The following is a 144,179-nucleotide window of genomic DNA, read 5'->3' as shown; positions in this document are numbered from 1 at the left end:
CCTCCTCTCCATATCCTCCTATGACACGAGCACAGGATTCTCCTCCTATAACGCTACATGCCTGTTCCTAGCACAGCTGAGAAGTGACATCGTTACAGACATTTGGCAACACTGTGACAGTGCAATCACTTCCGCGTATGGTACTGAACTGACTCGCTAAATTCACTTGATATTCCCTTTCTATTTGAATGACTCGTGGTATATAATCCTCACGTAAACTAAGACACTGAGACAGAAAATTAAATTTTTTGGCTAAGGAAATGCTATTCTTTACATAAGTGACAACTTTTAATATCTTTCACGATGCGTTATGAGGCTGAGCGACCAATACCATGACGAGAGTGGCGTGCTGGCAGCAGTGTGTCCGTAGCACCGTGGTACCCCCCGTGTCTCGTGTTCCAACGGTTAAGAGAATAGTCGGTTCTAACCGTGGTAGGGGCAGCGCGTGCGAGCTTTTTTTGTGTATTATTTCATGGAGCTGCGAATTCCCATAAAAAATTCTGTAATAAAATCAGAAGAAAACCTTTACACATCAAATGCTCTTGGCAGCTCGACTCAGTAAGTTGTGTTAACGGTCGTAGATCTCGGATTTCTGACTGCCAAGCCGCTGTACAATACAAGCGTCTCTGAAGAAATTCGAATCGACCGTCAACGATACGAAATTCAATAATGTTCTTCACTTAAGACTCCCATGCCAGGGTGATAAGTATAAAGGAAATAAATTGACTAGAAAATCGCAAGAAAATACTTTCAGCTCAAAGTGCAATGGTGAAAAACTTACAATGCTGCACAACAGGTAACGCCTCTTTCCGCTGCTGACAAATTTTGGGTTTCTAGGAACACGTAACTTTATTTATGAAATGCCACATTTGCATACCTGTTGAGTATGACACAGCTTACCATTTAAACACAGACCCAATCGAAATCTAAGTGAGAAGTATTTTACTAATTCGTGCAGATAGAGGCACGCTTGTCTACAGATACTCAGTTTTGTTAAAACAGACTTTCGTCATAAGGTTATCGTGGGTAGTTTTATTTCATTTCTTACAATACAGTGCACAGTTTTCGTAAGGTTTCTTTTAGTGTTGTTAAAACAATACTAAACATGAGAGGGAAATTAAACATCAACGATATATGCGAATTCACTGATGTTATCTATAACAGTCTGACAATGCACATGCAGTGTATTGATTACATGCATGTAGAAAACTTGTTCTGAGTTAAAGCTGTCAAACAAGGTTTGAAGAAGAGTAAAATGCCACTACCAGACGACAGCTAATGCAGAAAATACTTTTCTGACTATTTTGGCACGATGCGCTCTCCCCATACATAATACAAAACCTTCGAGACGCATCTGCTGCCTGGCAGTCTATTAAACCTGAAAAGAACAAAATGACGCAGAAATTAGCCTTTTTTCCACATGCCACTATTTTGGGTTGACAAGTGAAGAGAATTATGTTTAAAGTTACATTAAATTGATAACTTTAGCAGACAGCAGAATTGCGTTTTAAAAAAATGTAGTAGCAAATGTAATAGAGCACGCAACATCTTATCAACAGTGCGTGACGCTTACCGTTACGCTACTAGCTGTGACGTAGCTACAGCACCTCTGGAAGTGAACAACAGTTCCTCCAGAACTTCCGCATTCCACAGTGCTTTGAGATAATGCATACGGTCGGATCTAGACTTCTGAGAGACAGACAATTACAGCATTTCTTTTGCACTGCACGATGGTTTAAACAAACAGATAGCGCAATAGAGTAGATCAAATGGAAAGGAACACTTCCTATTTAAATTTCTGCAACCTACACTGCTGGCAGTTCTGTCTAGGTGGCAGTTACGTTTATTTCGGTGATTACAAAATAGAGTCGAATGCATGCACTGGGTAGCCAAGGCAGCTAGTTCATGGCGTTTCGGTCAACCAAGTAAATGAATGTACTAAACATCCTGCAAACCACTACAGGGAGCCTGTGTGTCAGAATTCTCATCTTGTGTGCCACCACGGTGTTTTGACAGAGAAATCAATCGTAGAGAAGTGGGCTTGGTGGTCTGTTGGAATGATGATAGTTTCATATGATGATGGTCTGGGTTCGATTCCAACTTCTGCTGATGTTTTTTGATAGGGAGAGGCAGATTCTATTCTCTTCTAGATACATCAAGTGAAGAAGGTATAATGGCATTGTGGTCTGAAAATCACATTAAACATGATACTCCTTCTGTACCAAGTAGACGTTAGGTGGCCCACAAATAAGTAAGGAGTGGCGACATGTAGAAACTCTATCACCAGTAACCTTTCTTATACTAGTTATTTATTTCTAGTGACGAAACAAACCCTGTGTATGGTCACAGGACACTTATTCCATCTTTTATTTGAGCTTCTCTATGTTGATAAAATTGCTTCTTAACTGGGAATGCAACTCAGACCGCCCTTAACGCGGAATTTGATCCCTTCGTGACAATACAGCTCGACTACAACTTGTTGTTTGTTCAAAACTCCAGATTCCTCAACATCTCCACATATTGCGCATGAATGGGTTGGAATCCTGGCCCAGCACTAATGTTTTCACTATGTATTATCAAGTTCTAGCATGAGAACACCTATCTGCTGGTGGATAATAATTTTTATTTTTAATACATTTTCATTTGTTGTCAACACTAAGGATATCTGACGTTTTTGACTCCCAGTGAGACACAGAACTATTTGCGAGATCACTGTAAGTTCAAGTATGTTATTCCGAGCTGCTGGTGGAGAAAATTCGGTAAGTGTTGTCTCTTTGTGTGTAGTCAACAACGATATATTTGGGGTTCGATTCTCAGTCAGCACTAAACACTTGGTAATATTATTTCTAGTTCAAACATGCTCACATGTCGCTGCTGGTGTAACAAACCCATACTTAACGCTCCTTTTCTCTATAATATAACAGCGATACGTACCGGGTTGGAGTCCTGGGAAGGAAAAATTAATGTTTCGTCTCGTCATTTCATTTAATACATCTAGCTACTGCCGAGAAAATCCGATATGTCAAAGTTTATTGTGCTTCGATAACAATCCGTTTAGGTTCTGGGTTGGAATCCCTGTCCAACACAAAGCTTTACCTCACTGCATTTCAAGTAAGTTACTTGTGAAGTAAGTATTTAACATCTGTCGTAGTTCCTTAACAGGGACAATAGATGCTGGGTAGGAATTCGCGTCCGTTAAACATGTTTACGTTATGTAATTTAAAGTTGATATTTGTTAACTGATACTGTCTAAAATCGAGGTAATTCACTCTCTTTATGCCTAGTCAGGATTGACTGTTAATTTCCGTCAGCCACGAAATCTTAGCCTGCATGATTGGTTCAAATGGCTTTGAGCACTATGGGACTCAACATCTGAGGTCATCAGTCCCCTAGAACCTAGAACTACTTAAACCTAACTAACCTAAGGACATCACACACATCCATGCCCGAGGCAGGATTCGAACCTGCGACCGGAGCAGTCATGTGGTTCCGGACTTACGTGCCTAGAATCGCACGACCTTCGCGGCCTAGCCTGCATGACCTGGGTTTGAATCCATATGCAGAACAAGGAGGTTCGGCGTGTCATTTGAAGTTCATACATATTCTCAACTAAGCTGCTCGTGAATAACGTTCATGTTAATGACATTTTGTGTTAATTAACAAGTATGGTATGTTACTTTGAAGAGGAAATCCTGAATACGACGACCTTACTACGTGCATTACCTATCTGACGTAATAATGAGGGTGCTAACATTTCAGGTATGTCATTTTTTGCAATAAATGTGAGCTTACAAGCCTTAAGGACAGTCTTATCTGTGATGAGCTGTTCCCTGATATTTGTAGTATCGTGGTATTACTTTACATCTTGAGTTATTGCGATACAGAGCAATGTTTTCTAGTGGTGACTTGTTGGAACCATTTTCAATAGTCAATCGTCTGTACCAAGGAGCGATTAGAGGACCTGCTATACAGCTGCGTTATGCAGGTTGTATGGGAATCAGGTGAAATTCAATTCAGGTCGTTCGGATACTTTTGAGCACGACTGTACATAAAATCGGGAGTTAAATATCAAATATTTTCACCAATGGCGAAATGCTGGAACCTTAATTGACGATAGAATTGTTTTTGCCTGACTGGGATTCGAACCCAGCATCTAGCACCGTCGTTTTCTAGCTAGGAACAGACGATAAATAGCTATTGTTGGTTCACCAGTAGCGATATGGGCGCATGTTTAGCAAGACATCAGGCGACGAAAAGTTCTGTGCTGAATGGAATTCAAACCCCGCACACGTGGTCATGAAGAAACTTTAACAATCAAATTCCTTTCCAAAAATAGCTAGGAATTGCATGTTTGTACTTTCAATGATGTGATGGAAAATACTCTGCTGGCTAGAAGTTGAGTCCACAACATGTCGTCGTTGGTGATCACGACGAACACAACGATCAACCCAAATCCGTTTTCACCAGTAGGATGGATAGGAATGTTTGAACTTGAAAATATGTAAGGAAACGTTTGATCTTGTAATGTTGTGATAAAAAGCTCATCATGTGGCTGTGAGTTGAAACGAACACGTTACAGTTGACAACGCACGAAGAGACGTTGAAAATGCAACTATTTTTCACCAGTAGTTCGGAGCGCACATGCTAGGGCTTGAAATGAAATAATGAATATTTTGTGCTGATCAGGATTCGAAACCAGATAGGTGCCTTTCGAGGACGCCTAGAAGAGTTTGCAATCTTCGGGAACACAGTGAAATCGAATTCTAATCCCAGTCCAGCATCACAATTTTCAACGTCTCAGTTTCAAATAAAGTAAGAGCCTTGTGAACTTACATGGCCATTGGTTCATTAAATCAAATACGTTTTCTAGTTTACGACGGCTTGCTGGTGACAGAGTCTCTGCCTTACGGGGTTTCTCCATCTGTCACAGCTCAAACGAATGCCACTCTGCCCCAGTCGGCAGCGAAATGATGTTATCTTTACTGCGGATATTGAACTACGGAGCTTACTGGCGTTCTGCACTTGGCATTACTAGGGGTGAAGGAGAGCTACTTGCGTGTTTTAAAAATCTATGCCTGACGTGAGATGTGAACCTATACGTATTACACATCAATACAAGATTAATCCACCAGACCACAGAACCCCCTGCCAAGTACATAATGATGAATTGCAGAGTATTCATTTATATGTACATGCAGATGTCAAGAGAAGCGTAACAGGAAGGCGGGCGGGATCTGGGAATGGATAGAAGTGCAGAAGTGCAAAATATAAGCGTGAAATGCTTGCGAAGTACAGGGTTATTACAAATGATTGAAGCGATTTCACAGCTCTACAATAACTTTATTATTTGAGATATTTTCACAATGCTTTGCACACACATACAAAAACTCAAAAAGTTTTTTTAGGCATTCACAAATGTTCGATATGTGCCCCTTTAGTGATTCGGCAGACATCAAGCCGATAATCAAGTTCCTCCCACACTCGGCGCAGCATGTCCCCATCAATGAGTTCGAAAGCATCGTTGATGCGAGCTCGCAGTTCTGGCACGTTTCTTGGTAGAGGAGGTTTAAACACTGAATCTTTCACATAACCCCACAGAAAGAAATCGCATGGGGTTAAGTCGGGAGAGCGTGGAGGCCATGACATGAATTGCTGATCATGATCTCCACCACGACCGATCCATCGGTTTTCCAATCTCCTGTTTAAGAAATGCCGAACATCATGATGGAAGTGCGGTGGAGCACCATCCTGTTGAAAGATGAAGTCGGCGCTGTCGGTCTCCAGTTGTGGCATGAGCCAATTTTCCAGCATGTCCAGATACACATGGCTCTGAGCACTATGGGACTCAACTGCTGTGGTCATAAGTCCCCTAGAACTTAGAACTACTTAAACCTAACTAACCTAAGGACAGCACACAACACCCAGCCATCACGAGGCAGAGAAAATCCCTGACCCCGCCGGGAATCGAACCCGGGAACCCGGGCGTGGGAAGCGAGAACGCTACCGCACGACCACGAGATGCTGGCTAGATACACATGTCCTGTAACGTTTTTTTCGCAGATGAAAAAGGGGCCGCCGTAAACTTTGAACCGTGAGTTTGCACAAAACACGTTATCTTTTGGTGAATTGCGAATGCGTGAGGATTCTCTACCGCCCAGATTCGCACATTGTGTCTGTTCACTTCACCAGTAAGAAAAAATGTTGCTTCATCACTGAAAACAAGTTTCGCACTGAACGCATCCTCTTCCATGAGCTGTTGCAACCGCGCCGAAAATTCAAAGCGTTTGACTTTGTCATCGGGTGTCAGGGCTTGTAGCAATTGTAAACGGTAAGGCTTCTGCTTTAGCCTTTTCCGTAAGATTTTCCAAACCGTCGGCTGTGGTACGTTTAGCTCCCTGCTTGCTTTATTCGTCGACTTCCGCGGGCTACGCGTGAAACTTTCCCGCACGCGTTCAACCGTTTCTTCGCTCACTGCAGGCCGACCCGTTGATTTCCCCTTACAGAGGCATCCAGAAGCTTTAAACTGCGCATCCCATCGTCGAATGGAGTTAGCAGTTGGTGGATCTTTGTTGAACTTCGTCCTGAAGTGTCGTTGCACTGTTATGACTGACTGATGTGAGTGCATTTCCAGCACAACATACGCTTTCTCGGCTCCTGTCGCCATTTTGTCTCACTGCGCTCTCGAGCGCTCTGGCGGCAGAAACCTGAAGTGCGGCTTCAGCCGAACAAAACTTTATGACTTTTTCTACGTATCTGTAGTGTGTCGTGACCATATGTCAATGAATGGAGCTACAGTGAATTTATGAAATCGCTTCAATCATTTGTAATAGCCCTGTATTGCTTACTTAGATGTGTGCCACAGTTCGTTTTATCTTAGGACCGAGAGATAAGGAAGGACTGTTTTCAGAACGAAGAATGGGTTATAGCGAAGGGGAGATCAAAGAATACGGTTTCATTGGTGGTGAGAGGAATGATAGAGAGTAAAGGCAGCAGCAATTAAAAGAGAAAATGTAGCGTCGTTGGAAACCTCTAGATTTGTTTACAAAGATTTGAGGGAGTGTAATAGAAGGGCACTTCCGTCGATAGTGTCAGAGAGAGAGTGTGTGAGAGAGAATAGAACAGATATTAACAACGAGTAAACATAAATGTTCAAATGTGTGTGAAATCTTAAGGGACTTAACTGCTACGGTCATCAGTCCCTAATCTTACACACTACTTAACCTAAATCATCCTAAGGACAAACATACACACCCATGCCCGAGGGAGGTCTCGAACCTCCGCCGGGACCAGCCTCACAGTCCATGACTGCTGCGCCCCAGACCGCTCGGCTAATCCCGCGCGGCGAGTAAACATAATATGAAATCGTTTGCGTATTGTGTGGAGGACGGAGGGTGTATTCATGGATAGAGGGGAAGAGAGAGACGTATTTGAAATAACAAAAACTACTGTGACAGAGTCCATCTACGCTGATTAGTTTGTAAGTATGTAGACAGGGTATAAATGAAATCAAAAGAGAATATTTAACAAACTGCATATTCAAAAGAAACCCACTTGAATTAAAAGGGCAACTCAAAGGAAAGCTAATCCATATTGTATCTTTTCTGTTGCCACGCGATCTTCCACTAGCTCCCCATAAGGAAAAATTACGAAAATGAAGACATAACAAAACATTTTAAGAACTATAATATTTTATCCAGAATCCTTCATTATTATGTACTTCTATCACGCGCCTTGGCATAGAATGTACAAGCCGTCGGACGTAACAGCCTGAAGAAGGAACTTCCTCCCAGGCTTCCAGGACGCAGTCCCAAAGAGCGTCCGTAGTAGTTGGTTGGTTTCGTTGCCAGTTCTCTGTTAACGTTCTGGCGACCTCAGCCCACATGTTTTCCATGGGGTTCATATCAGCCGCCCGTGGCGGCCAGTCCATGACGTTGACGCCAATCGTGGAGAGCCGGTGCTGAACAAATCCAGACTTGTGAATGGGAGAATGGTCCTCTTCTAATGTGACATCCCCTTCTGCGTACAGCATTTGCACTGACGGAAGCATCACATTTTCCAATATGTGGGCATACTGCGCGCTGTCCAGAGTTCCTTCTATCCTGTGAAGAATTCCCGCCCCTCTCGCAGAAATCCAACCCCAGCAGGTAACATATAGCCGGCCACTTCTTCTCGTCGTGGTTACATATTCGCATCGATGGTGAGTCCCTTGCGGCCTGTAAACGATTCGTGGACCGTCGTTATTGGTGGAAAACACCTTCGCATCAGTGAAAATGACGTTATCCCACGACGCCCTCAGATGGAGCTCCGCAAATGCTTGCCGGTATAAAACGTTGTCTTCGCTGAGCTCTTGTTCGACGGCGGATCGTCCTGCATGCAGTCCAGCGTCCCTCAGCCGTCGGCGAATCGTGTCACTGGAGCCGGGAAAGTTGGTCTCCCGCCGCAACTGCTTTGCGTTCAGAAAGGGATTTTCTCTGTTCCTAGACACTAGGTCCCTGTCTTCCTGCTGTGTTTGGTCATTCTCTTCCTGCCTGAGCCAGGAGCCCTGTTGGTGGTGCCTCTTTCAAGGCAGATCCTCCACCATGTCGTTGCAGTGGTATGTGGTACGCCATACCGTCTGCCAGCTTCTCTGATGGAACATCCTCCTTCCTCAATGAGAGCGACGACTCTACCTCGGCCGGCCGCAGTGGACGAGCGGGTCTAGGCGCTTCAGTCTGGAACCGCGCGACCGCTACGGTCGCAGGTTCGAATCCTGCCTCGGGCATGGATGTGTGTGATGTCCTTAGGTTAGTTAGGTTTAAGTAGTTCTAAGTTCTAGGGGACTGATGACCTCAGGTGTTAAGTCCCATAGTGCTCAGAGCCCTTTGAACCATTTTTTGACTCTACCTCGAATAGACCTCTCCCAGTCAGCCATTACGGCAGACAGCCTGATGTGTATTTCTGCTTGCCGCTCTTATACTGATTCCAGGAGAGGAGGTAAACATATTTACGTCAAACGGAGCGGCAGAGGCAGAGGCATGCGGCGCAGCCGTGCTGGCTCGTCCCGGGCTGTTGGCCCACCAACGCCACCGCCAGCTCGCTCACTTGCGTCTCGCCTCGGCCAGCCTGGCTGGCCCGTACCTCGCGAGCCGTGGGTAGTACAGACCCGGGCCGCATGCCCACTATCACCCCTTGAAGAATCAAAAGTTACACCTAACCTACCCAAGTCTGTAGTACAACCTAACGCAGCTACAGCTATTATGTTATAACATGTGCAGGCACACCTACAGTTGACGATTTATTCAAATATTTGACGAACAATACTTTCAAAAATACATTCATTTTAAACATAGCTACCACAAAATATTTCACGTAGCTAGCAATAGCATGACGCAGGAAACTATATTTTCTTGTAAGCGCTGTGCATTAGATGTAGCCTTAAGAAAACCTGTATTCAATTTGGCGGCAGCTTCTCCAAATAATAGTATATACTTAGTATATAATACACGTTTTGTGCACTTATAACATGTAGTCAGTGTCTCTGAAATAATACGTGCTGCACGACGGAAATTACTTTATGCTGAGGCACTTCATTTACATCTCAATGATACACGACTACTAGAGAACAATGCTCTTTATGGCAGTCAATCCACTTGTAAATTAACATCATGATATCGCAGATATTAGGCAACACGTTACTAGGGATGAGAAAGGCCTTAACGTTTGCAACTAAACATGCAACTCCTAGCTACTACTCAATATGAAGTTGATTATTAACGTGTCTTCATAACCATGTGTGCGGCGTTCGACTCTCAATCAGCATAGACGTTTTCGTCACCTTATTTCTAGTTAAACGTGTGCACATCTCGCTGATGGTGGACCAACATTGGACATTTCTCGTCTGTTCCTGGTTAGACAACGACGGCAATAGGCGCCGGGTTCGAATCCCGGTCAGGTAATACAACTTCAGTCGTCATTTAAGGTTCCAACCCCACTACTGGTGACAAACTGTGATATCTAAATTCTGATTTTACGTACTTATTCAACAATCCGATTATGTGCTGGGTTCGCATCCTAGTCCCCAGCATTACATGATGGCATTTCAATTTTAAACATGTGCATCCTTTATTCCTTGACAATGCAACACTATACAACGTCTTTCGATGTTAATTACCAAGAAGGTAATTGTCATGTTAGGGTTCCTGCTTTCGTACAAACATTATCGTCATTTACGTTCAAGTTGAAAATTGATAACTGATACTGGTGCAAACGCCAATATTTGACGTCACTTTCTGCCTAGTGATCGAGTCTCGATAAGGCACAAAGCTTTGCTTGGTTAACAATGGCTTTACGTTCTGGGTTTGCATCCGGATCCAGAACAAAGACGTTGGTCATGTCATTTAAAGTACAGCTTCGTGTGCAAGTAACTGTTGATGAGTAATGTGAACAATGATATTACTTGTAATTCGCTGTTAATTTTGGGATTTCCGTAGAGTGGTTGCCGCCATTAATCACGTTTTCTTTTAACTGCTTAGTATTACATAAAGTTGATGCGAAACCACTCCCCGTTGAACGTTGAACGACGTTCAGCATGTGTTGGATATACCTTTTAGATAGCAAAGAACTTGTTTCCAATTGCCATACAACTTTATAAATCCATATACTGTCTCAAATATTTAATTGTGCCTAAGGATTAGTGAACGATTTATGTGACAAAACTAGTTGTCCCATAATGTTTGAAATGTCACTTATTGTAATTAAGTTTAGTCTACAAACGTTAAGGACTGTCTGATCTCTTCTGTACTATTGTGGTGTTACTTTACATCTGGACAGACTGTCATAAAGACCGGTGTTCTCTAGTAGTCTCTAGCGGTACCCATTGTGTATCTTACAACGACTGTACTATGGAGGATTGCGACGATGTGCAACACAGATATGCTATGCTGGTTGCATACATTGAGGTGCAGCCTACACGTTGGAATTCAGGTGTGACCCACTTTCTTTGCTGTCGAGTGTACATCTGGAGTACAGCATTGTATGGTAGTGAAACATGGACTGTGGAAAAACCAGAACAGAAGAGACTCGAAGCATTTGCTACAGACGAATATTGAAAATTAGGTGGACTGATAAGGTAAGGAATGAGGAGGTTCTGTGCAGAATCAGAGAGGAAAGGAACATGTGGAAAACACTGATAAGGAGAAGGGACAGGATGATAGGACATCTGTTAAGACATGAGGGAATGAGTTCCATGACACTAGAGGGAGCTGTAGAGGGCAAAAATTGTAGAGGAAGACAGCATTTGCAATACATCCAGCAAATAGTTGGGGACATAGGTTGCAAGTGCTACTCTGAGATGAAGAGGTTAGCACAGGAAAGGAATTCGTGGCGGGCCACATCAAACCAGACAGAAGACTGATGACCAAAAAGAAAAACTACTGCTAAACCACACACTCAATTATTTCTTGTAAGAGGGTTCTGATGTGTCGGCATGTATAGAACTTCCATTATTTTGCGAGAGTCATATACATGTGGAAACATCGTGAAACCTGTTACACAGCCTGCATCACGTGACACAAATAGCCATCAGCAGAGAGGAGGTGCAAAAACTATGTTCCTTAGCTGGAACACTTCATAAATTCAGTAAGATTTTATTACGATCTGCCATTTCCCCCAATGTGGATAGAGTCACAAAGTATTCTCGCAATCGCGGGATAAAGTCGGAGACTCTAGTACTCAGCCCTCTGTTTCGAAATGAACTACTCCTTCGTTGAACCTATAGGCTAAGGACCCTAAGCAAAACTCGATATGGCCTCTCTCTAAGCATCTCGTAACTCTTCCTCTGTCTTTAACCAACCCACCCTGCAAAACTGTCTCCAATTTAATTTGAAATTGACCAAAGGCAGGAGGGTAATGTACCCACTACATTCCATGTCTTGTGAAGTAACACAATGAGCTGAGTTCCACATAATCAATACACTTCGATATTTTGCCTTCACAAACAGTGTATAACACCTGTTCCAAACTTGTACTGAACTGCGCTAGTGATATAGACCGGTTTTCTTATTCCAATACTGTAACAGCTGTTCTACGAAGATCATTCCATACCAATCTTACTCACGTCTTCCGTCCAATTACACACGATCTCTCTAGATGCTTGCTTGCTGAGTTGTTTAGTACTCCATATTGGTTTATAGTAGATACGAGCCTGATACATTTGAGAGTGTCAACAGACGGTTAAGAACAGAAAGAAGAAGAAGAAACATTTGAGTTATGCATGATGAAGCTCGAGATGGAAGGAGCTTAAGACATTTTACATAAATCACTTGTGCTGTCAGTTCTGCAGAATTGTTGCAGTGTCTAGCTTCCATACCAAGAAGGTGCTGGGAAGAGAGAAATGATCGTAGAAAATAAACACATATGCATAGCAGCAGTATTTCATATGTGAAATCACACACCATGCTGCACTAACTCTGTGAACAAAACACACTCTATTCCACAGACACAACATCTGTCAAGCAAATGTATACACAGGGATTCAAAAATGGCTCTGAGCACTATGGGACTTAACTTCTGAGGTCATCAATCCCCTAGAACTTAGAACTACTTAAACCTAACTGACCTAAGGACATCACAAACATCCATGCCCGAGGCAGGATTCGAACCTGCGACCGTAGCGGTCGCGCGATTCCAGCGTGTAGCGCCTAGAACCGCTCGGCTATTCCAGCCGGCATACACAGGGATTGCAATACCTCACGAACTTATTTAGAATCAATGTAGTAATGAAACTGAAGACTCAATTTATGTCCAAGATGTGGAAGAGAAATGGATTGCTTTGTATACATCTGCGTTCATCTAGAGGAGGCTGTCGAAATAGGTTTTCCACCGATGAACATGATTCATCACGCATGCATTGGAAGTCCTCTGCTGATTGTGCTGTGGAACGGTTTGCTGCTAACTATTGCAGGTAGATAGCGCTCTAGGTCACTTACAAAAGAGGCAGTTGTATATGAGTCGAAGTTATACCACACCACTGATGCACCCTGAGAGAAGGATAGACAAAATTGCTAAATCAGTGATAAATGAGCTGCCTCAACATCTCCCTATCTCTATAATGCGTCTTCAATCTACCATTAAATCATACTTCATTACAAACCCTCTCAACCAATTACTCCATCTACTTTCTGTAATTATTTAACACACACCCATGTCATTGTAGAGGCACATGGTTCTCTTTCCTGCAAAGCATCAAAGACAGCAGTCAGATTGCATGTATCCCTATTAGATTAAAAGACATACATCAGGAAGTTATTAAAAAACATAGAGAAACTGTTCTGTAAGGTATTTGTTGGTTGGCACTGCGTGGTTGTGATTGGGAATGAGTACAGAGAAGCACATAGTAAATGCTGTTTGTTAGGGTTTAAAACACCGAAATAGCCTTGCACAGGTCAAACACATTATCCAGCTTGTAGTTGTATATTGCAGTGCCCAAGCTGTAACACAACACTCTTCAGCTAGATAAAAATCTATAAGATGATTACTGATAACTCTTGGGTTACACCTGGGCTTGTGATCCAATATGAACAACTTTATTACTCTATATTTGGTGGTCATCCACATTAAACAATCTGTTCCACCCATCTTATCGCTGTCCATGAAAAACGATTGTTTTCGCGCTTCCCAGTGCTTCCATATCCACTTTTTCTCAAATTCCTCTTGCTGTCACATACTCCTTCCGATGTACAAGAAATTTCCTGCACCGACAAGAAGCCATGCAAGTATTCCCTCATTGCCCCTCAATTTTCCCCGCAGATTGGTGTATTTATACGTATTTTCCGTCAATTTTCGCAATTTTATCGATTTTATATCTCTTCTGCCCATGCAGTCATGAAATCAATTCCCGCCATGTATTCTAAAATTGCTTGTAAATGTAGTAGACTTGTCAACACCTAGTGCAAATGCACTATTTTTCTGTATGTGTGTGTGTCTGTAACAGTTTTACGTGGGGACCCCCAGACTATACTGCAAACCTACCGGCAGTGAATCAACCTTCAGACACCGTCCTGGAAGACGTGAGTAAGATTGGTATGGAATGGTCTTTGTAGAACGGCTGTTACAGTATTGGAATGAGAAAACCGGCCTATATCAATACCGCAGGTCAGTACAAGTTTGGAACAGGTGATATACTGTTTGTGAAAGCGAAATATAGAAGTGTATTGAATATGTGGAACATAGCTCGTTCTGTTACTGCAAAAGATGTCGGATGTATTGGTTATGTTACCCTCCTACCTTTGGTCAGTGTCAAATTAAATTGGAAGCAGTGTTGCAGGGAGAGTTGGTTAAAGACAAAGCTAGAGTTACGAGATGCATAGAGAGAGGCCATATCGAGTTTTGCTTGGGGTCCTTAGCCTATAGGTTCAACAAAGGGGCAGCTCGTTTCTAAATAGAGGGCTGTGCTAGAGCTTTGCATCTCTGACTTCATCCCACGATTGCGAAAATACTTTGTGACTCCATCCACATGGGGGGATGGCAAATCGTAATAAAACCTCACTATATTTATAGTTTCGGCTGAGGAAGAGAGTTACTGCACCTCCTCTCTGCTGATGGCTATTTCCTACACTGAGAAACAGTATTTGTGCCATGTGATGTACGCTGTGTAACAGGGTTCGTGGTGTGTCCACATACATGCGAACTTCGCAAAACAATGGAGGGGGTGGTTTAGCAATGATGCAGAAACTGAGAATCATACTGCAATGTTACTGACTTGTAACATAATGAGATCGATGCATGAGACAGCTCGTCGAGAGTGATGGTTTGGACCTCAGAGAAATGAGTAAAATGCGTTGAAATTACGGAAAAACCTGGTAAAATTACGGAAATTGACGGAGAGTACGTAAAACTATGGAAATATGAGAAAAAATGTGGAGGTATGAGGGTACATACATGTTCGCCTGGGTGTACGTAAATCATTCGATTTCCCACTGGTGGGATTGACAACTGATGCTGCGTAGTATCTGTGCTCTATGGGTTTAAGCCCCGAAACACACAGGATGGTTGAAATAAAAGACCGAAATGTGGCAGAATCCAACAATAGGAAGCAAGAGGAAAAAAATCCAGAAGGGTTTGGAAACCGGGAAACTGCCGGATCGATCTCGTTAAACATACCAGTTCTGGTATCCACCAATAAGATGCAGGGAAAAACTGCCAGCACACTGAGCCATGTCGGCTTTAATTTTGGTGGCATGGCACTCTGCTGGCGCCACTAACTACTTGGTTTGCTGATATCGATCTGGTCGCACGTCGCGAGCTAGGGTCTTTGGTCGAGGTGTGTGCTATTGATTTGGTGGGTCCTGGTGTAGGCAGTTGGCTGGACGGCACGTGGCTGGCAAATTGTTGCTTTTAGTGGACTCCAGCAGTCCGGTATGGCCCTCAAGAAGTCACAAGGGGTTAAATTGGCGAGAGGCAAGCCTTTGCGGCTTGCATAAGGACTGGTAGTGGCGAGTTGCTGGAATAGCAGCGGATATCACATGCAACGCCAGCTGGCGAGTTTCTGGCCTACTCTGCTAGCTTAAATTTTACGGCGCCTTAAAGACTGCCTGGACGGATTGGAGGCAGTAACACACCATCTTGGAATCCTTAAAGTCACAGCTCATTCACATCCGAGTGGATGTTAAGTATTTTTTTCTTATTTTTCGGCTGCTTGATATTGCAAGGCCATGTCTGTATTAATATGGAGTTGGACCTTTTACATTAATGCGCCTCCAAGTGATTGTATGGTCACTGGTCAATGTAACTGACCGCAATTTGTTATTCCTAGTCATATTCAAAGCAAATGTACAAGTATTCCCTGTTCAAACTGAATCGACGAAACTAAATTTATAACATAATCTGTGCCAGAGTCAGAGAACCCATTGTAGATGAGTATGTCTTCATTATTGCATCAGCTGGCGCTGATATTTCGCCCTTTAACTTACAAGTAATTTTAAGGAGCGTTAAGCTTGTAACTTGCATCTGTAGTCGCTTTCGCAATAGATCGAGATTTCCAACATCTTAGGCATTCTGGAGCCTTATTTGCGCCGATTACTCTTCCCTTCTGACGAGTATTTTCAGGGTAGCTTTGGCAGCGGACAAAGCGTTCCTGCTCCTGGGCCCGGAGCAGAGACGCGTTCGCTTTTTGCTGCAGCGACACTTCATTCGTCGCACTGTCTTTGTTGGCCAGCAATCTGGTGCCTCTACCAGCCGAGTCGTGGTGGCTCAAGTTAAATAAAATTGATCGTTTGATGCATGTCACGGCGGAGTGTCGCCGATTAACTGGGAACTATTAGCTGTCCTATTTGGTGAATTCAGTAAGTTCATGAGGTTTAAACCATGTTCTGCAAGCCCGAAGTTACTCCTTGCTATACCTACTCTTCAACTGCTCGTTTAATCCTTGCACCCTTATTGTTACTTATGGGCAGCGTTAAGTTTTAAGACCTATTACTTATCAATAATAAGCGTTGAACCTTTCCTTTGATCCACAGTCATTAGCTAACTCCACTCATTCAAACTTGCCTGCTTGTTCCTTGTTGGTTGTGATAAACGTCTGCTATAGTTCTCAGTTTACCTTGTATTTTGAGCAATTAAATATTTATTAAGGGTCATTGTCAACGTTTCTGAAGGTGTGTGTCAATTGGAAGTTACATTTAAATTGTATGCCTTCGCAGTTTTATCTCTATTTGGGGGATTGCGTATTTTATTACTTCAGGGATTTTTGTTATGGCTTATACATCGTTAAGGGCTTTCCAAGAGGCACAGTCAGTGACATGACTTGTTACCTTTTCTGTACTTTGTATGAGAGTTGTTCAGTTGTGTAGCATGTTAGCCATACTTGGAAATCGTTAGTACATTTAGTGTCTGTCACTGTAATTCATTTTACTGAAAAAATTATTTGTTCAACCTGCTTGCAGTGACGACTAGCTAGTGTGATTTCTTTCTTGTACTTGGGAACTGTATAGCCCTGGCTTCAGGCTCTGATCTTAATGGTATAAATTGTTAAATTTTGTTATTAATGAATTGAGCCTGTTCAAGTTTTTAAAATGATTGTGAGCATTGTTATTTTTTTAACAAGGTTTCTCAAATTGTAATTATTATATTGTTGTTGTGCAGTAAAGAATATTCCATGAAACAACAAATGAAGAAACATGTGGGTGCATCTTCCATGTATTTTCCCTTAAAGTTATCCCAGTCCTAGGTGCGAGGTATCACACAGAATGGGTATCGATTTAATTAACTGATAGAGTAAGGGAATATTTGCAAGACATCCACAGCTGGCGATTTGCAAAGTATCCACTGCTTCGTTCAGGACAAAGGATGGGTTAGAGTGGCACACAATAGACGCTCAATGGTCAGGAAGTAGCCACCTGAGAGAGAAAGAAAGAGAAAGACCATGTGTTTCGACAGGAATTTCCCATGTGTTAGTATCAAAGAGTTGCCAGCACCTGTATCAAAGAACTGCCGCCACCTGATGCTTTGTCCCACTGGAAGTAACCAGACGGGTGAGGAGGAGAAGAGGAGGGATTAGGAGGGAGGAGGGGTATCTGCCAGCGGTATTGTGAACTAACTCAGTCAGTATCTGCACAGCAGGATGAGTTCATAGAGCAGCTGCTTCCACTGACCTGGTGTTTCGAATCAGATTGTACATGTCCTACAATTGCAAGTAGCCACTTGAGGTGGCAAAGGACACCACCATGAACAAAGCGGACTGCAGGATGACCTGACTGTTGGACGATCACAAACAAAAAAGAAGGAGTGCAGTATTCTGAGACACTATAGTCTGCTGGTTTGGACAGATCGGCTGGAATTCTCCCAAGCTGTGGCACGCGACAGGAAGCAGACACTTGGGGGCACACTAATACTTCGAGATGGTTGGCGGTGTGGCAGCCGACAGCGGTCGTGAGCCCAAGCTGGCATAGTGCGGCCTCTTGGACAAAGGCGGGTGTCACAGGTCTGTGAAGCAGCCTGCACGTGGGTGCCCAATGTCCCAGCCGGCGTGTCAGCGCTGCTCTCATCGCAAAGACAGGATTGGAAAACTATTTAACAGTGCAGTTACGTGCGGTGAGTTATGTTGACATTGATTTCATTGTGATATTCCTCCACGATCGGAAAAAAACGATCTATTTAATTACTTCTTTTAATATATTTTGGAAGACCTGCATTTTCCGAAACAGCAGAGAATGAGGGGCTTTCCCCACCAAATAAAAGAGAAATCCAATCCCAGCGAACTGAATTTTATGAATAAACTCTATATCTTTTGCTATGTAATAGACAGTGATTTTAATTTCCTATCATGAGATCCTTCCTCTCCAGCACATACTGAGTCCTTTTCCCACCAATTTACATATGGGGGAGGGAAGGAGACAGTGATTTACCAGAGGGGAAGGGTTTAATTAATTTATTGATTTAATTAATTGGTTAATAAAAATGATAAAATGGAAAGGGCTAGTCAAATAACTCAGGCCTGAAAGTGTGCTTGCATCGGTGGGAGAGAGGGAAGGGTTGGAGGTTTCCAGAGGGGTGGCGCAGGTGGAGGGGGACGGGGAGCGATGGGGAGCATTCCCAGAAGGATGGATTATCCCCAGGGTTCATAAATCAATAAACAGTAGGTTAAGGAGAGAGGAGGGGAAGGGGTTACATGGAAAACCACACTAGGTTAAGGTCATAAATTAATCAGCTGTCACAATTTAATTTGCATACCAGTTAATATCAAAAATGGCGCATAACATAGGTTAGCCTACTACTTGAGTCTATACACGAGATATCTAAGATGGATATAGAAACTTCTCGGAATCGCATTTGAATCAAGCCATGTAAATTGACGAACTGGTTAATGAAGTCCATCTGATCGAGATACTAATTATTCACTTAGTCAAGATGTCATTAGAGATTTGGATACGCAAGATTCTCTAGAACAGTTGATAAAGATGAAAACAAGGGGAAAACTTATCAACCTAATCAATTAAAATTTTGTAACATGGAATGTGTGTGTGTGTGTGTGTGTGTGTGTGTGTGTGTGTGTGTACGCTAAGAACAACACACACACCCATGCCCGAGGGAGGACTCGAACCTCCAGCAGGAGGGGTAGCACAATCCATGGCATGGCGCCTCAAACCACGCAGCCACTCAGGCGGCTAACATGGAATGATAGAGCCGGCAGAATAGAAATTAGGTGTACCAGTGCATATATAAAGTAAGTTGCTTATACAGGTGATCGATAAATGTATCCTCAAATAAAACGTCGGATGTGCTTATCAAAACCACAGGCACGAAATAGTAAAGGACGTGCCATTGAATTTGTTCAGTACAAGGTTTGCAAACAAATTTTGAGGGTTCGAAAGGTGACAGGCAATACCAGAATAGGCCGGTTATTATATTTAAGTAATCACAGTGGTACTGAGAAACGACTTGATGTCTGGAGGAGGCAGTGGGTGGGTTGTTCGTCTTCCGTTTCAGTATCTAATTAAAAAGATACATCGAAAAGTGTAGATAAGGATCCGAATGAATATTAGTAAGTGAGGTTAATGCAGCTAGAAACAATGATCAAAAATATATTCGAACTGTCAGATTTCGGGAAGGAGCAACACTCAATATTAAAACCTACGTTGTATAAGGAAAATAGGGTACCAGGACGATTGCGCAATGGCAAACGACGATGAAAGAGTGTGGTCCAGGTAAATGAGAGTAGGAATAAGCTTCAAGAGGCCAGTCATGAGCTGATGAAACTTGCTGTCTTTTCGTCTAGTGCCGGCAGTACTCCCGACAGTCAGAACGCTGTCCACGAATTCAAATACTAAGTTAAAATTTAAGTTTGTGCAGCTGATTTAAAAGAGGGGGAGAAGTCCTCGTGCATGAATAGTGGGTGCTGGCTATACGAAATAAATAAATATCAAGGGGAAAGATAACCTAACTACAGATTTGATGACAGAAAAGATCCGATTAATTCTCTGTTTTGTTTGTCATAATACATACACACATATAAACTACACATAATGAAAATTTACATTTAAATAGCATAATTAGATAAAGAAAATCACTTAAGTAACATGAAAGAGACTTTAAAACACTTACGACTGGGATGCAGGGAAGAGTGAACGAACGAAAATGTTGCCTAAATGTTTCACTCTCGTATCTACTCGTACTTTCGCCAGTAACGCACAAATAAATGCAACGATCATGCTGTCAATATTGAACTGGCATCCAAAAAGGGGTTAATAGCAAATTACTGGTATTGTAATGAGCAATCACTCCGTCCGACAAACATGGAGTAATACCACCGTAACAACAGAGCAAAAACGCACTGTACATTAAATCGTTTCCATATTCATGTGAGTAATCTCCATAGACACGACACGAATTTTCAAAATGATTGCATCAGAAAGATCTGAACGCCACATGCTATCGTGTGCGAGAATATAGCTTGTTCTCGTACTCCGATCTTACAAAGGAACCTAAGAAAATTTATAAAATAGATTGGGGTGGAACCCCAAGAAATTAGTTAGCGAAAGGTTAATTCACTTTAAATGAAAGAAATTACTAGTAGAACTTACAGAGCGACATGAGCAACTGTGAAACACTTTTCCCCAATGTCTGCGCGGATCACAAAGGAACCTTGGATTTACCTGAAGAAAAATCACTGGAGGGACTTTCGCTCACCGGCAGAATATGTTTGACTGATAGAGAGTTGAATGGAGGCGGTTAAACTAACACGAAACTCTGAATGTCACATCTTCCACACATGCACCCTCATCACAAAGAAAAATCAAATAGCCTAACTGGTAAAATATAACGTGCGGATCTCTCTAAAGTAAAATAAAAATGTTTTTATGAAAAATTCTGACTGTGAACCACCCCATCAACCGTATGGTAACTGAAATCTGGTTTCACAGGACAGAGTGGATCAGTTTATGGTTGTGAAGACGGCCATAATCAGTTACCGTTAGTTTCACAAAATACTCAAACTTTTATTTTTCTAAGAACCACTTAATTACACATTGCCTTAAAAGGATCAAATTAAAACAATACAGCTGAAGGCCTAAATAAGAAAACTTGCGATACCTCCTGGGGTGAAGGCCCGAAACCACATCAAAAACAAGAACAGCTGAAGGCCTGAACACAAGCTATAAAAATCGCTATAAAGAATACACACAGCTCAAGGCCTTACTTTAAAAAAAAATTTCATGTAAATACTCGGCTGAAGGCCACACACAAGACATTGAACAACTCAGGACTTACGGCCTGCATAACAAGAATTTCAGATAGAACAAACTTTCAAAATTTTTGTTATTAAGCAAATCAATCTTCGGCCCCTGTGACCGAACGGTTCTAGACCCTTCAATCTGGAACCGCGATGCTGCTACAGTTGCAGGTTCGAATCCTGCCTTGGGCGTGAATGTTTATGGTGTCCTTAGGTTAGTTATGTTTAAGTAGTTCTAAGACTAGGGGACTGATAACCACAGATGTCAAGTGTTCAGAGCCATCTGAAGGCTGAAGGCCTTACCTTAAAATTAAAACAAACTAAATTAATAGACAGCTGAAGGCCTCGCACAGTACATCAGACTAAAATGAAAATCACAATCTGAAACCAACAGAACAGAGGTCCTCAAAGATGTTCCAAGGGTCGGCCTGAGGAGGTAGCTCTGACATAAGGTGAGGTGAGACAGGCATCCAAGAGTAAGGTTAAATAATCGGATGGCAACCCAACCCAGGGATGGCTGAAGGACTGACCAACAACCTAATCAATTCCCTTCCGCCCAACCAATGGTAAGACAAAGGAAAATATCAGCTCAGGAAGAAGACACCAGCCACACTACATCTTCAAAATTGGCATCTAAAAACAGCCAAGGCAGAAAATACCACTGCTGCACTTCACTGATAAGCAACAACCAATTTAATAGTTAAAGACCACACAGGAAGATGGCTGCAAAATTTCGCCGACTCCAACACACCATACGTTATCAGTAAACTCTTCCGGGCTAAGTTGCCGTGGTCGATATGTAGAAATTCTTCTCCCTGACGTTTCGTTCTCAACTACGGAGAACATCTTCCGAGGTGAGTCGACTCACCTCGGAAGATGTTCTCCGTAGTTGAGAACGAAACGTCAGGGAGAAGAATTTCTACATATCGACCACGGCAACTTAGCCCGGAAGAGTTTACTGATAAAGACGCCGGCCGTGAAAGCCTACATGGAATGACACCATACGTTGCTGCTAGCTGGAACGGCCCAAGAAGCAACAACCGGAATGAACGAAGAAACGTCACAGCAGTTGAGGTTTCATAACAGGATAACTGATCACTCAGCTTCAGTGTCCAGGTTCAGTGGGCAACGAACTTAGTAGCTCTCGCAGCTAGCACCTCACAACCTGACCGCATGTGCACGCTGCCAGCGGTCCCGGCCTGACCCCGCGCCACGGAGACTTCCTCGCTGTTCTGTCCCAGCCGACCGACTGCTACACACGCCACCACATGGAAATATAGCGGTCACACCAACGATGGTATGGCAGTACTAATATGGATGAGCGCTGCTGCTGCGACTGGCGGATCAGTAACTCGTTGTGGTAGTAACTGAGGGAGAAATAAGACGCCACTCGATTGTGACAAAATGCCAAAGAATAAACGGCATGAACGCGAGACGGCCATGGCTCAGTAACGAAAATACTCTACAAGTCCACCCAACAACGTGGAGAAAAGTTCAACAGAGACGCATCTAGAAACAGAGGTAAAATTCACTTAAGAGTCGGCGAAAATTGATAATACGCTAGTAACCAAACGAAATCCCGTGGTAAAGACTGTAAAAACAACTGATGTCTGACAGAAACATTATCTTATCAAGTTCGATTCAAGTCAACCGTCGGAGTGAAGCAGCGCTTATCCTGGAAATGTGTGAAAGCTATGTAGCCATCAAAGTGAAGTACTCTACATCTCTGTACTCGCAGTACCCCCGCGCAGAAAAGCGCCTGATGCCAACTTACGCTCATCAGAGGAGAACGCTCTCGCGTTTACCTCTGCCCAGAGACACTCGAAATGACAGACCAATGACGAACACGAGGTCCTGTCCTCGCTGCAAGACAAGACTTTAAAAATTGCTGAAACATTAGAAGCATCTAATTACTCAAAAGTGGACGGTACATCGGTGAGCTAACTACTTGTCACTACAATTATTTGTGTTATTTTATCAAATTCTTGCATTCATAGAGAACGAAAGCGGCAGAAATTACTGTAAAAGGAAACAAGTCAGTCGTTATACTGGTGGGTGTGATATAAGTTTTTTATTTTCGTCACGGCGTAAGAGATGGTATACAGCATTTCCGGTCATGCAGAGAACCTGACGAAATGTACCGGGTGGGGCAAATAAAAGTGGCCTGGACGAGCGGATACGATTGAACGAGAATGTATGCATACAGTCGCACCCCGTGATGTGCGCACAACGTGTATGCCCGCCACGTGATCCACACCAATTCGGAACGCAGTGCGGGTTGTGTCAATGTGAGTGGAGCAGCGCAAAGAAGACGATGGTACTCACATGGAAGCGGCGGTTTACATGACAACAAAGTCGTGGAAACGGTGTGGTCAGTTGTTTGCTGAGAAGTTTATTGGTGTCAAAGTGCCAGCAAAGGAGTACCAAGCAACACTTAGTCCGAAAATGGCGTCAGACAAGTCAAAAAACATTCCGAAACGTGCCCGCACACCAGATAATGCAGTTCACCAAAAAATACTTCAGAGTCCTAGCAAATCAACCCGGCATCTGCTGCAAGAGACCAAGCATATGCGGGTGAGTAATCCATCTGGACCTGCACAAGCATCCTACCGAGTATCTGTTTTTCATCCACCAAATCCAGCAGATGTTCCTCGGCGCATGTAGTTTTGTGAGTAGCTGTTCACTGAGATAACAATGAATGGCTTGGACATGGATCTGGCTGGCTCTGAGCACTATGGGACTTAACATGTGAGGTCATCAGTCCCCTAGAACTTAGAACTACTTACACCTAACTAACCTAAGAACAACACATACATCCATGCCCGAGGCAGGATTCGAACCTGCGACCGTAGCGGTCTCGCGGTTCCAGACTGAAGCGCCTAGAACCGCTCGGCCACACTGGTTTTGGCATGTCATGTGATCTATTTTTGAGAGAATGAATGACCAGATGCTGAGATTCGTCAGCCACTTTTTTTGACATGGATCTGTTCTTTATGTCTGATAAAGCCTGGTTCCATCTGAGTGATTATGTCAACTCACGGAATCACTGGTTCTCGGCAGCGGAGAATCCGCATAGCTTCCACGGAACACCATTGCATGATTAGAAGGTTGGGGTTTGGAGTGCAGTGTCTGCAGGCCGCGTTATCGATCTCATCATATTTCATCAGATACAGACTTTGGAGCGTTACATTGCCAACATTTTGAAACCATTTGTGGTTACATTAGCGGAGGAGGGAAAGACGTACGGCTACTTCTAACAAAGCGAAGCAACTGTCCATACGGCCGGCTGAACCTTGAAGCACATTTGCACAATCTTCAAGCCTGAAAGAGATTTCAGCAGAGGTCAATCTGGTCGCAGCCATAGCTGGCAAGCCAGGTTACCTGATCTGACAGTGTGCGATTACGTTGCGTGGGAAGCCCTCGAGTCTAAGGTGCATCGCAACAACCGTCATAGTCTTCAAGAACTGCAGCAGAACATTTCGGATGAGATTGCAGCAATACCAGTAATCCAGCTTCGATCCGCCTTCAGAAACGTGCTGATCAGGCTCCAAAAGTGCCAAGAGATGAATGGTGGTCACTTTCAGCGTCTGCTAAAGTGAGGTTAGTACTGTATTTCCTTTTATCTGCTTTGTTTCTTTGTAACCTTGAACTCTGTTCACGGGCCAATTTTTCCCCTCCCTGTATTTTGTGCTGTCTGGCCGAATTGTGTGTTATGTTACATGAAAACAAACTTTTATTACGTTAAAAAAAGATTCACGGCACTTAACCTAATAATGGACTTTGTGGCCGAAACCAGTCTTGCATAAAATAAAAATGCAACTAGTTGCAGAAATTCCGTTCAAGGAGCCCATCGCCTGAAGTGATCAGATACTTATAGATCTACAACAAAAACTCGGTATTAAGGGTGAAGAAAACCACCGCATTAGGAGGTCGGCTTGCGATTCTTCATCCCGATTCAAGACAAGTGTCTATCTGTCAAAATCAGATCGGACGCATTTTGAAAACATATATGAAAACGCGAAGCTGTCAACACCGTCAAGTCATACAGCGTATCGAAATGTAGAGAAGAACATGTATCACCCCGCACGACCGCACAAGCTGTCGAAGGTCACAGAGTAGACTGCTAGGACGTCAAACCCACATTCTCCATGGAGCTATGGTTCTAATCCTTACAAGGTTCCTCTTTTCTAATTTTTATGCGCCCGTCCCTAGTTCTCGTCACTTATAAGCCGGACATCATTTTGTCGCATGACACTATCCTGACAGTGGGATCCATTAAACTGCACGCATGTGTCTACTAAATGTGCATTGCACAATCACAACCATAACTGGTCCAGTCAAGTTCATGTAGGAAGGCTTCCCGATGGAGTACACAAACTGTAAATACGTCGATATGCTGTTGGTGTTGGGTTCATCCTATAAACAAGCGACTGCTGTTCTTCGTGCGTATGCTGCACGGTGCCCTCAAAGGCGCCATACCGATAGGATGTTTTTCGTCCCCTGGAGCAGAGGACAGAGGTCATCCAAGGACTAGACCTACTCCACAAATAGAGGACACGATTCTTGAAACCGTTCACCAATAAACTCGGCGAAGTACCCTCGCTATTGCAAGGCGATTCAAAATATCTCAAAGACTGGGTCGTTGAAGTGTTGCACGATGAAGAACTACATCCATATCTTTACACGTTAACGCAACACCAGTGGACGGAAGACCTATTCGACGAGTACAGTTTTGTGAATGGCTTCTGCACCAAGTGGAAGATAAAGTACATTTTATAAATAACGTAATATGAGCTGACGAATCTAGCTTCATTCGTGAAGGTATTTTCGACCTCCACAATAGCCGTTATTGGTCGGAACGCAACCCACATGTCACCCGTGAACGTGGCTTTGAGGCACGCTTTGGAATAAACCTGTGGGCAGGAATCATGGGAGGAGTGCTGTTGGAGCCTTACCTATTGCCGGAATAGCCCCTGTATCGTAGATTTTTTTGCAGCACTTTGCCTGATGTATTATAAAACGTTCCACTTGGTATAAACATTATGTTACACCGCCACACTATGGAATGAATGTATAACTGTTTAAATGAAGCGTTTCCAAGAAAATGGATTGTTCGTGGAGAACTCAATCCGCTGGATCTTTATTTGTGGGGACACTGAAAGGTACAAGTTTATAGCAATCCACCCGTGTATGTACACGATCTAGTAGCTCGCGTGCGCGCCATTTCGGCAATGATAGATGCAGGTGTGTTGCGCAGGGTCCAGTAAAGTACCATCCAGTGTTTGAAAACGCAAGGTGGTCGCTTTGAACATCTCCTCTAAAGTGAACGTTGCTCGAACGTGTACCTCACGGCTCTGTGAAGATAAGTCTGGATGGCAAGCGTACGGAATGCAGTTATTGTGCGCAGCATAACGTGCAATCTAGTGTAGCCAACCTCTTGTGGTTTTTGTACCTCATTGGTTACAGACAACGTTAATGTATCCACTGTTATTTCTTGTTGGCTTTATTTGTGTCATGGACGAAAGAAAGTGGTCATTTACTTCTCTAAAAAGTTCATATTATGTGTTATTGTTTAAATAAAGGTAACAGTAATCGAAATAAATACACAAGATACTGCGTTGTGCAGGTGTAAAATGGATAAAATTTGATGCTTTAGCTGAAAAAAAGTTTGGAGCGAACGCGGTTTTTTTTTTTTTTTTTTTTTTTTTTTTTTTTTTTTTTTTTTTTTTTTTTTTTGTCCAATCAGACAGCTGGAATTACATTCCGTACGCTCGTAGTTTGTTCATTAGGCGGCAATGAGGAACTTCATCGAGGGCTATCTGCAAGTCAACGAGCTTGGCATCAGTCTGACCACCGGTATTTACTGCTTTCTGGGTCTCGTGGACCTACGTAAATGGGAGAATTGTTAGTAAGCAAATTGGAAATGCCGTTTAATTCGCTTTCTCGATACTGTGCAATGTTACACTTGCTGGTAACACATTTAGAACCAAGGTATCGGTGCGGAATTCTCGTACTTATACAGTTTTAAATAATTATATTATTTGGGATAAGTGTAGTCGTTGGGATAAGGGTAGTTGTGGGAATGAAGAGAAAACGCGTTTAAAAATGACCCGAACGACGTGAAATAATAATCATGAATTTATGATACATCCTTTTGTATACATTTCCATGCATTATTGCTTGTAATTTCTAACTTCCGACCCTAATATTTACTTTTACCTGTTGTTGAAGAGAGGTTCAATGAGAAATACGAATATAAAACACAGAGAAGTAAATAAATGCGAAATGTATACAAGTTTTTATCGTGATACATGATGAGGCCACGCTGAACCACTTTATAGTACATGCGGAACTGTTCTGGGGGCATTCACAGCGCGATGCGTTTTCCTTAGATACCACTGTAGTTGTTTACGGGAACGTCCCCGCGTGTTTCCGCTAACGGCCACGAGAGGTAAAGTGCAATAAAGTAATATCGAGACTGCGCAGTAGTGTTCGCTCCTTACCTGGTTTATCACTAAGGTCGCAAGAACCTCGAACTGGATTTTGAGGTTTTAATTGCACTTTTTATTTTATGTCGGTATGTAAGGCCGTAGTAGCAAATAGGTACATCACAATTCAAGGCGACAATGACAATTATGTTGTCGTTTCGGAAAGTATATCTATTTAGAAAATTCAGCCTGCACGACAGGCAGAGATAATGGCTTACCACAATGGTCACGGCTATTATCTATGACAATGCTGTAAACAAATAAAATGGTGCGTAGTAAGAGAATATGAAAGGGAGTCTCTTATTCGTGTTTAATGAGTAAATATAGGAATGAAGCTGGGCATCCGTGATGCCCTTTTGCCTATTATAGTTAAAAGTCTCTTTTATGTTAAAATTTTCCACAAATAGTAAGTTTTATGGCAAAATCGGTGATATCTGCTATTTGCGTCCCATAATAACACAGGAAGCAGCAGGGCCATATGGCTCTGAGCACTATGCGACTTAACTTCTGAGGTCATCAGTCGCCTAGAACTTAGAACAAATTAAACCTAACTAACCTAAGGACATCACACACATCCATGCCCGAGGCAGGATTCGAACCTGCGACCGTAGCGGTCGGTCGGATCCAGACTGTAGCGCCCAGAACCGCACGGCCACTCCGGCCGGCAGCAGGACCATAATTACCAAAAATACATAGCTTCTGTTAAACAATGTTTATTACCTTGCACAATTTTTATACAATAAAAGAGATAAACTACCAACCTCATAGGAGCTCAATAAAATTTTTCTTAAACCCCTGTTACAATCTGCATAACAAATGCATAAAGCATTAAGAAAATTTCTGTCGGTGTAAATACTTAATAAAATCAAAACTTGCCCAACTCTGAACCCGCAAGACTATCCTGTACAATGACTTCTCTTTTGCAATATAAATTCATACCAAGGTATAGCATTAAGGCTTACCATAAGGCACACAAGTAATAATGAAAGCAACTTCTAAAACTTCAACGCTCTGCAATGAAGACATCGGGCACACGAACTTCTGACTAAGGAATAATCCAGTTGATGCCACTACAGGTAGGCACTAATTAAAATAACAAACAATTAATAAAAAAACAGCGTTTCAACATCTAAACATTCCCTGAGAACATACGCACATTAAAACTTCCTTTATAAAAATTAAATTTCACAACCAGCACATAAGTTACAAATATAAGAAACAAATTGCTGATGAGGGAATACAGAATTAATAAGGCGGAGTTTTCAGAAATCTGACCGGGCACTAATTACAGAGTGAAACCCAGTTTTACGGGTTTAAATTCATTCGATCGAAAACTGCATTCGCCAAAGATGCGGAAGAATGAGCTACAAAGCTTAACGAACTGACACAGTCAGGAACAAAGGGAACCTCAATACTCAAGGACGAGAGCGAGACTGAAGGCAAGCAACATGAATCCCAATCTAACGATTCACAGTTCCACTGGCAACGGCCAAATCGTCGAGCCCGGTGCCGCGTCCCACCGTACCGGACGAAATACACTGCGCTCCGCACAACTGAAACATAAATCATCTACAACAACACACTTGCAATTGCACATCCATATTACATAAAAGAATAAAGCTTAACATTAAAACAGGAAGCTCGCTAAAAAAATTTTACACTCCACACCTGAGAATTCATTTAAAAACTGCAATACACGCGTAGGTTCCATGCGGCTTTTCGCGGATGATGCTGTAGTATACAGAGAAGTTGCAGCATTAGAAAATTGTAGCGAAATGCAGGAAGATCTGCAGCGGATAGGCACTTGGTGCAGGGAGTGGCAACTGACCCTTAACATAGACAAATGTAATGTATTGCGAATACATAGAAAGAAGGATCCTTTATTATATGATTATATGATAGCGGAACAAACACTGGTAGCAGTTACTTCTGTAAAATATCTGGGAGTATGCGTGCGTAACGATTTGAAGTGGAATGATCATATAAAATTAATTGTTGGTAAGGCGGGTACCAGGTTGAGATTCATTGGGAGAGTCCTTAGAAAATGTAGTCCATCAACAAAGGAGGTGGCTTACAAAACACTCGTTCGACCTATACTTGAGTATTGCTCATCAGTGTGGGATCCGTACCAGATCGGGTTGATGAGGAGATGGGGAAGATCCAAAGAAGAGCGGCGCGTTTCGTCACAGGGTTATTTGGTAACCGTGATAGCGTTACGGAGATGTTTAGCAAACTCAAGTGGCAGACTCTGCAAGAAAGGCGCTCTGCATCGCGGTGTAGCTTTCTCGCCAGGTTTCGAGAGGGTGCGTTTCTGGATGAGGTATCGAATATACGGCTTCCCCCTACATATACCTCCCGAGGAGATCACGAATGTAAAATTAGAGAGATTCGAGTGCGCACGGAGGCTTTCAGACAGTCGTTCTTCCCGCGAACCATACGCGACTGGAACAGAAAAGGGAGGTAATGACAGTGGCACGTAAAGTGCCCTCCGCCACACACCGTTGGGTGGCTTGCGGAGTATAAATGTAGATGTAGATGTAGGTAAGATTGTTCCTTGAAACGTGATGGTAACAACTGCGTATAATTTTAAGCGGGCAAGAGCCCACCAGAACTACACTTTATGGAATCTGATGTGCCGGCCGTTGTGGCCGAGCGGTTCTAGGCGCTTCAGTCCGGAACCGCGCTGCTGCTACGGTCGCAGGTTCGAATCCTGCCTCGGACATGGATGTGTGTGATGTCCTTAGGTTAGTTAGGTTTAGGTAGTTCTAAGTTAGGGGACTGATGACCTCAGAGGTTAAGTCCCATAGTGATTAGAGCCATTTGAACCATTTAAATCCGATGTAGTTTTACGAGGCAGTATAGTATTTCGTTACTCGTAAACTAAGGTGCAAATTTTGGTACTTAATCACCAAAGTTACAACGACTTTATACATATAATCACTCAATAATGAACAGGTTACCGGGCTACCTTACATATAGCTGCAGATCGTGCATCAGGTGGTAGGAAAATAAGGTGGAATGCCTAAGTCCCGTTTTCATGTCACATGTGACATAACTTTGACATATCAGACTGGTCACCAAATTCACACTGAAGACAACATTAGTTAGCCATTAACAAATATAGGTCAGTACACAACTGCACCTGTTTAAATGAACCACACACCATATGTCCAGGCGTACGCTTAATGCTAGGCGACGCTCCGGGAAGCTCTTATTCTCAACATGCACTGCGTGACAAGAAAAACCAAATACCATGGCTCGTGCCGGAATCCAAACTCGGTGGCGCCTAGCTACAGTCTGGAACCGCTATGGTCGCAGGTGCGAATCCTGCCTCGGGCATAGATGTGTGTGATGTCCTTAGGTTGGTTAGGTTTAAGTAGTTCTAAGTTCTAGGGGACTGATGACCTCAGACGTTAAGTCCCGTAGTGCTCAGAGCCATTTGAACCAGCCAATCCAAACGTTTTCACCGTCTGCGGCAGCAACACTCCATTAATACCATGCGCAATGAGCATGCGCACCAAGTAAGGGCCAACCTTCCGACCTCGTTGTAACTTACCGCAACCGACAGACCACTCGGTGAGCACTGCTGCCTCGATGCTGCAGGCTTAAATAGCCTAAACCGTGATGAACTGACTCGCGACTGACAAAAGCGAAATCGGTGGCAAGGATGACCCTACAAGTAAGACGTATTGGTGCCAGCCACGCGACGTGTCAGTCGGGATTCAGTGTCAGAAGCCCGTTAAGAAACGCTTCTGTCGATACCTCATTCATGCCTGTACTGTTAGTATGTGTTGAGAAAAAAGGATCCTGACTTGAGAAATAATATACATTACAGCTGCTAGTTTATGGCACTTATCCAGTGTGTTACCATCTTCTTAACAGACAGTGATAGAAACTGGATGCGTGTGCCAAGATTGCTGACAAATGCTTCGCAGGCGATGTGACTGGCAGAAAGGAAAATATGCCTCGAAAAACACCATGCATCTAATTTGAACTGCGATTTGAGAACGAAAGATCAGATGTATTATACTTGGCGCTAGCATACGTAAGCTGACAGGCAGGAACGGCGGAAAAAATAGAACACACGAGGCACTGGGTATTCAGGAATTTTGAACAAAACTGTAGCCGCGGCGATCAGATTACGAAAATAAATGGGGCGAAAGTCGTGTGGCTAGGCGTGGCACGGCTGCGACGTGTGAGGTGCGGCAGCGGCGAGCGCGGGGGGCGGCGTGTGTTTTGTAAACAGGCGGCGCTAAGTGTGCGGACAGCGGCTGCCGCCTCTCAGCCCCCCGGGGGCCGCCGGAAGCCGCCAGTCTGCGCCCTCCGCTGCGCTCACACCAGCCGCCCCGCTGCTTACGTGTGAGGCCCGAGTAACGTTTTACCTGCTTCACTTTCGTAATCTAGTGCCGACCGCTCTGGTCCCTGGAGGCTCAGTCGTACAGCTACTTATACAGGGTGATCCATTGATAGTGACTGGGCCAAATGTCTCACGAAATAAGCGTCAAACGAAAAAACTACAGAGAACGAAACTCCTCTAGCTTGAAGGGGGAAACCAGATGGCGCTATGGTTGGCCCGCTAGATGGCGCTGCCATACCTCAAACGGATATCAACTGCGTTTTTTTTAAAGAAGAACCCCCATTTTTATTACATATTCATGTAGTACGTAAAGAAACATGAATGATTTAGTTGGACCACTTTTTTCGCTTTGTGATAGATGGCGCTGTCATTGCCACAAACGTATAAGTACGTGGTATAACGTAACATTCCACCAGTGCGGACGGTATTTGCTTCGTGATACACTACTGGCCATTATCATTGCCACACCACGAAGATGACGTGCCACAGACGCGAAATTTAACCGACTAGAAGAAGATGCTGTGATATGTAAATGATTAGCTTCTCAGAGGATTCACACAAAGTTGGCGCCGGTGGCGACACCTACAACGTGCTGACACGGCGAAAGTTTCCAACCGGTTTCTCATACACAAACAGCAGTTGACCGGCGTTGCCTGGTGAAACGTTGTTGTGATGCCTCGTGTAAGGAGGGGAAATGCGTACCATCACGTTTCCGACTTTGATAAAGGTCGGATTGTAGCCTATCGCGATTGCAGTTTATCGTATCGCGACATTGCTGCTCGCGTTGGTCGAGATCCAATGACTGTTAGCAGTATATGTAATCGGTGGGTTCAGGAGGGTAATACGGAACGCCGTGCTGGATCCCAACGGCCTCGTATCACTAGCAGTCGAGATGACTGGCATCTTATCCGCATGGCTGTAACGGATCGTGCAGCCACGTCTCGATCCCTGAGTCAACAGATGGGAACGTTTGCAAGACACCAACCATCTGCACGAACAGTTCGACGACGTTTGCAGCAGCATGGACTATCAGCTCGGAGACCATGGCTGCGCTTACCCTTGACGCTGCATCACAGACAGGGGCGCATGCGATGCTGCACTCAACGACGAACCTGGATCCACGAATGGCAAAACGTCATTTTTTCGGATGAATGCAGGTTCTGTTTACAGCATCATGATAGTCGCATTCGTGTTTGGCAACATCGCGGTGTAAGCACATTGGAAGCGTGTATTCGTCATCGCCATGCTGGAGTATCACCCGGCGTGATGGTAAGGGCGGCCATTGGTTACACGTCTCGATCACCTCTTGTTCGCATTGACGGCACTTTGAACAGTGGACGTTACATTTCAGATGTGTTACAACCCATGGCTCTACCCCTCATTCGATCGCTGCGAAACCCTACATTTCAGCAGGATAATGCACGACCGCATGTTGCAGGTCCTGTACGGGCCTTTCTGGATACAGAAAATATTCGACTGCTGCCCTGGCCAGCACATTCTCCAGATCTATCACCAGCTGAAAACGTCTGGTCAATGGTGGCCGAGCAGCTCGGTCGTCACAGTAGGTCAGTCATTACTCTTGATGAACTGTGGTATCGTGTTGAAGCTGCATGGGCAGCTGTACCTGTACACGCCATCCAAGCTCTGTCTGACTCAATGACCAGGCATATCATGGCCGTTATTACAGCCAGAGGTGGTTTTTCTGGGTACTGATTTCTCAGGATCTATGCACCCAAATTGCGTGAAAATGTAATCACATGTCAGTTCTAGTATAATATATTTTTCCAATGAATAACCGTTTATCATCTGCATTTCTTCTTAGTATAGCAATTTTAATGGCCAGTAGTGTACATTTCCCGTGTTAAAATGGACCGTTTACCAACTGCGGAATAGGTCGATATTGTGTTGGTGTATCGCTATTGTGATCAAAATGCCCAACGGGCGTGTTCTATGTACGCTGCTCGGTATCCTGGACGACATCATCCAAGTGTCCGGACCGTTCGCCGGATAGCTACGTTATTTAAGGAAACAGGAAGTGTTCAGCCACATGAGAAACGTCAACCACGACCTGCAACAAATGATGATGCCCAAGTAGGTGTTTTAGCTGCTGTCGCGGCTAATCCGCACATCACTAGCAGACAAATTGCGCGAGAAACGGGAATTTCAAAAACGTCATAGAATGTTACATCAACATCGGTTCCACCCGTACCACATTTCTATGCACCAGGAATTGCATGGCGACGACTCTGAACGTCGTGTACAGTTCTGCCACTGGGTACAAGAGAAATTACAGGACGATGACAGATTTTTTACACGCGTTCTAGTTAACGACGAAGCGTCATTCGCTAATAGCGGTAACGAAAACGGGCGTAATATGCACTATTGGGCAACGGAAAATCCACGATGGCTGCGACAAGTGGAACATCAGCGACCTTGGCGGGTTAATATATGGTGCGGCATTATGGGAGGAGGGATAATTGGCCCCCATTTTATCGATGTCAATCTAAATGGTGCAATGTACGCTGATTTCCTACGTAATGCTCTACCGATGTTACTACAAGATGTTTCACTGCATGACAGAATGGCGATATACTTCCAACATGATGGATGTCCGGCACATAGCTCGCGTGCGGTTGAAGCGGTATTGAATAGCATATTTCATGACAGGTGGATTGGTCGTCGAAGCACCGTACCATGGCCCGCACGTTCACCGGTTCTGACGTCCCCGGATTTCCTTCTGTGGGGAAAGTTGAAGGATATTTGCTATCGTGATCCACCGACAACGCCTGACAACATGCGTCAGCGCATTGTCAGTGCACGTGCGACCATTACGGAAGGCGAACTACTCACTGTTGAGAGGAATGTCGTTACACGTATTGCCAAATGCATCGAGGTTGACGGACTTCATTTTGAGCATTTATTGCATTAATGTGGTATTTACAGGTAATCACTCTGTGACAGCATGCGTTCTCAGAAATGGTACTTTCACAGAGGTACATGTATCACATTGGAACAACCGAAATAAAATGTTTAAACGTACCTACGTTCTGTATTTTAATTTAAAAAACCTACCTGTTACCAACTGTTCGTCTAAAATTGTAAGCCATATGTTTGTGACTAGTAGAGTGCCATCTATCACAAAGCGAAAAAAGTGGTCCAACTAAAACATTCATATTTCTTTACGTACTACACGAATATGTAATAAAAATGGGGGTTCCTATTTTTTAAAAAACGCAGTTGATATCCGTTTGACCTATGGCAGCGCCATCTAGCGGGCCAACCATAGCTCCATCTGGTTTCCCCCTTCAAGCTACACAAGTTTCGTTCTTTGTAGTTTTTTCGTTTGACGCTTATTTCGTGAGATATTTGGCCCGGTCACGATCAGTGGACAACCTGTATACAGGGAGTTCCATGATGATGTTACGAACTTCCAGGGATGATGGAGAAGGATAAATGTTTCAATTTGAGGTAAAGGACGCTGGTCCGGAAACGACTGGATAAAATGATATAAGCGAAATTCTACTCAACTTCCGCCTAGCCTCGTACAGCGCTCAAACATCCGAACCCTGATCTTGACGCACAGAATTCCCGCTGAATAAATGGCGTTTATGCCACATGCCTGCTCACGTTTGTTACATTTTTTTGTTGCTGTATGTCGGAAATCTACCAACAACTTGTCTAATCCATGCCACATAGAGTATTGCATTCCAGAGCTGGACCTACACGCTTTTAAGGATGCGGTCATCATGTTTTGTTAGCCAGTGTACACTGCTCACAGCTCTGCTGATCTAGTCTTCAAATTCACATAGGAGTTCACCAAAAATCACTAGATCGAATGTATCGGTATAGTTGACAAATAACATTCGGCACTATTCATTATATACAGATAAAATAGTTCTTCTGTATACATATTATTGGAAGATCACAAGGCAGACTCATCAAACGACGTGCCAGATGGCAATACAGCGTGAGAACAGCCTGGCGAGCAAGAGCCGTATCATACTGGAGCAGAGGCATTCACCTACCACCCTCGGCCCAAGAAGCGAATCTTCCGTTATTTATATTTACTGTTAAATATTAATACACAGCTGCAACCGTGCAGATGACGTTACTTGCACTGAGAACATGTTGGTAACAATTTCAATGTCACTGAGTTCATGTGGAAATGATAATTACAAATTTTAGTTACTGTCAACGCTTATTGATGAAAAGATGGAGCAGTCACAAGTGCGCCCTGTTAGGGAAGGCGCCAAACTGCTAAGATAGCTACTATCGGTTACTACGAGGTAAAACATGACTGCCTGTATAAAATCTGATCTCATTTAAAGATGAAACAGTTTGTTGAAAAACTGGCTCAGATGACGTACTCGCCCAATGTTGTCTTCATCCAAGGCAGCCTACGATAGGGTCTCCAGGTGGTAACATGCGAACTAGTGTACGAAGTGGAACTCGGCGTGAAGACGGAAGTAATTGTTAAAGTTGCCTCGTGAAACACATTCGTGCGCTCTCATGTGGATTCTAAGATCGTGTGAAGCATTTTGTGACTTTTGCGGTGCTCGGGAACTAATGGTTAATGACCGGGAATCTTGCCATGAATATTAACGATAGACCGTGTCTAGAAGTCTTTCCATTAATTTTGCAATTGGACAAATAAAAAATGGTTGAGATGGCTCTATGCACTATGGGACTTAACATATGTGGTCATCAGCCCCCTAGACTTAGACGTACTTAAACCTAACTAACCTAAGGACATCACGCACATTCATGCCCGAGGCAGAATTCGAACCTTCGCGCGGCTCCGAACTGAAGCGCCTAGAAGCGGTCGGCCACAGCGGCCGGCGACAAATAAAACAAAATTAGTTGGTTTCCTCACATTTTACGATTCCCATCATGCTTTCCATTTGAAGCTACCCACTTTCCACCTTATTATGCAATCCTTACTGCACAAGAGCTCACGACATATGGAGAAGAAAGCAAATGGGGCATCTACGAGATGCGAGGTAAGCTAGTTGGCTGCAATTCATTTACGAGAAGTTGGGTAGGGTGTGACGCACTGGACTTTCGAATGTAAATCACATGTAGCACCACTGTGCGTCTCTGTGTATATATTGTGGCAGACGATATTTCGAACATTCATTCCCCTATGTGGTGTGATTGTGTTGCGAATATTCCCCAATAACTTCAGATAATTTCCCTGTTGATGAACTAGTAATGTCGCACGCAACTGTCAGAGACACCGAAAATCCTAAGTCTACGGTACAGTAATAATGACTTCCATTTACCTGCACATGTTTTACACGGTGCTACATGCCCACGGCATCAGTACAGGAATGGCATCGTCGTACTAAGTTCTGTCGTACCCGTTCTAACATCCCCGATGTCGTTTGAACACTGTCGCAGGCGACGAGAATTCCTGCCAGAAGATGCTCTTCAGTCTCGACAAACGTCTCGTACACAAGACTTTTCACATGGTCACACAAGAAAAAAATCAAGTGTAGTGAAACCAGGTGAACGTGCTGACCAACAAACAGTAAATCCTCAGTCTACCACTTTTTAGGAATGTCTGATCAAGGTGTTCACGAACCCTCGGTGTAAAGTGAGGCGTGGCTCCACCGTGTTAGAACCACATCCGTTCACGAACAACAAGTGAGATCACGAAATTAGGTAGTATGTGTCTGATACACATTGTGAACACTGGTGCATATAAACAGGGAAGAAGAAGAAATGGGCCTAATACTAATCATTGACTATGTCTGCCCAAACGTTGAGTGATAATCTGTGTTGATGGCTCTTCGCAACTGTAACGTGGGGATTCCCATCGGCCCACACATGACTATTGCGACTATTTAGCATCCTGTCTCGGGTGAAACTGAGCACATCCGTGAAATGTACATCCGCAGGAAAGTGAGGATCGACTGTAAGGCGCTGCAGGAACGATTGGCTGAACACGACACGAGGTCTAACGTCAGTAGGAATCAAAGCATGCCCTTTCTGCTGATGGCAGGGGTGTAGCTTCATTTCCCGTAATACTCGTCACACAGTACTCCGTGAAACATTCATTTCAGGTGCAAGTGATCGAGTGCTGATTACACTACCTCATCCACTCGAGCAGCCACTGCTTCTTCAAAGTCGGGGATCCGTGTAGTTCGTCGTCCTCCTCGGTCGTTGAGCTATGGTACCAGTTGCCCTCTTTCACTTAATCGTTGGAACGTTCCTGGAAACATGGTGTAAGCAGCATGTCCAGCCTTTCCGTTTCTCTGCTGCTTCCATTTGCTTACCCATACACGAAAATCATGGTTCAAATGGCTCTGAGCACTATGGGACTTAACTTCTGAGGTCATCAGTCCCCTAGAACTTAGAACTACTTAAACCTAACTAACCTAAGGACATTACACACAGCTATGCCCGAGGCAGGATTCGAACCTGCGACCGTAGCGGTCGCTCGGCTCCAGACTGCAGCGCCTAGAACCGCACGGTCGCTCCGGCCGGCTTTTTCTCTGGTAGTAATTGAAAATCTTTCTATGTAAAAGTTAATCATAGAGGGAAAAGTCAACTGTAACTGAAATTTGCAACCAGCTCAGCTAAAGGTAAAACGTGTAGGGTACTGAGGGAACAGCTGTACTTAACACATGGAAGTTAAAGTCAGGAGGGTCCCTGGCGTTAACAACTGATGAAATACAGCACTGTTTTTGCTAAGTGCCATAATAACAGGGCTGATGAACAGGGAACACATTGTTATTACTTGCTGTTCTAATCGCAAAGCTATTGCCAGTTCTTATTGTGACAGTCATAGAAAGAAATTAGAAGTGGTTTAAAGGGAACGGTTAATGAATTATAGGTCCTGTTCAGTAAATGAATTGTTGAACTTTTCCACAAACGAACCAAGTTGGTTTGCTTTCTCACTATATTGTTATATGCCTACGATGTCCAAGGACCTATAAATTAGAAAGACTGAAACTAATATCCCTTAGCGTAACTTTGCTGTTGAATAGCGGTAAATGTTACATATTACCGATTTTATTACGAACAAAAGTGGATAATTGCGTTTTTGCATTGGACACTGACTTGTGAAAGGAACAGTTTTAGGACACTGTTTAATGATGAATCCTAATGTTTGGTTAATATTTTCTGTTGTTCTTGAAGTTAAATGGTTGAATGTAATACTCATACCAATCACAATTCTGCTGCTTTATAACATAAGGTCACCATTATTTGTAGTCTTCAAAAATGGTTCAAATGGCTCTGAGCACTATGGGACTCAACTGCCGTGATCATAAGTTCCCTAGAACTTAGAACTACTTAAACCTAACGAACCTAAGAACAGCACACAACACCCAGCCAGCACGAGGCAGAGAAAATCCCTGACCCCCCCGGGAACCCGGGCGTGGGAAGCGAGAACGCTACCGCACGACCACGAGATGCGGGCCTTTGTAGTCTTAATACCATTTGCAATCTATAAATGCCTGTGCTATGAAATTTCTCAGATTTGCTTTGAATAAGATAGAAATAGAACTATATCAATCTCAGTCTTTTTTGGAATTGTTTTACTATGAAGACTGGATGGGGCGCTACAAGCTGTTTCCGCAACGATGGAAACCACATCACAGTACCTTTGCATCTGTTCGTAGACACATACGAGAAACCGGGTAAGTCCGCGTTAAAAACTGACCCTACCAGGAGTACCAAACTATTAAGTCAGGAAGATAATGTGTTATATGCGATTGGTCAGTATAATGCCACAGCAGTCAGTGTGTGGCAAGAGGTCTGAACATTAGACAAACAATTGTTTTGAATCTCTTACGTGAACAACAGTTGCACTGCATCACCCGTAAACGTTACAGCCACGCAGTCATCGAACTTCCTGCATCAAGTGGATTTTGCACACCGCTTCCTATAGTACTGAGCAGAAAATCACCGGTTTCCTGTTTTAGTATTATCAAAAGAGGACAGGTTTACAAGAGAAGGCACCTGAAGCAGTTGGAATATCTATGTATGAAATGACGAAAAGGCACATTCAGTGATGTGTCTACCCAACAATACAAGTTCAATGTGAATACATGAAGTCGTATTGTCGTCAGTTACACTGGTCAACATTTTTTTCGAACTCTCACACCAGATGCATGAGATTTCTTTTATTGATTCTTAATGTTTTTAATCTGCTGATTTGTAATCTAATTTATCACAGAGATAAAAATCAAGGAAAGGGCTGCATGGGTGCCATTCGTGGCGTTAATCGATAATTTTCTTTGAAGTAGTCCACAAACGGAAGAGCTTGAAACGAAAATTTAAGTCTCAAGAGAAAGTACTAGTTGGTCATTTGTCAGCTGTCACTTGTCACTAGTCACTTGTATCGAACTGTAACCTTCTTGATGGTGGTAAGTGTTTCAGTTCGTACAATTTAATAGATTTAGACTGAGCTTCAATTAATTTCAGTTTAATTTAACTTATTTTGTATTACCAGCTACGTTTAAGAGCTTGAATCAAATATTCATCCACATACACTACAGGCCATTAAAATTGCTAAACCACGAAGATGACGTGCCACAGAAGCGAAATTTAACCGACAGGAAGGAGTAGCAGTGATATGGAAATGATTAGCTTTTCAGAGCATTCACACAAGGTTGGCGCCGGTGGCGACACCTACAACGTGCTGACATGAGGAAAGTTTCCAACCGACTTCTCATACACAAACACCAGTTGACTGGCGTTGCCTGGTGAAACGTTGTTCTGATGCCTCGTGTAAGGAGGAGAAATGCGTACCATCAAGTTTCCGACTTTGATAAAGGTCGGATTGTAGCCTATCGCGATTGCGGTTTATCGTATCGCGACATAGCTGTTCGCGTTGGTAGAGATCCAATGACTGTAAGCAGAATATGGAATCGGTGGGGTCAGGAGGGTAATACGGAACGCCGTGCTGGATCCCAATGGCCTCGTATCACTAGCAGTCGAGATGACAGACATCTTATCCGCATGGCTGTAACGGATCGTGCAACCACGTCTCGATCCCTGAGTCAACAGATGGGAACGTTTGCAAGACACCAACCATCTGCACGAAGAGTTCGACGACGTTGGCAGCAGCATGGACTATCAGCTCGGAGACCATGGCTGCGGTTACCCTTGACGCTGCATCACAGACAGGAGCGCATGCGATGGTGTACTCAACGACGAACCTGGGTGCACGATTGGCACAACGTCATTTTTTCGGATGAATCCAGGTTCTGTTTACAGCATCATAATGGTCGCATCCGTGTTTGGCGACATCGCGGTGTACGCACATTGGAAGCGTGTATTCGTCATCGCCAAACTGGAGTATCACCCGGCGTGATGGTATGGGGTGCCATTGGTTAAACATCTCGGTCACCTCTTGTTCGCATCGACGGCACTTTGAACAGTGGACGTTACATTTCAGATGTGTTACGACCCGTGGCTCTACCCTTCATTCGATCCCTGCGAAACCCTACCTTTCAGCAGGATAATGCACAACCGCATGTTGCAGGTCCTGTACGGGCCTTTCTGGATACAGAAAATATTCGACTGCTGCCCTGGCCAGCACATTCTCCAGATCTATCACCAGCTGAAAACGTCTGGTCAATGGTGGCCGAGCAGCTCGATCGTCACTTGATGAACTGTGGTATCGTGTTGAAGCTGCATGGGCAGCTGTACCTGTAGACGCCATCCAAGCTCTGTTTGACTCAATGACCAGGCGTATCAAGGCCGTTATTACGGCCAGAGGTGGTTTTTCTGGGTACTGATTTCTCAGGATCTATGCACCCAAATTGCGTGAAAATGTAATCACATGTCAGTTATAGTATAATATATTTGTCCAATGAAACCCGTATATCATCTGCATTTCTTCTTGGTGTAGCAGTTTTAATGGCCAGCAGTGTAGATTATGATTTAATGATGAAAACATGAAGGAGATTTGAATTTTGCGATTGCAAATAAAAACTAGAGCTGTCAGAAGAAACCGATCTCAGATCTGAAATCACCACCCTTAAGTTAGGTAAAAACAGCTGCTCTTAACAATCCAACAAAAATGTTGTTGACCAGTGTCATGTGATGAGTTGAAACGGAATATATCGTTACCCTCTCTGCCACCTACAACTATAACTGGTATCACAACTCTATCTTGTGCTAAGTCGTGCTAGATAATTGCTAATCTTTGCTACTGTTACTAAAAGTTTTTACTACCTTCGCTTTGAATAAACTGCTGGGTTCGAAACATTGCTTCTTCAGTCAGCTCCCTTTAAACTGTGCAGACTAAGCACATTCATACGCTCATAAATATCATTAATACATGTAAATACTGTACAAAAATCCTGGACTAACTCACAGTAACCTTTACTCATATAAGGATATCGCCAGTAAAAATATGCATAAACGAAGAAACAAATAAAGCTATTGACTTAGGTTTATTTTACATAAAGAATTCTGATAGTAACCGAACTTATTTTATATATCTGGTCCGCTGGAATGTACCACACATAGAAAATAAAGTAACTGAACCTTTAATGTTTATAGTTAAGCAGTAGAACTTATAATGGTACAGCCTCCCCCAGGACTCATATGAAATGTCCACCTTTTTTTATATGCAACCGGATAGTTAACGGACAATTAGGTGCTTCCTATGGCCTTGTATGTGTGTCTGTATCATTCTGTCCTATTTGATAAAAAACTTGATATTCATTGCAAAGGCATTTGGGATATTCTGGAAGGACGTGTGTTGTCGTAATTATCGGTGGATTGTTGTCATTGATAAAATTATGTACATATACTAAATTAAGTAACTAATCAAGAAATTGAAGTGATAATTCCTTAGCAATAAATAACTAGAGACTGCAGAGATGTTAGCATGAAAAATCAGTGCTTCTAATTAACAAAATGGTAATCTAAAAATCCAGTAACAGAAGACCTCACTATCTTGAGAAACAGCTTAAAAGTTATTACCAAGCGATGTATTTTCATTTGTTATTTATTTTATGTCTTCCTCTGTAATTTATATTCTTTGTAATTACATTTCTAATGAACTATCCAATTCCAGATTTTGAGGCCTTATTGTGGATTTTATGTATGTAATCGGATAAAGCACGAGCTCTGTATTACCATTGAACCAAATCCAAATTGTAATTAGTTACGTAACTAAAATAATACGAGAGACATTTTTGTCATTAAAGTTCAGAATGATTTTCTTATGGAAAACTAAAGATATTTCTATAAAAGGTTGTCATTCAATATTGTATCTTATTCGGCTGTAACATCAGTTACTTTACGTTTTGTAAATTTTAATTGTAACATCAAAATTGTACAAAATTAATAATGCTTTATTTTGGAAGCGATTGTTGAAATTATATATAAAGCGCTGCAGCGATGCTGCGACAAGTCAGTTTTGAAGTTACTTTTGAGAGTCAAAGAGATCAGTGAAGTCTACCCGTGTTTTGTTTACGTGACAAGTGTACAGTTCTGGTGTCAATTAATGTGAATAAATTTTGTGAAGCATGAAAATTTCGCATTCATTCATCAATGGACGAGGCAGAAGAAACTTAAGTAACATTCAACATGAATCGTTACAAACTCCAACGCACACTTTAAAAATTCTGATGAGTAATGTTGAAAGGTGGATACACTGAGTCACAACGCCAGAGATTGCGCCAAAGAGTATTATTCAGCCGCCTCCACTGGCAGTGCTTGTTGAGATGTGGTGGTGGAGAGTGCTTGTTGAGATGTGGTAGTGGAGAGTGCTTGTCGACAAGTCGTGGTGGAGAGTGCTTATTGAGAAGTGGGCAGTAGGAGTTCTGATGTAGCCGTGACTAGTTGTGAGCATGTTGTATGCAGTTGTTCTGATGGGCTAGACAGCCGATGCTGTTCGATTGCGGATGTTGTAATGATCAGAGTGTATGTTTCGTCAATATATATGAAGGTAATAATTTTTTTTTTATTTTTATTTCAAATGTCTTAAACAATAATGCCTCTTGGTCACGGGTTGTCAACAAAGCATCTGGCTTGTGTTCATGTATTAGAGTGTAATTCTGGTTTCTATGTGCAAGTATAGTATTTCAGTTTTATTTAATTAATTCAGTGTAAATGGTATTCAAAATATCTTGTCTTTTTGAGGAAGAACCGTACCAGATGTGTACGTTGAATCACACTTCCACAAACACAACAGTTACACTTGTGCTTTGTTGTTCTTAGTTTTTGTTTCGTAGCTTTTATAGTTGCTGGGGACTTAATTAATTAATTGTGTTAACGGAAGTTTTCTTTCATTCTTTGTTGTTATTCTATGCAGTCAGATTGCGGAGTAATACTAGTCAGGGCCAACCGGTTACGAGACAGCGTAACCGGACAGACAGCTACGAAAATCAAAATTATTTGCATTTTATTTAATTAAGCCCCCATGCACGTGGCGACCGCTGCTTTGGATCGTCCCTTGGAATTCTTCTGATTGTAAAAATAGTAGACAGTAGTATTGTTGTAGTAATTTGTAGTTTAGTAATTGTAGTCTATATTGCATGTGTAGATTTGGTAATTAACATTTGTAGTTGTCTTGTCTTTCTTCTAATGGTATTTTTGCAGAATTTAATTTTTGATGTCTTGTATACGCGTTTGACAATTTTGTGCAATTATGAAGATTTCAATTGTTCGTTAATCGTGTTTGAGGGAAGCATTTCGTGTGAATGGTATTGTTGGTGATAAAGTGTTATATTCTAATTTTCGTATTGTGACGAGTTTTGTATGTTTTGTAAATGATTCCGCGGTCGATGAAAAAGGCAAAAATGAGGAATAGTGAGAATGACGAAATTGTTAACATGGCGAACTCGCCAACACGGGAGAACAGTATGATGAATAATGAAGTTGAAAACAATTTAATAAGTCGGGAAAATAGTCCGGAACCAATTCAAAATTTTTCACAATCAAACAATTTTCAGAATACGAGATTAACGACAGAAGACTCTGGAATAGTATCGAACACAGATAGCTTTATGGCTATGCCGAAGGAAGTTAGTTTTACGGGAAATGTTAGGAGCGAAAAGAATTTTGAACCAGTTAATATGTAGCTGTTGATGGGTGCAATATTAAATTTGGGGTCACAAATAGGAACAATTAAAACAGATATGGGAACATTGGCAACACGGTTAGAAACTAAGATGGAAGCTATGGCAACACGGTTAGGCTCACAAATAGGAACAATTAAAACCAAGATGGAAACAATGGAAACACAGTTAGGTTCACGAATAGGGACATGTTTCAAAAACATGAAAGATGAATTAAAGAAAGAAATTAGAGAAGAAGTACAACCGATTTTGAATGCTCACAATAATAGTTTAATTTCAATAGGAATTAGACAAAAGGAACAGGATAGAGAACAGGAAGAAAGAGATCGCGTGATAGTACAAACATTTTCAGAGTCAAATTTACAACGTGCACACGATAAGGAAGAAATATTTGAGAGAATCAAGGAATCCGTACCAAATGACAGAATAAATAACCTAACACAACAATATGAACAGTTAACTACTAAATGTGTCAATAATGAAACCCGAGTCGCGACACTTACGGAAGACGTAAATAAACAGAAAGAACAAATAGGTGACTTATCGGAAAGAGTTGAGGAGATTGCAAATAAATTGACAAGCCTTAGTTTACATGGGGACAGAGATTCAGATGATACAGCTCCATTGCCATGTGTAGAAACAGAAGAGTACCAGAGCATAAATAAACATGTTGAAAATCAGGGAAAATTTAATGAAGGCGTTAAAAGAGAATTTGAGGCATTACGAAAGCAAGTCAAACAAATTGAAGGCGAAATCATAGGAAAAGACAGCAGAAGAAATTTAGAATCACAGATAGCAAAGGGGTTTGAAGAAAATAATTTATTTCATTTACGAGAAGCAACAAGACAGCGCCAGGCGCCCGAACTTGACACTAATCGACATTGGGACTGGGACAGACGCGGTAGGTCTTTGTCGCCACGAGGCGAAAACTTTGATTATAAACACTTTTTAACTGTTCAGAAATTTAAGATCTTTCGCAATTGTAAGAATGACATGCATCCATGTTCATGGTTAGATCAATTTATGTACGCACTTCCACCAAATTGGCCATTAAGTCACAAACTGGAATTTATGTGCGGCTATTAAAGTCCTCAGGGGATTCACTATACTAAGTGAATATGTGCCGTAGCGTGCACAGGGCCCCGAGCTGTAGTGGTGCTATTTCCCTTTTAGTTTTCTGCACCGCTGCCTACTCTTCTACTATTCTTTGTATCTATCAAAATAACTCTTCAACTATCAATCTATCTAGAGAGTCGGTAAATAATAACCGGATATGACTAATTTACCCAAAAGAGATTTCAGAAATTACCGTTTGGACTTACTGTATCTTCAGCAGCATTCATTCGTAGTTTAAACGAAATTTTACCTGTTTATCTTCGTGACAATATTACTTCATATGTTGACGATATTCTTATTGCTAAACGTTCTTGGAGTGAGCATAACAAAATTTTGGATCCATTATTACGTATTTTTGCAAGAGTTGGCATTACAGTGAACTTGGAAAAATCTGAATTTGGTCGTTCTCAGGTGAAATTTCTTGGTCATATTATTTCTACAGAAGGTATTCTCCCTGATCCAGAGAAGCTAGACGCAATTCGTAATTATGCTGTTCCTACTACAAAACGTGATGTTCGTAGTTTCCTTGGTGTTTGTAATTTTCTTAGACGCTTTGTTAGATTGGACAATGTGGCCACACCTCGTTTATGTGAACTATCTGGAAAGAATTCTAATTGGTGTTGGGATGAGGAAGCTCAATCAGAATTTGAACAACTTCGTGATGCTTTAGTTGCTGCTCCACTTCCTTCACACCCGGATTTATCTAAAGATTTTTGATTGGCGACGGACTCATCATACAAAGGCCTAGGTGCACACTTATTTCAAGAGATAGAATATAATGGCGTTGTAGTGCAGAAAACTATTGCCGATCTGTTCTTGCCAAATGAAAATTATGTCAAAAGGCTAAGCCGCCAACTATTTTTCACAGAGCACCGTTGTTTCCTATCATTCCAGCGAAATTAAAGGAGATGGCTGCAGTCGATTTGTTCGGTCCAGTGGTTCGTTCTACTAATGGTTTTGCGTACATTTTGGTAGCAGTGGAATTGACATCAAAATATGTGTGTTTTACACCTTTACGCAAAGCAACAGCTCGTTCAGTATCTAATGCTTTCATCAAACATTTTCTTAAAGAAGTAGGTCATGTTGATAAAGTTATATCAGATAATGGATCACAGTTTCGCTCTAAAATTTGGCTTCGTACTCTACGGCGTCGTAAGATTAAACCAATTTTCATTTCACTTTTTCACCCTCAATCTAACGGTTCAGAGAGATGGATGAAGGAAATCAATAAATTGTGTCGACTTTATTGTCATCAGAATCACAGAACGTGGGATCAGTATCTTCATATTTTTCAAAACATTCGAAATGAACTCCCTAATGATTCAACTTCTTTACCGCCTATATTGATATTAAAAAATAAAGCACCGTCAAATCGCATTTCTGAAATCGTTCCTTTTCCGCCTTCACGGAAACTGCGGCATTCGGAAGTTGTCAACCTGGCTCTACAAAATATTGCATCTGCGGCTGCTAGAAGAGAGAAATCAGCTAAACGTCCTGGTCGTTTAAAAATCTTGTCAGTTGGTCAAAAGGTGTTAACTAAGTCTCACCGTTTGTCTCACAAAGGAAAAGGCTTGTGTCGCAAATTTTTTCTGCTTTATAACGGTCCATATACGGTTCGCAAAATCATTCATGATAACACTGTCGAAGTAGAAACTCTTAAATATCGGCGCTCTAAGGGAATACATCATATATCGAACGTTAAAATTTTTGTGGAATGACATACTTTCGAGAAACCAATAGTTATACGTAAACATGCAGAGAATACAAGGATACCGCGCCGTGTTCCGGCGGCGGCACATACTCAAAGCAACAGTCAAGTCTGCGCGGCGCACAAGGCAGTCGTTGACCGCAAACAATTACTTCCTACGTCACGCGTACCTACAGCTGATCGAGCGCTCAGTGCGAATGCACTGACAGCCGTAAACAAATACACAATGTAATTCCTCCGCATAAATTCAGTATAAAGCTATAGTGACTTGATAAATTATGTTATTAACGTTCAGTATTTTTCAGGATGCGGTTGTATAAAATATTTAAGAACTTCAGGTAAATTCTGTGTGCGTCCGATGTTAAGAGGACTTGCTATCGAGAAATTTTCAGGAAGAATGTCATTTCGAAGAAGAAAGTAATAAACTAAAAAGGTAACTATTAATTGAGTTTAATTTTTCAGGTAACATATTTCCACTTGGTACGTACTTTAGACGTAATTTGCTGCTCGCGATTACGTGATTCATACTTCGTGTTAGCTGATATTGACAATGATTGATTAATGAACAGGGTTGTTAATTATGTATATTATGCATCGCTTGGCTGCACTGCTTTTTCGCTGATGTCACATTTTTTTATTATGTGCCTGCTGTGCTTATTTATTTAAATTATACTTGTCACATGATTAATTGTGCTGATATGGTTATGTATGTAAGTTATACTTTGTGATTTATCTGCTTGCGCCTTCATGTTTACTTATTAAGATTACATATGAACATTTATTTGCTTATGCTGATATGATGCTAGTGACCTGTTTATTATGTAAGATATGTATTTGCTGCTTTGGGTATGGATTGCATATTTACACATTTCTGTTTGTTGTCATAACTACTCTTTAATATGGTATATAGAAATGCTGATACACAGTGTACGAACATGGAGTTTAGGTCACACTATGGTATTAATTATAGATTGTTCGCTTGGCAGAGCCTCGTTGTAGGAATTGTGCTGCATCCACTTGTTGACATTCTGTTCTCTACTGGTATATTTACTCGCTATTGCATGTTTTGCTTACGCTCAGCGCTTTATATTTTAAGATAAGAAAATGAACTGCCATGAGCTGGAGGTTTTATGGAAGCTGTATAAATTTATGCTAATAGAAAGGAAGCTAACGACATGAAATACCAACACTAGGTTTAGACCATTGACAGTTATTACACTGCATTCTTCGTGAGCAATTGAAATAACAAGTGACACTTGACACAAGAAATACTCCACATGTTTGCTTCTGTTTTGCCATGATTCTTGAAGTGATGTACACACTGTGAAATATTACTATCATTCACACTCCGAACTCGTACTTACTTACTGAAAGTTGACAAACTGCCTATTGGCTTCTGTCTCGGGTTCTTCGGCTGACGTTCATCTAATGATTTTTCTGACGTTTCGCCAGCACGAGTGGCTGGCATTGTCAAAGCTTCACCCTCCATTGCCGGTGGTGAAGCTTTGACAATGCCAGCCACTCGTGCTGGCGAAACGTCAGAAAAATCATTAGATGAACGTCGGCCGAAGAACCCGAGACAGAAGCCAATAGGCAGTTTGTCAACAAGTGGTGACGAAAGCCTCAACAATTTTGTATTACTGAAAGTTATTCAAACTAAAGGCTATTAGAGGTCATGTATGCATTTCCTTTATTTAATGATGGGCAAGGTAACCAAAATGTATTTTATGATTCATAATGAGTAGAAGATTTGGGTCAGATGGATTACACAGAGGTTGTGTGTGGACGTTGTGTCTTCGGATTGTATGGGATGATGAATTGAGGTTTGTACTAGGATTTTATCTGTACTTGTTCGAGGAGACTGACTAGAGGAAGGACTTGTTATGGAAGTGAAATGATATTGGCGATAAGGTTTATATGTGTCGACGTATTGAAGAGGTATTATTGAGGTATTGAGATTGTGTGAAGTTGATGATTATTGGAGTTTTGGTGGATAAGAGGTAAGGTAACTGATATTGATGATAAGGTTTAATGTATCGACGTAAGAGGTATTATTGAAGTATTAAGATTATGTGATGATAATGATTATTGGAGTTTTGGTGGATAAGAGGTGAAGTAAGTGAGGAGCATTTTTTTTGTTTGTTGGTCTATATGGAACAAGGAGGATGAAGATGGCAGACTAGAACACCCAAGTAGAAGGAAGATTGTCTACACACACACTTTGTTAAATCACTAAGCAGTATATACTTTTTTTGGAGAGAGGAAGTATTTGCATATCTTGGCACACTGACAGTTGTTCAGCAACCGTACATTTGATTTGGCTTTGCAAACATTGGTCTTGACATGATGACTACGACGTTGACTAACTATTATTGACTGTTATACATTGCTGCCATTACTACTTGATACACAAGTTGAACATAAAATTTTGGACAGAATTGCATTTACACAGTTAACACTATTCAATTACACAATAGTACTTAATGTGGATGAAAGATGAGTGATTGTGTTTTGTGTGTTTCCCCTTCCTAATCCCAAATAATTGGTACCGACCTATCTCCTAAATATTATTTTACTTGTTTGTTGTGGCCTGCACTGACACCCATAAATATTATAGGTTTACTGATATTTGTGTATTTGTAATATTTAATACGACAATTATCTGATATCATTTGTGTGTTTATTATAATTTGTATGTTTAGTGTAAGAGCATTAATAATAATTTTGTAAAAGCAATTGTGTGTGCCTTCAAACTGTTGTTCGTGCTTGCACCTGTTCAACATTGCTGGGTGCCACTTGGAAATGTTTAATTTCTGCTAATGAACTCTGATGAACTGTCTAATTAGTGATAGTGAATATTATGGACTGTTACCTGCACTTGTTCAACTAGATGGGTACCACTTGGAAATGTTTAATTTGTGCTAATGAACTCTGATGAACTGTTTAATTAGTGATAGTGAATATTATGGACTGTTTACCTGCACCTGTTCAACATTACTGGGTGCCACTGATGGACTGCTTCTACTGAAATGATGTCACTTGATGGTGTGTGCACCTGTTCAACATTGCTGGGTGCCACTGATGGAACTGCGTGTACTGACATAATGTCACTTGTTGGTGTCTGCACCTGCTCAACATTACTGGGTGCCACTGATGGACTGCTTCTACTGAAATAATGTCACTTGTTGGTGTCTGCACATGTTCAACATTGCTGGGTGCCACTGATGGAACTGCTTCTACTGAGATGATGTCACTTGTTGGTGTCTGCACCTGCTCAACATTGCTGGGTGCCACTGATGGAACTGCTTCTATTGACATAATGTCACTTGTTGGTGTCTGCACCTGTTCAACATTGCTGGGTGCCACTGATGGAACTGCTTCTACTGAAATAATGTCACTTGTTGGTGTCTGCACCTGCTCAACATTGCTGGGTGCCACTGGTGGAACTGCTTCTACTGAAATGATGTCACTTGTTGGTGTCTGCACATGTTCAACATTACTGGGTGCCACTGATGGAACTGTTTCTATTGACATAATGTCACTTGTTGGTGTCTGCATCTGTTCAACATTGCTGGGTGCCACTGATGGAACTGCTTCTACTGATATAATGTGGCTTGTTGCTGTCTGCACCTGTTTAACATTGCTGGGTGCCACTGATGGAACTGCTTCTACTGAAATAATGTCACTTGATGGTGTCTGCACCTGTTCAACATTACTGGGTACCACTGATGGAACTGCTTCTACTGAATGATGTCACTTGTTGGTGTCTGCACCTGCTCAACATTGCTGGGTGCCACTGATGGACTGCTTCTACTGAAATGATGTCACTTGTTGGTGTCTGCACCTGTTCAACATTACTGGGTGCCACTAATGGACTGCTGCTACTGAGATAATGTCACTTGTTGGTGTCTGCGCCTGCTCGCCATTTTTGGGTGCCACTGTTGAAGCTGTTTAAATACTGTTGATGAAATGTTATGAGACTGCTATTTGCACCTGTTGATCATTGCTGGGTGCTACTGTTGGAGCTGTCAACTACTCTGAGGAGTTCTACTTGTTTATTGAACTATTGAAAGAATTTTATGTGAATATTTGTATAAACTGATTTTCTGTGTGTTTACTGTTTATGAGATGTTATGAGACTCTTACCTGCACCTATTCGTCATGGCTGACGCTATGGATTGAATTGTTTAATCACATGATACTTGTGTAAACTATTATGTAAAATCACATGTATGCAAGCATTTGTATTCCTTACTGTATTTTATATATTAGGTTATTGAAGGGTCAGTGCAAAGCCAAAATTTATTTAGTTATGTGATATTTACATATTAATATTACTTTTTAATTTTTGTCTGTGTTTTTTGGACGAATTTGGTGGTATTTTCACCACCAATGCTGGCAAAAATACCATCAAATTCTAGCCCGTGGAGGAGGGGCATATCAAAGGTGGCTACACCGAATCACAGCGCCAGAGATTGCGCCAAAGAGTATTATTCAGCCGCCTCCACTGGCAGTGCTTGTTGAGATGTGGTGGTGGAGAGTGCTTGTTGAGATGTGGTAGTGGAGAGTGCTTGCTGAGAAGTCGTAGTGGAGAGTGCTTGTTGAGATGTGGTAGTGGAGAGTGCTTGTCGAGAAGTCTTGGTGGAGAGTTCTTATTGAGAAGTGGGCAGTAGGAGTTCTGATGTAGCCGTGACTAGTTGTGAACAAGTTGTATGCAGTTGTTGTGATGGGCTAGACAGCCGATGCTGTTCGATTGCGGATGTTGTAATGATTAGAGTGTATGTTTCGTCAATATATATGAAGGTAATAAATTTTTTTTTATTTTTATTTCAAATGTCTTAGATAATAATGCCTCTTGGTCACAGGTTCAGTCAACAAAGCATCTGGCTTGTGCTCATGTATTAGAGTATAATTCTGGTTTCTATGTGCAAGTATAGTATTTCAGTTTTATTTAATTAATTCAGTGTAAATGGTATTTAAAATATCTTGTCTTTTTGAGGAAGAACCGTGCCAGATGTGTACGTTGAATCACACTTCCACACACAGAACAGTTACACTTGTGCTTTGTTGTTCGTAGTTTTTGTTTCGTAGCTTTTATAGTTGCTGCGGACTTAATTAATTAATTGTGTTAACGGAAGTTTTCTTTCATTCTTTGTTGTTATTCTATGCAGTCAGATTGCGGAGTAATACTAGTCAGGGCCAACCGGTTACGAGACAGCGTAACCGGACAGACAGCTACGCAAATTAAAATTATTTGCATGATAAATAATTAAGCCCCCATGAAATGTTCATGTAATGTCTCCAAATCTAACTTCAGATTCTCCTATCATATAGATATGAATTTAACTAAACTTATATTCTGGTTTGGTTCTGAGTTCTGAAAAATTAACAGAAATTTTCGCTATGTATGTTAACGGGAATGTAATAAAAATAGCTACGGCAACGGGCGGATCTTCACACGTGGTGAAACAGTTTTTTTTTTTTTCTTCCTTCACCAGCGAAGCATTTTTCTTACTAAGTTAATGTTACCAGAGACTATGGCGGAAAGTAGCGTGATCTCTGCTGCTCTCGTGCAGTGGTAGTTGAGGATCGTTGTCACTGTAAACGGCGGTTTTTGTCTGCCATTTTGGAATGAATTAACTGAAAATATTACAGTGAAAAATCAGTCCCTAGATCGGCGTCTGACGCAAAATAAAAAGTTTATTAAATCGATAGAAATCCACTGGGCGAGATTAGATTATATGTTTCACCAGAAACACCAAATTGCTACAACAATATGTACACGCCTGCTTGAATATATTTTTGCCTATGTGCACGTTTACTGAAAAGTTACTTCAATGATAATTCATGCTATACCATCACAAATTGCCTGATAGCCTGATTTATGTTACATTTTCCAATGTCTACATAACATTTTATCCCTTTTAACACATAGTTCATTCACAGTCTACTGAGTGTATCATAATTAATGGCTGAAAGTACACAATGCTAGAAGCAAAAAAGTCTCAGTAAACATAAGGTCGAAAATGCATACCATAAGAGATACGAGCAATTTTTCATCTTCTATACTGTGAAGCAAATCTCTTATACTGCAAGCTCTTTGCTTTCCATATTTTGGGAAGTGATAATATAGACCAAAGCAAGAAAAAAATGTCCAATAAACATGTGCTCTAAAATGCATAACTTAAGAGTTATGAGCACGTGTTCATCTGCGATAGTTTGGAACACAACTCTTCTAATGAACAAAGTGCTCAAAACTTTTAAGTTATGCATTTTAGAGCACATGTTTATTGGACATTTTTTTCTTGCTTTGGTCCATATTATCACTTCCCAAAATATGGAAAGCAAAGAGCTTGCTGTATAAGAGATTTGCTTCACTGTATCGAAGATGAAAAATTGCTCGTATCTCTTATGGTATGCATTTTCGACCTTATGTTTACTGAGACTTTTTTGCTTCTAGTATCGTGTACTTTCAACTGTATGTGTTTACGCCATTAATTATGATACACCCTGTGTCCGCCTTGCTGCAGTGTCCATCTGTTACAAAATTTCACGATTTTACGTAATGCTATCCGCCATTAAAGTCCTTCTGAATGGCATCTATTCTTCTTTAGCAGGAGAACACCTCATTCCCCTCTTCAGTTCTCGTTCCTCTAGTCATTCTTCTTTCAACATCGTTCTTGTATACAACAAATTAGAAAAGGCTCCATGAAGCGCTCACCAAACAGTTCTACCGCACAACAGTTGTGCGCTGACACGACGACAGTTCGAAGTCCGCGACAGTTTCTCCAAAATCAATTTTACACAGCGCGAAATAGACATATTCCTCGTTTAGCGTTCCTCTCACAGAAGTTGTCCAAATTACGTCTTTCGACCTTTTCGTTTTAGTGACTTCCATGAAACTGTGAACACTCGCGTACTCCCATCATAGCTTACTATGCAAACCACTCTGCACTGTCAACCGTCTGCCTTCATTTTTCAATATAGATTACCTCTATACTAACTGGTTCTACCATTTGATACTTGTTTTTCAATAAATTGTTACATCGTGCAATTTTCATAGTAAAACATTTTTGTAGTCAAGGCGTTACATAATGAAATACTTTCATACATACATTATATTGGTATTAACAGAAACAAGTCAATAAAATATGAAAAACAAGTACACTCGGAATAAAAAACAATAAGCTGATTAGTCAAAATTAGCTAATTAGAAGATTTAACGGCAACTAGGCAATAATGTAGTCGTACGATTTTATGTGCTTCGCGATAAACTGAACGTGTCTTCAACACGTCCTCCTACAGTTTCTAAGAGATGCACCCCTGAAAATTATGCGGCGGCTCCGGTATCCTTTGCACTCGATGTTAACAACAAATGGACAACAATGGATTGGTCTTGGTGCTCTTCTTCTATGGCCAGGTCTGTTGTCATATGGACTTCCTCTGTTAGCATGTGAAGAGCTTTTCGTCAATACTCACACGGACCCAGTTGCTGAGTTTGTTGCAGCCACTGTAGTAGTACGTCAAACTTTCAGGTTTTTTGAGCATGTAAGGCAGTCTATGCTGAACGACATTTTGAACAATACTGTAAGGAAAACGTTCTGCAATTACTGCGCACTGTTTATTGACAGAACAGATTTAAAACAGTGTGATAAAAGTGTACATGTTTCGTCTGAGGATTGTAGCATTATTCTGACAGTGGAGCCACCGGAAATCAAGAGTCCTTTACACCAAAATACTCAGAAAATATTCCTAAGCAACCTATGAACTTTTGCCAGTGGAGTTGGGGTTCACCCTCTGTATGCCTCTGTAAACGCCCCAATCCCCCAATCTTACTTTCAGGGTCCGTGCGCGGAAGAATTGTGACAGCAGAATTGTCGCACAGTCTTCTCGTATCGCTTCTCTAGATTAACCAATTAGGGTTTATCGAGAAAACGTCTCGTTTATTCCAAAAACTCTCAAGGAAGATCCCCAAGCATCTTCGTTGCACTTCCCTGTTGTCTACATCGATCTGCTACGGTTCTAGCATCTCGTCTGTGAAGTCGTTCAGTGTGTGCTGTCATGCTCTTTCTTATTCCTGCCCTTTATCCCGCGTCTTCGCAGGGGTGGCATGTTATTCTGGATGTAACGGTCTCGCTGGTAGAGAGTGACCGGATACTCTTCTTGTCACCGCTCCCCTTCCTGGAACAGAATCTGTGTGTCTCATCTGTCTGTTTCTAGCGTTATACCATGTGAAAGTGTGAGAACGTCTGCGAATCGTGCAACTAAGGTGAGACGTGGGTACAAGTCCAGTATCCATGCGTCGGATGGGGAAAACCGCCTAAAAAGCACATCCAGGCTGGCCGACACACCGGCCCTTGTCGCTAATCTGCCGGCTGAATTCGATCAGGTGCCGACGCGCTTCGCCTAATACCGAAAGCGGCGTGCTAACGAGACCGCTGTCCGTGTAGGGTCGCCTACTGTCATGGCCCTGGAGCAGCCTACCGCTCATGTTCTCAGCAACAACCTGCGACTGTCACGCCATTTCGGTATAGCTATGGCTGTTCATGATTTACACAGAGGCCTTAACTTCACATTTGGCCCGTTTTCAGGGATTTGTTTACTTTTAGTTATAACAGTGACGGGTGAAAAAGAGCTGATTTACAGTTACTTTTCATCGGACAGTGCCACAAAGATCTGGTTCAAATGGCTCTGAGCACTATGGGACTTAACTGGCGTGGTCATCAGTCCCCTAGAACTTAGAACTGCTTAAACCTAACTAACCTAAGGACATCACACACATCCATGCCCGAGGCAGGATTCGAACCTGCGACCGTAGCGGTCGCGCGGTTTCAGACTGTAGCGCCTAGATCTGGTTAGCGTTATCATATTGTGGTAGCACTGGCCAATAGGATTAAAGCAGACGATCGATTGACAGAGTTTGAGTTAGCAAAAAAATAATTATACATTTATTCTCTATCATAAGCGACGTATGAAAAGATAGCAAACAGTTTTCAGACACAGTTTTTAATCTTATCTCAAACGGCCAAACCAGTACGCGCCAAGATTTATAGGTCAAAGGCTTCTGATCCCAAATCCTCAACAGTAGCAAAGAACTGAACAAGTATTAAAATACCATATTTACAGTCAGAACCATAGTGGAGAAATGATACACAATATTGAAAACCAAACTTCAGACATTCTTAGTGAATCTTGATCAAATGTTTAACACACGCATTTGTAAAAATTAAGAAGAATAGCTTGCGTTTTAGAAAGAGTGTTGATGTTTGCCGTTCCAGTTGGTTGCCTTAAGATCCACTTTAATACAAGACAGTCTGTCCACTTCTTCACATACAGTGTATATGAAAGTTAACTAAGCAATGATTTACCTGAAATTCGGAACTAGGCACAGAACACAACAATCCTCTATCAACAATACTGCCGGCCTAGTCTCGATTACAAAAGTCTGCCTTCCAGGGTTTTTCCTATACTTTCTCAGCGGCTAGTCACATTAATATAATCCTTTATAAAGTCTGCATCCAAAACCTCAACAAATCATTCAGTCGCATCAACGCAATTGGTTAGGGAAGTCTCATAGAGTTTCCATGACCGTTAGGAAAACATTAGCTCACAGCACTATCTTGGTACATCTAGTCGTAGTGAGCCGCACGTCGCACTAGTGCAAGTGCACACTCTGCCCGCTAGGCCACGGAATAGCTCTGCTGCGATCAACCGTCCTCCACCGTCAACAAAGAGCACTCGATTCACGCAAACTTCGATGCAGCCAGCTGTGCTAAACAGTCAACAAACTCACAACTCGGCTCACAGTGCACTTCCACTTTCCCCTGTCGATGCCACACGAGATCACTCCTTCCGCCAGAGAGGACATACCATTGTTGCCCAGCGAGTTGTAGAACCAGAGAAATGCCAGCCTCGGTACCAAAGGAAAATTTGTGTCACCCTTGTCACAAGAGTATCAAGAGGCGCTTTGTACTGTATCAACATACCGGTCAAAAAATTAATTCCCAGGAGACACCACGTTAATATCTTGCAACGCGGCCTCTAGCGCTGATAATGGCCTCTATTGGTCAAGAGTTTCTTCAGGCTGGAGCCACCCATTGATAATCAGATCCCGTAGGACTACCAAACTGTGGTGATATTGACTGCTACGTTTTACCCGCTATTTCAAATATTCCTAGATATTTTCTGTGGGATTAAGAGCAGACGATTTAGCGGCTCAGTCGATTTACGATAGGTTATCTGAGTGTTTAACAAACCAGGAACGTATGCGTGCAGCCCAGTGAATACGCATGTTGTCATCTTCAAAGATGGAGGTGTCCACTGCATGCTCCTTATGAAGACGTAGAAGCAACGGAGAACATATTGTTACTGAATACGTTGAAATCACCATCCTCATTCAAGTTCACGGTAAACCGAATCAGAGGTTCCAAGTCATAATATGAAAAGCTCCAACATAATATCACACGACCACTTCCAGTCTGTACTAATCTCTCCACACACAGTGTGGTAAATGCCTCAGTGGGCCGTCAAAGCGTTCTGTTCATTGAGTCATTTGAAAAGAGGGAACATCGGACCACAATACAAGCCGCCAGTGAGCCACTCATCAATATCTGCGCTGTTCTGCCACTGAAGTCGCTCTGCTTTATGTTCTACTGTGAGAAACCATCTTCACGAGATCAGTTTTGCCTTCTGGTATTCATTATGAACAACAGCGAAACCTCTTACCAATGCGGTTCGTGGAGAAGGTTGTTAAAGGAACACGTGGAATGGAACGTGGATTAAGACTATCAGGTTCTCCTCACCGACAAATGCAGGATTTGTCCGACGCCTGATGATTGTCGCAGAGAAGAGAGGATGTCGTCATGTGTTATTTAACGTTCCACGTGCGCAGTCCCACAGGTTCGCCAGGGGGGAGTACATCCATTTAAGTTGTCCACTCATATATGAAGGGCTTATTTCAATAGCGGTACAAGTCCATTTTTGTTCATTCTGAGATACAGAGTCCTAAAGGTAAATGAGCGATGAAAAATCTGCGGTTCAGATACCAGAAATATTCAAGTATACTTCATATATATACTTGAATATTTCTGGTATCTCAACTGCAGATTTTTCAGCACTCATTTAACTTTAGGACTCTTTATCTCAGAATGAACAAAAATGGACTTGTACTACTATTGAAATAAGCCCTTCATATCTAATAAACAATTTTCATGCGATATATATTATATTGTACGTACTTCTCGCACATGAGTACACAAACAGTTTATTTTGTGGCCTGGGAAGGTAGATATTTCCTTGTAAAGAGAAATATCTGTTATCTTACAGGTATGTAAAGTCTGTTTAGAACTTATATGTCATATAACTATACTTCTATTGTATCGTATTGTATTGTATGGAACTGGGGACCTAGAAACGACGAAGAGGCTTCGTTCTCGCCGTAGCCCGCATTGGTACAGAGCCCCACAACAGGCTACAGCAGTCCACTCACCCCGCCGCCGCCTCACACCCACACCGAACCCAGGGTTATTGTGCAGTTCGGCCCCCAATGGACCCACCCCCCCCCCCCCCATCCTGCCCCGGGAACGTCTCACACCAGACGAATCCAACCCCAATGTTTGCGTGGTAGAGTACGCGTACGTGGAGAAACTGTTTGCGCAGCAATCGCCGACGTAGTGTAACTGAGGCAGAATAAGGGGAATCAGCCCGCATTCGCCGAGGCAGAAATGGAAAACCGCCTTAAAAACCATCCACAGACTGGATGAAACACCGGACCTCGACACTAATCCGCCGGGTGGATTCGTGCCGGGGACCACCACGCCTTCCCGTCCGGACAGCAGTGCTTTAGACTATATGGCTAACTGGACGGTCGTAACTATATTTAGTCATTTAAAATCGCCCCGGCTTCTATGCAGTAAAAATAGGTTTAAAAAGTATGTCATCGTCTTATAAACTGTAGCATCACTGATCTTACAAATTTCATTAGACACTGTCGAGTCACATTAACCACCTGTCACAAGCCTGAATAATCACCATTTGCGGCTGCGAGACATGCAGGAAGGGAGTCAATGAGGCTCTGAAATATACCACAGCTCAAGATTTATCGGTTGATGATCCATGGCGTGAACAACCCGATCGAAGTGGTCCCACGGATTCTCGTTTGGATTAATATCCGGGGAATATGGTGGCCAGGGGAGTACAGTTAACTCATCCTGGTGCTCTTCGAACCATGCACGTACACGTTTCATTGTCCTGCTGGTAGATACCAACGTGCAGAGGAGAAACAAACTGCATATACCGTTGGACATGGTTCCTAATGATACAGTTATACTTATGTTGATCCATTGTGCCTTCCACAACGAAAAAATCCCCCAGGGAATACCACGAAAACATAGCCCAAACCATACTGCTCCCTCCTCTGGCCTGGACACCTCCGACGTGTTTGCTTTCACACATTTCACGCCGTACACGCCAGCAGCCATCTGTCAAATGTAGTATAAAGCGTGATTCGCCTGAAAAGGCCACCTGTCGCAGGTCAGTGGATGTCCAGTTGTGATATTCGCGTGCAAATTCCAGCCTTCGTCGCTGATGAACGGCAGTCAGCATGGGTGCTTGAATCAGGCGCCTGCTGCGGACAATCATTCGCAGCGACGTTCGCTGAACGGTCGTTGAGGAGACACTGTTAGTAGCCCCTTGGTTCATCTGGGCGGTCAGTGGCTCAAGATTTGGATGCCTATTCGCCCATACTCACCTCCACAGCCTTCGTTCACGTCTGTTATCTATGGCACCACAGTTTACCGGCGCTAGTATTGGATAGCGCCATTTTGCCATGCACAGTGTAATTTAACCACAGCGGCACGTGATCAGTTTATAAACTCAGCCGTTTAGGAAATTCTTCCATACTTGGCGTGAAAGCCAGTGATCATGCCCTTTTGGGCGTCAAATAAACTGCTCCGTAGCCGCATTACGACAAGAACTTTTAATATTTTTTTGTGGGATCTGAAATTTAAAAACCTCTCTCACACCGGCCTGATTTAGCTTCACTGATCAGGATAGTAAAAAACATGCATATATTAAGGGAATTTTCATTCACAAAGCAGGCTTATCACATTCACACAGTTCAATACTGTTCTATCCTGATTAAATTGAGCTTAACTTAAATTCCATAAGGCAGTGAAGCAATTTCGAAGTCTCGGTGCGACGAAAATTGTCAGTCGATCTCCTGAAAACATTTGTAATAATTATTAACTTTCGGTGATCACGTGGGGAAGACCGGAGATCTGCTGGTACGACTGTGTTAGCCCATTTATTGAAAGTAATAAACTGGATATCTTGAGCGTACAAAACGGCAGGTTCGTTCCCCACTGATCCCGTGCAACACCGCATAGTAAGCAGACACTGTCAATAATAATCAGTTAAATAATACGCGAACACACTTACTTTAATTTAGTTCATGTATTAAATTCCTTCTCATGGGCGCTGATGACCACACTGTTTAGCGCCCGAAAACCTCAAACCACACACACACACCTTCTCATACAGAATCTCATCAAGATGGCGACTAGCTCAACAATACATACATATACATCTTCGTTCTTTCACGGCTAATCGGCCAGATCTGAATCCTCCTTTTCATAAGAGAAAACATAGATAGCAGAGAAGCTATTCCATGGAGTAAATGCACGCTCCAAGGAACAATAGGGCTTGAAACTACTTTGCATTGATAATCATCGTATATTAAAGTTTAGGAATCGGTAAAATAAGAATAGATTTTTCGAGATATGTACTGAGTTACATAATTTATAAAATTTCTGAAAATATCGCGGAGAGACCGCTGCAAGAGACATTACAAACTGCATTGTTTACCGTGTCCCCCCGACACGCTTTACACATCCCCCGCACTGCTAATGCTGCCATCTGTTGTCTGTGACCGGTTATTGCACGTTGATGTCGAACATAGCCATGCTCACATTAATGTGACTAGACCGTGTATATGTTTCAATAATAGATTTCATCTAATAATTGTATAATTGCCAATTGCAAAAATATAAATACAGGAGGCCAATTAACGGGTTATGTTCCGAAGTTTGAATTTGACACATTTTACTGTTTCGTATAACTTAACCTTGGAACGAAGCAGATTATTTTAAACGTAAATACAGTTGTCGAATATCGTCTTACTTCATTTCGTGTGCTGCATCATTAGATTGAAACAGGTAGTCATAAGACATGTTAGTTGACAGTCATGTAATTAAAAAAGACTGGAGAGGACATCGTGTTTTTAGTTGAAACGTAAACGTTGTCCCTCACTTACAAGGACGCAATGGTGGATCATATTCTGCCACCCGAATCCCACATGTTTGAATATTCTCGAGTCGACTTGCAGGAGCTGGTCCTTGATTTGGCAGGAACAAGTGGAATTACACACAGATTTAAAAATGTAATAGCGGGTAAACAAAGGTCTTATACCTTCATATCTCTGCATCCTGAAATATCTCTGAGCCAATCAGAACTTACACCGGAAGCTAGTGCATTTGGCTTCAACAAAGAAGCTGTTTTCAAGTTCTTTCTGATGTGGAGAACGAACATGATTTTTAGACTATGCAGATGTTCAATATGGACGAGAATATCCTACCCACAGTACACAAATAACAAAATATCATTTGTAGCGTTCTCGCTTACCACGCCCGGGTTCCCGGGTTCGATTCCCGGCGGGGTCAGGGATTTTCTCTGCCTCGTGATGGCTGGGTGTTGTGTGCTCTCCTTAGGTTAGTTAGGTTTAAGTAGTTCTAAGTTCTAGGGGACTGATGACCATAGATGTTAAGTCCCATAGTGCTCAAAGCCATTTGAACCATTTGAACCAAAATATCATTTTACAAAGGAAGGAGACAAATACCAAACATATTTGTTGCTTCAGTATTTCTGGCGTGTACGTGAAACAAAAGCTAGTACTGAAGGGAAAACGATTTTCTGATGATTTAAAACCAGAGTCTCTGTCTGGCACCAAATAATGAATTATTTGTTCAGTGGATGGAGCACTTATTGACACTATAGGACTTGATTCTACCAGAAAGCTGCTTCTAGTATTAAACGGATACGCAACACATCGAAAAATCTTCAAGCTATAATTGTAGCCGCGATAATGGTTTAATCGAACTCTGCCTACTTCCACACACAATTAACAAGCTAGTCGCTAGACTCTGCATTTTTAAGTCTAGCTTGTTAGAGCCACAGCCAAGCAGCCGACTAATGGCTTCGTACAATCCCTGACAGCAGTATCATCGGACAGGAATTGTTCAGCTGTTGGGAGAGTCATATAGGAAGTTTGCGACTGCACAAAATGCTACCAGTGACTTCTCCAAAACTGGAATCTGGGCACAGGATCCAGACACTTTTCAGAATTCTGGTTTAGTGGTGACTAAACCCTTAATCAAAGAAGGGAGCTAGGAATGTGGTAGAAGAAATTGGTGGACAAACAAGTCAAGAACTTCCAGGAACACCAAGAGAAACTAATAGAAATGATGTACTCCTGAATCCTTCAAGTCTTCTGAAACAAATTTGTAGTAGGAGAACGTATGTAGCCCCACAAAATATCTCCACAAAAAAAGAAGCAGAACAGCTTCACCTGCTGTTGAAGCGGTTGGTAATCCTTACAAGAAACTTCTCTTTGACAAAGGAATGGAAAATCAGGCGAAAAAAAATTTATACTGTCAAAACCGTAAGTAGAAATACTTCTTCAAGCTGGTTTGAGAACTGCAAACTTGAAGGATTAGTGTAGTATCTTATTACTTTTTACACACTATATTTTATACACACTTTCATGTGATTAAATATTTTCCTGTTTGCCTGGAATCGGCTTGGATCCCTTACAATGAATGCAGGTTCAAATCGTAGCTTTTCTTAACTGTAGAAACATATAACATAAATAATACAAAATTGTTTAGTGAAGGACGTTCAATAATAACTACAATAAAAAGACTTTGGCGTCGAACTTTACCTTTGCATTTTTAATTGAAAATTTATTCTCCCTTAATGGACATATCAATGTTCATGTGCAGAAGCTGCTAACCATGGCCGATTTTACAATTCAATACAACAAAAATATTATTTAACATATATAACCAAGGCGACCAATTACGCACGTGTATACTACATCATGGCTGAAAGAGAAGAGAAAGATTACATGAACTCGCCGTACACTGCAATAGGAAAAATTAGATGACTGTTGAAAATAGTTGAAATCAGGCAGCGATGAAAGACAGAGTTTGCATCATTTACTTGTGAAATATTAGATACAGTTTATTTACATGAACGTTCGGGGTGAAGAGGATAATACTAAAATAGCTAGTGTTGATAGTGGTCTGTGTAAGTGCTAAAGTACTCTAAGATTTTACTGAATATGTAGTAAGACTTCAAAATTGTTTGCTAATGTCTTGAAAATTAAAATAAAGATTGTACATACTCAAAAAAATTCTGTACTTCTAGCTCTAGTTGAGCAAATCTTTAGTGGTGCAATTTATAATACCAGTGGTACAATTTAGAAGACGTCTTATTGTACCTCTTTGCACCTTTCCGCCTATTGTGTTATATCTTTTAGATTGTAGAAAGTTTATTTTCGAAACCTGCGGAGAGACAGTTCTACACATTATTAGTATTACATTTGATGTATTTTAGATTTCAGTAAAATCAGAAAAATGCTGAAAGTAGTACAATTTAGAGAGTTTGCCTCTTATTACTTTCAAGGGTAATTTGAGTTCTATGCAGCATCACAATTGAATCCTCCAGCCTATCGCACTCCCCTTAAGTCAACATTACAGCGACTGTTTCTCCCTCAAGGCGGTAATGGACGATCACACCGCACCAATCTCTTGAAAACAGAATGCAATGGCTTGCGGTGTCTGCTGACACGAACAGGACTGTCCACGCTTGGGGCCAGTTGAAGCTTGAGGAGCGTCACTGCAGAAATCCTCCTCGAACTGGATGGCCTCAGCAGGGCCGCCGTTGGAGACTGGGATACGCCTGAACCGAAACGTTTCGGCTACCTTGTGGGCAACATACCAAGGAGCAGCCAAACATGTTACGGTTCTTTGGGTGGAACAGTTTGGTACTGAATGTAATCGGCAGCAGATTTTTATCTCATATACGAGCTAAGATCTGCACTTTGAAACAGATTGCCTTTATATTTGGTATTGTTTTCCATTCCCAAGACACACTGAATTTAAGCGTAACACATTCATAGTTATTATAATTAAACCTGGTCAAGTCACTCACTTTTATTTTTAGTATACAACTCCATAAATTTTATAAAATTAGCAGATGATCCAATAATTTTTTCATACAACACAAAATTTTGATTTTCATTACTATTTGACAGATGAGAAGTATTATTTATACATATTCAAACGTAAAAGTATGTAATGACAACTTCTTTCGGACAAATGACTGTGATACTAAAAACATGTCAAACATATTTTATAGTTTTGAAAAACATCCAGAATGATTATTATTATTCCTACAATTTATTTTATATGATCACTTATAACATTTACAATGTCAGTTGCCAAAAGTATTAATTACACAAAAAACTGTCTTTGCTTAGGTGGATCGAGTTTTAACAACATCACTTTTATAGAAAAATACATCGTTGATCTCTTTTTCGTTTTGGATCACATTAGGCAGTTCTTGTTGAGAAAGGTGTGTTGATAGCCAATGTGGTGTTAAGACAGACGTTTTTATACATAATTTCTTTGTAAGTCTAGATTTTTTGTGATATGCAAACAAAGAACCGAGTGATGGTAATAACCAAGAGAAAAAGCTCCGCAACAATTCATTTTAATGTAGACGCATAACTAAGTTTACGACCCTTGATCTCTCCTCTTAAAACTGGGAACATACTTTTAGATATGCTATATCATTGAAAAAGTCCAGAAAACTACAAAGAAGAGAGAGAGGTAAATAATAGACAATTTAATAAGTTCTGTGAATTATTAAGCCATACAACGGTAATCCCGCCCCTTTTTTATGTTCTATAGGTACTGAGAATTATTTACACATTCAACACACAGTTTTAATCTGCCAGGAAGTTTCATATCAGCGCACACTCCGCTGCAGAGTGAAAATCTCATTCTGGGGACATACAACACAGATGCTCACCACTGAGGTTTGCAGAACATTTTTAAACATTGCTTTTATCCCACTGAAAAGCGTGGGTTAGAACATGTTTGTGATGCAAAACCTCTTTGAGCCGTTTATGCTTAGAGACTGCAGTACGCCTCACTGCGTTGCAGGCCCGTAATAGTTATGGTGCACCGTGCTGGACGAGGCCACTGGTCTAGAGTCGTTCGCGCCGGTCCAGAAACAAACAGCTCGGAGGCTGGGGGCGGTTTCCGAGGACACCGTGTGATGTCGCGTTTTACGGGTTTTCCTGGGAGAGGGCTAAACAGAAAACGATACAAGGGTAGAAGCCACAAACACACTGCCACCACAAGCTGCTGCTAGCCATAATTACATATTCCATGTAGGAATTCCGCCTGTGTATTCAGATCAACTACATTTTCGACAGTAGCTTTTTTCTGATACCTATTCTAGGACTAGTCTTCTGAAAAAGTTAGTATCCAGTAACATCATTTCTCTTTATCATCAAACAGGCTGGTTTCAAAAAAATGTCAACACGCAGCCAGTATCACGTATGATTAACCGCCTTGTAAGATTAGTTACATTACCAGGTGAAAGGAGGAACATGCGCAGAAAAAATAAAGGACACTGGTAAACCGGAATTGAAGAATGCTCGAAGTCAAGTAGACTGATTAGAAATGAGGCCCTTCGCAGAATCGGCTAGGAACGGAAAGATACGTGGAAAATTTAGGACTAGAAAAAGGGACGGAAAGACAGAACATTTGTTAAGATATCAGTGAATAACTGCCGTGTTAGTAGAGTGAGCTGTAGATGCAGAAACTGTAGGGGAAGACGCAGAATGCCTTAGCCTTCGGTTACGATGGCTCGTTGAACAGTAACTATTCCCTGATCGTCCACAGCAAACTGTGTAACAAACAAGCCTCGTGTCTGAAGATGGTAGCAGTCTGCTGGGAATACCAAGCTACACTATATTATAAATAGTATCCGGACACCTGGCTGAAAATGACTTACAAGTTCGTGCGGCCCTCCTTCGGTAATGCTGGAATTCAATATGGTGTTGGCCCACCCTTAGCCTTGATGACAGCTTCCACTTTCGCAGGCATGCGTTCAATCAGGTGCTGGAAGGTTTCTCGGGGAATGGCAGTCCATTCTTCACGGAGTGCTGCACTGAGGAGAGGTATCGATGTCGGTCAGCGAGGCCTAGCACGAAGTCGGCTTTCAAAAACACCCCAAAGGTGTTTTATAGGATTCAAATCAGGACTCTGTGCAGGCCAGTCCATTACAGGGATGTTATTGTCGTGTAACCACTCCGCCACAGGCCATGCATTATGAACAGGTGCTCGATCGTGTTGAAAGATGCAATCGCCATTCCCGAATTGCTCTTCAACATTGGGAAGGAAGAAGGTGCTTAAAACATCAATGTAGCCATGTGCTGTGATAGTGCCACGCAAAACAACAAGGGGTGCAAGCCCTCTCCATGAAAAACACGACCACACCATAACACCACCGCCTCCGAATTTTACTGTTGGCACTACACACGCTGGCAGATGACGTTCACCGGGCATTCGCCATACCCATACCCTGCCATTGGATCGCCAATTTGTCTATCGTGATTAATCTCTCCTCACAACGTCTTTTACTGTTCAATCGTCCAATTTTTACGCTCCTCTACACCAGGCGAGGCGTCGTTTGGCATTTACTGGCGTGATGTGTGGCTTATGAGCAGCCGCTCGACCATGAGATCCAAGTTATCTCACCTCCCGCCTAATTGACATAATACCTACAGTGGATCCTGATGCAGTTTGCAATTCCTGTGTGATAGTCTGGATAGATGTCTGCCTATTACACATTATGACCCTCTTCAACTGTCGGCGTTCTCTGTCAATCAACAGACGAGGTCGACCTACACGCGTTTGTGCTGTACGTGTCCCTTCACGTTTCCACTTCACTATCACATCGGAAACAGTGGACCTAGGGATCTTTAGGAGCTTGGTAATCTCGCGTACAGACGTATAACACAAGTGACACCCAATCACCTGAACACGTTCGAAGTCCGTGAGTTCTGCGGAGCGCCCCACTCTGCTCTCTCACGACGTCTTATGATTACTGAGGTCGCTGATATGGAGTACCAGGCAGTAGGTGGCAGCACAGTGCACCTAATACATATGTTTTGGGGGGTGTTCGGATACTTTTGATCACATAGTGTACATGTCCTTTCCTCTTTCTTCACTAACCTACCTTTACAGCAAATAGAGCTCTCACTTGTTAATTTGAATCTACATGGAATGGCATGTGAATTTTTAAACTCTGTGAAGCTGTTAAAGCAAGTCTTTTTTAAAACCAGTGCAGTTACTTAATCTTAACACAGATATAACGGAAAATTCGTTTTTTATTCCGTTTTTAAAAATGTACTTTACCTTTCAGCGTTGTTCTGTTCTAGTACCATAACCTACACTTCTATACACGTTACACGTCGTTGTCAGCGCTACCACTACTCAATTCCACAGACAGTGCACAAAATAAGGAAACATCATAAACACGACGCATTACCATGTCCAGTACGATACATAAAAACCATTGACATTCGAAACAGCTTCCAGTCTTGCATGGTTTTCAAGGGAATCATATACAGTTTTTTCCTCGAAACACTGGCAAGTGAAGGTGGATAGCAATCTCGAGTCCTTCTCTCGAAAGTAGACCACAACCGCTCAATAATATTGAGATCTGGTGACTGTGGTGGCGAGAGGAGATGTGACCGTTCATCCTAGTGCTGACAAAACCATTCCTGAACGACGTGAGCCCTGTGAACAAGGACCATGTTTTTCGTCACCACTCAGGAACAAACATTGTCCCATGAGATGGACCTGATCAGCCAAAATGGTCACGTAACCGTTGGCAGCAATACGACCTTGCAGACTAACCTTGGAACCCATGGAATACCGCGAAATCGCTGTCAGACAATCCCCACCATGTTTCCCTCTCGGAACGTAACCTCGATCAGAAGCTGGAGGTAGCGTGAAACGAGACACATCCGACCAAATAGCTTTCTTACATTGCTCCTTAGTCCAGGTTTTATGGCTTTGGAACCACGCTTTCCTGTTACAGGCATCTGCGTCACTGATGTGTGGTTTTGGATACCCAGCTCGCCCTGCAGTTTCTTCCCTCTGGAGTTCCCTTCGTGCTGTTCTGGTACTGACAGGGTTCAAAAAAATGGTTCAAATGGCTCTGAGCACTATGGGACTTGACATCTGTGGTCATCAGTCCCCTAGAACTTAGAACTACTTAAACCTAACTAACCTAAGGACATCACACATATCCATTCCCGAGGCAGGATTCGAACCTGCGACCGTAGCTGTCACGCGGTTCCAGACTGAAGTGCCTAGAACCGCACGGCCACACCGGCCGGCACTGACAGGGCTCGCGAGCGCGACGTTCAGTTCTGCGGTGACTTTTGCTGCTGTCCTCCTCTGATTTATCACAATCCTTTTCAATGGCTGTTCGTCACAATCACTCAACATGAAGTTTCGTCCACGTTATAACTTATGGGATGATGCTCTTCCGGTTCCCCTGCGATGTGATGCCCCTTGAAGTACCAAGCACTTCGGCTGCCTTGCCAACAATCTGCCATCGCTGTGTTTCCTTATTTTTGTCCAGCCTCTGTGCCCCTTCTCCCTAAGTAAATGGCTGGCTTCGCTGGCCACCAATGCTTCTCACATCATTCATTATCAGTTCCATACTTCTTATGGGGTATAACATCCTCTGACCCGTACTAGCGGTTTGGAGTCGCCAATCAACGACCTTCCCGTTGTTGTTAGTTCAAAATTAACATATATCGCGAGGCGGCACGTTTCACCAGCGCGAGCGAAATATTTATTCCTTGACTTAGCATTGCTCCATAGAAGGCGAAGAAATGTAAGAAAGTCAGTATGTGACGGTCTTTGTTGCAATACAGGATAACGAGAAGACATGTATGAAGTGTGTGCAACGAAACAGCCTTTGTTAACCGCCATATTGTATAGTTTGTGTTTTCTGAGATTCACAAGCGATATGTAACGTTAATGTGGAGTTTACTAACAGCCGTAATACAGTCTGGTGCATTTCAAAGGTAACTTCGCGTATTTATTTTTGATCAAAAAGATTCTGTTATTAACTGTAATGTACGACAAGCTTGTATAGGACTTCGAACATTTGATGGCCGATGTTTGGTGTAGAACTTGCTTCAGTAACACAGTCAAAAACATAGAGAAAGTTTTCTCGCTCTGGAAACTGATAGTGTCCTTCGTAGACATAGAAGCAGAGATACTACACACATTAGTTCAATTACAACGAGTTTAATATTATCACCTTAAAAACATTAATTTCTTCTTTTGAACCTAATAATATTATAAGGGGTAAACCCAACCTTACGTCTCACACAGCCACCTCATTTAAGTTAATGGTTTCGCACCATTTCCTCTACCAAATTCTAACCCAGTTTGTCTTGGAGCATGTATGTCTCGTCAGAGGCGCATTGGTTCCTGACTTGATTTTTGTGTATGACAGTGGGTGACCGTTTCGAAGAGCGCAAGTGGGAAAGCTCTTGGAACGAGAAGACATTCGGTGAATGGACTGGCCTGCCGGTTCCCCCGACCTAAATCACAGCGTCCACGTGTGGGACACGTTGGGAAGACGTATTGCAGTATGTACACACGTGCCAACGAACGTCCACCAGTTGTCAACCGCGCTGCTGGAGAAATGGAACGACCTACCAGAATGACTCCTTACCAGTTTCGTAGCCAACTTGAGAGCACGCGTTGCCGTGCTTGGTGACCACACTCTGTACCAAGAACCAGGTGACCACCACAAATCGCTCTTATTTCGGCCTAATTATTGTCTTTCAATAAAAGTATAATTGTGCTGCTTATTTCTTTCAGTTATCTTCTATACTGTGCTAGCAGTTCTTTCTATGTATGGTCCAATTTTCGTGGAGCTATGTTAGTTGGCAGTGACACATCGTGCGAAAGTTACATTCGTCGTTAAGTTTTGCGCACCAGTGTAGTTTCTATATATGAAGATAGTAACTGTTCTCGAAAGAAAAGATACCATTGATGACCGTGCAGCTTCTATCGAAATTAATGATAATTAATTGAAACCGTCAGCTGCCGACAGGTGTTGTTGATATACCTCGATGGGGAGAGCTGAAAATGTGTGCCCCGACCGAGACTCGAACCCGGAATCTCCTGCTTACATGGCAGACGCCTTATCCATCTGAGCCACCGAGGACACACAGGAATAGCACGAATGCAGGGACTTATCCCTTGCACGCTTCCCGTGAGACCCACATTCACAGCTGTCCACAATCTACATACGTAATGTTCCTAATAGATATTTGCCCATCCACTCATTACTCGCGTACACTAAGGTGACGATTCCCGTAAGAGTTTGGGCAACCTGTACGTATGTAGATTGTGGACAGTTGGGAATGTGGGTCTCACGGGAAGCGTGCAAGGGATAAGTCCCTGCAATCGCGCTGTTCATCTGTGTCCTCGGTGGCTCAGATGGATAGAGCGTTTGTCATGTAAGCAGGAGATCCCGCGTTCGAGTCCCGGTCGGGACACACATTTCCAGCTGTCCCCATCGAGGTATATCAACAACACATGTCGGCATCTGAGGAATTCAATTAATTATCATTTACTTCTAGTGTACGAGAGTCACTCCAAAAGAAATGCACACTATTTTTGTAAAAATACAGTTTTCATTCTGTATGTGCGAAAGTTTTTCAGTGTGTAGATACATCCTTCCCGCTTGTTTTCAAACTTAGTTCAACCTGTTCCCGTGAGTGGGGCCGTCACAGCATGTCTTCAAGATGGCTGCTACACTTGACGTTCGTCAGAAGCAACGTGCTGTCATAGAATTCCTGTGCTGTGAAAACGAGACAGTGGGAAACATCCACAAGAGGTTGAAAAAGATGTTTGGAGATGCTGCTGTCGATCGCAGTACAGTTAGTCGGTGGGCAAGCAGGTTACGTTATGAAAGCGTGCACGGCAATATTGAGGACTGTTACGGAAAGAAAAAAGGAATAAAAGTGAGATAGTGTTAATACTTTCATCCTTCTTTACCTCCTCTGCATTACTGCAGATGACGTGTCACTGAGCACATTTGTACTGTGCATGCAGTACACGTGAGGTGCCTAGTTGTTTCCACTGCCCTGTGTGGAATACATAAGTTCTTGTACACTTCACTAACCAGCTGTCTTCATGATGATGATGTCCCCAGCGCAGAAAACAGCACGCAGATCGTGGATTATTTTTCTTGAGGCTGAAATTAACTTCGCAGGGAACTGCTGCTACGAATAATCTATAACTCATTTGGGATGCCACTCCCGTTTTTATTGATATAGACGCGAGAAACTATTCTTGATCACAACGTATTGAACATATCTTTCCACAGTCATTATATCTGGCTAAAATAACATGAAATACATCCTGCCACAGACAACATGTCTGTCTACTGGAACCGTCAGAACTGGAGAATAAAATTACATGAATCAAATACTACTATTACCGACAACATGTCTGTAAAATGGCTCTGAGCACTATGGGACTCAACTGCTGAGGTCATTAGTCCCCTAGAACTTAGAACTAGTTAAACCTAACTAACCTAAGGACATCACACACATCCATGCCCGAGGCAGGATTCGAACCTGCGACCGTAGCGGTCTCGCGGTTCCAGACTGCAGCGCCAGAACCGCGCGGCCACTTCGGCCGGCAAACATGTCTGTACCTAGCGACGGTCGGAACTGTAGTAAATAAAATTGCATGAAACAAATACTGCTATAACAGACAACATGTCTGTCTACTGGAACGGTCAGAACTGGAGAGCCGGACTACCCGAGACATTTCGCGCGCCAAGCCAGCAAGGTGTGACCCGAACGCCACCGAAGTGCATCGTCAGTAATATCGTCAGTCTTTTGTTTTAGTAATACTTTGATTTTAATAATTTTGAAATGACTGATTGATAGCTGACTGTTGAGAGATGTTTATTTAAAAGAATGAAGTAATTTGGATGATAGGTTTAATTAATAATAGCAACTAAAGTTTATCGTTTTGGCGCCCTACCGCCGAACACAGCAGCCAATCACAGAGCATCAGCATCATGCAGGTGGTCTTTCTCACGGGAACGGTACCGAATCTAACATCTCTCACCGGTACCTCATCCCACATTGCGTCATCTCTATGCTTCTTGCATCTCCGCTGCCCTGGGAATAGCTTCCTGGAGCCTAATATGATGGCTGAATAAGCCAGAAATATTACACTGTCCACGCAGCGGCAGGCCTCGTACTGCACACACTCCAGACAATGTGTAACCACAATAAATTCTGATACATATGTGACGACACAGAAGAAACTTCAAGGTCGACTGAGTCGTCTTCGACCACATCGGCAAAAGCAGGATGTTTTGCTGTTGCACGACAATGCACGGCGACATGTCAGTCAAAAAACCATGGAAGCGACCACAAAACTCGGATGGACAACACTGAAACACCCGCCTTACAGTCCTGACCTGGCTCCCTGTGACTATCATCTCTTCGGGAAACTGAAAGACTCTCTTCGTGGAACAAGGTTTGAAGATGATGACTCCCTTGGGCACGCTGCCAAACAATTGTTCTAACAGGTTGGTCCAGAATTTTACCTTGCGGGTATACAGGCGCTGGTTCCAAGATGGCGTAAGGCAGTTAAGAGGGATGGAAATTATGTGGAGAAATGATAATATTGTTCCTAATGGATGTATCAACACACTGTACAACTTTCAAACGTGTAGAATAAAAGATGGGTTTTAAAAAAAATAGTGTGCCTTTTTTTTTTGGAGTGACCCTCGTAGTTTCTGGTGCCAGCACCCTCTGTGGTGGCTGGAGCGGAGTTCTTGTGGTAGAAGCATAATTAGTCTTCTGTTGTCTGCGCCATCTATGTGACGGCTGATCGAAACTAAGTCTGGCGCCACTCTTCAAAATGCCGGCTGGTAGCGCCTTCTGTGGTTATAGCTGTGTACCGTGTGTGGTGGTGTACACAGTACTAAAAATATTGTGCGTTCGAATCACCGATAAGAGCATTAATTTGTACGTAAATTGATGGTTGGGGGCGGGGGGGGGGGGAGAAAGGAGAGGGAATGGATAACTTACGTCAGCTGTCTAGGGACATTGCGCCGAATCAACGACGCCGAGTGAAAATGTTTGCTGGACCGGGATTCGAACCTGGGGTCTCCTAGTTAAGAGGCAGGTGCGTTAACCACTGCGTCAGCGAGAACACTGTGTTAGTGCAACTGCACGAACTATCTCGCCACGCTTCACGGGCGATCCACGTTTCCACCGAGCGCCACCTATCGGCAGTCCCTGTCCATTTTTCCATGCTCGCTACTCTGAGATTCCCGCAGTATTTCGGACGTACTTATACATCCGCACTGAAGGAGATGGATTCATTGCCCATCTAGGCGAATCAATTATATGAATGCGTGGCATCTGTTCTTTCGGATATGTCCGATGTTCTTTCGGATATGTCCGAATGAAGAGACACCACGCATTCATACAATTAATTTGTACATCTTTTTATGCGAACTATGTGATGCGCCCTGTCAAGATACGAAGCCGACACTCTCAAATTGCGAGACAAGTTATGTGGACGACGTTTGTTTGCTGTATTGGCACCTCGGTGTCTTGAAGAGTCTCCCCCCTCCTTTCCCCTGCCGTAATGCCTGCCTGTCAGCGGACAGGAGTCGCGTGGGCGCAGCACGTGTTGCGGCTCGTTTAAACAGCGGCGCGCGCGCGGCGCATGCGCACTGGCCGCCCGGCGCGCATCGGCCGGCGAGCACGCGGACCCGCGCGGCGCAGAGGACGGCACGGGCAGAGATGCTGCGGCTGCCGCTGTCGGCGTGCTGCCCCGCCGCCATGGACTGCGCGCGTGACCACGAGCTGCTGCTGCTGCGCGAGCACCACCGCCGCCTGCACCTGCTGGCCGCGCTCTCCGCCTCGCAGCGCCTTGTCGCCCTCTCGCAGGTACTGTTGCTACGGCAACGCCGGCCGCTCTTCGCACGTCTCCCACGTCTCGTCATGCTACGGGTACTTTCATCTGCGCCTTAATATGGGCGGCCCATCATTTAACGTAATAACGCAACGCCTTTCGATCGTCACAGGTGTTATGCATTTTAGGCAAGCAGCGATGGTCGAATTCCCAACGTGTCGTAAATGAATGGAATCTACATTTGCGTACATATTCAGAAAACCACTGCGAAGTGCAACGCAAAAGTTACTTACCTTAGTACCTTAGGTTTTCTTCTCATTCCAATCGAATGTGAGGAGAATGACTATAAATAAATTCCTCTGTGGCTTCTGTAATTTGTCGAATAATATCTCCCTAGAGGAGCAGTACGTAGCCGCCTGAAGCAGCTGTCATATCCTAAAATGAAACTTTTAAGCCTCTTCAGTTTTGCTGTTGTCGTCTTGAGTCCGACGACTAGTTTCAGAGGACTGTCCACCCCAGTCTATCATGTACAAAACTTTGCATAACTTTCAGAAGCTGTAACATCACCCTTCCTAATCAGCCTATCAGATTGTGATATAAAATACGGTGATTGCGTATGCCTGGTGAAATTTTACAATGAGCAAGGCCATCGTTACCGAAGGAAAATAATACCGGTTAGTAGGAGGAAAGTGTACAAAAGATCCTTCTGAAGAAAGAATCTGTTCTAAACATAATCTACATACCGACAATAATTTTGAAGTGGATGGAATTTAGTGAAATCACTCACGAACCACACATGGGGGAAAAGGTACCACGTAATATGTAACACAAAAAATACTGATTAGCAAAAAAGAGACAATTAAAAGGTCACCAGTCCACTAGGCCAATGAATATCCAGAATCGTAAGAAACGTAATGGCAAAGGAAATTAAGCAAATAATCACTGGCATTGGAACAGAAGGTTGTCACGCTTTTCCACAATACAATAGTTCAGGAGAAAATAAATGAATCAGAAAGCACTGAGTTTGCAGTTACTTACTCTGAAATACTAAATTATGAAAGCAAAGTTAAATGAAGTTGCTAGTTAAACCAGTGGCTAACTAATACTGAAACTGTGTTACGTAAAAAATGACTTTCAGTAACCTCAGCTTAACGTAACGCAAAATTTGGAAAAAGGCAAGCAATTTACTTTTCATTATTGAGAGATTGAATTGATTCACTTGAAGCAAGTGAGCAACTGGTTTTCTTTTAACATAAGAACAATGAAATACATACCAAGTCCCTCGCTAAGCTAAATACGGAATGAATCAAATTGCGCACTCTCAATTTGTGCTGTATCTTTAGCTATTAGTCTTGCCAGTGAAATTTTACGTTACTTTAAGTTCAAAAATGGCTCTGAGCACTATGGGACTTAACATCTATGATCATCAGTCCCCTAGAACTTAGAACTACTTCAACCTAACTAACCTAAGTACATCACACAACACCCAGTCATCACGAGGCAGAGAAAATACGTTACTTTAAGTGAGTGATGTTAATACTCAAAATTGCAAATCAGTTAAGCCTCTGTTATGCAATATAAGAATGAAAGTTATTGAGGCAGCAAAATTTAAACAGAAGTTAGTCGCCGGCCAGAGTGGCCGTGCGGTTCTAGGCGCTACAGTCTGGAACCGAGCGACCGCTACGGTCGCAGGTTCGAATCCTGCCTCGGGCATGGATGTGTGTGATGTCCTTAGGTTAGTTAGGTTTCATTAGTGCTAGGCGACTGATGACCTCAGAAGTTAAGTCGCATAGTGCTCAGAGCCATTTGAACCATTTTTGAACAGAAACTAGTCATTAGTAAACAAACAAAAGTGGCAGTAGATAGTTAATCAATTTTCATATTTTTACAACATTCGGTGATTGCCTGGAAAGGAAAAGGACAGTGCTTGGTAATAATGTCTGAGGACAATGATGGCACAGGTGCAATGCAGGTTATTAATTAAGAAAGATAGTTATTAAAGTTTGTGAAAGAAATGCCACTGAGTAATGTCTGTGCAATACTAGTTATACGTTGTCGGTTAACAGTTTTAGGATGTTGTAACTGAGCGGACAACGAAGAATGTAGCCGACAACAATGTTGAGCTGCTGCTGTTGCTGCTGGTTGCGAACCACGAGTCGCTTCTATAGCCACGGATAGTTCTGGGACCGCCAATAGCTATGGCTGCAGTTTCGTCCGCCCGTCCACTGCGACCGTGCTCTCTGCCGGAGCGACCAACAAACACTTCCGCACTCTTTCAAGACTCAAGCTGCTGTGTCTCCTTTCTGCTCGCAACGTGACAGAGACTCTCCATGCGCTAAGATAAACAACGGCACAGCTACTGCCCTTTCGTCGTTGCTGTCGATACATTTAAATAAAGTTCACTTGGCTATTACCCAGCAGTTTACAATATTTGCATTACAATTACAACCAGTTATATACATTGACAAGTAAATACACAATTGTATCCATTACGTTTTATAGTTTCTGTCATAAGGCTTCCAGATTAAGAATTACCAGTGTATTGTCCGCCTGCTTAGCTGGGTGGTAACGTGCTCGCCTCTGATGCAAGCGGGCCCGGGTTCGATTTGCGGCTGGAATGGTGATTTTCTCCGCTCAGGGACTGGGTGTTGTGTTGCCCTCATCATCATTTCATCATCATCAACGGCGCGCAAGTCGCCCAAGGTGGCGTCGAATGAAATCGGCCTTGCACTTGGCGGCCGAACTTCCCCGAATAGGGGCCTCCCGACCATGATGCCATACGATCATTTCCATTTACCAGCATATTACAATTTATCACTAGATATTAAACGGCGAAAAATTTGGAATGGTGTAGAAGGTATTTTATCTGCATTTCGGTGTTACAAAGCCACACCCACTTCAACTAGCTAACTGTAAACAAGTCTTGGTCGCCCTCTACAGATTTCGCCTTCCTCCCCTCTCTCCCCTCCCGCTTTTCAACACACGCAATTCCCTCCATTATAAAATTGGAGATTTCTGATGTCCCGTGGTGTATCCTATCAACCGATGCCTTCTCTTAGGCAAGTTGTGCAATAATTTTTTTCCCATATTATATTTAGTACCTCTTCAACTGCTACCCGATCTACCCATGTAATCTTTTGCCACGAAAACGGAGGTATCCTGCTTCCATTGAGAACCCTGCACTTACTCACAACGAAACACCAAGGCACCTGATAGTAACAGTTGATTGAATATCTTGCGGAGGCCACCTAACGAAAACATCCCAGAAGCTAAGACAAGAAACTGTGGTGCAACCTGAGGAATGTCGACAATCACGCTGCGTTCTTCTTTTCTGTGTCTTCTCAAACGATGAATATTGTGCCCCAGTTTCACAAACAGCTCACATGCACAAAAAATAATATCTAAATAACACTATGCCGATGATTTCTGGTGTTGTCGAAACAAATTCTACGCAGTGGTTACAACCTCAACTAGTAAGCGTATTGATTCTCTCTTACTGGAAATTTGTGGTAAGATCCTATGGAACGAAACTGCTGAGGTCATCGGTCCATAGGCTTGCACAATACTTAATCTAACTTTAAGTAACTTACGCTAATGACAACACACACACTCATACCCGGGGCAGGACTCGAACCTTCGACGGGGGGAAGCCACGCGAACCGTGACAACTCGCCCCTAGACCGCTCGGCTACCCCGCGTGGCTTTCTCTCTTACTTTTTGACGTTACTGACTATAATATGACGGTACTTAACGCGTCTGTGGCTTAATTTGGACTGAAGGGATGAAAGTGTACCAAGTGATTTCTAGCCGTAATACTGCCTGGCCGTCTGAGAAATAAGATTCTTGGTTACCTTGTGAAGATTTTATTCGTTTGCGCCACTGCAATATATGCTTTTATACTTTTTGATTTTTTAAATTTGTTGGCTATTCTTCATTATGACTTATTTGTGTAAACATTTTACCAGCAATTTTAAGCAAGGACTTTTATATGGCTTTATTGTTTATCATGTTTCTTTGCGATAATATTTGGTAACCTAATAGCTATCGCAACCGATGACCTACATACGCCATCTGCTATGGGTTACGTATACTAGCCGTATACTTCTTATAAATTTCTATGCCTAGCCAGGAGCATGCCCGACTGCGCCTCCTACATTTTTACTGTGTAATGCATCTATGTAGGCCTGATCCCGTTTTAGTGGATATGCACGGCGCTGCACATCTGACAAATCTAACCCGCTGCTTATTTATAGCCGGCCGCGGTGGTCTCGCGGTTCTAGGCGCACAGTCCGGAACCGTGCGACTGCTACGGTCGCAGGTTCGAATCCTGCCTCGGGCATGGATGTGTGTGATGTCCTTAGGTTAGTTAGGTTTAAGTAGTTCTAAGTTGTAGGGGACTGATGACCACAGCAGTTGAGTCCCATAGTGCTCAGAGCCATGCTTATTTATACAAATATACGTACCTTTTGTGAAACTAAGCTGGTTATTTGCTTTGGAATACTTTTGGCTGTTCTCGAGATAAGTATTTTATAGGACACCGAACGAGACCTTTTTAAAAAAATTGACGAGGGCAACTGCCTGCTGTGGCTTTCATGAGTTTTAAGCGCAATTTCTCGCTCATTTAAAATGTTTTAAACCAGTAAGTTTATTTTTTCAAATTCTGACCACGGTGGTTTCCAGCTGGAAAATTTGTATGCTCGGCATCCTATGTGCTTAATATCATATTTTGCCAGTGAGTTGTTTTATTTATATGCTGCATCCTATGTGCTTAACACCATATTTTGCCGGTGAGTTGTTTTATTTTTTCGTGCTTGTCCAATTATGCTAAATCGGCGTCGTGTCATTTACGTGAAAGATTGTACTTTTTCTCGTAGGCCAATCTGTAGTTGCCTTGTATAAGGCGAAACGCGTCATTGGAGGCCAAATAAAATAAAAGATTCAGTTTTGTTCTTTCATATTCATAGAAGCGTAAATGTTCTCTCGAACGAGTGCAAAAACATCGTTCGTAACAGATACCTACCAATCCATTAAGATACTAATGATACCAACGATAACAGAGCCTCCCGAGGCGACAACCAACAAAAACAGCAGGTATCGTTATGGAAGACAAGGTCAACCGTACCAACGCGTGGACTCGAGAATGCACTGGACAACAAAATAATCATATGCCGCGCGTCACCGAAAAACCACCAGGTTTTGACGTGCCACGCAAAGCATGATCAGTGCTAAACAGGAACAGAAACCAACATGGCTGTTGTGTATATCCTTTTACACAAATTGAGTGGCTATCCTCTCCACTTCGTGATTGCGGAGAACTACAAATCGTCACGCACCACAAGAGAATGTCCCATAACATAATACGATGGCATACCAGAAGACTTCCTGCTGCATAACATAAATACTGCACATATGTATTTTACTCTGGATTCTTTATAAATAATAATTAGGTACGACTGAACCCTATCGTATCGCAAAAAGCTATTATGTTTCAACCTTCGGAGCTTTTTTCTCCTGGGGTCCTTCTTATTTCTTCAGTTCACTTCGTCCCTGGTCAGGTGGTGACTGCATTATCTGGCAGTACTTCCCATTTGCGAACTTTTCAGTTAAAAATGTCTTATTAACTTATAAGAGCCTTATCTAGATAATTTTTGAGCTACTGTATCCAGAGTACGGTTTTGAGTTGTTCAGTACTTCGACATTTTGTGAGTGAATCTCTTTGTTGGGAGTCTATGGATGTCACCATAAATTTCAGTCTTCTTTTTCTGAAAAGGCGAGACATGGACATCTCAGTCTTCTTTTTCTGAAAAGGCGAGAGATTCGATAGCTTTTTGGTTGTTGTTTGTGGATTGTAGTGTGTGCCCATCTTCTTTTCTTTCAGAGCCGAGTATCTTTCTTAGAATTTTGCGTTCTTCTTTCAGGATATCTGTTGAATCACCTTCAATGTGTAGTGTAAGCGTTTCGCTAGCGTACAAAACTTCGAGCTTGTTAACTGTGTATGGTGCATGATTTTCGTTTGTGTGGACATAATTTTTTTCTTACAGATACTGTAGATTCTACCATAAGATCTCCAAAGCTTCTGCATCCGAATTTTCTTTGTCATTTTTTCTCTCTCTGCAGGTTCAAGGATTTCGCCGAAACACTTGAAGTATGGAAATCCCTCTATTTGTCCATTTTTGCGATCAGTTTTTGAATAGGATGTTTAGATGATTTTCTGGAATGATATTTGGTGACCAACTCTTTCATCGCATTCCTTGACAGTTTCTGTTTAATTGCTGTCATCTCCTCGTTTCATTTGCAAAAACTAGCCAAGAAATCTGGATGCCATTCTTAAGTCTTCCAAGTCGTATTAGTTTCCAATGGCTTTGGTTTTTAAATTCTTCTTCCGACTCTCCTATGACTTAATCCAAAACCAAATTTTGACACATTAATACATATATTAATGCGTCAAAATCCCATACAATAATTAAAATAAATAGACGCTCAGTCTTCTGTTGCACTACATTTCAAAAGCTTATATTCTCTTCTTTCCTCTACCGTTTGTCATCCGCGTTTCACTTCCATAAAACACTACACTCCAGACAAATGCTTTAAGATAAGACTCCCCAACACTTAAATTTATTTTAGAGGTGAAAATAGTTATTCTTATAAAAGAGCTTTATTTGCTGTTACAAGTCTGCAATTTACACCCTCTTTACTTCTGTAGTCGTCAAATAGTTTGCTCCTGGAACAGCAAAAGTCATCAACTGCTTTTAGTGTCTCATTTCGTAATATAATTCCCTCCTCGTCACCTAATTTAATTTAATTTCATCCATTAGCCTTGTTTTACTTTTGTTGATGTCCATCTTATAAACTATTTTCATGACACTGTGCATTCAGCTGGTCTTCCAACTACTTTGCCGCCCGTCTCTCTCTGAATCACCACGCAATCGGTAATCCCTAAAGTTATTATTTTTCTGCCTAAACTGCAATTTCTTTTCCAAATTTCTGTTTCGTTTCCACTACTGTTTGCTCAAAGCACAGATAAGATAAGGTGGGGGCTAGGCTAGAACCCCGTCTCACTCCATTCTCAATGTCTCCCTCCCTTTTATGCTCTTCTGCAGCCTGGTTTCTGTAAAAGTTGTGAATAACCTTTCACTCGCTGTACTTCATCCCTGCTTTAATCAGAATTTCTAAGAACATATTCCAATCAACATCTGAATACTTCTTTCCTCAAGTCGTTCAGCTCTTTTCATTCAACACAAAGAACATGTTCCTGTACATAAAATGCCAGCTAAAACAGCAAACTTACGAGTAATTGCCTTTGAGAAATATGTAAGCAAATCAACTTCAAGCCTAAAAAATTTTTCAGCTCTACAGCTTCTTCGACCTCCACAGTGTTTGTTTCATAAATCTGTCCTTTCTTCTGGCAACTGTCCGCAGTATGATCCTTTCTTCTTTCAGTCTCCGTAGCTCCCTTTCATTTCGTACTTAACCTGCCCACTGCATTGCTGACATCCTTCTCCGGCAGCAAACTACAAATACTTTCGGTTCCTCCTTCTTTGATTGTCCTACATTTCACGTTTAATTTTTACGCAGTACTATGCTAGAGACATACCGTTTCGGCAATGTTTAATAGAAGTTGAGATTTCTTTCCCGTTTGCGTTGATCACTGTTTCAAAATTTAACTAGTTGCAATTGTATTTCTGCTACTCTCAATCACTTTCGTGTCAACTTAGTTTATTCATAATTCAAATTTCGTTCTGTTCTCACTCTGTCTACCTCTTTTACAATTTTTTAAACTATTCCTTACTATCGGTCAACTGCCATCAGTCCCCTTTGCACAGTTCTTTACAATTTCTCTGAAGTTTGTAGATTCAGACTTCTTGATATTGATTTTGTCAACATAAGAGTTTTATAGGTATGGTACAGCGCCGTATTGTAAAATAACTGTCACTGGATAAAATCGACGTTTTCAGTGACCTTCCTCTGGATCGGTATTATCCAGTGACATTTCACAATATGTCACTGGATAACGCCGACATTTTCAGTGATCTTCCTCTGGATTGGTATTATGCAGTGACACTTACTTCACAATATGCCACGTCGTCATGACCAGAAAACTCTTACGTTAAATGACTCCGGCCTTTAAAGCATTGGTTTCACTACTCGTCATTTTATATTTAATATTTCTATATTACCGTGGATGCTCAGGTTGCAGTCGTGGGTGGTTAACTTAAACTTTCCCTATTTCACACGTTATAATCCGGAAACTAATCATCGTACGAGTATCAAACTTGGTAGCATTAATGTACAGTGTATGGGATGCATGATTTCTAAGCCTCACAGCGCCACGGTCCAGTTCCAATTATGGCGACCAGGTGCCCTGATCAGTCATCGTGATTCATAGTCTCACACAAATGGTTCAAATGGCTCTGAGCACTATGGGACTTAACTTTTGAGGTCATCAGTCCCCTAGAACTTAGAACTACGTAAACCTAACTAACCTAAGGACATCACACACATCCATGCCCGAGGCAGGATTCGAACCTGCGACCGTAACGGTCGCGCGGTTCCTGACTGTAGCGCCTAGAACCGCTCGGCCACATCGGCCGGCCAGTCTCACACACCTGACCAGTCGTAGTGCACTTGTTTACGTGATGAAGAAGTTCGAATCAACTGGAGAACTGGGCGTCGCTCCGGAAAGATGCCGACGACCGGTTGCAGCACAGGTGGTTGATGAAATCGCTGTTGTTACGGCAGACAACGCTGCGCCTATTCCCGATCGTCAGGCAGTGTGCGTGCTACATCACGACGGTTGAATATCCCGTGGTCCACTGTACGGAAGGAGCTTCCAACCATTCTCAAATGGTATCCGCACAAACTCCATATCGTACAGAAGCTTGCACCACAGGACGCACAAAGACGTACTCTTTCTCTCTGTGATTGAAGTTGACGAGGGCTGGTCCTGGACCATCCTACGGACAGACGAAGCTCATTTTTCTCTGACAGGTGAGGTGAGCACACAGAATTGCCGAGTGTGAGGATCTTCACCTCCAGTCACTGTGCATAAGGTTCCTCTGTATTGTGAACGTGTCAACGCATGGTGTGGCTTCACGGCTACGTTCGTCATTGGTCCACTCTTTTTTGAACAGGTTGGCGCTCAAGGACCAAATGCGTGCAGTGTGACTGGCCAGTGTTACTGTGATATGCTTCACCAGCATATCACATCTGCCTTACAGGAGAGAGAAAGAGACACACTGAACTCAATAGTGTTCATCCAAGATGGGGCCTCACCACACATCGCTCGTGAAGTTCATCTGCTTCTCCGAAACACATTTGGAAACGATCTAATTATCAGCCGATCGATTCCAAAACGCTTGGTCTGCACAATCAACTGATCTAACTCCCTGTGATTTCTGGTTGTCGTGCTGTCTAAAGGATAAGGTTTACCAGGTAAACGTTCACATATGTGCTTATCTGAAGCGCAGCATATAAAGAGAGGTTAGACAGCATACCTACGGACATGCTTCGTTCTGCTATGCATAATATAATTCTGGGCTTTAAGACTCTTCTGGACTCTTCTGGGCGCCATATTGAGCTTCTATCGTAGCAGTAACGATACCGCTATGTAATTGTATGATGTACCGTAGGAGCACATTAAAAGTGTTTCAGTTGAATTGATTCTGCATTATTTCTCTTCCCCATGTCCTTGACATTAATGCTACCGAGTTTGGTCCTCTTACGGCACTTAGTTTCCATGTTATAACGTGTTATAACGTGTTATAACGTGAAGTTCATCTGCTTCTCCGAAACACATTTGGAAACGATCTAATTATCAGCCGATCGATTCCAAAACGCTTGGTCTGCACAATCAACTGATCTAACTCCCTGTGATTTCTGGTTGTCGTGCTGTCTAAAGGATAAGGTTTACCAGGTAAACGTTCACATATGTGCTTATCTGAAGCGCAGCATATAAAGAGAGGTTAGACAGCATACCTACGGACATGCTTCGTTCTGCTATGCATAATATAATTCTGGGCTTTAAGACTCTTCTGGACTCTTCTGGGCGCCATATTGAGCTTCTATCGTAGCAGTAACGATACCGCTATGTAATTGTATGATGTACCGTAGGAGCACATTAAAAGTGTTTCAGTTGAATTGATTCTGCATTATTTCTCTTCCCCATGTCCTTGACATTAATGCTACCGAGTTTGGTCCTCTTACGGCACTTAGTTTCCATGTTATAACGTGTTAAATAGGAAAAGTTTAATTATAGCCACCCGGTATATTTTGTGACTCATAAAAATATTCACGTACACTTAGAAATATACAAAAAATATTAAGAGTGACGTAGACAGATGGAAGTTGTTGCAGCCTTATTCGCAATACAGTATATGTTGCTTAAATTTTCTTTTCTTACATCTTTCCATCTCCATCTGTTATTATCACAAACCAGAGGCCTACAGAAAATTGATATAATGAGTACTTGGAATCTCTATCTAAATGCGTTGAAAAATTGTTGAAAGATAAGCGCAATCATTTCTATAAGTTCTTGCAGATCGAAATGTGCAAAACATAAAAAGAATTGAAATTATTTCAGAGTTCACAAAAAATCTACATTTTTATTTCCTTTCTGCAACTGTCTTTTGTTTCATCCATTGCTTATTCGCTGCACAAGTTAACCAAGAGTGGCTGTAGCCTAAGACCCTGGTTTGCTTTCTTCTTAACATGAATCTCTCTTTCTTGTAAATCTGCTTTATTATTAGAGCTTTGCTTAATGTCCTCAGAACCTATAAAAGACTTTAGGCATTATGAAATGATGCAACTTCGTTCAGCTTGCTTATACTGTGAACTATTTACATACACGGCTCTTGACCAGGACGTGCAAACTTCTGCTTGAAAAGGTAAGATGAAATCTGAAGCAAGAAATTATGGCTTCACGAGTGCAGGCACACGGATTAAGCAAACGTAAGACGACCCGTTCGGACAAGATATGGAATCGTGGTCCCAGACAACAGCATAAACATTGTAAAAAGTGACTGTCAAAAATCTTAGAAGCTCTGTCCGGCAATCTCTCTGAAGCCTGCAACCCTCTCAGTTTTTCGGTTGGTCGTTATCCACTAACGAGCTGGAAAATCACAACATCCACAAAGAATTTTCTGTAGGATGCGTTGCAAAGTATACCAGGAATAAGTGATTAACATTGCGAAGATACGGCTCACACGTAGACCATTTATCCTTTCTTGATATTTTATTTCCTCGCCTGCCAGAAATGGACTTGTCCGGAAACGATACATTGCCGCTCTTTCGCTGAGATCATTTACAAAATGCATAAATGTGTGTGTGTGTGTGTGTGTGTGTGTGTGTGTTTTAAATTATATTAAAACGCTTGGTAGTGCACAGAAGACTATAAATAAAATATTTCCTTTTAAGATGCTAACAATTTACAATAATGTTTATTACAAACGGAGCAGTTCACTTCTGTACCGTGTTATACATTACTGGCCATTAAAATTGCTCCACCAAGAAGAAATGCAGATGATAAACGGGTATTCATTGGACAAATATATTATACTAGAACTGACATGTGATTATATTTCACGCAATTTGGGTGCATGGATCCTGAGAAATCAGTACCCAGAACAACCACCTCTGGCCGTAATAACGGCCTTGATCCGCCTGGGCATTGAGTCAAACAGAGCTTGGATGGCGTGTACAGGTACAACTGTCCATGCAGCTTCAACACGATACCACAGTTCATCAACAGTAGTGACTGGCTTATTGTGACGAGCCAGTTGCTCGGCCACCATTGACCAGACGTTTTCAATTGGTGAGAGATCTGGAGAATGTGCTGGCCAGGGCAGCAGTAGAACATTTTCTGTATCCAGAAAGGCCCGTATAGGACCTGCAACATGCGGTCGTGCATTATACTGCTGAAATGTAGGGTTTTGCAGGGATCGAATGAAGGGTAGAGCCACGGGTCGTAACACATCTCAAATGTAACGTCCACTGTTCAAAGTGCCGTCAATGCGAACAAGAGGTGACCGAGACGTTTAACCAATGGCACACCATACCATCACGCCGGGTGATACGCCAGTTTGGCGATGACGAATACACGCTTCCAATGTGCGTTCATCGCGATGTCGCCAAACACGGATGCGACCATCATGATGCTGTAAACAGAACCTGGATTCATTCGAAAAAATGACGTTTTGCCATTCGTGCACCCAGGTTCGTCGTTGAGTACACCATCGCAGACGCTCCTGTCTGTGGTGCAGCCTCAAGGGTAACCGCAGCCATGGCCTCCGAGCTGATAGTCCATGCTGCTGCAAACGTCGTCGAACTGTTCGTGCAGATGGTTGTTGTCTTGCAAATGTCCCCATCTGTTGACTCAGGGATCGAGACGTGGCTGCACGATCCGTTACAGCCATGCGGATAAGATGCCTGTCATCTCGACTGCTAGTGATACGAGGCCGTTGGGATCCAGCACGGCGTTCCGTATTACCCTCCTGAACCCACCGATTCCATATTCTGCTAACAGTCATTGGATCTCGACCAACGCGAGCAGCAAAGTCGCGATATGATAAACCGCAATCGCAACAAGCTACAATCCGACCTTTATCAAAGTCGGAAACATGATGGTACGCATTTCTTCTCTTTACACGAGGCATCACAACAACGTTTCACCAGGCAACGCCGGTCAACTGCTGTTTGTGTATGAGAAATCGGTTGGAAACTTTCGTCATGTCAGCACGTTGTAGGTGTCGCCACCGGCGCCAACCTTGTGTGAATGCTCTGAAAAACTAATCATTTGCATATCATAGCATCTTCTTCCTGGAGGTTAAATTCGCGCCTGTCGCACATCATCTTCGTGGTGTAGCTATTTTAATGGCCAGTAGTGTAGGAAATGAGCAGTAGTGAGGAGTATTGCTGAGGGAGAGTGTTTTGAAAAGGATCTGATTAGAAAAGATGAATTGGAGCATCCCGAACGAACCCTTTGGAAAGGGGGGAATGGGCGGAGAGTCCTGACATGGGGAGGAAAGGGAATGTTCTGCTGAAGCTGTTATGATGGGTAGATCTCTGGGACAGGGTATGCAAAGTGTGTAGGTGTTACATTGGGAAACGGAGATGTGTTAGTACAAGCGCGGCAGAGTACAAGGGTTGAAAAGCAGAGATGAAATAGTAGAGTCTTTCGTGTCAAGTTTGCAGGAAGTGTATTAAATTCTGAGAGGAGAGATAGGGGAGTAATGAGGTGATACAAGATACGACTGGTGCAAGGTAGGCGGATACGGTAGGTGAGGTGGAGTGTTTGGTGTTCAAGGATTCTGAGGGAATGACAAAATTTTGGTGGAGCACAAATACAGGTCTCATCGGTAAAACAGAGAACTGGTGGTATTATGGATATGTAGATGTGGAATATTGTGCACGCGACCCCAGCATCGTGCTCTCTTGTGGGACTGGAAGATTTAGTGACCTATCAAGCTCGCTCCGTGAGCATCGGGCATTTTTAGCAGGTGACTGAGCTCGAAATGAACAGAATGGTCGCTCACCAGGAAATGGGTTTGTCATTTAGTGGCATTTCACTTCGTACAAACCATGTTACTACGGGAGTTATGCGTGTGTAAAACCTATGGACAAAAGAGGAGACGATGGACCATGATACATTAGTGCCAGCACAAAATGATTGCCTTCTTGTCGGACCGATATGTTCGTCTTTCACAGTTCTTTCTTTCCCTCTCGCCTGCACAAATACAAACCAATGTATTCATCCAGATAGCTGTGGATGAGATGCTGCTGTTTGATATGTAACGACGTAAATGACATTTTTGTCGTTTCTGTTATTCATAATGTTTACACAGTTCTTTGCTTATACATGTTGTTTAAAAAAAGTGTCACATATCCCTATGGGAGAGAATATTGGTCCTAACAAGAAGAAAATTCCTATAATTATATGTCCGGAAATCAATAAATGTTGAGGCTTTTTTATTTCTGAAGAATACTTTGTACTGTTTGGTGCTGTAGGCCGTCTTGCTGTTGCAGGCCATTCTACGATGAATTACCGGCGCTGCTGTAGAATTTCACCTTTGCAGGAGGACAACGGCTGTGGTTTATGCGTACCACGTTTCATGGGCGGTAACTTGGTCACGGATGTTCGGCAACGTGGCCTCCCGTTAAGCGGACCTGAATCCTTTGGATCTCTTGCTAACCGGACATGTAAAGGCACTGATGTATGGCCACATTATCAACAACGTGCAGATATTACAGGAGCATCTGAAGTATACAAGTGACGTAACCCGAATGGAGCCAGGTATATTTGAAGGAATGCGTGATTCACTGCAAAGAACGGCTGAATGCTGTTTCAGGATGCATGGAAACATATGCAGCATTGCCTATAGAACCTGCTTCTACTAACAGACAGATGGGAATTTAAGGACACATTGGTCAATTTCTCAGCAGGCAATGGTTTCCGGACGTATCATTAACCAACAAAAAAACGGTGTTATCGAAACACAAACAAGGCCAATATTTTACTGTTTATAAGACTGATTTAAAAGTGGGGTACCAGTTGTTTTGTTCTATCTTCCTTAGCACCCTTAAAAATGTTCCCAAAAATGTTGGCATGCGAACATATTCACGCTCTTTTTAACATGCAGCTCACCTCTCACTCTTACAAGATCCCCTAACTGTACCTCGCTCACACCCACTACTCCATACACTCATTCAGCCCATTTTATTGTCATTATCTCTTTGTGTGTATCTAACTGTCACTGTCTTCTGCCTCACAGCCACATACTCCTTCGTTCTGTCCTACTATTACTATCTTCTCTCAATTTCACTATCTCCCTCTTGCTCTCTCTAACTGCTACTCCTTCCCACTGCTGCTGTCTCTTATCAAAGACTCTGTCTCTCATTATCACTGACTCTCACCCACTTCCACTTTCTCCTTCTCTTTATTCCTCTCCCACTGGCGCAGTCTTCTTCGCTCTTTTCCTGGCACTATTCTGTCACTGTCACTGTCATTCTTTCTACACCACTGCGTCCTCTCTCAGCATAAAAAAGCACGGATATGTTCGCATGCCAAAATTTTCGGTAACATTTTTAAACACGCTGAGAAAGGTAGACTGAGGCAGCTGGTCTTCCTTCTTCAGTCAGAGTCTTTTAAACACTGGGTTCCCAGAACCCTTCTGATGATAACCGAGAGATTTTACAGCATATTTCCCCGTGCTACCTCACATTTTAAACTACATTTTCGCCTCGCATCGGATTTACGTGTATAAGTAGGCTAACTTTGAGCCTCCGTGTTTCTGAAACGGATAAAGACCTCAATAAACTATTCAAGGTTGTTCGAGATCGAGATCTTAGTAACGTATCGTAAAAGTTACACCTATTTGCTGCGACTCGGTTTTGATATCCAAAAACCGTGTTTTTGTTGTGTTTCTCGATAACGGACATAGATTTTTGACAACGTAAAGGTGGCACTTCTTGATAACTGCCTAGAGATATAGAAGATAACGTTATAATTTGAGCAGTTTGCTACGGTTACTTGTTATTTAGAGTTCGCCTCACATCAGAATTTACATGCGTATTTTTTGCGTAATGTATTGTATGTTGGAAACGGATAAGGATATCCATAAAATTTTCAAGGCTTTTCGAGATCGCGTTCTTAGAAATATATCATAAGGCCACCTTGGCTCGGTTTGGTCCGCAAAAATTGTGAAAAATCAAATTTACGGGAATCTCTAAGGAACCACCCAACAGCTAACACAGATTTCTGAAAACGGGAAGCTGGCATTTCTAGATAAACGCCTAGACAGTATAAGTCTGCCATTTGAGTAATTTGCTGCAGTTATTTATTACCTAGATTTCGGCTCATACCGGAGTTTATGTGCGTATTTTACGTGTAGAAGTAGGATAACTTTGAACGTCCGTATCTACGAAACGGATAGAGATATCAAGAGAATTTCCGAAGCTGTTCGAGGCGGGGATCTTAGCAATATATCGCAAAAATTTCAGCTATTTGCTGTGCATAGCCATCTTGGAATCTGCAGCTCGGTTTTGATACGGAAAAGTAGAAAGGAAAACCCTTTTTCGGTGTTTGTTTTAAAAACCGCCCGTAAACTAACCGTGCCTCCGTAAGCCCGTTAATGTCCAACGCAGGCCATAACAAAATGCAACAAGAACCAACCAATCTGCTCTATTTGCCTAAGCAGGATGAAGAGTGTAACATTCACACTTTGACTTTTACTGTAGGAAAGCGACGCTAAGACGATTCTTCTGTTGAGTATACAAATGGTTAGTAGCCCAAGGGCTATCCAGAACGCTACATCCTACCTTCCCATCACCTGCAGAAACCGAGGTATTAGCCCGGGAAGAATGTCGTTTTCATACGCGTCGTTTTGGATCATATTACGTAGCATGCTGTCGCTTGCGTACCGATAGTAACTTTTCTTCTAATTTTGACCTTTACGACCTCCTGTAGGAATTTGTGACATTTTGTAAATCATTAGCCTTAATAAAAATGAAGTCGTAATTTAAAAGACACACTTATATGCAGCAATTGTCGAAACAAAAGCGTACAAGACATTTTACTGCCTTCACCTTCGTGTAATGTGATATTTCGAGTTTCGCGGCCGAAAAGAAAAGTCACAAGAGCTGCCTAATTGATTGCATAAGAGGAAAAATTAACAAAGTGCAGATGATAAATATCACGTTTTTAGTCGGAATGGTTTAGGTCAAATCCGAGGAGGTGCGTCAATGTACGTCCACTTTGTTGACCCAACGCAGCACCAATGCAGTGGATGAGAACTTGTCTGCTTTCATCGTTCGACACTGTCTGCCTTGGGCTGAACTGGTAGCACACACATCATTGCTTCGGCTTCTGTTGCCTACAAACTACAAACGGCAGAGGCGGCAATTATACGAGAAAACCCTCGTGGGTTTGTTGGCTGGCAAAAATACTACTGTCGAATCCCGCTTCAACATCTATTACGTCAAGGTGATTGACTTAATAGATGTTATACTCTACCGTGGTGACTGCAAACGGCAGCAGCATTGTTGGGTGTCTCAGTGGGCAATCACTAAATGCGATTGTTTGGGGCACCATCAAATACAACACACGATCCAGAATTATACATACGGAGGGCAGTCTAGAAAGCTGATCCTACGTTAATGTTTTAGAGCTGGAAGCACTGTCTCCAGGAAAATCAACGTCATCTTTGCCACGGCAATGCCTCACTAAATGTGACAGGGATGTTGAAATCTTCCCTCCAAGAACTGCTCACCGACTGGTTCCCGAGTCTGCGCGTTCGCCATACTTGTAGCCCACAGAATACGTTTGGACTATGTCTGGTCTGCATCTTTTCGACACAGTCCTCTAGCAACCATTACTGATGCGTTATGGATCCTCGCACGAATCGCATGGAGGGGAATTTCCTGGAAACGTGCCCTGTTCCTCTTTGACTTAATGGAATGACGTCTAAGAGACTCTAATTACAAAGAATCTTCACAGTATGCTGGATGTTAGTGTCAGACATTTTGTACAGTTTTATAAATTATAGTCACTTGTATATTACCCCGTCGCTATCTGTGCGTGTATCCAACGACGATTGGGTTAGATTGGAGTAGGTTGGGACAGGCGGAATGTGGTTGGGGTTGGATCGAGTTGGGTTGGCTTGGCTTGAACTGGATTGAGTTGCGTTTTGTTTGTTCTTCAGTCAATCCTTTTTCTAATCAAAATATCCACGGGTGTGCTGCCGGTCTATAGTGTCCAACGGGCACAATATTTCGGCGATCATACATGTCGCCATCATCAGGTGAACTGACGGACTGAGCTCCTGTGAACGTGCCGGCACGGAGATCCGTACGCTATGGCTGCTCAGAGGGAACTGAGCAGCCATAGCGTACGGATCTCCGTGCCGGCACGTTCACAGGAGCTCAGTCCGTCAGTTCACCTGATGATGGCGACATGTATGATCGCCGAAATATTGTGCCCGTTGGACACTATAGACCGGCAGCACACCCGTGGATATTTTGATTATCAAATACGCCGGGAGAAACTCAAGAATCACAATCCTTTTTCTGTCACTTATAATTTCTTTCATCTTCGTCAATGATCTGTATTTGTAAAAATTTCAAAGCAGCGTCCCCATTCGGTCCACGTTAACCTATAAGTTAATTGGATGGGTTAGGCAGTTCAAAAGATCGGACGATACACCCTTCAATAGAACCTTACTACGTAAGTGAGCGTGGCGTACAGGTCAAGCTTTTTTTCTCCTAATCTGTGGTACAAAATCTAATTTCAGTCACACGTGACTTACTGGTGCAGCAACTTCGTCATTCGTCGGAGTATGTTCTTTGTGGGATACTTTCCACAGAAACCAACTACTAGTGGTTTTGGAGCACAATGCCAGCTCCTTCAAAGACTGACAGAAATTCTGTAGTAATAGAGTAACCACATTTTATCTGGATAAGTACTTTGCTATTACGAATATCATAAATTCAAATGTAATTACACAAGGTATCGGCATTATCTAAAATTCAAAATGAGGAGAATTGTTTGAACTAGTTATTCGAATAAAAGTAAAGTGCCTGACTTGTTGAAAATACATACAAAAAAATAAAACGAGACGTTGTTTATGGTGTTTGTGGCGCAAAAACTATACATGGAGTAAAAGAGGATGGTAGTAAACTAGCTTCTTTTGTTCTGGTTTTAGGGAATTATGTAATACATTAATGGAAGATGATGATCATTACAGCTATCTGAAAAAACGAAGTGATATGTATAGTCGTCTACCGGGCAAAATCTTAGAACAGTTTTGTGTCCTAGTGCCTTCATAGTGAATGCTTAGATCAGTGGATTTGTTCAACCGTCCATCTCTTCTGTCCTTTCGTTGTGGAAAGAGGACACAATCTTCGTTCATATCTCGAGAAGTAGACCGAAACAATTAAAACATTCTTAAAAAGAGCCTAAGACCTTCATGACCACAGCAGAAGCTTTTATTCCCTCTATGATGTTTACTTTCTTGATTATTTGCCTACAATAGTGGATCAGATAAGCTTTCCGGTCAGGAAACAAAACACGATTCCAAACGTTTTTTAGCATCGTACCAAATTCCTCGTGTGTCGACACATGTAGCAACGTACTTTACTCCGACGCAGCATTTTCTGTAACGATCTTTCTTGTATCAGGGCTTCAAATTGCAAGACTCCAAACAAATATGGAAATGAAAGCCACGTCTGAACTGTGATTAACGATCCGTGATAGCCGATTAAGGGCTATGAATGAGGCTTGCTTCACGGCTGTGCTACACTGAACGACTCGTGTATTCCGTCTGGTATCTGATGCAAGTCAATTAAACTAGACGTTTGATTTGTGCGTAGACCATTAGGTACGTTGAGGGTTCGCTTTTTGTTTCATTTATTGCTACTACCACTTCCCATATGTACAGTACAGTCCGGTTAAAGGTAAACCTCTTCGCAAAGGCAAATCAACGATGGGCGTTTAGTTTAAATGTTGCTCCAAGTAGGAAATACATTTTCTGTTTCACTCTACGATGAATGTCGGCGTGCCGCTGTCTTCTTTTGTCTCTAATTTTCAGTCTTGCTTGAGTTGCGCAATCATGCGCAATTTGAATTTTGTAGTATTTCGCATACTTTGCACGTAATTGTTTTGTCGTGTGACGATAGCGCAGAATATTACAACAAATTGTTCCCGGTAATTTCCAGGGAACGGCGCACATCGAAGTCGCAGTCTCACTGCGAGCGATATACTCTCGTGTCCAGAATTAAAGCAAGAAACCGCTATTTCCCCGTCCTGTGTCTAATTCACGATATAATCGGACAAATTGTCAGGAGATGTCCGTACGTTCGTGTTCTGCACGGAAGATAGCGTTCTGGTCAACGAACAACCACGCCAACGATGCCATCAGGGCACCAATCAAACGGGGTAGTGCTTGCAGGTACTCCAAAACCACAATCGCTCTGTACACAGTTGTAGACGGTGCTTATGGCACAGTGAAGACGCCTACCAGATTCTCTGCGGTGGAGGGACGTAGGAAGACTGCGATCAGGACAGTCGCGAACCAATGTGGCGCGATGGCCTGTTTTTCGGTTGTGGTGACAGTTCATAGAGACCAGAAATGTACCCCGAAGATCAGAGCAGGGCCGACCACGTGTGACATCAGAAAGAGAGGACTATTATTTGACCGTAACGGAACGACAGTACGGCCTTAGACTGCACGGCAACTGGCATCTGACCTCGAAGCACTTACTGAACATGTTGTATCGAGGCAAACGGTGTACAGAAGGCTTCGGCAGAGTGGCCTTCTTTGCCGGAGATGTAATGTACGTATGCCTCTGATGCGTCAAGGGGAACGTCTAGAGTACCACCTGGACGGTCGAACAGTGGGCCAATGTTCTTTCCACAGATGAGTCCTGATTTGGTCTGGAGAGTGATTCTCGACGTATTCGCATCTGGATGGTACGTAGAACACGATTTCGGGACCCAAACCTTGTGGAAAGAAACCGATATCGAGGAGGGTCCCTAATGGTGTGACCAGAGATTATGTTGACCTCTCCAACACCATTTCGTGAACTTATACGTTTGAATCAGCAAGGTTTAACTGCTGTCAGGTATTGTGGCGAGATCTGGGGACCTCAAGTGGGATTTCTGGGAGGTGCTGTGGGTTTAGTTTTCGTAATGATGGACGATAATGCTCGACCTCAAAGAGCGCGGGTGATTGATATTTTCTTGGAAGAGGAAGAATTTGCACGCACGGCATGACCTGCTCGCTCTCCCGCTTTGAATCCCATAGAGCAAGTCTGGGATGCACTAGGGACATGGGTTGCATCACGTTCTCATCCACCAAGCACTCTCCAAGACTTGCGAACAGCTCTGCAGGAACAATGGGCGTTATTGCCTCAACATGAGATTGATGACATCATTTACAGCAGGCCCCATCGTCGTCAGGCCTGTACTGATGCCAGAGATGGTCACACCCCATACTGACCACATTAACCAGTTGTCGGAATTATGGAAAAAACGAAGAACTTATTTGTCTACCATTACGTATGTTGCAGTTGTTCAAGTTCTGTATCCTTTACATTGCTTCTACTTTACTATCACCTGTTCATATTGTTTTGTGGCGAAATAAACGTAACTTTGCAAAATTTCTGTTTGTTGCTTTAATTTTGGCACGACTCTTGATAGGTTGACAAGTGAGACGACAAAAGATGAACTTACTGAAAAGAGATATTCATTATAAAAACGAGAGAGTAACAGCACTTTTTACACTCACTGGACTTTATTAAGGAAATGATTAAAGTCACATACATTACCCATCAGGTATATCGTCGTCATGTACAATACTGTATGTGGTATAGGCAATTAAAAAAATTAATACTATCACTTACATTACTCATAAGGTATATCGTCGTCGTGCACAGTGCCGTGGATGGTGTAGGCAACGTGTACCATTCCTTTTTTCCCATAGCCTGGATACAGTTTTGACACATATTTTAGGAGAACTAGGAGAATCTCACAGACGAGAGATCCGTCACACTTTTGACACGCATTTTAGAAAAATTGAGAAAATGTCACAGGAGAGAGATTTGCTAGACAGACAAAAGTTGTGAAAATATAAAAACTGAAAGATATACAACTCATCTCGAACTTCGGGTCTTTCCTCTTTCTTGACAGGCGATTTAAGTGACTTCCATAGCCACTCAGTGTTCTGTATGTGCAGAGATGGGTCGTCGGACGTTACAAATTCTGTTGAATGACTGACGAATTCATGATCACTTCCCTCGTTTTTCAATGTCTTTTGTGATGTCCAACCATCGGTGATCACTTTCGTATCTCGTAGAATGAAATGATGAATGAGAGGTACTAGCTTTTCTTTTCCTCTGCAAACACAAGTAAAATGAAGCTCTTTCTTGACTCCCGCTCGATTCCGACATTCTTAAATAATCGTCCTCTTCTGCATTTGCAGGTGATGATGTGAGACTCATCTACTTCTACAGTTTTGTTTTTACCACCAATGTGGACACTATGATTAATGACGATAACATAACACACACCCCCTACAAAGACTGCAACAGTCAGAAACCGTATTCAATGCAAGTTTTCACTCAGACGTAGTCTCTTCCAGAGTAAAATTACGTATTCAGCACGCAACAAGTATCATGTTCTGGTCAATACTTAAAGCAGTGCTGGCAAACCACGTGTTTTTTGTTATACTACTGCTCTTCATACATTTCTTACAAAAGAATGGAAAGGAAAATTAAGTTCCACTGTCCTCTTCGACAGCGCCGCAAAATTTTCGGAGCCACAGTCAACTTAGTTTCTCACGCCGTGATTTGGAAGCAATACACATTTCCAACAGAATTCTACGCGTTTTTCAATATCATAGAAGCAGGTAAGCAGCTGAGAATTCGGCACGGACATTTCACTAGTTTCACTCGTAACTTATACTACTCTCATGCGACGTTCTACTACTCTCTTGCGACGTTCCGTTTTCAAAGCACAAAACAAATCCGTTTTTCCCGCTTCGAGAGTTGAGCGGGTTCGCGACTTCGATGAGCACCGTTTCTTGGAAATCACCTACTTTCCAGTCTTCTGATGTAAAGCTCATTTTAATTAAAAAGGTTCATATGCGCATGAGCTCTATTTCAAATAGTTTCGGAGGTAAATCCGTGCAATAATTATGAAATTGTTTTACTTTGTGTCTTACTCTAATGTTTTAGTCACCTATTTACAAAATTTACAATATCGCCTCATACAATTTCAATACTTCACATAAATTCGCATCACTTCCCACAAAATTTTCAGCTGTTCGAAGTCATACACTGAAGAGCCAAAGAAACTGTTACACCTGTCTTATATCGTGTAGGGCCACAGCGAGCACGCAGAAGTGCCGCAACACGACGTGACTTGAACTGACAACATGAATCCTGCAGGTCAGTCCATAAATCCGTAAGAATACGAGAGGGTGGGGGCCTCTTCTGAACAGCACGTTGCAAGACATCCCAGATATGCCCAATAATGTTAATGTCTGGGGAGCTTGCTGGGCAGCGGAAGTGTTTCAACTCAACTGTGGCAATTCTGGACGTGTGGGGTGTGGCATTGTCCAGCTGGAATTGCCCAAATCCTTTAGATTGCAAAATCGACATGAATGGATGCAGGTGATCAGACAGGATGCTTACGTACGTGTCACCTCTCAGAGTCGTATCTAGACGTATGAGGGGTCCCATATCACCCCAAAAGCGCACGTCCCACATTATTATTACCAGCTCGAACAGTGCCCTGCTCACATGCAGCGCCACAGAAGGTGGTCTCCATGCCCACACACGTCCATCCGCTCGATACAAGTTGAAGCGAGACTCGTCCGACCAGGCAACATGTTCCCAATCATCAACAGTGCAATGTCGGTGTTGACTGGCCCAGGTGGGCGTAAAACTTTTTGTCGTGCAATCAAGGGTACGCGAGTGGACCTTCGGCTCCGAAAGCCCCTATCGATGATGTTTCGTCGAATGGTTCACACGTCGACACATGTTGATGGCCCAGTTTTAAAATCTACAGAAAATGGTTCAAATGGCTCTAAGCACTATGGGACTTAACATCCGAGATCATCAGTCCCCTAGACTTAGAACTACGTAAACCTAACTAACCTAAAGACATCACACACATCCATGCCCGAGGCAGGATTAGAACCTGCGACCATAGCAGCCGCGTGGTTTCGGACTGAAACACCTAGAACCCTCGGCCACAGAGGCCGGCTTGAAATCTGCAGCAATTAGCGGAAGGGTTGCACTTCTGTCACGATGAACGATTCTCTTCAGTCGTCGTTGGTCCCGTTCCTGTAACATCTTTATCCGGCCGCTGCGATGTCGGAGATTTGATGTTTTCCAGGATTCCTGATATTCACGGTACACTCGTGGAATAGTTGTACGGGAAAATCCCCACTTCATCGCTACCTCGGAGATGCTGTGCCCCATCCCTCGTGCGCCGACTATAATACCACGTTCAAATTTACTCAAATCTTGATAATTTGCCATTGTAGCAGCAGTAGCAGATGTAACAACTGCGCCAGACCCTTGTTGTCTTATATAGGCGCTTATTCTGCATGTTTACATTGTATTTGAATACGCAAGACTATACCAATTTCTTTGGCGTTTCAGTGTATGAAAACAGTGCAGAATAAATTTCCAAACGTCAGCCACCAACTCCACTACACTTTTGTACCCTCTGGAGACCAAGTTACGTTCTTGTGCCTTTGTATCTTTACGTGCGTGTAATAAGGCAGGAAAAGTGCGGCTGAGATGTTGTTTGACACTCTTGGATGCATTGCGCTGTGAGAACAGTACATGCTGTGACGCCGCACCGCCCGAGGAAAACATGTTGTGCCATTTTCGAGTCATGTTGGTGTGTAGCTATGCCGGGATGCGGGCGACTGATGTAAACCAGTGGTCGTCAACATGGGCCCGCACGAATCAAGTATTCGTGCGGTCCGCGGTTCTCAGCTGTATTTTATAATAATATGCTCCTAGCACTTAACAGCCGAACTGAAAATCGTCAACTAACGTTAAGAGATTCTTTCGAGAGTGGTTTTTCTGACCAGAGACAGTAATGATTTAACACGTGGTTACTTTTATTTGACATTGATTAATTCGATGGTGATCTAAGTAAAGTTGTCCGCTTACATTAGGGCTAGAGAGGATGTGGAAGAGGGAATTCTTATTGTTTGTCTTGCAATACTGAAAACTGAGGAACGTAAGCGGCGCTTACCGATCAGTTGATATGGTATAAATTTTGATACGGAAGTAACATGGAATCGCAAATGCGCATTACAGGCATTGTCATCTCCAAATGCGGTACATATTTGTAGTAAGGTGTATGCAATTAAATCAAGACTGTTGTAATACCATGCAACGGGTAGAAGAAAAATGACATTAAGACATTTCAAAATTCTACAACTGATGAAAATCCGTGGGCGCTTTTAAGTGGTAACTTTAATTTTGTACCCATATCGGGAAAACAAATATTTTTCGACTGTAAATTGTGCTTGCCTAAAAAATCAACAACTAGGGCCCACAATTCGAGCCTAAACAAATTGAAACAGCACATAAGGAGAGCACATGAATTGCGGTATGCACAGTTTGCAGAAACAGTGAACGCAGGGTCCAGTCGAGGAAAGCCATAAAGAAAAAACACTCCTGAGCGTTCAGATATCGACAGCGGAGCCAGTAACTGTAATCTGGTTAATATAATGCGACAGTGAAACACTGGAGCGTCTTTTGACATTACAGCAAATCGCAACAGTGTGTCTCAAGCTAGCATGGACCAATGGATAGTAAACTTATTTGTTACGAACATGTCTTCAAACCGAAGTCGTTTGAGAAGCTGATAAAAAATTTAAACCTCAGCAAAAGTTAAATTTCTAGGAGGACGCACGTTTTAGTAAATTCATTTATTAAATATAATACCACTGTACCCTCGAGTGCGATAGTCGAACGACATTTTTCTGTGGACAAAGATGTTTTGTTTCTTAAACGAGCCTCGCTCTTATGAAAAATGGAGAGGAATTTTGCCTTATGCCAGACGCTTTTATAGTTTTGTTTCAGCACTTTTCGTATCATCTTCAGTGGGTTTATTTATTTATTTTTCTTCTTACATTAACCTACTAGATGTCTACGCTAGTAGCTCTAGGTCTAGTGCACAGTCTACACCTTGTGATAGTTTTTGATGTTGTGGTGTTTTTATATTGTTTCTAACAAGGTAAGAGATTTATTTCTTGCGCGTTTGTTGTTATATATACATTTCTTATGATAATGTTTGCTGATTTGTTGTGAGATGTTTTGTGTCAGTGTGTGTGCATGTTTTATGATTATGTGTTGCCTGTTTTGTCACACCCATTTTCGTGTGCAATTTGTTTTATTTTGTTCAGTTCTTCGTGTAATCATGTTTTTTCATTGGTATTTTGTTCACTCCGTGTAATACATATCTGAAGAGTTTTGGGGTGATTGGATTGGCTATTAATTATGGTGCTGATGATTGCGGGTTTCCTATAAATTGTGAACTCATGTTTATTGTTTCTCGTGTGTATGGTGAGATCTAAGAAAATGAGCTTTGCATCTGTTTGTGTTTCAATGGTGAACTGTATTTATGTGTGGATAGGGTTTATGTCCTCATGAAATTTTTTTATGCAGGATTGCGGTTCATCTATTGGGCAGATTATATCGTCTACATATCTGTGCCAATATTTTATATTGTGCTGCTTTGGTTTTACTATTTTGTCAAAGATAAGATTTTCTGTCTGATTTACGAAAATATCAGGTAGGAGGCCACTGACTTTGGATCCCGTATCGTTACATACCTGTACCAACATTTTATTTTGCTATCATTCATTTTACTGTTTTATCAGTGATAAGATTTTCTATCTCGTTTGCGGAAATGAGAGCTAGGCGGCCACTGAGTTTGGATCCCGTAGGAATTCCTTGACGAATTACTGCACAGGGTCAGAACACATGCGTCTACATCGTCTACATACCATAACATAAAGAAAACAATCAATCCAACAAAAGAAACTCATGAAAATGATAAATCACATAAATATTCACCAATCACAACATCAGTACAACAAGCACATCTTTCACAAAAGAGAACCTCACAGACATAAATTTGTCTCTACAAGAAAGCAACCTGCCTGAATAGGGTCCCAAACGCAACATAAACACACTGGTGTCACCCAAGATAATAGAGTATATCATGAGGACAAATGTAAGGATGTAGAGACTTATCTCACTAGGGGGAAGATAGATACTGCCTACAGGAAAATTAGAGAGACCTTTGGAGATGAGAGAACCACTTGCATGAACATCAAGAGATCAGATGGAAACCCAGTTCTAAGCAAAGAACGGAAAGCAGAAAGGTGGAAGGAGTATATAGAGGGTCTATACAAGGGCGATGTACCTGAGGACAATATTATGGAAATGGAAGAGGATGTAGATGAAGATGAAATGGGAGATATGATACTGTGTGAAGAGTTTGACAGAGCACTGAAAGACCTGAGACGAAACAAGGCCCCCAGAGTAGACAACATTCCATTAGAACTACTGACGGCCTTGGGAGAGCCAGTCCTGACAAAACTCTACCATCTGGTGAGCAAGATGTATGAGACAGGCGAAATTCCCTCAGACTTCAATAAGAATATAATAATTCCAATCCCAAAGAAAGCAGGTGTTGACAGATGTGAAAATTACCGAACTATCAGTTTAATAAGTCACAACTGCAATATACTAACGCGAATTCTTTACAGACGAATGGAAAAACTAGTAGAAGCCGTCCTCGGGGAAGATCAGTTTGGATTCCGTAGAAATGTTGGAACACGTGAAGCAATACTGACCCTACGACTTATCTTAGAAGAAAGATTAAGGAAAGGCAAACCTACTTTTCTAGCATTTGTAGACTTAGAGAAAGCTTTTGACAATGTTGACTGGAATACTCTCTATCAAATTCTGAAGGTGGCAGGGGTAAAATACAGGGAGCGAAAGGCTATTTACAATTTGTACAGAAACCAAATGGCAGTTATAAGAGTAGAGGGACATGAAAGGATAGCAGTGGTTGGGAAGGAAGTGAGACAGGATTGTAGCCTCTCCCCGATGCTATTCAATCTGTATATTGAGCAAGCAGTAAAGGAACCAAAGAAAAGTTCGGAGTAGGTATTAAAATCCATGGAGAAGAAATAAAAACTTTGAGGTTCGCCGATGACATTGTCATTCTGTCAGAGACAGCAAAGGACCTGGAAGAGCAGATGAACGGAATGGACAGTGTCTTGAAAGGAGGATATAAGATGAACATCAATAAAAGCAAATCGAGGATAATGGAATGTAGTCGAATTAAGTCGGGTGATGCTGAGGGAATTAGATTAGGAGTTGAGACACTCAAAGTAGTAAAGGAGTTTTGATATTTCGGGAGCAAAAAACTGATAATGGTTGAAGTAGAGAGGATATAAAATGTATACTGTCAATGGCAAGGAAAGCGTTTCTGAAGAAGAGAAATTTGTTAACATCGAGTATTGATTTAAGTGTCAGGAAGTCATTTCTGAAAGTATTCGTATGGAATGTAGCCATGTATGGAAGTGAAACATGGACGATAAATAGTTTGGACAAGAAGAGAATAGAAGCTTTTGAAATGTGGTGCTACAAAAGAATGCTGAAGATATGATGGGTAGATCACATAACTAATGAGGAAGTATTGAACAGGATTGGGGAGAAGAAGTTTGTGGCACAACTTGACTAGAAGAAGGGATCGGTTGGTAGGAGATGTTCTGAGGCATCAAGGGATCACCAATTTAGTATTGGAGGGCAGCGTGGAGGGTAAAAATCGTAGAGGGAGACCAAGAGATGAATACACTAAGCAGATTCAGAAGGATGTAGGTTGCAGTAGGTACTGGGAGATGAAGAAGCTTGCACAGGATAGAGTAGCATGGAGAGCTGCTTCAAACCAGTCTCAGGACTGAAGACCACAACAACATCATAACAGAAACTGAACACATCATAAAGAAACAAGAAAGACCGGACACACCTGAATTCAATGGAAACGTAACATGAGAACCAATCGCTAGGGAAATAAAACAAATAAACAAAGAGAACGGAACCATCATAAATGAAAACACAATGAAAGGTGAAGAAAAAAACCTACAGAAAGCTACATAAAAAATTAACACAAGAAAATGTTATTATCAAAAAATCTGAGGAGGTCAATTCGATTTTACTCACAAAAGAATACATTGACAAAACATTAGAATCCAGGCAAAGCAACAACATTACATAATTAACAAGTGATCCAACAAAGCGATACAAAAGAGACTTGCAGAAAACTCCGGGAAACATAGAAATAATTTTTACAGACACACAGATTAGAGAGAATGATACAGAAAAATCCCAGGGCCCCCAACTCTAAAATAATTACCTAAAATTCACAAATCAAGTATCCATATACACCCTGTGATTAACTTTACCGAAGCACAAACTTATTACTTAGCCAAACAGACACACACGCTGCTACAGAAAATATACAAACATTCCGAAAACAGAAGTCTAAAGAACTCAAGTGACTTAATAGAAAAAATAAGAAACGAAAACATGCCAAGCACAGGTACATTAATTTCATTTGACATAGTTTCTATGAAGAAACCATCAACATCATAGACAGAAGTCTCCAGCTGCAAGGAATCATACCCGAAACAAACGCACAAGAAATATCAGCTGTACTCAAGCTCATCACAGAGTAAAACTACTTCACATTCAAAAACAAATTTTACTCTCGACAAGAATCACTACCTTTGAGATCCGCAATTAGTGGCCTCGTAGTTGACATTTGCGTCATTCAGACAGAAAATCTCAACTTTGACAAGTTAGTAAAATCAAAGCAGTACAAAATAAAATATTGGCACAGATATGAGGATGATATAATTTGCCTAATAGACGAATCATAATCATGTATGGAAGAATTCGATGAAGACATAAACACCGTCCACCCACAAATGCAGTCCACCATTGAAACCGAACAGATGAAAAATTCAGTTTCTTAGATCTCACTATACATAAGAGAAACAACAAACAGGAGTTCACAACTTATAGGAAGCCCTCAATCTCCAACACCACAATAAATAGCCAATCCAATCACCCCATAACTCATAAAGAAGCAAGCTTCAGATATTTACTACACAGACTGAACAGAAACCCACTGCAGATAGTACAAAAAGCGCTGAAACAAGACTGCAAATATGTCTGGCATAATGTGCAATTCCTCTGCAATTTCCTTAGCAAGCGCGGAAACAAAAAGAACTGCGACATTCACAAGATGATTACTCGGATGAAAACTTTAACATTTTGGTGTTCATGAAGAGGAATACGCATCTTATGACAGATAAGATCTGATTCTGCTGTTTTTTGATTCTCCAGTGCTTTAACATTGATAGCTAAATAACTATAAAACTAGATGATTAAACTGTTTTTTATTTGTTTTCGACGCCCTACCTAAACTTTCCCTACCAAAACATTGTCACTATAGCTACAGTAATACATTTGATTCACTTGCTCATTTCACTACACCCACAACATAAAGTTTACTCTCACCAGTTAATGATTAACGATTCACTTTAACTTCCGATCAACGTCCTTGAAGTAACGCTTAAACCAAATTTAAAATTATAAAACTGTTAATAACTTTATATAAAACTTCTCAAATTTACCAACAATTTTATGTATAGTGTTTCACTCGAATTCAACATTAATTTCTTTACAAAGTTTTTTACAAGTTTAACGAAGTTAACTGTTTAGCGACAGATTAACGGTTAGCTAACTTTTTTTACCATTGCCCAACTATGGTAACATATACAGTGTGGTCAGAAACAGTGTAAAAAGTAGGTAAGGGTGTTGCAGCGTAGATTGTGCTGAGAAATAACTGTTAACAACAAAATTCGTAACGCTGCGCTGCGTTGAATGTAAACTGCAGAGGCTAGCGAAGCGCTGTTGTATTTGACCGCGAAAGGCATCTGTGCATTGTCTTTAATATGTTGCGAGTTTCAATCGTAGTCAGAACAGTGTTCTGTGTAGTTGTGGGTGAATTCGAACGTGAGCAAATTGTTGGTGCTCGTGCGGTGGAAAATGTAAAAACTTCATCTGCTAAGTCATAAAGCGGATGCAAGTGTGTTTGAGTGATCATGACACGCTGCCATTGAAGAGACTTGTGACAAAACTTAAGGGAACGACAGCTGCAAAAATCACTGCAGAGCCCTGTCGGCACCAAATCAACACAAAGGAAGCGCCATAATCAGGGAACTGTAGGGCGAGCTGGAATTCAAAAACAAATCATAGGTCACGTAAATGCCCAAGAGCTGACAAATTTTTTGAGGGAAAAAAAGAAGCATTTTCGAAGCTACTCCGTTTTTCGAGGAAGAAAAACTGGAGTATTTTCGAATTTTATGGAATTTTTCGACTAAATGTTTCCACATATTATTATAACGAGATTTATTTACAAATGCGAAAAACATTTGTACAAATTTATCTAGCTTTTGTTCATATTTTGTAGACGTTTTCGTATCTTTCAATAATGTAAAATCTTTTTTTAGCATATTCAAAAAATTCTTCACATGACTGATTAAAATTCACACAATTCGAGCCCTGACTCGATCAGTTCTGCACTACAGCTATTTCTTGGTTCAGTCCAGTTGTTTTTCATTAATTAGAACAATCTTTCCACAAAAGCATTAGATCTTGTTATAACGAACAAGAATCCCGCTATCTTATAAATATTTGGCACTTTATGTTTTGCTACAGCTACAACCACTTCGATACGCCACTACCGTCTTTATTCTGGCTTTCAAGTAAGCTAGACTTCTCAGAAAATTCTTCACACAAGCTATCAATACAAATTCAATATCTTAGGTTAATAATTTCCACTACAGTTTCAAAGTCTTTAAATTCAATTTCATCCTCCAAGTAAAAAGCAGCTGAGCAGATATATCAATTATTGGCGTCAGTATCATATCTTTTTTTCGGATACTGACGTAAAATACTATAAAAGCCATTTAAATCTGCTGAAACTTCTTTTTATACGTAAGGATATAAGCCATCCAATAGTTCCTTTGCATTGTAGCCATAAAAACCATCCTTCTGCTTCTGTTTAAGCTTATCAGTTAAAAGACGCATTTGTTAAAATGTCTCCAAGATACTCAGATCACAACCCTCTAATGGTCTTTTTACTGTATCCAACAGATCTCCAAAATTGCTCACAAAATGTAGGTAACTTATATTTCTTGCATGACATGTTACCCAGGGTTTTCATTCAGAAAAACCGACTCAGAAATTTTGGACACACATCAATACCTTGGAAATAGCTCTTAATGGTATTCCAGTTCAGTGAAATCCTATTTCCAGTTTTAGTCAAAGAAAACTGTCTTCTGGGAACATGTCTCAGTATCTCTATCCATTCCAGTTCCACAAACTGGAAAAATGATTTCAGTTCCTCCCTTCTTTTTGTAGAAACAGTGAATGATTATAAATTTTTAGACCTATGCTTTCCACATCGATTTTTAATTTGTGTATGTGGTGGTCTTCAGTCCTGAGACTGGTTTGATGCAGCTCTCCATGCTACTCTATCCTGTGCAAGCTTCTTCATCTCCCAGTACCTACTGCAACCTACATCCTTCTGAATCTGCTTAGTGCATTCATCTCTTGGTCTCCCTCTACGATTTTTATCCTCCACGCTGCCCTCAAATGCTAAATTTGTGATCCCTTGATGCCTCAAAACATGTCCTACCAACCGGTCCCTTCTTCTAGTCAAGATGTGCCACAAATTTCTCTTCTCCCCAATTCTATTCAATACCTCCTCATTAGTTATGTGATCCACCCATCTAATCTTCAGCATTCTTCTGTAGCACCACATTTCAAAAGCTTCTATTCTCTTCTTGTCCAAACTATTTATCGTCCATGTTTCACTTCCATACATGGCTACACTCCATACAAATACTTTCAGAAACGACTTCCTGACACTTAAATCAATACTCGATGTTGACAAATTTCTCTACTTCAGAAACGCTTTCCTTGCCATTGCCAGTCCACATTTTATATCCTCTACTTCGACCATCATCAGTAATTTTGCTCCCCAAATAGCAAAACTCCTTTACTACTTTAAGTGTCTCATTTCCTAATCTAATTCCCTCAGCATCACCCGACTTAATTCGACTACATTCCATTATCCTCGTTTTGCTTTTGTTGATGTTCATCTTATATCCTCCTTTCAAGACACTGTCCATTCCGTTCAGCTGCTCTTCCAGGTTCTTTGCTGTCTCTGAAAGAATGACAATGTCATCGGCGAACCTCAAAGTTTTTATTTCTTCTCCATGGATTTTCATACCTACTCCGAACTTTTCTTTTGTTTCCTTTACTGCTTGCTCAATATACAGATTGAATAGCATCGGGGAGAGGCTACAATCCTGTCTCACTCCCTTCCCAACCACTGCTATCCTTTCATGTCCCTCGACTCTTATAACTGCCATCTGCTTTCTGTACAAATTGTAAATAGCTTTTCGCTCCCTGTATTTTACCCCTGCCACCTTCAGAATTTGAAAGAGAGTATTCCAGTCAAATTGTCAAAAGCTTTCTCTAAGTCTACAAATGCTAGAAACGCAGGTTTGCCTTTCCTTAATCTTTCTTCTAAGATAAGTCGTAGGGTCAGTATTGCTTCACGTGTTCCAACATTTCTATGGAATCCAAACTGATCTTCCCCGAGGTCAGCTTCTACCAGTTTTTCCATTCGTCTGTAAAGAATTCGCGTTAGCATTTTGCAGCTGTGACTTATTAAACTGATAGTTCGGTAATTTTCACATCTGTCAACACCTGCTTTCTTTGGGATTGGAATTATTATATTCTTCTTGAAGTCTGAGGGAATTTCGCCTGTCTCATACATCTTGCTCACCAGATGGTAGAGTTTTGTCAGCACTGGCTCTCCCATAGCTGTCAGTAGTTCTAATGGAGTGTTGTCTACTCCCGGGGCCTTGTTTCGACTTAGGTCTTTCAGTGCTGTGTCAAACTCTTCCCGCAGTATCATATCTCCCATTTCATCTTCATCTACATCCTCTTCCATTTCCATAATATTGTCCTCAAGAACATCGGACCTGTATAGACCCTCTATATACTCCTTCCAACTTTCTGCTTTCCATTCTGTGCTTAGAACTGGGTTTCCATCTGATTTCTTGATGTTCATGTAAGTGGTTCTCTCATCTCCAAAGGTCTCTTTAATTTTCCTGTAGGCAGTATCTATCTTACCCCTCGTGTGATAAGCCTCTACATCCTTACATTTGTCCTCTAGGATTTCCAATTTATCAGTTCCATTCTTTATTGCATTGTGGAATACACGATTAGTGCAATTCACTTTATAATATTTTTGTTTGACAAGTGAATGAAAAACTGATTTTTTTGTACCAAAATATACCCCTTTATTATCAGCACTGTGTGTGAAGAAACCTTATTTACACCCCACTTGCAGGTATCTAAACTTCACAGTAGTAAATCTGTCACTCCAGAAGAGGTTTCGTCAGCATTTTCAATGAAACGCAGAAGTTCGTTTTATACTCCTTTCAGTTGGTCAAATAGTGAAAGCGAACAGGAAAACTCTTTCTTTGCTCTTATTTGATGCGTCTGTTGCCAGCAAAAAAAAATTGACGTTTTTCTGAGCCTCTTAATCTCTAAAATGTCATTCACACTTTAAGGACCAACACATTCTTCACCGACATTTTCGCTTTTGTTCATTCACGAGAAGTCTTTGAAACAGTTGCAGAATCTTCGAAAAATGTTTGAAACGAGCTTATTTCCGCTGTCGAAACTGGAGTGACTGTGGATGTGTTTTACTTCACGGTACACTAGGGCCAGTCCACTTGAAGCGACGTTATGAAGTTCCGTTATATTCTTTTTACTTACGAAATAATTCTGCAGTTTCTTTGATTCAACATTACCTTTTTCTTTTAATGCATGTCCCTTTCATTCTGCCTGTTGGCTGAAAGCGTTATGTCTGCCGTAAAATGCTAAAATCCTTTCTGCATAAAACAAAAAACGCCCGATATTCGTTCGATCCCGTTTAAACGCAAGAAAACGTATTTTTCTAAATCTTCAGATACACTTGAGAGTGCTTAAATATTAGATTTTTTTTCTTTGGTGGAGTCTTGTGAGAATCTTCAGTTCCACATTCACTTATTCTAAAACTAATACAAACAGCCATATGTACGTAAATTGTTTATATAATACTGATGATGAAAATTCAAGAATGTGTATTTACCAGTTGGTCTCGCAGGAAAATCAGTGATTCGGAAATGCGTCTCGCTCTGTGTACAGTTAAATAGAAGCTTGTACACTGTTCCTATTCCATGTAACTGATCACCTTCTACCGTAGAAATGACACACGGACATAACAACGTTTTCCGAAAATTGAATTATAGGGACGTTTTTGTATGTGTGGTACTTATGAGTAGTAAGGAATATGATTAAATAACATTTTTTGTAATATAATAATTGTTAGATCACTATGAACGACGACAGTTGAAAACAATACGTTGTAGTCAGGAAGCCTACCAAATTGTACCGATAAGTCTCAAGAAGAATAAAGGCAAAATTCCTGCTCTGAGCCGCTATGTATTTATTCTCAAGAAGTGACTGGTTATAGGTGTTACCAACTCATACCTGTGACCACCATGAGCACTTACCATTCATATAACCAAGCAAACAACCACATTACGGTTTCTTAGTGCGTAAAGTTGTTCTGAAATTTGGGAAAGTATTTACATGAACATGAACTTCAAAAAACTGATTATAAGGGGCTCAAGAGAAAGAAAACACGGAGTACCAAAATTAGGCAAAAAATGGATAAATCTGGAAGAAACGCAGTATCTGGCAATCCTAAATGCCCCTAACAGGAAAACGTGGTGCCGAAGCTATAAAACCTAGACTATGAAGCAATGGTAGAAAGTCATTTTGTCGGACGGCTCTTGTTTCGCACTGTTTCCAACTTCTGGCAGAGTTTACGTCCAAAAAGTGAAACATGTCGGGGGTTTAGTGATGATTTGGGCACCCACGTCGTGGTATTCCATGGGCCCGATGTTTACTCTGCGAGGTCACATTACTGCCAAGGATTATGCGACCATTTTGTCTGGTCAGCTCTAATCCGTGGTACAATGTTTGTCCCCCAGTGGCGATGCTGCGTTCCAAGACGACAGGCCCGTCTTTAGACAGCTTCCATCGTCCAGGGCTGGTTTTGTGAGCACGAGGATGGATTGTCGCATCTCCACTGAGTACCACAGTCACCAGATTTCAACATTATGGAGCATTTGGCTCTGAGCACTATGGGACTCAACTGCTGTGGTCATAAGTCATGGAGCATTTGTGGTGTACTTTGGAGAGAAGTGTGCGTGAACGCCACCCACCACCATCATTGTTACCTGAACTTCCCACTATTTGCAGCAAGGCTGGAATAAGATTCCCTTGTAAACTATGTAGGAGACGACTGGAAGCTGTTTTGAATACCAACGGGTTTGTTGCTTCTTATACACTACTGGCCATTAAAATTGCTACACCAAGAAGAAATGCAGATGATAAACGGGTATTCATTGGACAAATATATTATACTAGAACTGACATGTGATTATATTTCACGCAATTTGGGTGCATGGATCCTGATAAATCAGTACCCAGAACAACCACCTCTGGCCGTAATAACGGCCTTGATCCGCCTGGGCATTGAGTCAAACAGAGCTTGGATGGCGTATACGGGTGCAGCTTCAACACGATACCACAGTTCATCAACAGTAGTGACTCGCGTATTGTGACGAACCAGATGCTCGGCCACCATTGACCAGACTTTTTCAGTTGGTGAGAGATCTGGCGAATGTGCTGGCCAAGGTAGCAGTCGAACATTTTCTGTATCCGGAAAGGCCCGTACAGGACCTGCAATATGCGGTCGTGCATTATCCTGCTGAAATGTAGGGTTTCGCAGCGATCGAATGAAGGGTAGAGTCACGGGTCGTAACACATCTGAAATGTAACGTCCACTGTTCAAAGTGCCGTCAATGCGAACAAGAGGGGACCGAGACGTTTAACCAATGGCACACCATACCATCACGCCGGGTGATACGCCAGTTTGGCGATGACGAATACACGCTTCCAATGTGCGTTCATCGCGATGTCGCCAAACACGGATGCGACCACCATGATGCTGTAAACAGAACCTGGATTCATCCGAAAAAATGACGTTTTGCCATTCGTGCACCCAGGTTCGTCGTTGAGTGCACCATCGCAGCCGCTCCTGTCTGTGATGCAGCGTCATGGATAACCGCAGCCATGGTCTCCGAGCTGATAGCCCATGCTGCTGCAAACGTCGTCGAACTGTTCGTGCAGATGGTTATTGTCTTGCAAATGTCCCCATGTGTTGACTCAGGGATCGAGACGTGGCTGCACGATCCGTTACAGCCATGCGGATAAGATGCCTGTCATCTCGACTGCTAGTGATACGAGGCCGTTGGGATCCAGCACGGCATTCCGTATTACCCTCCTGTACCCACCGATTCCATATTCTGCTAACAGTCATTGGATCTCGACCAACGCGAGCAGCAATGTCGCGATACGATAAACCGCAATCGCGATACGCTACAATCCGACCTTTATCAAAGTCGGAAACGTGATGGTACGCATTTCTCCTCTTTACACGAGGCATCACAACAACGTTTCACCAGGCAACGCCGGTCAACTGCTGTTTGTGTATGAGAAATCGGTTGGAAACTTTCCTTATGTCGGCACGTTGTGGGTGTCGCCACCGGCGACAGCCTTGTGTGAATGATCTGAAAAGCTAATCATTTGCATATCACACCAGCTTCTTCCTGTCGGTTAAATTTCGCGTCTGTAGCTCGTCATCTTCGTGGTGTAGCAATTTTAATGGCCAGTAGTGTATTTTCATATTTTTCCAGTCAAGAAATTCTCTCTGTATAGAAGCAGTTGTGTGGTGACAACGGTCTTGCCCCTCTATTGAGTCCGTTTAACGTAACTATAATCACTTTGCGAGCACTTTAGGTCAATAAAAATGACTGACACCGGCGCAATTGCTTTGTAGATAATTAGTTGTTGTTTGTTGGAGTAATAATCTCGATTACGGTGTATGAAATGTCTGTGGAAACGCATCGGCACACTAGCTATGTAATACAGGGAGAATTACTCGATTTTGTAATTATCAGATTTTGTTTCAATGCATCATATGCGAGGCACTGGGGACAGCGTTCGGCCAGCAGCCTGACAGCGCGTCTCCAGGTGTGTAACCTCAAGTGTTTACAAAACAGAGCAGTGGCTTACTGGGCGTGCTCTCGCCGACGTTCCACTACTTTACGCCCTCGAATAATTGGAGTGGGGCAGGCCAGGAGTCCCTTAGGAATTAAAAATTCCGGAAAATTGTTGTTGCCCGCAGCTGTGGATCTTCCCAGGTGACTTGAGCGGAGTTTACTCGTGAAATTTGGTAGAAAGGGAAGAATTGAGGAAAATAGTTCGATTCCGAGGCCGTACCTTGATCGGCACTGGGAAACTGGGTATTTTGAGCGTTTCTATGGACGTGACTAACTCGGTAAAGTTTTGGTGGGGACGAGGCGAAGAGCAATCTCTGTCGAGGTCTTCCGTCTTGGGCTTTCGTTCTGAGAGGACGAGAGCCGTATCAGCTCTTTGCCCATTCGAAGGTTGTCGCAATTTGAGAAGTTTACCGATAGCAGTCTGTTGTCCATGTACTGCAGGGGTGTAATTTCCGAGGCGCCACACCCGGATTCCACGGCCGCGACGTCGCCCGCCGGAGACCGCAGCCACGGAAGCAGTAGTATGGTGAAAACGTTCCAGCTTCGGCTTGCGTTAGGAGTAGCTTAAATAGCTTGATCACGTCCAATTGCTGTTTCCACTGAGGTTTCACGATACTTTGGGGTGTAGTTATTCTTCTTGTTTTTCGTTTTGTGTCGATGTCAGTTGGACAGCCAAATCATAAGAGATCGCGTTTTGTACCGATTTTGACACAGTTCATTGCCAGTCCCGGCTAGGAGGCTAATTTGTAAATGGCTCATTTGTGTTTTTATTCAGCATTCGTCTGAAGTTGATAATAAATTTATTGATTCAGTAGAGCTTTTACTTTCAGTTATTTGATCCTGAATTCACACTTTGCTTTATTTTATTTCTGTGTAATTGTCTGATATCATTGAACCCCCTAAGTGCTCGTTATGGTTCATGTTTGGAATTAAAAATGTGTGATTTATCGTCTTCACTACGACCACAGATTAATTAGGGGTGACAGCGCGACATTTAAATCTAGCGTTATCCACTCTTGCGTACATTTCCACTCCCGATTTCTCTGTAAGTTGTTTGACAGGGGCGAACACACGCAAAATCCAGACAAGCAACAGTTAGGGTGTTACAGAGTTACCAAAGAGAAACAAATTTATCTCCCATAATATATGAGACAGTTCTCTGTCAACATTTTGTTTCGTCTAATGTAGACCTATTTCTTTGAAGTAATGTACTTGTGAATGTTTCTTCTACATTCAAACCCCAAGTAATTGCTGAAAACAAATTAAATAATTCCTTTAGACTGTATGACTATTCCCTACCGCCTAAACAGAGGTTTACCCAATACATGTGTCCAAACCTAAAAGTAATCCTAAATACTGCTTCTGTATGAACAAATTATATGTGCTTAAGGGAAAAGAACAACGAAACAGCATGCACATTTTGTCTCGGGAAACATATGGAAATGATACACCAATTTTGATGTGTACTCACTGAAGCAGTCCAATACCAAAAACCACAGTGACAACATTATCCAGATCTTTGTCACGTGTTTTAGTTACTTCACTGACAAATCGCTATTTGCACTTCGATGAAGAAAAAGAGAAGAACATAGAAAACAGTAATTTCTGTTTCGGGAAATATGATTCTGTAACTTATGTACTAATGAAATACACTCCCTGACAAAAAAAGTGAAGCACCCCGAAGACATGGTGGGTGTCACAACATCGGCGAGCATATCAATTCTCAGTGTGGCAGAGAGATCACTCACCGAGAGCATTAGTGTTGTTCCTGCTTATTACTGTTACCAGCCATAGTATGGTATAAAAGGGAACCAAATAGCGTCAGATGTGGCGTAATCACTGTGAAGGACGCAGAGATGCCGCGTACTCGCCTGAGACAGCGTTATCGGCACCTGACAGCGCTTGAAAAGGGCCTATATTCGGTCGGCTGGTCGGACCACGCAGTATCCATATTTATGGAGCATTCGGATATGACAGTGGCCCGATGTTGGACTGCGTGGGGACTTGAGGGCAAGCAAACTCGTGGTCAGTGTTACAGTTTACAACGTCTGATCACCACAAGCGTTGTTCGCCTTGTTGTGCACCAAGTATATCATAACCATTTCACATCTGCGCCTGATATCCTAGTATGAGTAATGAACTTGCATGGATGCAACATTTTTTGTCATCCCACCATTGGTCGGAATGTAGCAGCAGCCGGACTAGGCTATTGCCGTTCGGTGTGCAGGCTATAGTTAACAGCTCAACACAAATGGCTGCGTGTGGAATTGTGCCGTGACCTGGAAGCATGGACTGCTGATCAATGACCCCACATTGTGTTCATCAATGAATCGCGTTTCTCTCTGTCCTATCCCATATGACCATTGTCCGCGGGTATGGCGGCGAACTGTGAAGAGGCGCCATTGTTCCAAAGTTTTGGAGAGGCGGTGTTACTCCTGGCAGCATGGAGTGCGGAACCATTGGGTATGGCTAGTAGTGACTGAGAAAACTCGGAAGGCACAACGGTACACCGTGTAGGTCCTGCGTCCTCATGTATTAGCTCTCACGCTTCAGCATCATTGTGTCATTATTCGACAAGACAATTCTCGTCGATACATGGCACCTATTTCTATGAACTTTCTGCACGATGCAGAGCTACTCCAGTGGCCAGCAAGATCTCCAGATCCGTCCATGACACAACATGTGTGTTATCGACTTGGATGTCAACTCTTTCCCAATGCCATTTCCCGGGATATCAAGGACGAATTACAACAATTGCGGGTCAGCTTGGCTCAGGAGAGGGTACAACGTGTTTATGGCACCCTTCCTAACCGAGTCAGTGCACGAATCCAGGTCACAGGGGTCGCAGCATGCTACTGATAACTGGGCTCACACTGCCACGATCTTTGTAAATTTGGCTCGATTTTGTAACCACTGCAGTAACATCACATACCCTCTCCTTTGCGAAGTTTCATACCGTTGCCTCCTGCCCTACTGTGTGTTTCGCTTTTTTTGTCAGGCACTGTATATTTTTTCATGCAAACGATCGCCTTCTTGACTAAAAATACCTCATTTACCCCTATTGTGAATCTTGCTGTTACAGTTGTCTATTACAATATATTGTTTCTTCAACACCTTGCGCTTTACTAATCCTAAGATCATTCTTAGTAGAACCGACTGATGCGCACACAGGGTGTCCCTCCTAAACTTTTCACCGCCAGTATCTCCGGAACCACAAGAGATATCGACAAACCGTTTCACGGTATGAATGTATCGCAGGTGCTCACGACAGTAAATACTACGAGACATTGTAAGCCGCGGGTAAATATTGATGTCAATAGAAACTTGTAAGGTGTCAGACAAATAACGCATCTTACTAACAAATGTGAGGCAATGGATACCCTGCCAGAATGGTAAAATACTTTGGTAAGGTGGTCGGCTAAATGTAATTAGTAGAACAGAAAAATATCCTCTTAAAAATATTTCGAATTAAATTTTTGTGTCGTATCAACCATTGGTAATAATCCGTGGCTACTGACAAGTAAATAGAGAGACAGAGACGTGCAATCCACCGAGAGGCGTACGCAGCATCCCCATAGTATAGTTGTAACACCATTGTTGGCTTAAAGTTTTTCTTACAAGCGCACATGTGGCTGACGAAACGTTGATAAGTTGGTTCCGTCCCAACTGGTAAGTGACGGTCGTACAGTCTTTTTATTGTGTCAAGGGAACTAGAAACGCTAGAGAAAGAGTGAATGTAATAAATTTATGAGGCGAGTAAGGTCGTTTGATTACTCGAATTAGGGCGCAAATTTGTAAATAGTTTGGACAAGAAGAGAATAGAAGCTTTTGAAATGTGGTGCTACAGAAAAATGTTGAAGATAAGGTGGGTAGATCACGTAACTAATGAGGAGGCATTGAATAGGATTGGGGAGAAGAGACGTTTGTGGCACAACTTGACTAGAAGAAGGGATCGGTTGGTAGAACATGTCCTGAGGCATCAAGGGATCACCAATTTAGTATTGGAGGGCAGCGTGGAGAGCAAAAATCGTAGAGGGAGACCAAGAGATGAATACACTAAGCAGATTCAGAAGGATGTAGGTTGCAGTAGGTACTGGGAGATGAAGGAGCTTGCACAGGATAGATTAGCATGGAGAGCTGCATCAAACCAGTCTCAGGACTGAAGGCCACAACAACAACAGTCTTAGTTAGAATAATATGTTTTGAAAAACCTACATATAAGCAACATTTTTGTAAAGTTAATTTATTGTCGATGAGCGTAATATTTTAACGTTTTATTCATGCATGATTATCAACGCAATATTTCTTAACAACCACTTTGTCTACTGGTATAATATTTTTTTTAGAATAATAAATGTAACATTGTTTGTGGCTATAATATTTTTGAATTTTGTATGGTTTATTACTAGAGGACTTTTAAAAATTTTATATCAGTAGGATTTACTAAAAGAATATTTTTATGCTAGTACTATTTGTGATAATTGAATATAGACATTGCATTGTTTGTATTATATGTAAAGCCATTTAAAATTTTAGGAAAGTTTATAGATCAGAAAGAAAATCACAATGTAAAGTCATTAGCTAAAAGGTTCAGATTAATATTAGAAGATTGATGTGAAAAGTTCCTCATTTTCGGTACAAAGTGTAAAATCCGCACAATACATTTAAATAAATTATAGTCTTCACTTAAGGGAGCCGGCCGGAGTGGCCGAGCTGTTCTAGGAGCTTCAGTCTGGTACCGCGCGACCGCTATGGTCGCAGGTTCGAATCCTGCCTCGGGCATGGATGTGTGTGATTGTCCTTAGTTCTTGCCGGCCGAAGTGGCCGTGCGGTTAAAGGCGCTGCAGTCTGGAACCGCAAGACCGCTACGGTCGCAGGTTCGAATCCTGCCTCGGGCATAGATGTTTGTGATGTCCTTAGGTTAGTTAGGTTTAACTAGTTCTAAGTTCTAGGGGACTAATGACCTCAGCAGTTGAGTCCCATAGTGCTCAGAGCCATTTTTTTTGTCCTTAGTTCAGTTAGGTTTAAGTAGTTCTCTAAGTTCTAGAGGACTGATGACCTCAGCTGTTAAGTCCCATAGTACTCAGAGCCATTTGAACCGTTTTTTTTTTCACTTAAGGGAGACAAATAATTAACAAAGTTAACCATGTTAAAAATTAAAGTATACAAACCAGTAGAAATAAATAGAATAAGGACTACCTCAAGTGGCTGACCAATATTCAATGCTTGAAAAAAAGTGTAATTTTTGACTGAGTTAGACAACGCCTCAACCATGAGAGTAAAATGTAAACCTGAATAATCAAAATCTAACATTTTCATTTTTGCCAACATACATTTATGCCTGACCCCATACACTTATTTCTGTTAGCAGTAATGTTTCGTATACAGGGAGTGTAGTGGAACCAACATGAGATCATTGTCTGATTACATTTTCCGTACTGCTGTACTCTTCTGAACTCTGTTCATCACAAATTTCTAAAACACTCATAGAGCATCCTTGCGCAACTGTGGTAGGAAGACAGAGCAGAACCATTTTTTTTAAATGAAAAACCCATTATATTCCATACGCAGTCATTAACTTGAGAACTCTCAATAATAATGGCGTTTGTTGCATGGTAATACGCCAATTACATCCCCCAAAATTGGAACACGAAACTGACACGTGAAACGAACGAAACACACCACTACTGAACTTCCCGCTATGTAAGTGTGACCCGCACGTTGCTCGTAATCGCGATATGATTGACGTATTATTCTTACTTTCACTGTTATCACGAGGGCAGAAAGTAATAATAGGGATTCCTGCCACAATGCATGCATACTACGGAACACTGCCAGTCGGTGTACGCCGCCCCATTACACTGCCAAAGTCAACCCTTCGCCTCTGCTGTCGTGTGCAGGAACGGCCCACAATCGGCGTTGTGTGTGGGAATGGCTCACTACGAAGCGGGCTGTTCTGTGTACAAGTACATATAGAAGCATGGCACCGTATACTGTATATTGTAATTGGTGTCCATCCGTTCTAGGCATTCAACACGGTATTCACAGGTGAGGAAATGGTTGACATGATATTACTGTACGGAGAATGTCACCAAAATGGCTGACGTGCAGCGCAGGTGTATGCCCAGCGGTACACTAACAGACGTCATCCGACCTGTGCTACCTTCATGAACATTGTTGGAATGCTTCACGAGACAGGGTGGTTGTCTCCACGAACGTGGATCCGGGGTGAAGGCATAACACTTGAAGGACCAGAGATAGCTGTTCTGGCGGCCGCTGCAGTAAACCCCCATGCAAGTATTCGTTAAATGGAGAGACTGGTGGGAATCCCTCAAACCAGCGTGATGCGTATCCTGCAAAGGCGTAGGTCCACCCATATCACGTGGCGCTACATCAAGGTCGCCATGGCAACGACGTTCACATTCGCCTGGAATACTGTCATTGAGTTCCGCGGCAAGGGCATAACTTCCTGCGTAGGGTACAGTTTACCAATGAGGCGACGTTTACGAACCGTGAGAAAGTCATCTTCCACAATGTGCACTACTGGTCACCAGACAACCCCCACTGGATTCGCCAGGCTGAACTTCAAGGTCACCGAGCGAGGTGGCGCAGTGGTTAGCACATTGGACTCGCATTCGGGAGGACGACGGTTCAATCCCGCGTCCGGCCATCCCGATTTAGGTTTTCCGTTCAAATGGTTCAAATGGCTCTGAGCACTATGGGACTTAACATCTATGGTCATCAGTCCCCAAGAACTTAGAACTACTTAAACCTAACTAACCTAAGGACATCACACACATCCATGCCCGAGGCAGGATTCGAACCTGCGACAGTAGCGGTCACGCGGTTCCAGACTGAAGCGCCTAAAACCGCACGGCCACACCGGCCGGCAGGTTTTCCGTAATTTCCCTAAATCGCTCCAGGCAAATGCCGTGATGGTTCCTTTGAAAGGGCACGGCCGACTTCCTTCCCCGTCCTTCCCTAACCCCATGAGACCGATGACCTCGCAGTTTGGTCTCTTCCCCCAAACAACCCCAACTTCAGAGTCAGTGGAGTGTCAGTGTGTGGTGTGGTACTGTAAGACGCCACATCACTGGCCTGTATTTCATTGGTGGCACTCTTAATGGTCGACAGTACGAGCGGTTCCTGAGATTTACCTTATCTGGACTGACGGAAGACCTACACCTTCATTTGTGTCAAATGATGTGGTATCAACGTGATGGAGGCCCTGCGCATAATACTATGGTGGCACGATAGGCACTAAACCAACATTCCTGACATCGGTAGATTGGACGGGGCAGCCCCATTCAGGGATTTAGAGCACGGTTGCCGGACCTCACCCCAATGGAGTCTTTTAGCTGGCGACAGGTGAAAGTTGGATTACCGCTACACTCGCTGCAATTACACCACGAACACTGACAGCCGCGAGTGGATCCGTGATGGAGCGCGTACAGCGGTGTCGCCAAGTAGATGGCGATCTCTTCGAGCATACGTTGTAGCGTTTCGGCTGTGAAACATGAGATTGTACACCGGCATAGATCTTGTGTATTACAAAGAAGACGTATACTAGTTTTGCTGGTTGTGTGAAACATGAGATTGTACACCGGCATACATTTTGTGTATTACAAAGAAGACGCATATTAGTTTTGTTGGTACTACTGTACGTTTATGTATGCGTTGCAGCATCTGCAACGTTTCAATTGTGTCGTAGTCATTAAAGATACTGAGTGGCATGTCCTGTACATGGCTTGTACCATCGTGTAATTGATGTACAATTACGAACAAATAGAATATAGCCCTCTGTGCGACCTTTTGACATACATTAATTTTATTTACTCTGGCCGGTGGTTATCGGTATTTCGTTACCGTTATGCCCATTGTAGTACTGTCGAAATGTTCAATAAAGCACGTAAAAGTAAACCGCGTCCTTGTTTTCATGATGGGTGATAGGAGATATGTATGTTTCCCAGACCACGTACTAAAAGTGTGCATAGCAATATGTAAGTACAGCATTTGTCGCATCTTAGCCCGTCAATCGCTAGCAACATGCGAGTCGTGCTTGCATCGCGGGAAGCGCAGTAGTGGCGCGTTTCGTTCATTTCACGCATCAGCTTCGCGTTCTAGTTTTCCGGGATGTAACTGATGTACGAGGTTTGTCCAGAAAGTAAGTTCCGATTGGTCGCGAAATGGAAACCACTGGGAAAATCCGGTAAAGCTTTGCACAAATGTGTTGGGCAGTGTCTCTAGTATGCCCGTCCATCGTGTCGCGTCGCTCTGTTCAGTTTTAACAGTGAGCACGTAAAGATGCGTAGGGAATAGCGTCTCCCGCCAAGTACAAGGGCCTGGTTAGAGATTTCGCCAGTGTCATGCAGCCCACATAACACAAGTGTCGAGCAGTTCCTTCTTCATGCCACTTCTCGGCCGCACACTGCAGGGGCAATGACGACGCTCCTGCAGCGTTTCTGATGAGAAGTGTTTGATCACCCACAACACAGTCCGTAATTGGCTCCCCCTGAGTCTCATCTCTACTCACAAGAACCGCTGGCTACGAAGACAAAATTTTTCCACAGACAACGAGCTGCAGACCAGTGCAGATAACTGGCCGAAAGCACAAGCGGCTGCTTTCTATGACGAGGATATTGGAAAGTTGATACAACACTACGACAACACTCGAAGTTGGAGCTGCCGCTATGTAGAGAAGTAGGTGGAAGGTGTACCTAAATGTTGCAAATAAAACGTTTCTGCTTTTCACTGTGGTTTCCATTTCGCGACCGATCGGATCTTACTTTCTGGACAACCCTCGTATTACGATGCAACCAACGCCTTATTATTTTGATTTCTCATTTTATTGATTGCGTATGGAATAATATGGGTTGTCCAATTTAAAAAAAAAACGTAAGTTTACGTTGTGACCCATATTTGCATACGGTTTAGAATGTCTGCTAGTATTTACTTTCGTGAGCCGCTGCCGTGCATTCATACCCGTGAAAGCCGTTTGTCAACATCTATTGTGGTTCCAGAGATATTGGCGATGAAATGTTTGTGGCACTCCTTGTATATCGTTAGTAATACGAGATAATGTGAATGTTACGTAAAATCAGATTTCTGTACATCTTGAGTATAGTAATGTTATCTATTTAAATAAGTATTGTAAACTGATTTTCACCTTGATACTGTGTGGCTACAACGGCTTCAGAAATTATCATACGTATCTTTGTGTATTGTATGTTTACATGTTTTGTGTAAAGTTTGTTTTTACCTTTTAAATGAAAACATGGTTTAGGTATTTTTGAGTTACTCCATATCCATGAGGATCATGTCCCTTCGATCTGTGGAAGGTACAGGGTATTCACCTTTCGTTTGTACACTTCAGAGTTCATCCAACCCCATAAACTAAAAACTAATGTCGTAAGTTCTGGCGATCTTGGTGGCTTGTTAACTGTACTACCGCGAGCAATCGAGAGATTAGGGTGTGGCTGAGATGTTCCCTCACTCATCTTGTAAAATGTGGAGGGGCTGGGTCAGGCTGGATGTACGTTGCAGTGGGCGTGGCCAAAGGGTGTTCAACAAACGAATTTTCAAAAAAAATTCAAATACTTCTATCCCTTCACTCGCTCTTCTAAGGCGACAGAACCTGTCAATATGGTACCAATCGTGCCGCACCAAACATCGATCGAAGAACGAACTTGGAAATTTGTTTCTTCTGTAGCGTGTGGATTTTCCTGCGACCATCGATGATTATTACGTGTGTTGTTGATTCTATTCCGCGTAGACATTGCTTCATCAGTGAATGCTGTTAATGGATGGAAATGATGATTTTCCATTAACCAGTGATACAATTCAAGTCGTATGGTACTGTTGCCACTGTGGATATAGTGGACATGCTGTAAGTGAAATGGGTACAAGTTTTCCACGTGCAGGACTACGCTGCACCGTTTCAACTATTGTTACTGTTCCTGCACCGGTTACTGAACTACACGTTCAGAAGAAAAATGTGACTTTGTAAGAATACCTGTTTCACGCAATGTGCTGAAAACTTTGGTACACACTCCACGATTAGGAATTCGACGTGTCGGAAGGCGTCGCGGTATTCTTCGGCAGCAGCAGGAACACTACCATCGCAGTAACCGTAAATACTTGTATATTTTTCAAAAGTGTAGATGCCTGGAATTTTAGCCAGATCATATATAAACTCAGATAACCGATGCTTCTCTCTGATACACTCTCAACCCGTTGCACTACTTCACTCATGACACACTATGGACAATTGCACGTTCATCGGGCTAGTTAATGGCAGAAAGACATTCTGAGCAAGGAGCTTGAAAGCACCGAAGTAGGTTGGGTTAGAATATAACGTCAGAGAGGTTGGGTGGGTAACACACAAGCGTGGGCGCCACATATAACTAATATACACTAAATGTTTTCTATTTCGGAAACCGTTCAGAATGGGATTATGTCCTCATGACGTTTCTTGCGTCAAAAAGGAGTTCCTGTCACATCCCTGTACTGATCAATCCTCCTGGGACACACTATGTATCCACCATGTTTCGACTCGTTGAGTGCATGATTTCTCTTTGTTGCTATTGCTACGAGCATTAGTATGTGTGCACTATTGATTTACATTTCCTTCAGAGTTGGCATATATTCATATGGCTAAAATCCGCCGTTTAAAGTAAACCATGGAAGAGGTGGTCCATATTTTCCACGGAAACATGAAGGCTCTAAGAGAATGCTAAGCTTGACACAATTAAGTATCTTGGATAACTCGCTGGTAAGCGAAACTGGTGACATTGTATCATGTAAAACTTTTTCATCTCGTGTCCTGTGAATGGATAAGTAACTCTCGTGGTAGAATGGCCCTTTTTACAGTCAAACTGTATCTAAGTATTTCGTTATTACTCACACGTAATCCTGGAGTATTTTATAATTTTTTGTTCCTGTAGAGACTTATTTAATCTCAGAATAAGAAACATATCGAAATCCAGCAAATATTCATGCACGCACCTTCTGTTGCAGTGGAGCTGCCTTCCCGTTGTGCCAAGAGCGGAAAGCCGACAACCAAAGCCAGAGAAGCCGCCATACTCGTACATCGCACTCATAGCCATGGCTATCAGTTCTTCCCCGGGCCGGAAACTCACTTTGAGCGGCATTTACCGCTTCATCATGGAGCGATTTCCATACTACCGGGACAACCGACAAGGCTGGCAGAACTCCATCCGTCATAATTTAAGCCTAAACGACTGCTTCATCAAGGTTCCGCGCGACCGGGACATGGAGGCGGGTGCAAGCAGTGGCAAAGGTGCGTATTAGCATTGGTTTATGTTTGATATGTAGTGGGAGAAGTGCTTCACACACTGACGTAATGGCTTCTGAAAAATCATTTAGATTTATTCATGTTCTATAAAAGAGCAGTCAAGAGTATTACCTAATAGATCTTACCGGTGGAATGTACACTGATGACCGTTATAATTGCAACACTACCAAAACGAAATGCAACAAGCGTAAACTGATATGAAGTGTACTCAAAAATAAAAAAAATCTGAGTTTAGGCCCTGGACGGGCCGATCGGGCCCGACCGGCCGCCGTGTCATCCTGGGCCAGGCGTCATTGGATGCGGTATGGAGGGACATGTTGTCAGCACACCGCTCTCTCTGTCGTAGCTGGGTTTCTTGACCTTAGGACCGCTGCTAATCTGTCGAGTACCGCCTCAGTTGGCACCACAAGGACGAGTGCATCCCTTATCAGTCCTCCCACGAAGGAAAAATCCCTGGCAGTATTGGGACCGAAGACGGATCCTCCGCAAGGGCAGGCAGCCGCGTTGACCATTCACAAGGGGATCACACGGTAATTGGATTTTTGTAGTTCTTTATGTTTATGGTATGTGAAGTTCAACACTCAAATACACCTCCCCCAAAGCAGTTCGATGTAACTCCAAAAAATTATGTAAAAAGAAAGACTGTAAAGTTTTCCAGTCATGATTAACATGCTAATATAAGGTAAATTTTTATTCGCGAAGCAGTGTGGCTCTGTGGTATAGTGCTTGCTCGCTGAGAGGAGGAGCCAGGGTTCGAGTCCATGTGGAATCAAATTCTTGACCGAAGGTGCATGTTCAATGAGCATTTACCTCAAGCGTAAGACATAAACAAAATGTAATTTATAATTTTTCAAGTCATCGATCTTTTATAAAAGTTCTACAGTTAAGAATTTTTGTTTGCACTGAGAGCTGAAATTTTGTGTGCAGTAGGTAATTAGAAATAAGAAGACATGAATATTTCATAGAAATGAGTATTGGATGTGTTAATTAGCGTGTATTTGATGAAATTTACATTTTAATGGCGTAGGTATTCAAACCGAAAGAAAATAGAAAAAATGACCGCAAAGAGGGTCGATTTAGAAGTTACCAGTCTCCTGCGTCTTATGTATTCTACGCTTCACGGAAATGCTCGCTGAACATGCGCCTTTTGTTAAACAATTTGATACCGCCTGAAATCGAACTCTGGTGGCCGAGCGGTTCTAGGCGCTTAGTACGGAACCGCGCTGCTGCTACGGTCGCAGGTTCGAATCCTGCCTCGGGCATGGATGTGTGTGATGTCCTTAGGTTAGTTAGGTTTAAATAGTTCTAAGTCCAGAGGACTGATGACCTCAGATGTTAAGTCCCATAGTGCTTAGAGCCATTTGAATTATTTGAATCGAACTCTGACACTCCACGCAGCACTCTACCTCAAAGCCACATTGCTTATGGAAGAAATCCGTCTCATTTTACCATATTAAGCATGGTCGGAGAACTTCTGAGTCACTTTTCTCCAGAATTTTTGACAGTTGCGCCTAACTACTTTCCGAGACGTATATTTGAGTTGTGATTTTCACGAACCATAAATATAAAAAATTACACAAATCCTATTGCCGTGTGTCTCCTTGTCGGCTACAGAGGTGGACATGTAGTGTATTATGGATCTGCAAATAGTAGCATTTCAGCATAACACCTTAAAGCAGGTAGGAATATGGTTCAAATGGCTCTGAGCACTACGGGACTTGACTGCTGAGGTCATTTAGTCCCCTCGAACTTAGAACTAATTAAACCTAACTAACCTAAGGACATCACACACATCCATGCCCGAGGCAGGATTCGAACCTGCGACCGTAGCGGTCGCGCGGTTCCAGACTGTAGCGCCTAGAACCGCTCGGCCACTCCGGCCGTCAGATAGGAATAGCAGCATCTACATTCCGTACATAGCTAAAGATTACGCAGAACATTTCTCTATCGGAAATCATATTTTAATGTTGTTTGAATGTGACAGTATCATGTTGCGCCTCGAGTAAGAAGGGGAAACGTCCCAGTACATGTCTTAAGCCGACAATGGCTGGATCGCGTGTTACCGGGACTGCAGTTTTATCATTCTGCGATATTGTTTCTCGCCTTGGTAGGTGACCCGTAAATGTCACGCGAATATGGAACCGATGGTTTCAGGAGGGCCATAGTTAAGGACCCCAAGCGACTATCACTCGAGAGGACATATTGCTCACTCAGCCATGCGTTCAGCTTGTACAGGCACGTCACGTACCTTGCGTCAGGAAATGGTCTTGTCTGCAGCAAGACAAGCATACACAGGAAACAGTGAGACAATGTCCGGAGCACTACATTAACCATCGGTACAGCTGCCATCGCCGCAACAGCAGGCAAGCGCGCCAGCAGACAAGCGCCCAGCGACAACGCTAAAACATGACTATCACCATATCGTCTTTTCAGGCGTTTTTTCTGACGTGTTAAGGCCAGTGGCTCTACTCTTTCTTCGCAGTCTCCTTGGCATCTTTCAAGAAGATAGCACGAGACCTCATTCTGCCCGCACTGTCCTGACCTAGCTTAATATACAAGGTTTCGACTTTTGTCTTGGACAGCACCTTCTGTAGATGTCACACATGAAAAAATGTGGTCATGGGTTGTCGAGAGAGTTGTATGCCACCAGTCATAAGGCACAATGATTGATGTAATCTGTCATAGAGCGGAAACAGCATGGAGTGACGAACTCGTATCTGTCATCCAGCCGCCTTTCGACCGGATGCCTAGCTGGGTTAGAGAATTTGCTGTTGCTGGGAGGAGGGCCAGCTGTATGTACTAAACAGTTTTTGATGTTACTGAGCAACATTCATGCAATAATTTTTTATTGAATGCACCGCCATTTGACTGTTTTGTTGTTTATTTAATTACGACCCGGGTTTCGGCCTTTTATGCCATTTCCAAGTGATTGAGTTTGTGTCATTAACATATACTGCAGGACATCAAACTCAAAATTGGCCATAAATTAAGAACAGTATTGGCTTCCCAAATTTCGTGAAGAACCAATACTTTTCTTAATTTATGACCAATTTTGGGCTTGTGTTCTGCATTATGTGTTACTGACATTAAGCCAATCACTTGAAAATGGCATAAAAGGCTGAAACCTGGGTTGTAATGAAATAAACAAAAAAAAAGCAGTCGAATGGCGATGTCTTCATTTAAAAGTCTATGTACTAAATTTCGCGTAATGTGTATCGTACGATCACCTACAAATTTAATCGTTTATTCTTCTGCTATACTGTATATGTACAATAAGTAGTTGGAATTTTGATGGCCAGCAGTGTATTTTACCCGTACCCTGATCTGAAAAAATGAATCGCTAATGCCAGTGTTACTTCACAGAATATACACTAAATAATGCCCTAACAAAGTTATCGCCGACTTGTAACCCTTTTGGTCGATACACCGTACAACAAAGTTCCGGGCTGACTAAAACAGTGCTCGAGATAGATTACAAAGTCTAAATTCTGTAAATAGTGAGTATGAAACTAAATCGAACACGATCCGTTCGTAATCATCCTGTACTCTCCGTAATTATTTATGGAATAAAAAGATAACGTACATCAGTGTTAATGTCTACATTGATTAACACCGGTTTCTATCATTTTATGTTCTGTCTTGTATTACTATTACACTTCTTTGAGTGTATAAATTAATTTGAGCTGCTCGGAAACACTGAAGTTATAGATGGTCTACCGCAAGGGTGCGTTCGCACAATATAACTCCGTTACAGCTTTCGCTTTAAATTACATAGATCCTCCACACAGTCAAGGAACAGACCGTGGATGTACTCATGCTGTACAAATATTATGTGAAGTATATTTAATTACGTCTGTCACAATCTGTTAGAATTAAACAGACTCTTCATTATAATTCGAAGCCCCGCTATTGGAATTCTCCTTAGTTTAAAAAATGATCGATTGTGTCTGTATGAACATAGAAGACAAAATATTGTTATCGTCACTTTTTTAGTTTCATTCATTATTTCAACACGAATTACTTTGAAAAAAATGATAAAATTAAATTTCTCTCAAGCAACAGCCTCACTACCACAACACGTGGCTGAAATTCCGGAGTGTATGATATTCCACTAGATAATTTATATTAAATTATTCCAGATAATTTGCTGATACTATTCTGTGGCAGTTTTGTTGCAAATTAATTACCTAAGCGAGCCAGCAGATCAAATATCTCACTGTTGGGAAGATACAGTGATTTTCACTTACCATTTTGATTATTGCGTTCTTTTTAAAAAAGAATGTTATTTGGGACCTTTTTGTCGGCTGTTCCAAAACCTGTATAGCCAAATGAGACATTACAGACCAGGAAACAATCCAGGATTCCGTATGCTTCTCGCAGTAATTGGCTGCATACTCTAACAACAAATGTATCTTACGACGAAGCGGAATTGAAATCTGCCATTTGGGTCTAAACTTTCTGTATTTTCCCTATTGTATGAGGGACATTCGTAAAGTTATAATCATCATCTCAAGAAAATAAAGTTACGTACGTTTTCATTTGCTTATTTGTAGCTATATGTCTGTAATCCTGGTGCTCGCTGAAATGCCCCTGCCAGGGAACCGAAGTACGCCGCTATAGGAGATGGACTGCACCTCTGGCGGCGTCCTACTGTACTGTGAGGCATTGATTTCAATTTGTACCAGGACTGCACACATATATCTGCAAACAAACAAAAAATTAATCACTAAAAATTTTTTTTTCTGTGTAGTAATTGATACGTTATGACAACGCTTCGCACAATTTAACTGGCTTGAGCGTAAATACGAACAAACAGACAAGCACCGTCCGAACGGGTGTTGAAGGCCCAACGGTCCGACCGACCGCCGTGTCATTCTCTGCCCTAAAGCGTCACCGGATGTGGATGGGCATGTGGTGAGCAGATCGCTCTTCCCGCCGTATGTCAGTTTCCGTGACTGGAGCCACTACTTCTCAATCAAGTAGCTCCTCAGTTTGTCTCACAAGGGCTGAGTGCACCCCGCTTGCCAACAGCGCTTGGCAGACCGGATGGTCACCCATGCAAGTGCTAGCCAAGCTCGACAGCGCTTAACTTCGGTGATTTGGCGAAAACCGCTGTTACCACTGCGACAAGGCCGCTGGCAAGCGTAAATACGAGGGCTTGATAAAAAGTAATGCCTCCGACTTTTTATGTGAAAACTCTTAAGGCTTTTTAAATCAAACGAACGTTATTAACTTCCTACATCTTTGTTATTCAAGTCTACATTTTTGCAGCCTTCTGCCGCAAGAGGGTTCCGAATTATAGTATGGAACAAGGCGGTGTGTACCGTAACGGTATGTCTGTGCGTGAGACATAACGTGCTATAATCGAGTTCCTAATTCGAAAAGTTCGTCCACACCGAGAGCACCTTCTTCTTTAGCATTACAATGCCAGACCATCACACGACCTCTGCGACATCTGCAAAAATCCGACACCTTGTGTTTACTGTCATAGATCATCCTCCATATAGTGCCGACTTTGCTCCATCCGCTTTTCATGTTTCCAAGACTTGAAGAACACCTTCGAGGCACTTTGATAGTGACAAAGCGGTGCAAGTAGAGGTGATATTGTGGCTCCATCAACAAAGTGGAACATTCTGCTGTACGGGATCAACAAACTGGGCTCTCGTTGGGAGAAACGCGTTCGTCACCGAGTTACTTTTTTGAGAAATAAATATGTAGACATTAAGAATGTTAATAGTGTTTGTTTTATTTAAAAGGCTTGAAGGGTGAACATAAAAAATTCGGAGGCATTACTTTTCAGCGTGACCTCGTAATACTAAGCAGTACAACGATAGGTTACTGTTAGTAAAGTGTATAGACTGAGTTTCTAATTGCAAGAATTGCTTGTCTCTTTTTAATGTATACACTGACTCGTCCACAGTCCTGAAAGTTCCCCTTCGTGATGTTGCCTGCAGAAAATAAAAACTATTGAGTGAATGTAGCGCTAGGTTTATATCGTGTCCGTAATCGAGTAATTACAGGTGGAGCGCAAGCTCGGTCTGAACAAGTATTTGAAAAGACAATGGTAGTGCGCCTCCTATAAAAACCACCCCGACATCTGCGTAATTATATTTAAGGAAACTGCTGCAAAATCTAAATTAGGAATCCCTCCTAAATCAGTAGAAAATTAATAATGTAATCCACATAGTTAACCTTGCTAGAAACTATTCGATTATTTAGGCCACGGATGCCGGCCGCTGTAGCCGAGCGGTTCTAAGCGCTTCGGTCCGGAACCGCGCTGCTGCTGCTGCGGTCGCAGGTTCGAATCCTGCCTTGGGCATGGATGTGTGTGATGTTCTTAGGTTAGTTAGGTTTAAGTAGCTCTAAGTATAGGGGACTGGTGACCTCAGATGTTAAGTCCCGTAGTGCTCACAGCCATTTAAACCATTTTTAGGCCACGAAGATTAAAACTCCTAACAATAATATGGCAAGTAAGAACGCTCATTTTAACGATCAGATTTTTGTTCTTCAGGTCCATACTGAGGGGATGTACAACTTGTCACAAAAATAAGAATACGTAATAATTATTTACTAAAAGGATACAAGCTAATGTTTTTTTCATAGATCCTCATGGATGTGAAACACGACAAAAATTCATTTAACAGGTAATAACAAACTCATCACAAAATATCTACCTGTACGATATACTGAGATGACAATTCTTAGGTTACTGTACTCATGCACGATCAAATCAAAAAAGTGTGTACAGAACTTGCTCATTTTTGTCACATTACTGCACTGGGGATGTGCAGAAGTAAGATTTTACACAATAACGACGTTTTTTCTAATTAATAATAGCATATACATCAGTTGGTACAACTAACAAATTGACCACTAAAAATCGGTGGTGAATCTTCCGGGCTGTATGGTCGTGCTCGATGCAACCTTTTGTTGCTAACGTTTCGTCCAGAGCTGCAATGTAATCTTCAGAGTTGCTCCTGGTTCCGCTGACCTTGCAACGTAAGCAAGAGCACCTCTCAAGTTGTCCAGCGCAACTCTGGACGAAACATTAAGAAGAAAAACGTTTTATCGAGCACGGCCATACAGCTCGGGAGATTCACCAGCAAGTAAGACAATCGGCCCTGAGATACTTTATCGTATATCACTAAAAAATCCTTTACATTCCTCTTAAACTGAACTTAATTGGTGGCAAAAAAAATGGAAATTTGTGGCAAGATGCTACGGCACCAACCTGCTGAGTCATCGGTCCCTAAGCTTACGCACTACTTTAATGTAGCTTAAACTAACTTACACTAAGGACAACACACACACACACACGCGCGCGCGCGCGCTCTCACACACACACGTCCGAGGGAGAACTCGAACCTCCGACGGGGGGAGCCGCGCGGACCGTGACAAGACGCCTGAGACCACGCGGCTACCCCGCGCGGCTTAATTAGTGACCAAACTTTTTACAGCTGATAGAAAGTTATTGAAAATATGTGTTCCTAAAAATGTACATCTTTGTGGATCAGGGAAATTGATTTTAAATCTTGATTCGAATTATTATTATTTATGGTGTTTATTCTATGAAATGAAAAAAAATGGTTCAAAATGGTTCAAATGGCTCTGAGCACTATGGGACTTAACATCTATGGTCATCAGTCCCCTAGAACTTAGAACTACTTAAACCTAACTAACCTAAGGACATCACACAACACCCAGTCATCACGAGGCAGAGAAAATCCCTGACCCCGCGGGGAATCGAACCCGGGAACCCGGGCGTGGGAAGCGAGAACGCTACCGGACGACCACGAGCTGCGGACGAACTGAAAAAGAGATATATTATTTCGGCCAAATTCATTAAGGATTAAATATGTTGGGAAGCAGTAGTTAGTATCCCCAGCTCTTCAAACGAACCTCGGCAGAACGTTCTTGAGTTCACAATAGGCCTCTGTTCTTATGGTACATATATAACATACATTCTCTGATTATTGTCAGTGTAATCGAGCAAATATTAATCGAGTAGTAGCAGATAAACACCAGCTACCTAGCATAAGCGAAGAGACAACACCATTTCTTCTCAACGTAGCTGATTTTCTGCTCATTTTACTCATTTACCTGTTCTTCAACTTATTTAAACACAAGTAGAAAACAGCAGTTTATTTATACGTATCTGTTAAAATAACTTACCGAATTCGCATCTAACAGCTACTTCTCTCTGTTAGTGTTGATTGACCCTACATTCCTGGAGGTCCTGTTGCGTGATGTCGCATACGACACGCGAATTAATAAATAAATGAATCCCCGAACGAGAAATTGCAGTCCCTTTCGCTGTCAGGCTCAAAGATTTAGCCTGCTAGTACCGTGATCCTATTTTTACGAGTCTTACTTCCGCTACATATCTGGTTGGTAATGTACAGGCACAGGCGTGGTAAACATTTTTGACATGTCGGGAAAGTTCAAGTATAGAATAATTTCCACACTTTTAAGTGCGTATATTGTGGTAAATACGGATACACTAAATTGAAAATTGAAGAGATAAAAAGCGGCAATTCGGATTTTATTCTTGCTTAAAATGAGACAATTTTTCAACGTGAATGAAGTTATTTAAGTCCAGTAACTCACCAATTGGAATTAACTTTTAGCGTCGACAACAGCTATGTCTCAAATTTCTGCAGCATGTTTACAATGCAACATAATGCTTATTTTTAAGAATATATTGGCTTGTTAGTAAGCTCGAACAGCACGCACGTGGACAAGTGACCATTTTTTTTAATTTTTATGTGCTATCTATTTGCGGGGACTGAGACAGGATCACGTTAGCTGTGACTCAACTAACTGGACATACTTCGTTCAGCACATGACATAAAAATATACAACAGGTTAAAACTTTTAAAATAATCTAGAGTACTTACTCCATTTCATTAGTTAATAAATATTTCGAATGTCTGGAATTACCGAGTGAAATAATTTAACAGTGATATACTTTTATTTATAGTGCAATCCGTAAGGCCTTTACCTGTGGACGACCTAGGTTTTTAGTTCAGTAACATTACCACCACACTGCATTCCAGTGTGCACGAAACAAGGCGGCCGTTGTAGCCGAGCGGTTCTAGGCGCTTCAGTCCGGAACCGCGCGACCGCTGCGGTCGCAGGTTCGAATCCTGCCTCGGGCATGGATGTGTGTGATGTCCTTAGGTTAGTTAGGTTTAAATAGTTCTAAGTTCTAGGGGACTGATGACCTCAGATGTTAAGTCCCATAGTGCTCAGAGCCATGTTGTGCACGAAACACATAAATTTTGCGTCAGAAGCTAGCGCAGAGAAAAAGCTCTAATGTCTGTATTCACACGTTGATATTCGGACAAAACAAGAAATAATCCACTAACAAAACTAATAGTAATCCTAGAATGGTACACCTAACTGCTCTGGGTGCCAGCATTTTCACATAGTCCCCTAGTTACGAGAAACTTAACTGGACTTCATTTAGAATCGATCAAAGGGTGGCCTTATGGCGTTTTCCGCTTTCTGTCCCAGTATGAATGAGTATACTTTGTAAGGTGCAACGATCTTGCCCCTTACGTGAGTCCATTTAACGTGACTATAATCACTTTGCGAGCACTTGAGGTCAATAAAAACGACTGACAGCGGCACAATCGCTTTGTAGATAATTAGTTGTTGTTTGTTCGAGTAGTACTGCCGATAACGGTGTATGAAATCTCTGTGGAAACGCATCGGCACGCTGGCTGTGTAATACGGGGAGAATTACGCGATTCTGTAATTATCAGATTTTGTTTCAATGCATCATATGCGAGGCACTGGGGACAGCGCTCGGCCAGCAGCCTGACAGCGCGTCTCCAGGTGTGTAACCTCAAGTGTCTACAAAACAGAGCAGTGGCTTGCTGGGCGTGCTCTCGCCGACGTTCCACTAATTTTACGCCCTCGAGTAATTGGAGTGGGGCCAGGAGTCCCTTAGGAATTAAAAATTCCGGAAAAATTGTTGTTGCCCGCAGCTGTGGATCCTCCCAGATGGGCGGAGTTTACTCGTGAAATTTGGTAGAAAGGGAAGAATTGTGGAAAATATTTCGATTTCCAGGCCGTACATTGGTCATCACTGGGAAACTGGCTATTTTGATCGTTTCTAGGGATGCGTTTCTCTCGGTAAAGTTTTGGTGGGGAAAACAGGCGAAGAGCAATCTTGCTCGACTCTCTGTCGAGGTCTTCCGTCTTGGGCGCTCGTTGTGAGAGGACGTGAGCCGTGTCAGCTCTTTGCTGATGAGAAGATTGTCACAATTTGAAAAGTTTACCGACAGCAGTCTGTTGTTCAAGTATTATAGGAGTGTAATTTCCGAGGCGCCACACCCGGATTCCGCGGCCGCGCCGTCGCCCGCCGGAGACGGCAGCCACAGCAGCGGTAGTACGGCGAGATCGCTCCAGCTTCAGCCTGCGTTAGGAGTAGCGTTAAATAGTTGGATCACGTGCAGTTGCTGTTTCCGCTCAGGTTTCAAGATACTTGGGGGTGTAGTGATTCCTCTTATTTTTCGTTTTGTGTCGGTGTCAGCGGTCAGCCAATTCATAAGAGATCGCGTTTTGTACCGATTTTGACACAGTTCACTGCCAATTCCAGCTAGGAGGGTAATTTGTAAATGGTTCATTTGTGTTTTTAATCAGCATTGGCCTGAAGTTGATAATAAATTTATTGTGATTCTTCAGTTTCTCCCAGCGTATTTCTTGCTCAAACAGTCCACGGGTGTACTGCCGGTCCATAGTGTCCAACGGGCACAATATTTCGGCGACCAGACATGTCTGATCGCCGAAATATTGTGCCCGTTGGACACTATGGACCGGTAGTACACCTGTGGACTGTTCGAGCGATAAATTTATTGATCAGTAAAGCTTTTACTTTCAGTAATTTGATCCTGAATTCACCCTTTGCTTAATTTTATTTCTGTGTAGTTGTCTGATGTCATTGAACCTCTAAGTGTTCGTTATGGTTCATGTTAGGAATTAAGAATAGGTGTGATTTATCGTCAACACTACCACCGCAGATTAATTAGGGGTGACAGGGCGACATTTAAATCTACTGTTATCCATTCTTGCGTAGATTTCCACTCCCGATTTCTCTGTAAACTGTTTGACAGGGGCGAACACAAGTAAAAGCCAGACAAGCAACAGGTGGGTTGTTACAACTTATGAGATTGTGTATGATTTCTAAACAATCTTACATAGCCACTAAATCAGTTTTCAGCAGTTTAGAGTTTTTATGGCATTGGTTTCTATGACTTCGTAGTCTGTGCTAGTAAATGGGTTAATAACCTCGTTCCTAGGTCGAACGAAACTGAAGTTTTGTGGTACATACACTACAGAAAAGTTATATCAGTGTAATTATTACAACATTCCAGTTGAAATGGCACTAATTTTGTGTGATTTATGCATTTGTCATTGCGATTAGCGACTTGTATTTAAGTAACGCTTACGAAACTGACGCAGAGCCGCGCGTGGAAGTCGCGCGATGTAGCCACGCGGTCTCGGGCGCCTTGCCATGGTTCGCGCAGCTCCCCCCGTCGGAGGTCCGAGACCTCCATCGGGCATGGTGGGTGTATGTGTTGTCGTTAGCGTAATTTAGTGTAAGTTAAATTAAGTAGTGTGTAAGCCTAGGGACCGATGACCTCAGCGGTTTGGTCCTAAAGTAGCTTAACCACAAATTTCCACATTTTTCTCCCGCAGGCAGCTACTGGACGCTGGACCCAGCGGCGGCCGACATGTTCGAGCAAGGCAATTATCGCAGGAGGCGCACCAGGAGGTCCCGGTCTGCGGCGTCCAATGCACACAACGCCGCGGCCGAAACACAGGTCCGCTGGGCTTCTATGGTGTTAATGCTCGTAATTATGGACTGCCAGGCATTTGGAGAAATTACCAGCGTCTAGTGACTCTTCATACGAGGTTTCTTTCTCTCCTGCTTTGATCTGGACACCACTCAAACTGAACCCACATTCATGGCCCTTTTCTTTTTCAAGTACATCAGTAAGAGCTACAACTGTACTTTCCTTCGTTAAACTGTAGTGCATGAATGCAAGAATTATCGATATAATACTGTCAAGAAATTTTTCTCGCCTACATAGGATTCTCACTTACCCGGTTTCTCAATGCATAAGTTTTATTTAATCCACAATTTGCAGTCACGTCTCTCACATTGGAAACTTCACAACAGGTGACAAAAGTCATGGGATACCTATTAATATCGCGTAGGACATCCCTATGCTCAGTGTAGTGCAGCAGCTCGACGTGATATGGACTCAACAAGTCCCCTGCAGAAATATTGAGTAATGCTGCCTCTATAGCCGTACATAATTTCGAAAGTGTTGCCGGTGCAAGATTTTATGCACGACCTGACCAATTACGTCCCATAAATGTTCCATGGGATTGATGTCGAGCGATGTGGCTGGCCATATCACTCCCAAGAATTGTCCAGAATGTTCTTCAAACCAACCGCGAATAATTGTGGCCTGTTGGCATAGGACATTGTCGTCCATAAAAATTCCATTGTTGTTTGGGAACATGAAATCAATGAATTGCTGCAAATGGTCTCCAAGTAGCCGAAAATAACCAATGATCGGTTCAGTTGGACCAGAGGACCCTAGCCATTGCAGGTAAATATGGCCCACATCATTATGGAGCCACCACCAGCTTGCACCTTGGCTTGTTGACAACTTGCATCCATGGCTTCGCGGGGTCTGCGCCACACTCGAACCTTAACATCAGCTCTTACCAACTGAAATCGGGACTCATCTGACCAGGTCATGGTTTTTCAGTCGTCTAAGATCCAACTGATACGGTTCCGAGCCCAGAAGAGGTGGAGCTGTCAATGTCGTGCTGTTAGCTAAAGCACTCCCATCGGTCGTTTGCTGCCATAACCCATTAATGCCAGATTTCGCCGCACTGACCTAACGGATACGTTCGTCGTATGTCCCACGCCTGCGGTTATTTCACGCAGTATTGCTTGTCTGTTGGCATTAACAGATGTATGCAAACATCACTGCTCTCGGTCGTTAAGTGAAGACAGTGGCCACTGTGTTGTCTGTGGTGAGAGGTAATGCCTCAGATGTGATATTCTCGGCGTATTCTTGATACTGTTGATCTCGGAATATTGAATTCCCAAAGGACTTCCCAAGTGGAATGTCCCATGTCCCAAATACCATACGGCGTTCAGAGTCTGTTAATTCCCCTCGTGCGGCCACATCCCCTTCACATGAATCGCCTCAGTATAAGTGACAGCTCCGCCAACACACTGTCGTTTTACATCTTGTGTACACGATACTATCGCCATCTGTATATGTGCATATCGCTATCCCACGACTTCTTTCACCTCACTATAAGAAAAGAGGGCAAAGAGAAAAAAAGGTGAAAGCTTAAGAAATATTATGTAAAAAAAAAAGATTGCGTGCAGTTATACGTGTAAGTAAAGATTTATCTGAACTGCCATTGGCTCTGAGCACTATGGGAATTTCTGAGGTCATCAGTCCCCTAGAACTTAGAACTACTTGAACCTAACTTACCTAAGGACATCAAACACATCCATGCCCGAGGCAGGATTCGAACCTGCGATCGTAGCGGTCGCGCGGTTCCAGACTGTAGCGCCTAGAACCGATCGGCCATCCCGGCCGGCTTAACTGCCATTGTTTTTCCGTTTTGGTAATCTGAAGATGTTTTTCAAGCTTTGATACCTTATGAAAAATTAACTGATCAGAATGTATTTATAGGTAAAAATGTGTTTAGATTGTCTCAGATTTCACCAGTTGTCAAATAATTCGTTCTTAGTTTCTACATTTTGGTCTTCTGACTGTCTGTTTCAAGCTCACAGATTATCAAAAACTGATTGACCAGTCACCTTTAAACATTTAACAAATTGCAGACTGTGCCAGTGATAGTCATGTCAACTAACTCGTCATTGGTACTAAGAAACAAAGATTATCAGTGTACTTGTGACAAAACTCACAACGCACTTTAATTTCCGACGAGATTATTTTATACATAATTTTTACTCCGGTTACTTCATTTTCAAATATATGTTTATTCCTTATTTTATAAATTTTTTTGCGGGTTCTTTATTTATGTTTTTTTCAGTGCACTTAATTTTCAACAATCGAATTTTCGATTCATTCATATTCAGGAGGGTATATCAATAGTTGTATGTCTATAAACATTTAAAATCCCGGATTAATGACTATTCTGGCAAACTGAGTGTTTCTCCGATTTTCATAAAAATCTCTCTCGCTTACAGTCGCCAGGACATTGAAAACGACTCTCATAGAGATCTTGTCTCCTTACATGTGGTAGTTTCAAGGCTTTGAAATCTCGAGATTAGTCTCCGTTTTTGTTTTCTCGGTCATTAAAAATCCAACAGTATCCTCATAAGTTTCGTTGCTGTACGTAAAATGAATTCTAAAAATAATGAAGAAAAATTTCGAGTAACTTACTTCTGACGTGCGTATGACTCATTCACGATAGCTTTACAAAGTAAAACAAACGTCGAAGACTGTTAGATACAATGTAACCAAACACAATAAACGATGCCATTAGTTACATAGGAAAGCGTTAATTCCAAACTAAACAGTTCCCAACTATGCTATATATATATATATATATATATATATATATATATATATATATATATATATATATATATATATATATATATTATTTTTGTACTAAGCTTGACTCTCAATAATACTGGTACTCTGCACATGTGAAAAATTCTGTTTCGGCGTGATAACCTACACGCATCCTACAACTGCCAGGGGAACTGTTCCACAGTTCAGCAAATACTACATTTGCTGTAGACGCCATCCATGCCAACATACTTCAAATTAAAAAGGGCTAAGAACGTGCTTTTCTGAAAGGCATCTGTTGCAGTTGCAGTTATATAATTTTCATGCCACCAGCGAATTTCCTTTGCGCGGACTACGCTGTTAATGATTCCCCAATTACATAAAAACTGGATTTGTCTTGATTAACCAAGACTTGCTTAACCATAACTTCTCTCGTTCTGTGGTAGTAAGTCTGTAAGTAGGCTGTTTCTGTTTTCTTATTGGTAACGCCACGTAGCGCTCTATATTGAAAATCACTGGCTGTGCTGTGTGCAGTCTGTGGCTAGTTTGCATTGTTGTCTGCCTTTTGAAGATTTTGTTCCATTGTGTCTAACTTTTTAAGATTTTGTTCCACTGTGTCTAACTTTTTAAGATTTTGTCCCATTTGTCTCTGATTTTGTTCCATTTGTTGCATTAATTGCGATAATAATGTATTAGTGTCTGGAATCTGTTTCTCTACGCTTTTCGGCAGTGCATTTGCACCGGCAACATTCACATTTTGACAAGCAGAAAATGTGTCTTGACTTATTTGAGAAAACGGTGATGACCCAAAACCTGAATCTACAGTATTTGCGAAATTGTGTCCTGTCATTTCGGATTCCTGAGGCGAGCTGTTGCCGACCGATCGAATGATAATGCTTCCCTGTTCACTACCTGTTTCACTGTCTACACCATTGTTTGCAGCCCGCTCCATTTCCCTATGCACAATTACCAAATTACTACTTTGAACATCAGTTAATTCATTACTCGGTGGCGCTAACACACTGCTTTCGTCTTCACTGTCATTTCTCAGTTTACTTTGGAGCCTAGTATTACGTTTTTCACACGCCATAATTGTCACAATATTTCACACGATAACACAGAAAAGCACAATTTGAAGAGCAAAATAAAATAACATAGCAATGGATATAATGTCTACTTAATTGCAAGCGCAGCTGCGAAATACTTGGTGCAAATCTACATGCATGCCACACCTGTTTTACTGTACAACAATGAAAGACTGCAACTACACTGCTGGCCACCGTAAATGCAACACCCTGAAGGAAGCATCCGAATCAAGTGAAATTTACACCATGGGTTTGCAGCGATGAGATATGCAACTGATTAGAATTTCAGCGCAGACGCACATCACGCGCGCCTGTGGCGCCACCTCATAGCGCCATTTAAGGCTTGGCGATTTCGACGAGTGTACGTTCGGCACGTGTGTTTACCTTGTGGTTGTTTCACAAGACGATCAGTTATGCCTCGTAGACAACAGTGAACATCGTTTGATCAAGTATCCGAGTTCGACAGAGGAAGGATAGTGGCTTACCGAGATTGTGGATTATCATACAGAGAAATCGCTAGTCGTGTTGGACGAAACCAAACAACTGTAATGCGGATATGTGACCGTTGGATGCAGGAGACTACGACGGACCGACGTGGTCGATCGCATTCACCTCGGTGCACCACTGCATGTGCTGATAGGCAAATTGTGCGCATGGCAGTGACGGATCGCTCAGTGACATCCCGAACCATAGCACAGCACATTGCGTCTGTAACGCATCATCCAGTGTCTGCGCGTACCATTCGACGCCGTTTACAGCAGAGTGGTCTGTCCGCAAGACGTCCATTGCTTCGTCTACCATTGACGCAGAACCACAGACGTCTCCGTCGCCAATGGTGTGATGACAGACGGATGTGGACGGCAGAATGGAATGACGTTGTCTTTACTGACGAGGCACGCTTCTGTCTGCAGCACCACGATGGTCGGATTCGAGTGTGGAGACACCGTGGAGAGAGGATGCTGGACAGCTGCATTATGCACTGCCACACTGGTCTTGCACCGGGTATTATGGTATGGGGCGGTATTGGATATTACTCTCGCACGCCTCTAGTACGCATTGCCGGTACTTTAAATAGCCGGCGCTACATATCCGAGGTGCTGGAGCCAGTTGTCCTCCCTTACCTTCAGGGCTCGGCCACAGCCATATTTCAACAGGATAATGCGCGACCACACGTGGCACGCATTGTCCAAAGGTTCTTCGTCAATAACCAGATTGAATTGCTTCCCTGGCCGGCTCGCTCTCCGGATCTTTCGCCGATAGAAAACATGTGGTCCATGGTTGCTCAACGAGTGACCCAGATTACATCCCCAGCTGCCACACCAGATGATCTTTGGCAACGTGTGGAAGCTGCTTGGGCTGTTGTACCCCAGGAACACATCCAACGTCTCTTTGACTCAATGCCGAGACGTGTGGCAGCGGTTATCTCCAACAATGGCGGCTGCTCTGGCTATTGATTCTGGCAGGAACCACATGTCACAGACGTCTGTAAACGTAATCATTTGATACTTGGTCAACATGTTATCTACAAAATAAATTTTGTTGTGCTACCTCTTGTCTTTCTTGGTGTTGCATTTACGGTGGCCAGCAGTGTACAAAGGAGATTCTCTCTACACTTACGCGCCAGCAGTAAACAAAATCTACACTAATTAAACAAACTACAAGAAAAAATCAGAAGATTCCAGTGAGGTATCCTCGGCTAAGGGTCGACATATGAAACGTCCCCTTTGAACAATTATACATGACTGTGCTTAAACTGACACACAATATTTTTAGCCCAACGCAATCTGACTATCAAAGATCCCTGCAAAAGAATGGCCCTGAGTAACATTAAACTATACCTTTCACAAATCACTTACCTCACAAAAATCTTCATTACTCGAACTACTGCAATACAGCGAGCGCCACTACTGCCAGCTAAATAAAAGATTCAAACTACGGAAGGCACTAACTACTGATAGGGATAGTTAGCAAATGAAAGATATTAATAGAGAACAAACAATGTATTTACCTTAATAGTCATAATATATATAGCACTTCATGACAAATTACAAAACTCCGCCATCTCTCTCCCCACATCCACCACTGCTGGCGGCTCACCTCCAACTGCGCAACGCTACGCGCTGTTAACATCCAGCTGCCGCTGCCCAACACTACAATGGCAGACAACAATGCAAACTAGCCACAGACTGCACACAGCACAGCCAGTGATTTTTCATATAGAGCGCTACGTGGCGTTACCAATAAGAAAACAGAAACAGCCTACTTACAAGTCATTCGCCTTTTTAAGCATAAAATATGATAATACGTAAAAGTAACGCGCTATAACCGCAGATAGTCATTTTTTTAAAATCACATACATACAAAATACAATGTGAAACACATTGTTTGTCGTATTCTTTTGAATATTATGCTCAAAAACAGAAACTTGTGCTCTAAATATCCTTACTTGCCTTTTTCATATAGAGGTTGAAAAAAAACTTGTTCAGTGTCCGACACTGCTAGTAGCTTTCTTAGAAACTTTCAGGAAGTAACACTGACAAATTCTTTTACAGGCAATCAACAGTCCCCACGACCAGCTGCAGAAGGATGAAGCTGGCAGCCCCACCTCTGGCCAATTCAGCAAATCAGCGCTTTTCAGAATTGAAAATCTCATAAGAAAAACATCTATGTGACAACAAGTAATTCGTTGTGAGTGGGTGGTCGTGCCAAAGCTGCCACATGTTACGGGGACGTGAACTGTAGCAGTGTAGCGTATAAAAGTGGACAAACATGCAATTGCAAACTTCACAAGCGTACTTCATAATGCATTTGGTGCAAGCATGCTTGAGTCGATACAGGTAATCTTACACAATTATCTGAACTGTGAAATCTGTTGCACAAGTGCTCGATATTCCGTTACGAAAATTTGTGAAAGCTTACCGACAAGAATATGTTTGGGACTGGGAACCAACTCTTTGCAGGCTTGTAGTAACAAAAGTCAATTGTGAGGCAACAGACGATATCCCGACACTTTGCCTATAGATGATGGAGACGCATTCCATCGAAACGTTGCTACGAGACGACGATGCTACTCGGCTGACAACCCGTGAAGACTTCATATATGAAATTCGCAGAGAAAGCCTGCACTCACATACTTGCTGGAAGAATTTATTGAAAAGTGTGAAATTCAGTCTTGTCTCCTGAGCACTAATTCGAAAGCGATAATGTAGAGAAAAATGCACCTATACAAGCCATGACTCCTTTAGCCTTACGTTTGAAATCTTCATAACACTTTCTGGTAAGAATAACTGGTGACTGCTGGTGTTATAGATTCATAATTGTATCCTACTTTGTACTCGAAGGTGTTACAGAACAGAGTCAGATGCTTTTCTTTATTAGTCCCGGAGTAATTACGCCAGTCACGTGGATATATTTTCAACTCATAAGGTTAATAGGGAATAAGTTCTTCTCTTCATTTAGTATTTCTTACAGTATATGTGTCCAGTTTCTTCTTTTTTTGCGTCACAAGAGCACAGCCGCCCAAAGCATGCGCACAGTTGTCTTCACAGCTCTACGTACTTCAGTCATAACTTGGTCTTTAAAGAAGCACGCTTGGACCGTGACGAGGTGAAAAACATGCATGTGTGGTATGTTTTATCATTCTTGGTAATCTACCTTACAATTACTAGTGTAACCACCTTAAATCAGCGTAACAGGCGAAGAAAGTCATGTACGTGAGAGAACACTTGTTATAAACCACTGGCACGCCTAACAATAAGTGAAGTATTGTAAAAAAGTGTAATATTTATTGTTCATTGTAAATGGTAGCAATAACATTTTTCAATGTTTATGCGTAAAACAACTATGTCCCATGACAATTTTTGTATATATGCAGCTAATGCATTAATTTTATACATATAATAAAAGTGTAGCAAGCATTTTTATATTATATCGAATACAAACTTCTTATTGTGATTTTTTAAGCTTACCTTGTATCACGTTTTCATGGTAAAGTGAAACCACTTGGTACCCACTATTATTTCAACTTGGAATGTCTATCTACAGTCAGTCCACATAAAGAATATGAAGATCAGATTTACTGCTCTCTCGAAGCAAATTTCAGAACAACGTGAAATCTATACTTGAATCTTGGAGGGAGTTATCAATAATCGCAACAAACATGACAGATTTTTGAGGGCCCAGACCCGTATGTCAGATTTAGTTCACTTCACTAACGACGAGTACATTCTGGTTTACAGGGTCCATCAATAAGGGTACTATTTTTGCTCAGGTCAGTTCATCAAATCAA

At 42.3% G+C, this 144,179-nt stretch overlaps 1 protein-coding gene across 1 annotated transcript; it reads left to right on the top strand.

The window, feature by feature from the left end:
* Nucleotides 1-74,933: 74,933 nt before the first annotated feature.
* On the top strand, nt 74,934-143,791 carry LOC126216970 (forkhead box protein L1-like). The gene is made up of 4 exons (XM_049942109.1): nt 74,934-75,080; nt 123,921-124,203; nt 135,925-136,049; nt 142,444-143,791. The coding sequence occupies exons 1-4, from the start codon at nt 74,934-74,936 to the stop codon at nt 142,561-142,563; spliced, it is 675 nt and encodes a 224-aa protein (XP_049798066.1). The 3' UTR covers nt 142,564-143,791.
* Nucleotides 143,792-144,179: the final 388 nt, after the last annotated feature.

The sequence above is a fragment of the Schistocerca nitens genome, chromosome 1 (genome assembly GCF_023898315.1).
Source record: "Schistocerca nitens isolate TAMUIC-IGC-003100 chromosome 1, iqSchNite1.1, whole genome shotgun sequence".
Taxonomy (NCBI): Eukaryota; Metazoa; Arthropoda; class Insecta; order Orthoptera; family Acrididae; genus Schistocerca; species Schistocerca nitens.
The sequence above is the reverse complement of the archived record's forward strand: the minus strand, read 5'-3'. Positions and strand labels throughout refer to the sequence as shown.

What these genes read in the sequence shown, in the direction of transcription:
- LOC126216970 (XM_049942109.1), top strand. Translation starts at nt 74,934, where the DNA reads ATGCTGCGGCTGCCGCTGTCGGCGTGCTGCCCCGCCGCCATGGACTGC. An exon ending in GCCTTGTCGCCCTCTCGCAG is followed by an intron (nt 75,081 to 123,920) that starts GTACTGTTGCTA and finishes CTTCTGTTGCAG; the next exon opens with TGGAGCTGCCTTCCCGTTGT. An exon ending in ACGCCGCGGCCGAAACACAG is followed by an intron (nt 136,050 to 142,443) that starts GTCCGCTGGGCT and finishes ATTCTTTTACAG; the next exon opens with GCAATCAACAGTCCCCACGA.